The sequence below is a fragment of the Simochromis diagramma genome, unplaced genomic scaffold (assembly GCF_900408965.1).
Source record: "Simochromis diagramma unplaced genomic scaffold, fSimDia1.1 OVJJ01000304.1, whole genome shotgun sequence".
NCBI lineage: Eukaryota > Metazoa > Chordata > Actinopteri > Cichliformes > Cichlidae > Simochromis > Simochromis diagramma.
The window spans coordinates 8,243,463-8,365,358 of NW_024387030.1; the positions used below are offsets into that span (position 1 = coordinate 8,243,463).

A 121,896-nucleotide genomic window follows, 5' to 3' on the forward strand; every position below is an offset into this window, starting at 1 on the left:
TTGCTGCTTTTTATATAATGTTAAATCAAACCCTGGAACTGCTCCCTCTGGAGGATCAACTGTCCAATTTAATTTAGGCTGCTAGAGCGAGTAAATGAAAACGCAAGAGCCATGTCTCTGCACCCTGGGACACTGTCTCCGTACCTTTCATCTTCTTTATCAAGACCACACAACAGGTAGAAAGGCAGTCTGGCACATTTTACCAAATCTGCCCCACAGGGATTGTCTATCCAAAAGATATCACACAAACTCAAGGTAAAGGTTTACAAAATGATCCCAGGTGCTCCTTTCAAAATAAGAGGGTTTTCAGTTTATCTACTTTTTCATTACCACACAACAAATACTTTTAACCAAAGGGACAGGTATGAATGAAGGATTTATTTCCCATGGTTATTACACTGTGCATATAGAATATGTAATTCCAGGAGCTGCATTTCAGAGTAATACCTAGAATCCCAAATACATATAGCTCAACAGCCACTACACACTGAACAATGCTCTCTCTTTTACAGTTCTACAACAGGTGAGTTTTTCAGATTTGGATCAGCACCGGAGACTTGACTTCAGAATATGCATGCTAATCAGTCACAACATTAGGAAGTGAAACATGTTTCTTATCATAGTGAAACGTGTGTAAGGGGTTGGATGTATTGGCACCAATTGAACAATTTTTCCTTGAAGTTGATGGGCAAGTATAGTATCTGAGTGAGATCAGGGTCATGGACTGTAAAGATTGATCCTAATTTGACATAGACAAAGTGCATGGAGAAGGTCATGAGAGAGGTACAACAGTGAGTGTCTATTATGAACATAAAAAAGCATTGTCAGATTTTAATGTACCATGCAATACCATGAGGAGAGCAGCAGGTTGGGAGCAGCTTCATATTTCAACATAGCAATGATCCCAAATACACTGCCAATGTGGTAAAACTATACTTGGATAGAAAACAAACAATGCAACACTGTCAGTCATGGATTGGCCTCCCCAGAGCGTGGGCCTCAATAATATGGAAGCAGTGTGCAATCAACTTGACAGAGAACGGAACAAAAGGCAGCCATCCAATGAAGAGCTTTGAATGCCCTTCAAGAAGCCTGGAGAACTATTCCTGCAGACGACTTAAAGAAATTATTTGAAAGCTGAATAAGACATTTCAGGTCGTGTTGAAGAACAGCGGCAGTAAAGTGAACTGACGAGCCAGGGGGATGCTGGCGGGAGGGGCTCTTGCAAGGCTGAAATGAACTTTTTTGTTTCAAGTAATTAGCATCATAATTAAGCTGCCTGAATAAATAAGTTGGGAGACTGAACCTTGATTTAAAAGGATTGTGTAGGCTTTCTAATGCCCCTTTCACCCTTTACAAAGTACGACAAAATAGTTTAGTCCAGTCCTTTGTATTCCCAGAAAAGCAAAACGTATCAAAAACAAAAGAAAGGGAGGAAAGTAAGCAAACTAAGGGAAGTCAGCTGTGAGCTGAGCACGAGTAACAGGTTAAGTTGGTTGGTTCACCTATCAGCAGCTGGTAAAGAAAGTGAGGCAATGTGGGATGTGACTCTATATCTATCAGAATGACCCAGCACAACTTGAAACTCATGGCCCTTAATTTCAATAACAGACTCCAAATATTCAAGGTGAGACACAAGGTGAGCTCATATAGTGGCAATTGACAGTTTTTCCAAGGAATTATATGTTCTGATAGCAGGTTCAGTTGAAAACTTCGTCATCGTCAGGCAGCATTAAGCTTTATTCTGTGTTAGGCCCACAGTTTTTAATTGGTATGCCATGAGGTAAGCAAGAGATTTTGAGGAAGCCAGTGAATTTCAAGCAGTTGAAAGAGTAGTTTAAAAATACCACAATGACTCTGCTTTTTAATGTAACCTTTTTTTTAAAGTAGGTTGTCAGTTATATGTGGATGAATAGATTTATTTATCTTTTTCTAGTTCTAATAAAACACCATCAGACAGCACACTAACATGTGTACACCCTCGAAAACCATTTAATGTTTTACTTAATCACACAGTATATCCACAAGACTGTTAGAGTGAACACTAACAGAAAATAGCTATTATATATCAAATCATTGCACATATCATAAACCTCATTTAACCTAATGCATTGTAACATAATGCTCTTCTGCCAACTCAGCCAAGGTACTATAATTACACTGATGCAGGTCTATAAACACAAATGGGTTTGGATACTTATTTAAACGGACTATTATCGAGATGATTTCATTATTTACAGTCATTACGATGTCCCTTAGTCTCTGACCTTTGATGTGCCATAGCACCAAAAAGGTTGAAAACAACATCAGGCTGTCTGTGCAGCAGAAGATATAAGTCATAGAAGCTGATGGAAGTGAATATGCAAGAACAATAATGGCCGCCCTGAGGGTGATGGTGAGGATGAGGAGCAGACATAGCGTGTTAGAAACTCAGATTTGACTTTTAAGCTTTGTTTATAAACCATAAGCATCATGAATTCTTATATAAATTAAGAAAATAATACAATCATAAACTTAATACTCGAAGCAAAACTTATTTAACCATACAAACCGTGCATATTTATGAATGTATCAGTGATTTTCTTTTTATGCAATATGGTCTATGAACACAAAATCATAAGATGTGCAAGACACACACGAATCAAGAAAGAAAGGAGGCCCGCAGAGACTGCCTGGAGTTCTGCTCTACAGTCCTGTTGAAGAATAAATATTGTCACACCAAATATTGACTTTCAAGCTTGTTAAAATCTCACAAACTCTGCTTATGCCTGATTTACTGTATTCCTATTTATGTTTCCTCATGTTTCAATAAATATTTATCCAAAATATTAAGAAATTGGGAATAGTTCAAGACCTTTCCGACTGCTCATGCTGACCACTGTCAAAGGCCCATAGTGGACATATGGGTGTCAGAATTCACTCATAGAGCAATGGAAGAAGGTCCTGTTTGGATGGTTTTATGAAGTGCATCTTGTGCATGTGTCAGTTACATCGGTAACAAAAGTCAGAATCTTTATTGTCATTGTGCTTTAAGTAGAACGAAATTGTATGCAAACCCGTTCGGCTCAAGTGAAAAGTGAAAAGAGCGCATTTTTAAAAGAAAAATAAATAAAATATTTATAGTATATACAAGACAAGAGAAACTACTGTATATAAAAAAGAGAATGCACTGTAACAGGAGACAGCAGGGTGCATGATTGGCAGAGGTGGCAAAAGCACAGGCATTCTTCACTTAAAAATGCTTGTGTTAAAAAAATATTCAGATAAAGGTTAAAATACTGATTCAATTTCTTTGCTCAAGTAATAATTAAAAAGTAATGACTCTGAAATGTCCTCAAAGTATAAAAAGTATAAAAGTAAACAGGAGCTCTTTGGAAGACATTTCTACTGGGTATTTTTGTGAAAAGCTATCTGAACCTCATGTCATACTAATATAAAAATACAAGAATTCAAAATGCAAGGAATTACAAACTTACAAAACTACAAAATTTAGCTGGGATAGGCTCCAGCTCTCCCAGGACCCTTATGAGGAGGAGCAGAAGAGAACGGATGGTTCTTCCTCCATCTCTGAGTAAAGTTATCACTCATTCTTTTGTCTTTCTGAGAAACACAGCAGATGCACATTTAACTAGCAGACACACTGCACAGAAAAACTACACAGGGAAATGTTGTAGTTGAAATGATATGCTTTCAAAAGCGACCCCTTTCATTCCTTTTTTGTAGCATAAGCTAGATGCCGTAATACAGCAACCACAACTTCTGTACATCTGCACCAAAAGGATAATAAATAATGCATGAACTATATGCTTTTTTTGGTTCTTTCATCTCATCTCATGTAAATATATTTACCTACAAATACTTAGCATAAACCACTTTTTAAACAAGACAACATTTTACTGTTTTTAAACACATTTTCAACACATAAATACTTCCTTCTAACTGTATGACGTTTTTAATTCTCTTGTAATTTCTTTTTTTTCTTTTTTTTTTATTATTGACATTTTAGAATCACTATACAATACCATCAACTTCAGCTATCTTTCAGTACATTTTTTTTCTTTTTTTCTATATTTAAACAACTAAAATATCCATACAATAAGAATGAAAGAAGAAGAAAAAAAGAAAAAGAAGCAAAACAGGAAACAACAAACAACATAAATAAAAAATACATAAGGAAAAAGAAAAAGGAAAGAAAAATAAATAAATAAATATAGGGAGTGTGTTTTTGTTTCCATTAATATAACTAATATAACTAATATTTCCTCTAGTCTTCTAGTAGTTAACAAAGTCAAAATCTAAAGCAAAAGCAAAAACTGGCCTGCATTTTCTAATGTAGTCCATCCATTTCTTCCATCGTGATACAAACAGGTCCCTCTTGTAGTTCACATCAATTCTCTTGTAATTTCATTCTTACCGTAGACTAGAAATGTCTTGTTATTTCAGCTTGTCTCATTAACAGTTTCAACACTGTTCAGCGAGTAGTTTACAGACATGTCAGCATCTTCCATGCAAACTGCTGAAGACCACAGCAATCACAAGCAGATCGATGCAGCACTGTACGCCTCTTTGCAACCTCCAGTAACCACTTGCCAACTGTTTAAAACTAAGGTCTAAGAACAAAAGAAGAGAGCACAAAAAGCAAAGAAATGACTGAACTGTACAAGTAGAAAAGGCTAAATAACGTTGTCTTTAGCCAATAAGAGCAGTTTATTGTTAACTGTGTTCGAGTTTGCATTACAATTAAAAATTTTAAAAAATATTCTATTGGAGTCTTTCTTCATTTGTGTTAATCCAATTTTTGGAAGTTTTCTCACAGTCCTTTTGAAAGTTCTGATTGATGGTTGATCAGTGTGAAAGAAAGAACTCAAGTTTGACTATCTCCATTAATATAGAGATCAAATGTGCCTATGTCCTGCAGTTTTTGCTGGTGGGTTTATTTTAATTTTTTCTAAGTAGGAAAGGGACAACAGTCTTTAATCACATGTTTTTATGTAATATAGGAGGACAGTTGAATAGTGGAACATCTGTGATGCACAGAAGTATTAGGTAGTATATAGTATAAGTAAGGTTAAGCTACTACATAATACAGTGGCACCCCAAAAAGTACAGTATATTTACACTGTAAGATGTAAAATTAAAAATTAACCATACAAAATGCCTGGAAATTAGGCACTTACTTAAAATGACTTACACTATAATTCTTCTTTCTTGTTAAATCTTGAACTATTACCCCCTTATTGTAGTCTATTTACTACTAAGTATTTGTAGGTAAATATAATTATATTGTAATTCCAAATGATAATACGTGGAAATTCCATTTAATTCTAAGATAATTACACCCTTTGTCAGGCCCGTATTAAAAAGTGTTTGTTACCTGAAGCACTTTGTTACTTCCCACCTCTGACCATTGGGAAACAAGCTAAAAGAGACAATGGTAAGTCCTTGGTTAGTGCTATTGCAAAGAGCTGGCAATACTTGCTTTTTAAATAACATCCAATGAATGTCAGGATCCAAGGTTGGCGAGCACTCTAACAACATTTGTCAGTGGTTTTAATAATACGGATTATTAAATTATGTATTTTCTGCTTCTCACTTCTTACACTTTTAAAAAATAATGTCCTTTCACATAGTTTACTTAAATCAGGAAAATAATTTTAGGCAACAACACTAACAACAACAATAATAATAAATATAAAAAGAAAAAGGATTTTGACAGTCTTTGTTTTTAATTAGTGAATTAATTATCAGTGAAATTTGCAGTTCACCGTCTAAGGCACGTCTTATTAGTTAATCATTTATTGCTGAGAGGTTCAGTAATTTTGAACAGGCAACATTGTGGTTGCCTAATGAGCCTGTCAGGACCCGCCCACTCCACAGCGGATCATGAATTCAGGAAGCTACCAAGCCGGCTTCGGTGAGACTAAATCATTCATTTTCTGTGTTGTGGAGCTTCATACGCTTGTAGCTAAGGCTGTTTATTGTCTTTTCAACAGAATTTGACAATTTGTGCGTGTAAGTAAACAAAAACAGGTGCAATCGGGCAGTTTTGCTTTTGTGCGGGAGGCGTTAGCTAGCATTAATTTCAGGTAGCGCTAGCTCGCCGTGAGTTTTCCGGCTTTGAATGGGCTCTGAAGAGTAAATACAGCAGACATTAGAGCTGGTTAAACCAGTAAAATTTGAACGTGTGAGGTTTTTGTTACAATTAGCAGTTAGCTCGTGATTACAGCTATTATGACAGCTCTGAGGGTTGTCATTGAGACAGCCCGGATGTCCAAACTGTGCACTCATTGGACGGATGAGCCACGCTGAACTCTCCCATTGGATAGAAATGATGGCACGTTTTGTTTACAGCCTCAGCATCCTGCTCTGCTGTAATTAAGCGTAACACTATTAAAGAAATCTGTAACGTTATGATATGGCGATGAAGGGTTCATGCATTTCCTCCTCGTCAGTTTGTCTCTTCTTTTTGTCCTCTCAGACCTTATATCTTAGAGTTATTTAGAGTTTGACTTGCTGGTCACCCAGGTGTCTTTCAATGAAGTGTAGTGTACCCAGCGGATTATACATAACCACTGGTTCACTACCCATTGGTTGTTTTGTGGTAGGGTATTTGAACTCGCCCTTTTGGCCCAGAAAACACACTGGCCCCTTCTACCAGGCAGAGTATCATTATTGACCATAGCAAGATAACTTCCAACTACTGTGATATTGGATTAGTTACAGCAACACCACCAGCCTGAACCACTGACAGGATGCAGAATGGGTCCATTCTTTCACTGTGTACCTTCTGCTGTAGCCAGCCTGCTTTAAAGTTTGATGTTTTGTGCATTCAGGGATGCTCTTCTGCATACATTGGTTACAACCAGTGGTAATTTGTGTCTTATTCCCTTTCTTCCTCATTTCTGCCATCAGAATGGGGAAGAACTTTACATGCCTATATTAATTGAGTTTCTGTCATGTGATTGGCTTATTAGATATTTGTGTTTAAAAGCAGTTGAACAGCTGTAAAGATGAAGTGGCAGGACACATTTACATTTACTGGTGCTGGCTTTTGTCATTATATATTTATAGTCTATTCTTTGGAGATCTCTATCACCAGTTCCTGTAATAATGTCTCTGACTGAAGTAGGCAGCACTCGATTGATCAATTTTGTGTGGAAGAAGAGTGAAATGATACTTGATAGTATCAGGCTATATGTGAACATGCACAGAGCCTGAGGCGAAAGGTCTAGGTTAGTAGACAAAGCTGATAACTGCTGTTTTGATACCTGTTAATTCTGACCAGGTTTTTAGAGTTTATTGAGCCAGGTAACACAAAGAAACAAGGTTACTGGTGCATCCTCTTTAGGCCTTTAAAGGCTCTAAGGCTTTTTTTTAAGCCTTTCTAAATACTGAACTCCTAAAAAAATATTTCTAAAATGCAACAATATGGAAAACCTGGCATCATACCGATGTTTAAATTTGACAGATGATCCTGATACCAGCATTAATTATTTATTTCATTAATTTTTCATTGCTGTTTATTTGTCTTTGTTGAGCTCTGATCCAGGGCAAAAATTGATCAGACACAAAAAAGTAAACCTCAGCCACCACCTTTGGTAAATGTTATTTTGTTTCCACACGGTAATCGGCAAGGTCTGACATTGCTGTGTGGTTAATAGCTGTGCATCCCAAAAGCAAGAAGAAAAATTGTCATATTAACATACGATAAAATATAACTAATATAACTTTTACAATCGTGAATAGGAAGCATTGTGTTATGTTATTTGCAGCTAAACTTGCACAGGTAAATGATTCTGCATAATATGAGGAATAAAATGTTTAAAAATCCAGCTTTGTTTAGATTAATTACAGTTTTTTTTTCCCATGAAGTGATAAATAATGACCAGGTGTTTCTTTTCTTTAATATTTAATTTATGTGTATTCTTGTATAATTGCTAAGTAGTCAAACATGTAGAATCAGTTGCACAGCTTGAGGAGATGATCTGGTACCTTGCTTTAGGTGAACACTTCACAACCGTGTTTGAATTGCTTAGCAAATTAGCAGTATCCTACTGTGCCTGGCAAGCCTTATGTTGTCGGCAGCACTGCTGAAGGCGGTATCACGATGTTAATAAGGAGTCTTAAGGATATTTTCTGACACTACACTTGTTGAAGCAGCGCAATGTGTCCTACTATTAAGATGATTATAAAGTCTAGACCACATAATCATACATATGTGTAAAACAATAATATTAATTTTGTTTATTTTAAATTTAAATGACTACCTTGGAACCATTTATTGTTTGAGCAGACTTTTTATTTAATAACAGGATTTGATCAGATCTCAATATTATTCAGTGGAAAGCTGATAAAAGCCTGTTATGCACACCCTGTGGCACTGAATAATGGATCGTTCAGTGCCGTCAGAAATTAGAGTTCACCCACCATACTGTGGTCTTACAAATACATACAAAGGCAAAAACAACGCTCATTTTGTCCATTAAAATATCAGAATTGTTTTTCCTTGCTAGTGAAACAGTTTTGCGTGTAGGTTAGTTAACAGACTGACATAAAAAGACTGCAAAGGAAGAACTCCTTCCATCTATTTATTTTGTTGTCTGTTTATCGGAGCCGGGTTGCGGGCGCAGCAGCCTGAGCAAAGAAACCCAGACCTCCTCCTATCCAGGCCACCTCCTCCAGCTTATGCGGGAGAACACCGTGGCCTTCCTAGGGCTGCTGAGAGATATAGTTGCTCCAGTGTGTCCCGAGACTACCGCACGGCCTCCTCCTGGTAGGACATACCCACCTCACCCAGGAGGCTTCCTAATCAGATGCCCAACCCATCTCAACTGGCACTTTTCAATGTGGAGGAGCAGTGGCTTTACTCTGAGACCCTCTCAGTTGACTAAAATCTTTACCCTGTCTCTAAGGGCAATCCCAGCCGCCCTTCTGAGGGAGCTCATTTCTCCCGCTTGCATCCACCATCTCATCCTTTTGCTTGTGACCAATAAACGAGTGAGGTGGGGACTTAAATCGACCTTGCTCAGGAAGGCTAACTTTATTTTTGTCATATTGCTGTGCAATATAAATACAATAAAATCAACCAATTATGTTAAAATCAGTGCCCTTACAGTCACTGAATATTTGGTGTTTAATTAAGGTGAAATCCAAATATAAGTTGCTAAAAATAATATCATTTGGAAATGTTGTTTGCAAGAACTCATGAGAGCATAAATGAAATTATATGATAAGCAAAAATGTGTAAAAATGGCAACATGTGTTTTCTATTTAAGCGCTGTTGCTCTTTCTTCAGAGGTCTCTTTGAAACATTTCCTTGTTTCAGGAGCTTTTACTCTGAGTTGAGATGTTGTATCCTACGGAGGGTCTTTTGAAGCAAATTCTAGGTTAAAAAAAAGCACCACGGAACAAAGGTTAGAACTGCACATAGACGGCCTCATTTGATCCCTGTGTTCCCTAAGTCCATATGGCCCCATCCATGAAGAAAACCAAGGTTTAGATATGTTCAATTCAAAGGTCATCTTTAGTATATAAAAGTGTCAGCAAACAGTAGCACCAACGCATTAGGACAGAGTGTAAGCAACTAAATGTTATTAATATACAATTAATAATATATGTTGGTTATACACAGTAGTTGTAGTATGTTATATCTGTATGTTTTTATTTGAGAGATAATTAACTGCATTCTTGGAAATCTGCATAAACAGAGCTGAATTTGTTAAAGGAAATGATTTATTGTTATTAAAGGTTTGACAGTGGCTACATATTGTGTTGTATTTCTTCATCTTTCAATGGCATCTTTGTGGTCACTGAGCTTGTAGTTTGTTAGGATCTGCCTCTGTGTTTTATCTCTGTTGGCAGTGAGATGTTCAGCCAATTCGTACAGAGCCAGATAACATTATAATCTACTTTGGTGGCTGAGTGGGCTCCGTTCTTCACTACCGCATAGCACAATGGGCGGGATGATACTATCATTCACACTGTTTATTTTGAGCTCGACTTTAACAGCAATGTGGAAATCTTTAGCCTCACTTCCCAACTCTTCTGTTCCCTCAGGTGTAGGCTTGAGGATGTGGCTTCTGTGGATCGTGCTGCTCTCGCTGCTCTCTGTAGCATCTGGGGGTGCGGACTCAAAGGCTGTCACAACCACTCTTACAACCAAATGGGCTGATACACCGCTGCTGCTGGAGGCCAGGTATGACACTGCACTGCTCAAAGGGAGCAGCACTTTGGCTGCATTACATATAAATTACATTTCAAAAGGAGATAATAGATAAATCAGTGTTCTGAGGTCATTCCTGTGACTGTCCTCTAAGTGAGTTTAAACTACGCTTCTGTCTCACTGATATGTCCTTGAGGAAGACTGTGAATAATTAAGGGCTTTAGGTGTTGTGCTGTTTGCAGTAGCTGACACTATGCATTTCCAGCTTGTGAGACCGCCACTTTCATATTCTCCTTCCCCAGTGAGTTCATGGCAGAGGAGAGCCAGGAGAAGTTCTGGGACTTTGTAGAGGCCAATCAAAACATAGAAGGAGAGCATGACGGTAAAGTAAAACTTTGGACTCTTTGGACAAGATTTCACTTTTAGTTTCTGCGCTGTGAGCAGCTGAATTTATGATGTGTATGCAGCATCTTGGCAGTAATTGCATTGTCGGTGTTTTAGCCACATACTCGTTGGAGCAATAACACAATAAAAAGTGTATCTCAGTTAGACCAGCACTGCTGTAACACAATTTCAAGGGGACCTATTATGCTTTTCCTTATTCTCTTTATTATATATACTGTACCAGTGGTGGTTACTCATATTAAATTTGGTCAGATTTTCCGATATTGAGGTCAGCGCTTGTGAAAGTAATCCCAGTGAAAACTCAGGCTTCAGATTGCTCTGAACACAGTTTTTTCTCCTTTTTTTTTGATTATGGCACCTTATGTTGTAAGTGAGAACAGATATTCTCTCAGCACAGCAGCCCCGTCCACCTGCTGTTCAGACCTTCCGTTTGTGAGGCCCAGCGAATTAGAAGAAAGTTTTCTTGCAGGGAGCGTGACCCTGAAGCGAGATAAGATGATCTGTGGTTATTGCCTCACAGCCCAGTGTAACATAAAAAAGGATTATTCTAAATTGTGAATTCTGCAAAGCTATTTAATATAGATTACAGTAATTAAATACGAAGGGTAATAGGTCCTCTAGAGAGGGGCGAGACCACACCGAAATCTTACATGTGCACATTTGCTGTCCCCACACAGACACAGATCAGGCCTACTATGATCTGATCATGAAGAGAGCCAGTGCCTTGCTCAGCTCCGTCCAGTTAAACATGCTGAAGTTTGCACTCTCACTGAGAGCTTACTCTGCAACAGTACACTCCTTCCAACAGGTAACAGCAGGGCAATTTAAAGCTGTTTTGAAGGCTTGAGCATACATGTGAGTAGGATGATATTAGTACTGATTATGCTTTTTGGGTGTATATTTTTAGATAGCGTCCACTGAGCCTCCTCCTTCTGGCTGCTCAGCTTTTTTGAGCATCCACGGAGAGAAGACCTGTGATACAGGGAAGTTAGAGGCACTCTTAAAAACTGCACCTCAAAGGTAAAAAAGTCACATACATCTAAAGCAAAAGGATTACGAATTATATTGTTAAGGGCAGCTTTTTTTTTTTCTCTTCCAGGACAAAGCCATATCTTTTTAAAGGTGATCATAAATACCCAGGTTCAAATCCAGATGCTCCTGTTGTGATTCTTTACGCCCAGTTTGGGACGGCAGATTTCCAGAAGCTTCACCAAGTCATTCTATCCAAAGTTAATGAAGGCTCTGTGACCTACGTGCTTCGCCACTACCTGCCTGTAAGAATTGCTTTACTTCTAATATAATTTAAATGAGAAGATCACATTAGATAGTTTGAGCGTATTTAGGTCACTACTTGTATATTACTATGTGAAATTATCAATAAAGAAAATGTTTTCCATGTCAGGAATAGTTTTATAAGTGTAAGTTGGTTTATAGTCATGTGGTGAAATCCCAAAGTTACTTTGGGCTCCCGTGTTTTATCCTCGTCTTACAAAAAAAAATCTGCAGTTTAAGACAGTCCTCATTTACACCTGGGATGAAAAGAGCTTCTCCAGTTCCTCATGCTAGACTGCAAGTTTCTCAAGTTGGATTACTTTCCCCTCACATGCAAATCCATTTGATAGTGTTTTTCTTTTTTTCCTCCCCCTGATTATGCTAAATTATTCTCACCATCTGTCTTTCAGGCAGGAAGTCCTGGGCACTAGAAAGGCTGTAACATTTAACTCTTACTCTGTGCATATAGCTCTGGGGCCAGACCAGGGACAGTTAGTGGCTTAAGTACTTAGCAAGCTGGTTGTCTGCACATGGAAGATAGTCAGCAAGCACATGCATTTATAATGTGAGTGGGATTTATTTTTTTTACAAGTGGGAACACAAGAACGTTCACAGAGCTTTTTACATAAAAAAAAAAAATTGTTTTGTCATCAGGTTAGCATAACTGTGTCTTTTAATCTGTTTGCAAATGCAATTAATTGCAATTACCGGTAAGCGTTTTCTGTGTGTGACACAATTAAAAGCATGTGATGTCCCATCTTTTCTTATTTTTCTTCTTCTTCTGCAGAAGTCAAGAGGAAAGAAGGTGTATCTGTCCGGGTATGGAGTGGAGCTGGCCATCAAAAGCCAGGAGTACAAAGCAAAGGATGACACACAAGTCCAAGGTGTACATACTCACAGGAAGACACACAGTCGATACACACATGCCCACAGTGTTGTAATCCCAGAGGAGTCCTGACTTGGAAAATCGAGTTAATTGATTGTGGTTTCAGGGGCGGAGGTGAATGCTACAATGATCGGAGAGAATGATCCAGTGGATGAGGTTCAGGGATTCCTTTTTGGCAAACTCAAGTGAGTGACTCTGTGTCAGCCTATGATAAAAATTCAAAGCTTGGATTAGGTCCAGGAATTGCACCACACTCTCTCAGCCAAGCCTTTCTTTTTTTTTTCTTTGTTTTTCCTACTGCCTTGAAGCACCGATCTGTGCTCAACTAACCAGAAATAATCAAATCAATCTGCGAATCCAACAACTTTCTCTTAATTAGCACTTAAGTCATTTAACAGATGCATGCATTCTGTCCATCTTTCTCACTAGGACCCTCTACCCGGAGCTCAAGGAACAGCTTAAAGAATTGAGGAAGCATTTAGTTGAAAGCACCAACGAGATGGCACCTCTGAAAGTCTGGCAAATGCAAGGTGGGCCTCTTTCCAAATTTAATTGTCTTATTTCAGACATCAGCAGATTTTTCTGTGTTTGCAGTTTCCTTCTGAGTGATTGGTTTTGACAATATGAACAGGCTCTGTAAGGAAGTATCTGTTTCTGGTATTACACGTGTAAATAAATAATGATACAGCACAATGAAACAAACTTGTCAAAACTGACCGAGTCAGCATCTTGACAGGCTAGCAGAAAATAAACTGTGAGGCCCTCTTAATCTACAGATAACACCTGTGGGCATTGCTCCTGTGACTTAATTTTTCAGAGAATCAATTTTATGATCCTGCAAATATACCTGCAAGACTTGAACTTCGTTCTCTATCTATTACTTCCATAGCTATGGCTGACAAAGACAATTATCCGATGGGAAAAATCCCATGTCCTCATACCCATTAAATTCAAATCAATTGTTAGCTGACCCAGAGCGTCCTCTGACGTTCTTACAATTTCACAGAAATATCTCGTTACACAATCATTTTAAAGATACCCTCCTTACTCCATAAATGGAAAAAAAAGATAATTTCAAGTTTTTTTTCTAGCACAGAATGGGCCTTTGGGGAGTGACTACAGACAGCAGAAAACATAATCGCCGCCTACAGTAAAAGCAGTCAGCCTGTGCTTCCTAGAAGCCCGTGTCTTTTCTGGGATTTCCTAACATGTGTTAAATAGAAAAAATGCCCAATATGCTTAACTATTACCAACTAGTTGGTAGTAGTTTTCATTTTTGGTAGAGGACTGGTTAATGCGAGTCAAACAGGTGGACCAAGAAATGGGTCCACCTCAAAACAGTATTATATGAGAGAAAATAAACTGTATCTGTATTATCACATGCTAGCACCGTACATATACTGTATTTGTTTAAATCATCTGTTAACCATGGGAGTTTCCTGAACTATTAGAAAGTTAAAAACGCTTTCCTATTCTCTGTCTCAACAACCCTTTGATCAGGAATAAATGAAAATAAATTAACATTGGCTTCTCCAGTTGTCTTCTGTTGCTTTAACCATGATGTCATTCCACCTGTGAATCAAACTAGCAGCTGAAAATGTATCTGTATCGATCTCTGATCTACGACTGCGATCGATCACTGTCCTCTTGATGCGTTTGAGCCATAATACCTTGAAGACATGAAAGCTTTGTCTGCAGCAATATAAAAGCATTGATTAAGATGACATCATATATTGATTAACAGTTAAAACTCACTCTCACAGATGCAATCACATATACTTTTTAATTTTGTCATTTTCTTTTTGATGTTATTGAGCAAATAAAAAATTATATTGGCTCCAGCTCATCTGTTATGTTTATGTTTCTTAAAGAAAACGCTTCCATATGTAAAAGGTCAGCCTATCAGTAGGTGTAATCAGGATGTGAGCGTTCGGCTGCTTTTATATTTGGCGAATAAAGGCTCCGAGGAGATGAGGGGGTTGAACTCGGCTGTCAGACTGTCATGTGGGCGTCTGTCTTTATCTCCTAACCCTGTGGGGCTCATTAGCTCAGCCTGTTTACAAAGAGAGGGAGACCTCCAGAGGCTAATAATCACACAGACTACAACACCATTACAGAGATGCTCACTGCATTGAAATAATCCTCACTGCTCTCTTCCCTCCTTGCACACCAAAGCTCCATACACCCCTTTATCTTTTCCACACTTACACATCAAAGAGATGATAAGTATATCTGCGTTTATATCAATTTAAGGTGGCGAACATCATAAACATTATTCCTGCTCAACACGAACATTTCAGCTTCGACACTTTAATGTGAATCGTAATTTGCCCATATGAAATGTCTGTGTTGTACAGAGCTGCAAGCATATAGCCTTAGTCCTTTTAAATAATCAAGAGTAAGTTAACGATCTTTGAAGCAGCCCTTGTCTTTGTTTTATGTCTAAGTGCTCACATGTCTTCTAATTATGATCATTGTTTCTTTTTTCTTCTTTTCCTGTGTTTCCTGTTCTTCTTACTAATTTTTCCACTCATCTCTTTCCCATTCTGACCCTCGTCGCCTGCCTGAACATCCACCCACCTTCTCTTTTACAGATCTGAGTTTCCAGACAGCTGCTCGCATTCTTGCTGCTCCTGCTGTTGATGCCCTCAATGTTATGAAAGACCTCAGTCAGAATTTTCCCACCAAGGCCAGGTAGAGGAGAAACGAAAACACACACACACACACACACACACATGAGCAGTAACTACAATAAGAAGCTTGGTTTGTGTAGATTTTGGATAGTCAGCAGTTTCACAGTTCAGTCTTCCTTTTCTCTCCCAGGTCAATCACTAAAACTGTGGTCAACTCGGAGATCCGTAAAGAGATTGGCGAGAATCAAAAGGTACATGTTTGATCATCTTCTATTTTTTCCCACTTGCCCTTTTGTAACACAATGAAAACATTTCTGCTTTTGGTTAAAGATGAAAATGAACACTTTAGTCTCTTTCACTTTCTTTTAACTTCATGAATGCAGTTAATAGGCCTTCATGTGCTTGTTAGACTAACACTAAATGACTTGATCATTTCAGGTATTTTCAGGTTTAGAAACCACATGTAATTGTTACAACATGAATTAAGCTGACTTAATTTATGCAACATTACCTCCGATCCCAACCTCAACACGATGTGTCAGTGTCTTTAGTCTTTATATTCCCCTCTCTGATGTCATACGTCTTTGCTGTGTGACTTGGGGAAAAAACAATACTGATGTCACATAAAAATCTCATTAGGACACAAGCTTTTCTTGTCTTCTTGCAAAGACCGGATGATGAGGCTGTTACAAGGCTCTTTTTTGTTTTGTTTTGTTTTTTTATTGACTCATCCAATCGAAGGACTGATAGGCTTATGTGATGGCAAAGCATCTATTGTCCATACATATCTCCACAATTCACAAGAATTGGTGCAAGATGAAGGTCATATTCGTTTTCACAAGATCTGCTGCTTCTTTAAAGAATATTAGTGTGATTTTAGTGAAACAAGATTAATTTGTCCCCCTTATGGCTGTTTGTGATCCTCCCTGACTTCTCGGTGGATTTTACCAGTTACAACAAAACCTAGACCTTTCATTAAGAACTTTACATTTTACAATAACCTGTGAATTCTGGTGGATCATAAGCTGCTACATCATTGATATTCTGGTTCCTTCTTTTGTGACTCCAAGACCTTTTCGTTGGCATAAAGTGAGTTCTTTTCATATCCATCAGAAATCTTTTATTCTTTGGGCTTCCCTGGAGTAGCTTTGTATGCTTCACAGTTCAAAATAACCTTTATAAATCTTATAGTGGGCCTTGGTGCAGCTGCTCAGTTCATCCGCTGTCTGAAAGACGTCGCTTTAACTCCTTCCCCTATAGATTTGCTCCCCTTTTAAGCAGTATTTCTTGTGATTGGCTGCCCCTCACAAAGTGAGAGTAAAAAAAACTCTAAAATTGAGTTTTGATCAGCCTGAATCATTAACTTTTAGCTCAGCAGTTCAGTGGCTAAGACTAAATCATCTGCTTTCAAACTGCTCGATTTCATCATCTGTCCTATGTTTGTCTTTCCATTATCGAGGATCCTTATTCTTTTAATCTTGCAGACTGTGTCCTCTAGTGGTTAGGGATAATTTAGCTTTAGCTGTTTATCAATTTAATCCACTAAAGAGGACGAACCGAGACAAACAGCATTATTGCAAACATCCACAATCAAGTAGCTTTTGTCTCTCAAAATGAAACTGCCCCTCCTGGTTTTGTTTTACCTTTTACTTTGTGATCAATTGTAAACATCATCTGATTTGAAAGCATTCAGTTTTTGACAATGTGTGTTTTGCTTCGCCTGTTAGTGGAATAGGCACTCACCCCTTCTTCTTGTCAGTGTTTTCTCTCTCTCCTTTGCTTGGTCTCCTCTCCTGAAGCTGTGCTCACATTATCTTGGTGTGCAGACAGGAGTTCGGGCTGATGGTGGGGCTGAGCAGACAAACGTCCTAATTACTGAATCGGTGATTCATTCAGCAGGCGCGCAGAGTCCTGCAGCGAGAAATGATTATTGATTGAAGTAGTTTGGACACGTGCACTTGCTCGCACACAGACACGTCTTTGTCTTTCTCTCACACACAGGCATGCATCCACACACTCACACAATTTAAGTGGGATGAACAATATTTGTGTTAATCATGTCTTGTTGTAATTGCAATGTCTGGAGTATGATTAATCTGATGTCTTTGTCTTTCTGTAATGAGATTTGACTGCGCCAGAACGACTTTGAGCTTTCCTTTTGCCTGTGCAGACGCACAAACACACATGCGGGTCTCTTCTCATAGACATATTCACACACATTTACACACCCCTTCTTTGATAATTAGATTTGTTTAGTGTGGGGTTTAATTGCTCTAAACAGGCTGATTTTGAACAGAGTTGTCAGTGCTTGTTTAGAGCTGTCAACGTGACTCGTTGTGGCTTTGTGTTGACTGTTGCCTCTAGTTTTACAGTATAATTGACTACATGATGGCTGGTTTTGATGTTGTTTGCCTCACAGCGTGGTGATCTGCTCAGCTGGTGTTGAATGGGGAGCTTGACACAAACAGGATATTTAGTCATATTGACGTTTCTCTTTCCATAGTTTTTCAAAGGAACTCTGGGGTTGCAGCCCGGGGATTCAGCGCTGTTCATCAACGGGCTGCATATAGATTTGGACGCACAGGACATCTTCAGGTACACACAAAAAGCCATATTTTGAGCATCTAATTTGCAGTAATTACAGCACAGAAATGCATCTGTGTTGCTTTAACCTTTTGCAAATGAAAGTATATAATCAGTCAAGACCGTAGCTTGACTGATTATATACTTTAACAATTGTTTAGAACAAAATGTAAAGTAAAATTAAATTAAAGATTTTTGTGTGTGTGCGTGTGTTTGGGCTCTTAAGACCTGGGAATGTTAAGACAACTGGGCCTAAAACGGGGCATGAAAAGATTTGAATGATAGTCACAGAAGCAGCAAATGCTTCCATATGGAAAACTGTACCCAAGTGATATTCTTGGGTTTACTGGAATATTCAAAAATTAGTTCTTGTATTAGGTATTAATAGGTTGTGCTCAACCAATCGATAAAATAAGTTGAGAGTGAGACTGTATAATAACTGAGATTGTTGCTTTTTCTTTGTCATGTTTTTAAAATCTGATTTCACATTCACATCTTACCTGCTGTTTAATGATTTAAATAAGCCAGATCAAAACTGAAAATAATGAGCTCTACTTATACATCTCTTTCAGATAATAAGGCAGTCTAGATGCTACGCTCAAATTCTTGATTACAATACACACACACACACTGCATCACTTAACTCGCCTCTGTCCTTTGCTACCTGCAGTGTGTTTGAAGTGCTGCGCAGCGAGGCCCGGGTGATGGAGGGTCTGCGCTCCCTGCTAATCGAGACACCTTTTATTCACGACATCCTGAAGCTCAATGTCCAGCCCTCCGACTCTGACTACGCCGTCGACATCCGCAGCCCGGCCATCAGTGTAAGAGTGTCCGTGTTCACACACGTCCCTAATAACTAACTGTTGAATGCTGCAGCAAATGAGGGACTTAACCAAAATAAGCTTGGAAAGAAATGTGTTGTGTTTGGAAGATTTTTGTTGCGCAATCAAGTTTCTATTTGAGCAAATTTGGAGGCATTTCAAGCCCTCCAAAATTATCGTCCTGCTTTCCTTCCGCTAGCAATAAAAAGTAATTTCTTGTTGGCTCCTGTCTGCTCATTCTTGTCTTTAAACTTAATTTAAACCATTTCCTCTTCACTGCATTCTCCTTTTTAGTGGATTAACAACTTGGAGACCGACTACAGGTACAGCTCATGGCCCTCCAACGTGCAGGAGCTGCTCAGACCAACTTTCCCTGGAGTCATCAGGCAGATCCGCAAGAACTTTCACAATCTGGTAAGAGCGCAGTTTATTAATCAGACCCCTGTGAATCCAAATAGGTCTGAAACTTTTCTGATGAATGCTAACACGCATCTGTTGCAGGTGATCATTCTGGATCCGACCCAGGAGAACACTGTAGAACTGCTGAGCGTCGCAGAGATGTTTTATGCTAATAATATACCCCTCAGGTTGGTGTTTCTGTCATCAAGATGCATACATTTTTTGGACATTTTCTTGGGAATTAATTATCAGCTTTTATGAATTTGAATACACAACATATCACTTTTTTATTGCTGTACAGTAACCAGAAAACTAAAATAAATAAATAAAATAAGAGGTGCTGCAGAGCATTGGTAGTCAGTAGAAATGTGTAGTTAAAAATCCATTTTTAATTTAGGAGTTTTGTCAGGGATGTTTGGAAGACCTTTGATACCGCGCTGCATGTGGCATCTTGGGATAGTCAGTTTGTTTGAATACTGATGAAGCAGGCAGCACACGCTCTGCATTTTAACTGTTTTTGGAAGCTTACTTGCTCTGTGTTTGTGTTTAGGATCGGGCTGGTGTTTGTGGTGTCGGATGAAGACGACATAGATGGTATGCAAGATGCCGGTGTGGCACTCGTCCGAGCCTACAACTACATCACTGAAGAGGTGGACAGTCAGAATGCATTTGAAGCTGTCATGTCGGTGAGTCCATTGTTCACAGAAACTAGGAAGTGAAAAAGACCTTTGTAAGACTTTATCTAATCTGTGTCTCTGTTACTCTTTGTCTGATCCAAATAGTTAACGCATCCCTCCTATCAGGTGTCTTCCCCAAAAGCCTTAAAAACAGCAGTTATCAAACCCATGTTAAAGAAAAAGAACCTAGACAGCACATTAATGCAAAACTACAGACCAATCTCTAATCTTCCATTTATCGTTAAACAGCTTTCTCACAACGAACAACCGCTTTGATATTTATCAGTCTGGTTTTCGTAGGCACCACAGCACCGAGACAGCCCTTGTCAAAGTGTTTAATGACATCCGTATAAATACTGACCGTGGGAAATCCACAGTATTGGTACTACTGGACCTTAGTGTGGCGTTTGACACCGTTGATCATGATATATTACTGGAACGTCTAGAGAGCTGGGCCGGACTCTCTGGTACAGTACTCGACTAGTTCAAGTCCTACCTTAAGAATAGAAACTTCTATGTGTCAATTAGCCAATTTTCATCACAAAATATAGAAATCACATGCGGGGTCCCCCAGGGTTCCATCCTCGGGCCCCTCTTATTTAGCATTTACATGCTCCCGTTAAGCCAGATTATAACCACCAATAATATTAACTACCACAATTATGCAGACGATACTCAGCTTTATATCTCAATGTCACCAGGTGATGTTGAACCTATCCAAACTCTTAATAAATGCATTGAGCAAATTAACAACTGGATGTCTCATAATTTCCTTCAACTGAACAATAACAAAACTGACTTATCTTTGGACCCAAAAAAGATTGATTAAATATCAGTAACCAGCTCAAACTGGTCCAACTAGAAACTACCGACCAGGCCAGAAATTTAGGTGTAATAATGGACTCAGACCTGAACCTCCAGGGCCACATAAAAGTTATAACAAAGTCAGCCTTCTATCACCTGAGAAGCATTTCTACGAATAAAGGACTGATGACACAAGGAGACCTAGAAAAACTCATCCATGCATTTATCTCTAGCCGCCTTGATTACTGTAACAGTATCTTCACAGGTTTACCCAAAAAATCAATCTGACAACTGCAGCTGATTCAGAACGCTGCTGCTCGTGTTCTCACTAGAACCAAGAAAATAGAGCACATTACTCCAGTTCTGAAGTCATTACACTGGCTCCCTGTAGCTCAGAGAATAGACTTTAAAGTGCTTTTATTAGTTTATAAGTCCTGCTTATGAGTAACTGATCCTATTATGGCTCTCTACTTGTTTGTTTTAATTTTTCATATAAATTATTGTCTTGATTATTGTTTTATTGTAAATGCTTTCTTGTAAATGTTTTCTTGTATTTTACTTTTATAGTGATTTATGCTTTATTTTTTGTTTTATTTTAATCATGTAAAGCACCTTGAATTGCCTTGTGCTGAAAGTGTGCTATACAAATGAAATTGCCTTGCCTTGCCTTTTCCACTTATTCATCCCGTTCTCTTCTCTTCTCCCTCTTATAGATGTTTAACCGTGTGCCAGTTGGTGGTCGGCTGAGTGTTGGGGATGTAGTTAAAGTGCTGGAGAAGAAGTTTCCCTACGTCGAAGTCAGCAGTGTCCTCGGAGCCGACTCCAGCTATGACAGCAACAGGAAGGTGAGTCGAGCAGGATGTTTTTTCTGTTCATATTATTAATCTAAAATTACATTTTTATTAACACAGCAAATCTAAGTGTACAATTACAGTCAAAAGAGCTGTATGTAGCACCAGAATAAAAGGATAACTGAGCAACTCAAGAGTAGTTTGATAATTCATCAGTGGATGAATACTGGTCATTTTATTAGGTACACACATTAAACTGCTCACAAACACAAATATCTGAGCAGACAATCACACGGCACCAACTCAACTGAGCGTCAGAAATGGGAAGAAAGATTATTTTAAGTCACTCTGACTAAGGGATGTTTTTTGGTGGCAGAGGGACTGCTCTGAGTATTTCAGAAACTGCAGATTTATTCCGATTTTCCCCACGCAATCATCTCCGGAGTTTATAGAAAATGGTCTGAAAAAAGAGGAGAGAAAAAAAATCAGTGAGCATCAGGAGAAAAAACCCTTGTTGTAGTCAGAGGAGAATGGCCACACTGCTTCATGCTGATAGGAAGCCAACAGTAATTCAAATAACCACTGGCTGCAACCAAGGTATACAGAAGAGCATTTCTGAATGCACATCATGTTAAACTTTGAAGCAGCAACCACAGAAGACCACACTGCGTCACACTCATGTCAGCTAAGAACAGGAATCTGACGTGGAGTATCTGTCGTCTGATGGCTGCTTCCAGTAGGATAAAATCATCTTAAAGTGGTTTCTTGAACATGAGAATGAGTTCACTGTACTCAGGTGACCTTCAGTCATCAGATCTCAATCCAGTAGAGCACATTTGGGATGTGGTGGAATTGCAGCAACTGTACAATAGTATCATGTATTTAAGAGGTTTTTAGATGCAAGAAAAGAGAAATAGAACAGCCTTTTTAAAGTGGTCACCTAAAACTGACTGCAGAGCCTAATAATTAAGGGTTAACCAGATAACATTTCTTTCTTTCTTCCCTTTCAGGAAGGACGGGCATACTATGAGCAAACAGGAGTAGGCCCGCTGCCTGTGGTCATGTACAACGGGATACCTTACCAGCGTGAACAGCTGGACCCGGATGAACTGGAAACTGTCACCATGCAGAAAATCCTGGAGACCACCTCATTCTACCAAAGGGCCGTCTACCTGGTCAGTTACAATCACATTTACAATAAAAGCTCATTATCTGCCATATCATTATTTTATTAAGGGTTATTCTAAAATACAGGTTTTAGAGCATCAGTCACAGTTTCTAAAAAAAAATCTGTTGCTGGACTTTAATTCAAAACAACCAATAATATATCTCAGTTTCATCTTTTGATATTTTGTATTTGTATTATTTTGAACAATATGCAGAAAACTGCATTTTGCATCTCAGCAAAAATAGTTTGCCTTAATTTCACAAGCAAACTTCAAATCTATTCTAATTTTTATCAATAAAAATGTGTTGTTGTTTTTTTCTCTAAAAAGTACTTCATGAGATATATTTATTTGTCTGTCCTTTTTCTTTTAATTAGGTTTTTCTTTCCTGGACCTGCTACAAAATCTTAGTGTAAAATTAAAGGTATTAAAGGCGGAAGTTAAGCCACCATAAAGTAAACTTGCTAAAGTACACTGTCTGTCTTTGTAGTCATAAAACAAATTCTCTTTTCAGCAGGATCTTTGTGAGCATGCCATCTGTCATTTTTCCTCTTTTAATGTCAGCCCATCACACAGAGGAGCCAAATCTTTGAATTGATTCTTTCAAAGGATTTCTAAGGAATTTAAACACAGCAAGCAGCATTTAATTTGGTGGCTATAGAAGTCTTACTGGTCAGCATAGCATTAGTCATCCTACATACCTTTTCTCTTTTCTTTTTTTTAATGTTTAACTCAAACTTATTCAGAGAAAACTTTCTAAACAAGCACCCGTAACTGCAGTGGAAAGGCCATTAACATTTAAGAAGTGCTTTTTAAACTGTGAGCAGGGAAATCTTGCAGAGAAGGACCTCCTGCATGACTGTCAGCTCTGCAGCTAAAGCGACGACTCTGACTTTTTACTTTAACCTCGCACGTTTCCTCTCATGTCACTCGCAGGGCGAGCTGGCTACAGACCACGATGTCGTCGATTTCATCATGAACCAGCCCAGTGTTGTTCCTCGAATCAACCCCAGAGTGTTGTCCACCAGCAGAACCTACCTGGATCTGTCTGATACCAGTAAGTATGAGGGTTTCTTAAATTTCAAATTTTTTTTAGATCATCCTCAGAAACTAATGTGCTGTCTGTGACATGGATGACCTCAAAGCTTCATGTAGAAGCACAGTTAGTTTTCCAAATATTCTTCAACCATTACTGCTACTATTTATTTCTATTTATTTGATGATGATTATTTTGTTGGTGTTTTTTGCAGTACAGATATGATGTAATCAAAAGTTTGTATATTATAAAAACATTTGCTCCAGAATCGATACTTTACTCCTTTTTTCTCTCTCGTTTTGCAGATAACTATTTCATAGATGACTACGCTCGCTTCTCAACGCTAGACACAGTAGAGAAGAACACAGCTGTGGCCAACAGCATGAACTATATGACAAAGAAAGGTAAGATCACTCTGGCATCTGATCACTGAGTAGAAAAGCATGCCTGTGGATTTTTTTTTATTGTTGTTACTTGTGAAGATAAAAAATTTCAAAGCTAAACTCTCTCCTGGTGTATTCTCCTTCTGTCCCCTCCTCCTCCTCCACTTCCGCCTCTTATTCATGTGTTTTTAAATTCCCTGCATCAGGGATGACCACCACCAACAGGCATGGTAATCACCCTTTTTCTCCACATTATTCCCCCTCCTACTCACTTGCTCTTTTTTTCAGTTTTCTGTTAACGACATTGTTGGCACCGTGTTTGTGAATCCACCACCACTCCTCCATCTGTGTTCAGTTCTCAAAGGACACAAATGACTAATAATTATGCATGTGATAATTGTGCACCAGTCTCCAAGCTTGAGTACTAAAATGTGTTTATGTAACTGCTCACTATAACGTTGTTTGTTCCAGTGGGAGAGCATGATAGTTCACCCAGTATGATTTCAAAGAAACTGCATGAAAAGTTTGAACGGTGTGATAAGGAAGCAAAATTTGGAGCAGAGTGCAGCACTTTAGCACTCAGTGGTCACTTTATTAGGTACAGCGTGATAGTGCTGGTTCCTTCAGAGCTGTCTTAATTGTTTGTACGTGCTGGAAGTGAGTCTCAGAGGTTTTTGGTTCATATCAACACGATGGCATCAAACAGGTGATCTATTGGATTGAGCTCATTTGAGTAGAGCGGTCATGTGATGTTCAAGAAACCAGTTTGAGATGATTTGAGCTGTGCAACATCCTGATTCATTGGGCGTAGCTTCTGTTCTTAGCTGACAGGAGTGGCACTCGGTGTGGTGTTCCACTGCTGTAGCACATATGCTTCAAGGTTCAACATGTTGTGCATTCAGAGAATCTGTTCTGCATAGTGCATACTTGGTTTTTTGAGTTACTGTTACCCTATCTGGCTATTCTCCAACAACGTCTGGCATCAACAAGGCATTTTCACCTAGAAATTTGCAGCTTATTGAGTATTTTCTTTTTCTGACTACATTCTCTAAATCCCAGTAGATCAGCAGATTCTGAAACTCTCATACCAGTATGTCTGACACTACCAACTATCCCATGGCTAAAGTCACTTAAATGACCTTTCTTCTCTATTCCTATGGTCTGTTTGGTAAATGACGCTGTGTGTGTGTGTGTGTGTGTGTGTGTGTGTGTGTGTGTGTGTGTGTGTGTGTGTGTGTGTGTGTGTGTGTGTGTGTGTGTGTGTGTGTGTGTATTTCTGATGAGTTGCTTGCTTGTTTGTTTTTTTTAGATATAAGTGACCTTGATCCTTGATGTTTTTATGTGAAGCTGTTTGAACTTCTATATGTGATATTGGGCTATAAATAAATTTGATCTTAATGAACCGTGAACAGGCGTACCTAACAAAGTGGCCAGTGAGTGTATTATCTTTGTTTGCCAACACCATTAATACCACTGAAGTTGATCTGTAGCACAACTGTGGTTGTTTATTCTTACCTCATGTCTTTCTTCTTCTGTGGTTGTCAGATGATGCCTACATTCGTCCTGTGACTTTCTGGGTAGTGGGAGATTTTGACAAACCCTCAGGACGCCAGCTCCTTTATGACGCCATCAAACACATGGTATGAAATGAGCTGTGTTTAAAATAATTGTTATACAATTTTTGATGTCAAGTAAACTGTATAAAACAAATTCTGATACCTTCCAAAAGTTGCTTTTTCACAAAGGATATGTGACCTAACCACCACATAAAGCTACTACTTGATGTTTTTATTCTGCAGCCTGTGGCTGCTGCAGACTTTTATACACAGCTAGGCTAATGTGCAGCTCGCTATAGCATCGTTGCGTGCAGACACAAGAGTGATGACTTTATTGTTGTAGAACTTGAAGGAGAGAAAAGCAAAAAGGCAGAATGCCAAAAAGTAATTGTGTTCCTTCGCACAAAGACAAACACGGACGCAAAGCAATGAAACGTGGTCTGTGACATTAACCAAATAAATGCACATGCTTGTTAAAAAGAGGTGAACCAGTTTTAAAACTGAGACTGTCCACTCTGTGGATCATAGTTTCCTTTACAGTGATACTCATGTGGAGTTTGGCTTATAGACGGTCAGAACATTAAAGCCTGCAGAAGCTTACCATCTCTCCCCTCTTGTACAACAGAAAACCAGCAACAACGTCCGACTGGGGATGATCAACAACCCGTCAGCTGACGTGTCTGCTGAGACGACCCGCGTCACCAGAGCAATCTGGACCGCCATGCAGACACAAACTGCCAATAATGCCAAGAACTTCATCACAAAGATGGCTAAAGAAGAGACCGCTGCGGCCCTGCAGAAGGGTGTCGACGTCGGCGAGTTCGCTGTCGGGGTGAGAGGGTTACACACAGAATCTAAACAGGATCATGGCTTAGTGCAAAGGCACTAAGCCATCCTAGTTTTTTTACTCCTAATTTGTCCTTTTGTCAGCTGCCTACAAAAATATCTATGTTTTTTTCTTCAGGGTATGGATTTGTCACTGTTTAAAAGTGCGTATGAGGCTCCCAAGTTCAACTTCCTGCTTTCCCACGCTGCTTACTGTCGAGATGTGCTCAAACTGAAGAAAGGACAAAGAGCAGTTATCAGCAACGGAAGAGTGAGTCAGAAATTTTAAACCTGCCCTAGATGTTGTATAGGTTCAAATATAGCTTATATTGATTTCAAAAATGTCCATCTACCCACATTTGCTGTAGTTATTCAGTCAGTATTTTTGTTTTCTTCTTGACAGATCATAGGTCCGCTGGAGGAGGCGGAGGTGTTTAACCAGGACGACTTCCTGCTTTTGGAGAGCATCATCTTAAAGACTTCTGGAGAGCGCATCAAAAGCAAAGTTCAGAATTTTGGAATCGAGGAGGACAGGTATTTTCAGGCTCCTCTAAGAAGAAGTTTACAGATGAACTTTTCTTGTCGCGCTAACACTTCATTTCTCTCAGGGCCAGCGACCTTGTGATGAAGGTGGACGCTTTGCTTTCGTCTCAGCCTAAAGGAGAAGCCCGTGTGGAGTATGGCTTTGCAGATGACCGCTACAGGTACAGCTGTGTATAAATCAGATGAGCAAGATTTCTTTATTGAGTTGAGAGGTTTAAAAAGTGAGTACTTCACAAGGGTGATTTGATGGTTTATTTCAGAAGGGAGACCTTGAAGAGGTCGGTTAAAGTTTTTTTGTTTGCTTTTCTTTCTGGAGAAAGCAGGAGGATCTTAAATATGTTTTGTTTGCTTGATTTTCTCGTTGATTTGCTGTTTGTTGGCAGTGCTGTGAAGATTCGTCCCAAAGAGGGAGATGTATATTTTGATGTTGTTGCCGTGGTAGATCCAGTAACCAGAGAAGCTCAGAAACTTGCTCCTCTTCTTCTGGTAGGTTATCTGTGATAACTCCTTTGAATTTGTGATCCATCATGCTTGCATGTCCAGTTGATTTATTTCCAACGTGGTCTGTTTTTGTTCTGTGTAACACCTTTTCTCTCCGCGCCTCCTGCAGGTTATAAAGCAGCTGGTAAACGTCAACCTGCGTGTCTTCATGAACTGCCAGTCAAAGCTGTCAGAAATGCCCCTGAAGAGGTGAGAAAACAAGCAGTTTCTGTACTCCATGCTGAAATTGTACATCCTGGTAACACCTTGATGGTCTTTCTATTTCCTCTCCCACATCACTTTTCATTTATCCTTTAGTTAAAGTACAGAATCATCAAATATCATATTATTATGCAGGTTTATAATAATATGGACATCTGCTAACAAGTTGTTACCGTTCCTGAATCTTTTGATGTTGCTTCATGTGCATATGGCACTTACTATAAGTCAGGATTGTTCTGTTAAAGCAGGCAGGACGTGGTGTAAAGACTCCTCCACCATATAAAAGTTCACCTGCTTTCTGCTTGTGTGTTTGTCTTCCAGTTTTTATCGTTACGTCCTAGAGCCAGAGGTGGCGTTTCAGGCTGATGGTAGTTTCTCTCCTGGGCCTATAGCAAAGTTCCTGGACATGCCCCAGTCTCCACTCTTCACTCTAAACCTCAACACTCCCGAGAGCTGGATGGTTGAGTCTGTGCACACTCGATATGATCTGGACAACATTTACCTGCAGGAGGTACAGCAGTACATCTGTTTTTAGGCAGGGTCGCTTGTTTGTTTGTTTTTAATTCTTTAATTTTGCTGTTTCAGTAACTCGCCTGGCTGGACAACATATAGATAATATAAGTAGCTTATATATTGAACATTTTGGAGTCCAGTCCTCATGGAGACCTTCAGCTAATTTGGGAACCATTATTAATGTGTGCCTGTGGAGCCCCTGGACGCTGATATCGGGCTGCATGAAGTAAACTTTCCTTGGCTGTGCTTCCGTGTTTGCAGGTGGAGAATATTGTAGCAGCAGAGTATGAGCTGGAGCACCTTTTGTTGGAGGGCCATTGTTTTGACGTCAGTTCGGGTCAGCCTCCACGTGGCCTTCAGTTCACCCTGGGAACAGAGTCTGAGCCCGTCATCGTGGACACTATCGTCATGGCAAACCTGGTAATCGCTTCAAAGCACGACCCTCTCTATAACACAGCTTTGATTTGTTATACTTTAATGCTTTTCTACTTGATAAATAACTTATTTTTTACTTTCCTAGACATTAATATTCTCTCAGCCTGAAATTGTAAATCTCCTTTGTTCTGCTCTGCAGGGTTACTTTCAGCTCAAAGCCAACCCAGGCGCCTGGATCCTGAAGCTAAGGAAAGGGCGCTCTGATGAAATCTACAAGATTTACAGGTAATAATGTGCAGAATTGGCTATATTCTGTCACATAAATGAAATGTCAGCCACTCCTCTTTGCTCCTGGTTTTATAAATTAATCTGAAAATCTCTCTTCTAATGTTTTCATTATCATTTCTTTCTTCTGTTGCAGCCATGACGGCACAGACTCTCCGGCGGACTCGGACGACATTGTAGTCGTGCTGAACAATTTCAAGAGCAGAATCATTAAAGTCAAGGTCGGTTCACTTGCAATGCAGTGTGACGTCTTTCTGGCACAAAAGCACAGAAGCAATGGCAGGAATCTGCCCTTCAGCACTGTTAGCTGGATAAATCCAGGATGGAAAGTTGGTGAGCAGAATATCCAGACTGCTCAATTTCTCAGGTTTCTCATAAATTTTAACGAGAAGCAGAAACTGCAGTCTGAACTGAGCCATTTTGAGCTGAATAAATATGTAATTTGTGCAAAGATGACTAAAGTAAAATCAGACTTTGAAGCGGTATTTGCATATGACAGATGTGCCCACGTGCCAGTGCATTTTTCAACTACAGACAAAAGCACATACACATTAAGCTTCTCTCACCTCTTTGTTTTTCACATTAAAAAGCCCATATTATAAGTTTTGGGCTTTAGTGGGATTTATAGTGTTTTGTTTGTGTTCGTCTTCTCAAAAATTCTGAGAAGTTGCAAAAGTATGCTTTAAAATTGTCTTCCACCATTCATCTACATCACTGTGTAACACATTTCCATAATGCCCACCAAACAGCTTGTTTGGCCCTTCCTCAAAGAAGGAGCAGCTGCCTCACAGTCGACCTTTATTCCCTCACTGTGCTTACTCTAAAGGTTAGCCACAAGCAACGCATGCCAGTTTTTGTAATGTTGGCTGCCAGAGTGAACAATGTCTTCACTCCAGGTCTTGCTTATGCCCCTTGACCCCTGTGTGGTAAATACAGTCTCATCTCCTATGCAAAAATATAGGTAAAATCCAACTATGCTGTCAGCTTTTATTCTCTCAGGTTGTTGACCTGCTGTTGTGTCTATGAGTGGAGGTTTTTGCAGGAGAGAGGTTTTCAACAATAGGTGTGGTTGATGCTTTGTGTAGGTTGAATGCTAATTGGTTGACAAGTGGGCTGGGAGGGGAAGGGAGCGACAGGCACTTCATATTATAATCTAAAGACTCAACAATATTAGACGACTCCCTATGAGCAAGCGCTTGGTGACAGTGGGAATGAAAAAAACCCCTTTAACAGGAAGTAACTTCTGGCAGAAGCAGGCGCTAAACCTGCCGTGACCGAGAGGGAAGATGCAGCATGAAAAGTACAGACAGTGACTATCTTGGAAACTTCATTGTTTATCACTTCAGCTCTTTGTTGTTAGCTCTTCTCTGTGGCTAATTGGTGAACCAACAACAGCACAAACAAGAGACGATACTTGTCTGTTGTCTACTATTCTATTTCCAAAATTTAAGATAAAAAGATGAAAAGCTTTTGTGACTAAACTACTGTGAAAGTCTTTCATAAATATGACATCTGGCCCAGTATCCACCCCATGTCTGTAGCTCTGCTCCCAGAATCTGAGGGTCCTGAGACTCGGTGAATTACTCGTGTTTTTGAAGGCAACATCGCCGCAGCATTAGCTTAGCATTAGCTTTGATAATGTGCCCAAAGAGCAAAGCTGTGTAAGAAAGCAATCACCTGAAGCACTTTGACTTAATATTTAGAGAATTGCACTCTTGAACTCGTGGCAATATGTGAACATGCGCTCTCGTGTGATCTTAAAGCCAATACAAAATTTAAGTCGGAGTAAAAACTCAACCACTAATGTTTTGTGTAAGTTTCAGTCCTGAATCAAAACCACGTCATATGATATTTGATTCATATTTTAAACAGAATAATTGATTTTCTTCTTTTCTCCTCCCACAGTATGTTGTGACTGACTGAGTTATGATTGTGTGTTGATCAGGTTCAAAAGAAGCCAGACAAGTTCAGCGAGGAGCTGCTGAGTGATGGGACGGAGGAGAACGACACTGGTTTCTGGAATTCTCTGACCAGGTGCAGCTCAAAACAGTGATCTCATTTTTAATTTTCAGATGTTCAAAACTGTCAAATAATCACTTTTCATTTTGTCTTTCAGAGGTTTCACGGGTGGAGGCAAGACTGAAGAGCCTAAGCAGGACAAGGAAGATACGATCAACATCTTCTCTGTGGCCTCGGGGCATCTGTACGAGAGGTTCCTCAGGTGGGTGTCAGAGATGTGACCGGGCAAAGAAAGGGGATTGTTGTGTCAGCCAAAAATCCTTGAAAGCGAACATCCCTGCTTCTTCCTTATACTTTTGATTTTAGAGTCTTTTTCTTCCCAGTTCTGTTGCCACCAGTCTTTTTACTTTACTGTCCTCCTTCTCTCTCAGAATCATGATGCTGTCAGTTCTAAAGCACACCAAAACTCCCGTCAAGTTCTGGTTCCTCAAGAACTACTTGTCTCCCACTTTTAAGGTAGGATTTTACTTTATTTTATTTTATTTTTTACTCTGGTGTTACTTTAAAACTCAGCTGGCATCTCGTCACTGATGTGGAAATCTTCTCCAATGGCTGCAGCTTTTTCTCTGTCCAACATCGATGTGAAGCTCAAGCAGAAACGTGCAGCAGGGATCGGATTACTCCCTGATTTTTCTTTTAAATATTCTTTCGTTTTTATGTCTAAAAATAATTTGTGTGGGAGATACTGTTGGCTTCTGAAGGTGCTGCAGTTTAGTGGATAGGATGCTGAATGTATTGCATGTTTTAACACGAGCGTAACAACCTTTGCTTGCAGGAAAACAGAGAAATGTGGGATGTACTTAGTATTTCACTAGAAAACAAGTTATTTGTTTAAAGCACAGTACACCCACGGTACAGTACTCTGACAGAATAGGCCCAAAGGAGCATTTCTCTTATGTTCTCACCATAAAAGCAGACTAAACCTTCCTAACGCTGCCGAGTGCAGCTAGTGTGAAGAAATGTAACAACCACCTCACTGACGCTGTTTTCATACATGACCTCTGGACTATTTCAGGAAAATTGGGTCAGGAAGTTGTCTGAAGTTACTCACATGTGACACACAGCAGTGAACGTTTGAGAAGCACTAACTGGACATTTTTTGTGCCCACAAGGCGTCACACCTGAAACCCATTTGTTAGCGGTGAAACCACCGGAGTGTTATTGAATATCACTCTGAAGCTGACGGCTGATCCCTTGTGGAAGTTCCAGGCTCTGGTTGTCGGGTCATGTGTCAGTCAGCGGTATCCTGCTCTCTCATTGGTTGTTGCTTCAATTGCTCGCCCGGAAGCTTAGAAAAGTTTGTCAGGTCCCGGGCATTGGGCATCGCCAGCGGTTATTTCACCCGTAGACGGTTTAAAATGTGAATTACACTTCTGTGTCCGATCTATCTAATGTGGCTTTGATGTGACTGCACCAAACATTTATACTAGTCTTCAAAGATTTAAGCCCATTCATAAACACTGAATCGAGCAGCTTGTGTTATTTCTGTAGCACGGCACAACAACAGCCTTCTTTCAATAAAAGAACCAAGCAGACGGCTGCAATAGGAAAAGAGATTATTTTTAAGTCAATATTGAGCCAAAAACAGTAACAACAAAGTGTAGAAAACATATTGTCATAATAAATGTGAATTCAACAAAAAGTAATTCAGTGAAAATTAAATACATCACAAATATTAAATTGGTAGATCACTGTTACCATAAATAAGATTTAGTTAAAAATAAACATCAATATATATAAACAATTTAAGAATAATAAAATCTGCTAAAACTGAGTGTAATCATACTTATTTCACTTGAAAATTTCTATGAATGAGTTTCGTTCCTCAGTAGATTACTGCACAATTTTATACAAACATGTGGCATTCACTTTACTTTTGATTTCTGCTGTCCTACAAAATCATCTGTCATGCCACATATTTCACTAATTTCTAGAAATCCTACGTAAACAACACAAAACTCAACATTTAGAGCAACTATTCAACCACAGAATGACTGCGTTTCACTTAGCTTACCACTCTTAGTTTCAATGTTACAGATGTAAGAGTTTTCTGAAGTCCAGAAGAACAGTGAAGTTTGAAATGCTTTAGGCCATTACTGATTGGTCCGTGCAATAATGTCTCTAACCATCACATAGCCTGATCTTTGCCAATTGGCTGGGAGCAGTTTGTGTCCTTCTACGACCTCATAGAGCAGCATAGCAAGGCCAGATTTGCTGTCTGTTGAAGTTACCGTCTTGTTTGTTTTTTTTGGGGGGGGGGGGTTTGGTCTTACATTGTGTTTATTTAATTTTGCATTTTCGATATTTGAGTCCATTTTCATTAAATCTGTCAGGGGTCAGTTGTCGGTCAGCTGTCAGCCTGTTTATGAATTATTTATGGCCCCATATTGTCAAAGGGGAAAATTATGAGGTGGTGCACATGCTGACAGCTCTGTTCCTGTGTGTCACCATCTTTCAGGAGTTTATCCCCCACATGGCGAAGGAATACGGCTTCCAGTACGAGCTGGTCCAGTATAAGTGGCCCCGCTGGTTACACCAGCAGACGGAGAAGCAGAGGATCATCTGGGGCTATAAGATCCTCTTCCTGGACGTGCTGTTCCCTCTGGCCGTCGACAAGATCCTGTTCGTGGATGCTGACCAGGTTTGCTCACATGTAGCTGTGCAAACACAGTCACTCATCCTGCATCTGTCCAAATATTTGTTCTTTTACTATTCAGTAAAGGAGGAAACTGTCAGCTTCAGAGAACCTGTTAAATATAATATTCCTCATGACTGCCATGAAGTACTAAAAGGTTTAGAAGTAGTTTTATAGAAAAGTTTGGAAGTGCACACTCAGTTTTGCTCCACATGAGTTCCTAGACTCCTTTTTTTTATGTGAGATATGTTCTCTACTTTTTATTTTTACTGTTTTGTGCCAGCTAAGCTGTTCACACCTCCTCCTCTGCTTCAGATCGTGCGCACAGACCTGAAGGAGCTGCGTGACTTCGACCTGGAGGGAGCTCCGTACGGATACACTCCATTCTGCGAGAGCCGCAGGGAGATGGACGGATACCGCTTCTGGAAGTCCGGATACTGGGCGAGCCACCTCGCTGGACGCAAATACCACATCAGGTAGACACTGATCGCTCAGCTCCAGTGTCGCAATCAAGTTTCAGCAGCATTTAACATCAACTATCTGCAAACATGCTTTCCTGCAACTTTCATGTGTTACCATCGTTTGCAGCGCGCTGTACGTCGTCGATCTGAAGAAGTTCAGGAAAATAGCTGCAGGAGATCGACTCAGAGGACAGTACCAGGGGCTCAGCCAAGACCCCAACAGCCTTTCCAACCTCGACCAGGTCTGACGCTCTCTTCACTCACTGTCTACATTCGTGTTTTTATGTACACGTGACATCAGAGCCACGTGTTTTATGTAAAACAGCCATATGTTTTTAGATTGATTGAACACTCTTCTCCAGTTTTTCAGTGAAGACTTTAGAGCAGCCTCGCGTTAGCGTGCGTCTGTTCCTTGTCGCCGCTCGTGTTTACTCGTCATGTTCTGCTCTGCTTCTGATTTCACGACAGCGCATCGCTGGTTTTATGATTGCGGCATTGTTCAGCAGCTTTTACATTTCAGGCTCTGATGTCCTTGAGCACAGCGACAGGACAAACTGTAGTCTGTGATTGCAACTTGATTACTACGCAGCTGAAAGAAAACATAAAGACAGCCAACTGTGAAAGTACACAGGGGAAGCAGATGCTGCTTCTAATGCTTGTTTGTACATGATGGTTCAACCTTCCTAACAATAGTTTTCCCTTCTCTGCTTTTAGTTAAGCTCTGCACTTTTTCTCACTAGTTTGTTTGTTTATATGATTTGATTTTTTTCCAGGATCTTCCAAACAACATGATCCACCAGGTGCCCATAAAGTCTCTACCTCAGGAGTGGCTGTGGTGTGAGACCTGGTGTGATGACAGCTCCAAGAAGAGCGCCAAAACAATAGATCTGGTAAAAAATGCTTCTTTTTATTTAACTGTTTTCTGTACAGTTTGTCAGAGTTACAGAGGATTGATGGCAGTTTTCTAAAGATTCACATGTATCCTTACAGCCACTAGAGGGCAGGCAGGCTTAAGAATGAGTTCACATTAAAAATAAGACCACCTTCTTCTTCCACCACAGCAGATCATCTGCTTCCATCTCACCCTGTCCCTAGCATCCTCCTCGGTCACACAAACTCTCTGCCTGTCCTCCTCTACATTCATGAAGCTTTCTCATTTTCCTGCTGCCTGGCAGTTTTATATTTAATATCTTTTGCCCAGAATATTCACTATCCCTCCTCTGCACATGTCCAAACCATCTCAGCCTTGCCATGAAGGTTTTAAATAGTCGTTTTATAGGTGGACATAAATCAGTTTTGATGCTGCATCCTGTTTTTGTACCAAACCACATTATGTGAACTATGATATGAGCTGTTTTGTCTTTTTTCTCATTTTCCCAATATCAGTGCAACAACCCGATGACCAAAGAGCCCAAGCTGCAGGCTGCGGTGAGGATCGTGGCAGAGTGGACCGACTACGACCAGGAGATCAAACGCCTGCAGGCCAGAATCCAAGACAGAGCGAACCACATGGCGAAGCAGCAGGACACAGGTGCGCTTCGCTCGCAGAAACCGATACGCGCAGCTTTCCGCACTAATCACTCAGACTAACGTCTCTCTCCTCTGTCCTCTGCCAGATGCTCACACGGAGCTGTGAGGCGCTCGCTACGATGAGGCGCTGAACTGGACTCTGTTTAAAGAGTCTGCTTCAGAACGACGCTCCTCTCCTGCCTCGGGGACTGCTGACAGACTGACCGACTGGTTGAAACAATGTCCAGTTTTTTGTTCTTTTATAGGTTTCGGTGACTGTGTGGGTGCAAACTGTGAGGATGTGTTTTGTGAAGCGAATCGTGCATTTTTTTTCTCCCTGTAATTGATGTCAGTCTGTTTGCACTGATTGGGATTCTGGTTCTGGCTTTTGTAGAAGCACAAAGGGAGGAGGACTTCAGAGAATGGTATTGCTGGTTCATTTTGGTGTTTATTTGCTGTATGTCAAACATCTGGTGCTGGGAACACTTTGCATTCGCTCATTTGAAGCTTTTTGGTTTTTCTCTGGATTGCATAAAGATACAAGTTCACGTGAAGGCTGTGATTTTAAAGAAAACAAGGAGAAGCACTGTAAACTCTCACCCACAGGTGTTTGACCTGAAAATGAACATCAAAATCAGTAGGATTGTTGTCACTGTGACTCTCAGGTACAGATGTTGCAGCATAAAGTCAGAAGCAGATCAAAGTTATACTCTAAAGGGAAGAGAAGCCTTAAAAATTTGGCTTAAAGCAAAAATGATTTCTGTTCTTTGGTAACATCGATGGATTTGTCATCTTCATCTTGTTTCGGCTGTCAGATATTTTTGTTAAATAAACTCCGATTAATGGGTGGTCCAGTGTATTTTTGTTTACATGTGATTACTTGAACAATATTCTGCTTTAACTATTTACGTCCTAGTGACGTAACCCTGGTGAGAAAGCTAGTTAGCAGCCAGATAAGTACACTGCTGAAAAAGGAAACATTGGATCACATGATAACAGCAAGTTCGTTAAACTTCAGGGATATCATTCTGTCCTGGTAGGAAGCATGAACCACTGTGAGTCCAGATTACCTGCTCTGGTGCAAATCAAAGTGACATCAGAGGCAACAACCAGACTGCCCCCGTAGCCCCCGTGACTGCTTTTTCTCTAGTTTTGGTTTTTGCCTAGTGTCCTTGTCACATCTGGCAGCATGAGGCAGTACCTGCAGCCCATGCTTGCTGTCAAAAGAAGCTTTGCTGTGTCTCCCAGCACAGCCTCAAGAGTGTGGAGGAGCTACAAGGAGGAACAGGAGCACGGCCAGAGCCCTACAACATGACCTCCAGCAAGGTATTCATGTGCAGGCTGTCTGAATCAGAGTCCACGAGGGTGGTGTGAGGACCTGACGTCCCTTTGTGGGACCTTTTCACCCCAGCACTGCGCAGCTTGACAGAACACCAGAACTGGCCGGTCTGCCGCTGGGACTCCGTTCTCCCATGTGGAGAGCAGATTCACTCTGAGCCTGAAAGAGTGTGGAGAAGCTGGGCAAATGTTTCACTGCTTCCAACATCATCCAGCATGACAGGTTTGGCAGTGGGTCAGTGGTGATCTGGGGGATTCATATCCTTCAGTCACACAGACCTCCACAGGCTGTGCTGGCGTTACCAGGATGGCATCATCAGACTGATTATGCAGGCCAATGGCTAGACTGTGTAGGTAGTTCCTGGATGACAAAGTAGTGATGTCACTTCCTTGCACCAATCTGAATCCACATGAGAAACCAGCCTTTCTGAAAAACACCTAGGATTATCAAATTTATCTCTTAGGTGCATTTACTGTGAGACTAAAGTTTCCACTGTGATTATGTCACAGCTAGAAGTGTAATGAAGACAGTATGGATATTAACAGTGTACTTTTTTGCATATAAGACTGGGAAACGACCCCTCACACATGTAGCATGTCGTGATGGTTCTTGTTCTCACATTATGCACAGCTGAGTTTCTTAAAAACAGATCTGATCCTGATGGCAACATCTGGATCTGCCACAATGCCTGTTTAATATTACAGATCTAATTTTTCCAGAGCAGTGATTCATACTGTGATCTCGTTGCACATCACTGCTGGTCTCTTCCTTTCCCCCATTGTTTACTGTCATCTTACCTCTATCAACCATCAGCATCTGCATACTCTCTAAAGTGTAACTCTCTTGGTGCAGGGCGTCCCATTTCTGCCCCCGACACATAAAACCTGTTACTGGAAGGTTTCAGACTTTTATTGTGATCCATTTGAAAAAAGGTTTTACAAAAAGGTAACATTCAATTTTTACACCAATTCTTTAAAAAAAAAAAAAAAAAAAAAAAAAAAATCACTTAAAATAAAGGTTTTGATACAACAAAATTCAGTTAACTAATGGCTTCTATGAACAATGTGAAAATAAGATAATATACATGTAAATGAATGCTACAAAGATGAGGACAAACAAAGGGATTACATCAATTAAAATAAAAAATAAAAACACACAAACAATGGCATTGATTGTTTTGCTTTTTCACTTGAGTGACATCTGGCCAGAATTACCAACAGAGCGGTTATTGCAAAACGAATCCCACAGCGCGTGGCGTGCAACTGGAATGTGATGACACAAAAAGAAGCAGGAAAAAAAAAAAAAAAAGTAGAACCGCCTTTAATGAGGCAGATTTGATGCATCCGTTTTCTTCACATGGCAACACTGGTGTGTGCAGACTCCTCCTGCAGCCAACAAACAATAACCCAGAACGCTTTAAAACCTATGATTCCCATCATCGTGTGGCTTCAACATAGACGACACCCAGACCAGCAAAGAGATGTGGAGAACTGAAACATAATGAGAATTAACCCCCCCCCCCCAAAGGAAAAAAAAAGGATGTGGTGTTTCTTTAAATGTTGACAAGCACAGCGGACGGCGTGCTCATGAAAACTGATGCTGAAAGAAGTTGCTTGCATTTGTTTCCCCCTCCCCTCCCCTCGTCCTTGAGGCAAAAACGCAAACTTCAAACCGGTTAATGGTGGCACTGTCATCTTAACCTGACCAGCCAGCTGCGCCCGTGCTCTGCGTCGAGCAGCGCGCAGCGTGACATCAGCACCGCTGCCCTGACTGGGCTGGAAAATAACCTGATTTGCCGTCTTACTAAAGTCTGTAACGCCAAACGCGAAGCCCCTGTGAGCAGCTGGTTACCTTTAGCACGACGACAGTGAAGGGAAGGGGTGGTACTAGACTGCTGGATTTTTTTCACTCTCAAGAAAAAAGCGAATCAGCACATTTCCAAAAAACATTTAAAAACTACTTTAAAAAAAAACAAAACAAAAAAACAAATCAAGGCAGCGGTGTGGACGCCGCGCCGCTTCAAACAGGGCGCTCAGATTTGTCACGACTCTCCCCGAGAGTTTCCACGGCTTCCTTTTCCCTCGGTCCGATTTCACAAACACATTTACCCCCGTTACAGTTACATCATCTGCAAAGCTTTTTCTTTAAAAACAAACAAAAAAACCAACATGCACCTCCAGCATTTTATACAAGAGTATAATACAAAATAAGGCATTTCATCGTGTTGAGTATTCATGTCGTGTTTTGAGTGTTAATGTGTGTTTTCGTGTGTTTTCGTGTGTGTGTGTGTGTGTGTGTGTGTGCGCGTGTGTACATAGCAAACACATTTTAATGTTATTTCTTTTTGCCCGCCTATAAAAAGACTGCAAAAAACAAACAGAAAGTCAAGATAACTCTTACTTAAAATATATATATTTGTCATATACATTTAGGTATATATTCATATGTAAAAAAACAAAACAAGGAAAAAAAAGAAAGGGGGGGGGAAGAGGGGAAGAGAAAAGCCCAAGAGGTCCCTTTTGATAGGCCAGTTCTCAAAAAGCCACCTCACCACATCAACCCCCACCCACCCCCTCATTCCATGACCTCGCTGGGCGCCACTGTGACCAGCTGCAAGGGGATCTCCTGATTGGCTACAAGGTCGTGAGCGTTGGTGGCCTGGAGGATGAGCGTTGTTCCGTCCGTGTTGATGATGGCGTCGGAGGTGGGCGGAGACGTGGAGGGGGGCACCCCGCCTTTTTTATTCTGGTGAGTCTTTATGTGCTTGGCCAGGTGGTCGCTCCGCATGAACCTCTTGGAGCACTCTGAGCACACAAACTTCTTCTCCCCTGCAGGGTCCAACAAGCACACATCAGTGGCGACGCACATTTTTGTCTGCAACTAACTGAACTGGAGCATGTGGAGACTTTGTCGCTTGTTTCTAGCATCAGATCCTTCACTTAGCAGTGGGGACGGCTCCCTCGAGCCTACTCAGGACCCCATTTTAAGCATTTCCTTTCCAAAACCCTCTTCTTAGTGTAACTGTTAAATAGTTTTCAGCATCACATTAATTTAGAGTCATAACATTTTAGGGCCTTTACCTCACAATATAAAGCATGTTGACATGAATCTTGATTTTGAGCAAATAAAAGAAAGAAAAACATCCCTACAGCATGATGATGACGCTGCACACTGGACAATAGGGATGCCGTTAATGAGTTGCCTTACCTCACTAAGATGCTACGGAGCAACTTTATTGCAACGCGACTTGATTTGCAAGCCCTTGTCGAGGTCATGTGACCTTTCCTCTCTTCCATACATCTTAAAAAATATGTGATGTTGAAACCATAAATCTCTAATCTGATTCTACACTGAACTTCCATCTCCTCAAAGGAAGTGTGGATCTCACTCATCGTGACCACTGGATTCTTGGTGGCCCACGTGAGCAAGAGCCTTCATCACCATCTACTCAGACTCACGACATCACCTGGTTGAGCAGGTGACCATATGACCCAAGACTCAATGCAAAATCTGGGATCAGATCCTAAACTTTGGTTTCCTCCCTCACCGACTTAGAGGGTTTTCAAAATAAAAGCCAAAAAGGAACCCAAAGGCTTTACCAAGATAGCAAGACTGAGCAGCTACACCTCTACATTAATACTGCTGGAAGACTGTTGATGGATCTAATGATTTATTAATGACAGACGGTCACATATTGCATCATTGTGATAGAAATGTGATCGCAGTAATGGGGTCAGATTTCTAAAGAAATCAGAGCCTGACTCTAGTTGTCGTTTAACCCAAAGTATCAATTAAGGACAAGCACACATCACAAGTTTGTCATCACAGCCCCCGTCTACATCTCAGGCTTTATCACAGCAACGGCAGCCTCGTTAAAATGATTTAATAAAAATGCTTCGTGCTGAGTTGATATTATCTGCTACTTAACTGCTCAGATGAACAATGATGTAATTTCAAGTGTTTATTAGCTGATTCAATTCATTTCAACTACAAATAAAATAAAACTGATATCGCTGATGATCTGCTGTGAAGTGTCGGTTTCTCACTTTTTTTTTTTTTCCCCTTCGTGTTTCACACCTCTTTGCTGAACATTGCGTGATCGCAAACCAAAGCTCTGGACAGCAGCAGCAGCAGACATGAAAACATTTTGTAACTGTAACATTGTAACGGCAACGCGATCCCCACATGAGCTCCGACCATAAAACTGTTACTTTGTTGTTATTCTTTCTTCTTTTTTTTTTTCAATTTCAAAACAAAAAGCGTGTCGACGGGTGATCTCACCTGTGTGCGTCCTCCTGTGTCTCTGCAGCTCGTCGCTCCTGGTGAATCTCTTCCCACAGAACATCCAGTTGCAGACGAAGGGTCTCTCGCCGCTGTGCCAGCGCAGGTGAGCTCGGAGGTGGGATGTCTTCCCGTAAACCTTGCCGCAGCCGGCGATGTGGCAGATGTGCTGCTTCTTCTTCCCCATACCTGAACCCCTGTGGAAACGAGGGAGAGTGAAGATAAAAGGGATCAGGGAAGTGAAGTGCTTCCATTTTCCAAACTTTGCATTTACTAGTGTTTCCTTTTTTGTTCTGCTGGTCAAAGGTGAGCTCAGCACCTACACCTCCTGTTATCCATGGCGTGTGTGTGTGTGTGTGTGTGTGTGTGTGTGTGTGTGTGTGTGTGTGTGTGTGTGTGTGTGTGTGTGTTCTCAGAGGCCCACCTTCCTCCAGACTCTTTGCAGTTGGGGCAGGTGCAGGCGACTCTGCGGAGCCTTTTGCCCTCCCCGCTCGGCGTCTCCATGTCCTCGTCTCCCATCTGAACACGCAGGTTGTTCAAGTCGCTGGGGTTCAGCGTGGAATCCCCGCTCAGCTGCCACTCCTCAGAGTCTGGCTCTTCCTTTATCTGGATACCTGAGCAGAGGAAAACAGAATGAAAGAGGGAGATTTAAGAAGCTGTAAGGGATTAACTAAATGAATGAAATGAGGAGTGATATATGCGTGGCTGTACCTGCTGGACTGTTTGCATCCTCTCCCTGTGAGTACTGGACCCCAGTTTGTGTTACAGAGTTAACTGTGACTGTTTGGAGGTTGGGCAGGCTGACCTGGCCTGTCTGGCCCAGGGGAAGGGTCTGGACTGGGGCTAAAGTCAACTGTTGGGCCTGGCCCTGACCCTGGGGCAGCTGAAGTCCTTGGAGTGACTGGACACCCTGAACCTAAGAGAGAAAACTGATGTTTTTGGGAATCTTATGGCAAAGCAAGCTCACCTGAAAGAGCAAAACAGCCCCTTGAACTTACCTGGAAGGTCTGCCACTGGATCTGTCCAGTAGCAGTGACAGTTTGGGCCTGGATGAGAAAGGTCCCAGGGTTGACCAGCTGCACGCTCTGTAGAGTCTGACCTGCTCCTGCAGTCAGGTCCTGACCCTGAGCCACCTGGGCTACCTGGGCCTGACTGTCCCCAGACAGCTGCAAGATGGGCTGTGAGATAGTGGTGGCATTGGAGGATGACACCTGCAGGAATAAATTACACTTTTAAACAAGGGCCAAAAAAGTAGAATTCATATGTTTCCTTTTTTGAATGCAGTACTTTCTGCAGTGGAGAAACTGCACATTACCGCAGTTTCTCCACTGTAAAGGCCCAAATAACACAAGCGCATGAAAAAATTAACCAAACCTATTATCAGCAGTGCACTTTTAGGCCCTTTTGCTTTGTATCATGTGCAGATGCCTTCTTGTCAATCACATCTACTAGAAATTATCCCCCCAAAATTGTAAAAAGACAGATGTGAGATGCACTGCAGCGCTCTGATCTAAAGAAGAACTGATGAAAGTACACAAAGCTACATTTTTATGGCCTGACAAATCAAAGAACTGCATTTTTCGAGTGAAAAGAAAGTGGATATCAGCAACAGACTGAGAGGAACCATCAGCAGGAAGAACAGGAAAAGTGTGATCAGTATGTGTCCATGTGCAGTGATTTAAAAAACAATTTCCAAATATGGGTTGAGGCCACAATATTTTTGTGAATGCATTTGTGTTGCAGTTGGATGTTGATTATTCAGACAGCTGTGAGTAACAGTTTCATAAGTCCTTTAGTTGACTGCTAGCATGACACGCTGTGCTGAAATAATAGAGACATTGTGCAATCAAATGACTTTAGCCAGCTAAATCATTTTTAACATGATTTCAGCCCTCAGTCGAGCCCAGGTTCTTGGTGCGTTTCCATAGGAACCACCAGGTGGTCTTGGCCAAAATATGTTCTGCGATACACATCAGTCACAGTAAAAACTTCAACAAACATAAAGAGGAATTTGTAAACTTTAAATGCACACCTTAAAGCAGTGCCTCACAGACATTATTGGCCTTGGGGTGATTAGAAGAATCTGCTTAACCCCTCATTACTTGGGCTGGGTGGCATTTTTCACATTCTGTTGCCAGTAACGACAAAGTTATTAAATTGTGTTTACTTTACAGGTTATTATTATTACTATTATTATTATAGATTTTCTTTAGTATCTTTTTAATTAACAAATGTTTTCCAAGTGTTGTGGGGTTGTTGTGCAAAACCTTCCCATTAAACTGGCAACAGTATGACTAAAGCTGGGAATCTGTCAACTCTTGCAACAAATAAGTCTTCAAGAATGACGATATTCCAGGGCCTACTTGTCCCCACTTATGGCTTTAGTGCAGACCAAAAACTTTTCCTTTTGAGATTGCTTCATTTTATTAAATTGCTCACTTATAATTTCAATTGTAATCAAATGTCTCCAGAGACCATTGGGCATGACACACATTCACATGACATGCTGCTAAAGCCACACACGCTGACCTGGATTTGCTGCAGGTGGTTATGGGAGTTGTAGTTCTCCGAGGACGACAGATCAGACACGCCTGCGGACACGGCAGTCGCCTGGGTGAGAACTCCTGTGCCGTCGATGGTCTCAGGAAGCTGGGCGGAGTTGGAAGAGGAAGTGGTTGTGGTCGTTGGCACGTAGAGCTCTTGGTTGGCGCTCGGGTCACTCACAGTGACCAGCGACTGTTTGGCTCCGGTGTCCTGGTTCTGGGTGTCGAGAGCCTGGCTGCTCATTATCAACTGGCCTTCAGGTGTGACTCCTGTTGCGATGGGGACCGTCTGAGCTCCGGTCAGCCCCAGCGACTCCAGATCCACACTGTTTATAGGGACGAATGTTATGTTGCCAGGAAGCCCTACAGGCATGGTGCCCGTGTACGCCGAACCTCCAGCTAGCGAAACGCCTTGGATCGACTGAACCTGCCCCGCCTGTGTCAAGAGATCTGTGGTTGCCGTCGTGGCACAGCTGATTCCAATGCTGCCCTGGCTGCCATCTTGGAGTAGCTGAATCTGCCCCGTACCGTCATCCAAACCCTGCGTGGGGAATCCTGCAATTGTCCCATCTGCATTTTGGATTTGAGGGATGACCTGAAAGACAGAGCGGGGGGGAGACAGCTTTGAGCATGCTGATCACCTATGCAGGAGTGCTCTGATCTATATGTTTTTCTTTGTCCATCTTTTTTTTTTTACCTGATACTGAATGCCCGACACTCCATTTGCTGCAGCCTCACTCCCGGTTGCTGTAACATATATGGGCTGGCTGGGAATACTCCCAATAGGAAGCACGTACTGCCCGTTGGACGTGATAATCCCCGAGTTTGGAATGTGAACGACTCCCTGGTCTTCCTTCCCAGCCGATACGGGAGTCAACACCTCCCATCGATCTGAGCCCGTCAGCTGAATGGCTGACATATCTGTCGTCTGGGAGCACAATCAAAAGTCACATTAACAGGGACAGATCACACTTCCAACAGGGAGACAGTGACTCCTCTCAGCTTCAGATTAGATCACAGTCTGGCTATTGTCTACCAATCAGGTTTGGATTCAGAAACTGTGCAGATGCATGAAAGGAACAAGTGGAGCACGGGCAGGAGTAGATCATGCAGCATTTAAAGTCACAAGAAAGATGTGAGCACTACCAGCACACATACACATATACAGAGTGAAGATAGCAGGCTCAGATACAGCCGAGAGCAGGGTGTGGGGGATGGGTGGCCATTACAACACAACTGCAAGCTACTGTTTTGATTATGGACGCTATCCGTGCTACATTATCCCACCCCTGCATCCTTCGAGCCCAAGGTACACCGGCTATCTTCCAGCGAGCCGACCCAAGTGACTGACTTCAGTGTCCTACCCACTATGGGCGGGTTTTACAGGGGTAAAGTGGGTGGCCGTTATTGAGGGGAACACAGGAAGTGTACGGCTTTCTCCCCATGCCATCAAAATGTTAAAACCTGTGAACTTCATGCTCCCAAAACAAAACACAACCGAGAAATCGAAAGCGAGCGAGAAAGACGAGCTAGAAAATGTCGGATACCTGTGTTTCCGCGGCGCCGCCGGGTTGCAGAAACTCGCTTTGACTGCTGTCCACGTCCGCGGACGCCATTTCTCCTTGTTTCAGAGGCTGCTCTGGCGCTAGCAGGGAGAGAGGGGGAAACTCAGCAAAACTCTGTAATCTTCAACTCCTGCCTGCCAGAAAAGCCCGCAAAGCATCCCCACTCTCCGGTCCCAAAAGGAGCCGACTGCGAAATTCTACTTTGCAGCGGAGGTTCTGAAGAAATTTGGGGGGCCGAGCTCGACTGTTTACTTTGTCAACTCCGTGGCTAGCCAGCTAGCTCAGTCAGCTAACCATATCGAGCTCGTTAGCAGCAGAGCTAAAGATAAAAAGACGTAGCTCGCTCGGCTCCAGCTCTCACAAACTCACCGATTAGCTGCACGCTTCGATGTGCTGAACGTTTACGTACCAGTCATAGCGTGAGTGGTAGTAACCCGGGGGATTATCGGATCAACTAAACTCCGAACATGATTATTTTATCAAAGGCGGGCCAGTGTTGATCGGCGAATTCGGGTCGATTTTTTTTCTATTTTGATTGACGGTGCGGGAAACACAAAAAGGTGGGACTAACAAGCTTGACCGTCGAATTTGCATCACATTACAGGACGTTCCGCCCTTCTTCTCTACGTCGATTGGCTGAGCGGAGGTTGTGGTGGAACGTCATTGGTTAAAATCGGGCGCCAGTCATTTTTTTGTAGGACGAGTGTTTCCTGTTTGTTGAAGGAGACAAGAGAAGGAATGCAGTTGTTGAAATTTAAACAGGGCTTAGTTTGAATACGGAGACGCTCCAGTACAAAAAAATAAAGTTATTTATTTATTTTGTATTGCTTTATCTCTTTTGATTTGCTTTCGCTTTAAAGCCGTAGTCGTTTGCGATACGAGGGGATTTTTTAATAAAAAGTTCAAACTACTTATGTTCACTGCAAACGTCATTTAACCTCCATAATTACAACCAGGCAGCTTCACGTGTTATTACAGCTTCACACTGAGAGCTAGCTCGTTGTAATAGTTAATTCCACATCCCAAATGCCACATAATTAAAGAAAGCAGTGCTATCAAACATCGGGAGCTCTTTAATTCACTTAATTCGGGATTAAAACGTCCAAATGTTTCAACCGCTGCAGATCTGTTTGTCTTTTGAGTTTATAAACCCATAAAAAATATGTTAAAATAAACGCTTAAAAATTAAATTCGTTCTATAATAATAATAAATTTTATTTATGAGCGCCTTTCAAGTCACCCAAGGACACTTTACAATAGGATAAAACACTTAGTAAAACAATGGCAGAATAAGAACAATAAAATAAAAGCACAAGATAAAATGAACAAACAGTGGATTCACAGTGAATATGCAGATTTGAACAGATGAGTTTTGAGTTGGGATTTAAACTGGGGGAGAGAACCAATGTTTCTTATTTCTGGGGGCAGAGAGTTCCACAGCCTGGGAGCAGAGCAGCTGAAAGCTCTGCTTCCCATGGTGGTGAGGCGGAAGGAAGGTACAGTAAGCTGGATAGAAGAAGAAGAACGAAGTGAACGGGCAGAACAAGTGGTGGTTAACAGGTCAGAAAGGTAAGAAGGAGCGAGGTTATGAATGGCCTTGAAGGTGAGCAGATTATTTGTTCTGGCTAAATTTCATGTGTGGGTCCACGATGAAAGCTTATCCATATATGAAAATAGGTTAAAAACATTTTTATAACCACAAACTTTGAATTAAGCTGCCACATGACTGTATCACTTAGTGCATGAAGCCCAGTGAAGTAATAAGACCGACCTCCAGAGTGTGTGAAAAGTACAGCAAAGCAGTCTTTTGTGACCGTGTAAAAGTATACAACTGCTCTGGTAGCGTCCTTAGACACTTTGTTACTAGCAGGACAAAAAAAGAAGTGTCAAAGAACAGAGAGATAAGCCACCATTGTTCAATGAAGCTTCATCAGAAATGGTCTCAGTGGAAGGTTGACTATGAAGAAACCACTGTGTGGGAGGAGAAATGGTGAGAAAAGGTTGAGGTATACCAAATTACACAAAGACTGGAAATAAAATCAGTGGCAACAGGCCTTATGGAGCGATGAATTCGTATTTGACATTTTTGGTAATATGTTTTTGTTTTTCAATATGTACAAAGGTAAGGAGAGAGGTACAGCAGTGTCTACAGCCATGTGTAAAACAGATGGAGTCACAGTTTGGATCTCCGTTTCAGCCAATGGTGTTGGAGATCTTGTGAAAATTGCTGGAATTATAAATGCAGAAAATCCCAGGAAGATTTTGATCCTCCATGCAATACCAACTAAAAAGTGCCTGAAGTGCCTTCATTTTTTTAGCATGAGAATAATCCCAAACACACTGCCAATGTAGTAAAAGCAAATCTGGATAGAAAAACACAGTGGAACACCAACAGTCATCGATCGACCTCCTCAAGGCCTGGACCTGATTTTGATCTGGAATGGACCCAAACATCCAAAGAGCTTTTTTTCCTTATATATACTGCATTGCCACAAACAACTACATGTTTCACAAATAATTTCAATAGATGCTGCAACTTTTTCCTATCAAAATATAAAGAGATGAGAGTAGCTTGGGACGACGATCTGTTTTGCCTGGAATGAAAGAAAATAAACATACAAAACCGTAACAGGTTTATCTCCTTTTATTGACACATGCATATTGATGAGGGTGATACTTATTGTACACTGGTTTCCATAGGTCAGAAAGATTTCTATTTTAGTCCACAGTGTGGCAGCATGTTTATGAAAATGAGCATAGTTTGTGGGCAGTGAGAGAGGTGAAACATGATGCGATTTAAAGCTGTACAGTCCAAATGATCCACAATGGTGCATTCTCTCGTTATGCGGGGCGGACTCCTTTACGTCAGGAGTGTAAATCAATAAAAGCAGCTTTCTCTTCAGGAATCTGATGAGGCACTGCCACCGAGGTCCCCGTTCCTCTTTCTAAAATAATATCCCTCATGTTATCAGCACAATACAGTTCAGCCCCACCCTCAATGAAACACCGACCGATGGCTTTCGTTCTCCCAAGAAGAAATGATGATTGATTTTTGGACACAATATATTTTAGCACCTTTTTAATTTAATAGAACTGTGCTGCTCTTTTTAAATTTTAAGGGATGACATCTAAAACTAATTCACCTGCAGCACGTTGTTGCTTTATGCAATTATGAGTATTTTTATGATAGAACAGCCATGCCTGCCCTTACTAATGCACCAAACAACAGGCTCATTAGAATGTGAAAGCTTACAGATTAATCAGCTGTAGCCATGACTGCAATTCATGAAGAGAGAAAAGATGAGCTGCTCGGAGCAATAAAACACTTAAGTCTTAAAAAAAAATCCAAAACAGAAACCTGTCTCAAAAGAAGTCTGAGCTTTTCTTTAAATTAAATTATCAAAAAACAGTCTTTTATGTATTAAAAACACATGAACAACTAAAGCATTGTTACCAAAAACTGATTCGAACAGCTGAAGCCATCAGAATCAAAAAAGAAGTATGAAAACCAGCAGACAGTGTGCTCTGTGGGACTAAACTGTATTCTGAGTTTTGATTCCCCCAACCCAGTGACTCTGTGGTCTTATTTCTTTTTGGGTGCGTTGGGTGTGTTGAATTTGAAAAAGATAATGTCCCCGTCCTCCACAATGTAGTTCCTGCCCTGTTGCCTGTACTTCCCAGCAGCCTGAGAGAGAAAGAAACAAGGGAAAAAAAATTATAGTTGATATATTCTAGAACAATAACAGTTATTGATGGAAATTCAGCACATGCAGCAACTCAGGAATAATTGGGCTGGGGAAAAACAAACAAACAAACAAACAAACAAAAACACCCAAAACAAAACAAAAGCTCACACCTTGGCTGCAGTTTCACTGCCCTCTTCTTTGAAGTCTGTGAACTTCATCACCTCGGCCATGATGAAGCCTTTCTCAAAGTCAGTATGGATCTTTCCAGCAGCCTGAGGAGCTTTTGTACCTTTCTGTGGGACCAAGGCACAACAGGACATGTTATAAATAAAATATGTATTTATTAAATGCATCACATTTAAGAAATTCTGCAAAAGTAACAATCTGTGCTCCTGATGTCATCACAAATTTTGTGATGATAACTGTCAAAAATTTACTTCAGGGCTCTGTTTTGAACAAAGAAACAATAAAATTTCTATCAGTATTCAATTATAGAACTGCTGAAGACACCAAATGGCAAAAGCCAAAGTAATATAATATCACATATATTTAAAAATCTATGTCAGATGTTTCCATCACTCAGTTTTACAAGTCAGATCTTCACTGACTACTTAAATATAATAACGGAAAACAAAAGTGAAGCTGGTTGTCAGAAAAAAAATAACAAAAATGACGCAAAATGTTGGAATTGTAATACAAGCCAAAATTCTAATCACAAATTAGGAAAAAAAAAAAAAAAAAAAACATTGGAAAATTAAGCTTTCCAAAATATTCTTTGAATAAATTATTTTTTTATTTTTTAAACTCAGTGAAGATCTCTAAAATTCAAAACTATCAGAGTGGTTTATCTTCAATCACAAGAGTTGATTATGTATTTTTAAAAAGGTTACACACACACACACACACGTCAAAACACTCACCCTGATGGTCCACGCTCGCACCTCATCTGGTCCTGCTGTGAAGAAGTATTCCAGCTGCAGCGCTGCATAGCCGGTCTTTATTATTTTGGTCAAAACACTAGAAACACACAAACAAAACAAAACAAAAAATGGTTTGCAAATTCAATTTTTGCACAGGGTACGAACGTTTCAAAGCACATTAGTAAATAAGGACCAGTGCAAACTTTAATTAATTACTCAGTACTCAGTATTAAATTGCCTGCAGCCATTTAATATCATTACAGCAGAAAGGTGCAACTACAAAGAGTGATTAAAGGCTTAGTGAGCCATGAACTTAAAATCAAAGTTTTTAGTGTTGTTCAGTTTAAAGTCACCTCAAAGTGCCATGTCTTCCCCAATTATTCCTCTGATTGCAATACAGAGTTTGCCTAAATAAAACCGTTTTATGCATGCAACCTGTTGAGCCGTTCCTTACTACTACCCATGAATAAACCCTGCTGTGAAAGTTACAGCAGCACAAATTGCACCTACAATAACAGAGACTGCTTGCTTCACAGTACACCCATAAAGAAAGTACCCTTCAAGTTTAGCATGATATTAACAACTTAAAGACTAATGAAAAAATACCTCTGTGTCTTCTGTTCCTCGCAGTATTTATTCCTCTCCTCCTCCTCCATGTCCTGCAATTTAAACTCCAAAGCTCCACTTAAAGGAATGACCATAGCGCCAGGATCATGAGCATCTACCCACTCCTTGATTTTTGCCAACCTGATGAACAACAGGCCGCAGGATGAGTTATTTCAAATGGCAAAGAAATGCGATGACGGTAAGATTAATATATGCGACATGTAGACACGCAGGGTGAAAGCAAACATACCACTTGTTCTTTTTCCTGATGTAATCTTTCTCTGAAAGATTAACCAGGTAGATCATGGGCTTGGAAGTCAGAAACAGGTACTTGTTCAGAACTTCAATCTGTGAAGAGTTAGAGATGAAGTTCTTTATGAAAAAGCCGTTTCAAATAGGGTCTAAGGGAGAAAAACTGTTTACACTGGAACACATCAGTACCTCTTTGTCATTCCAGTCATGGTAAAATCTGATGTGCTTCTTCTCTTCTACCACCCAGTTTTTTATTTTCAGCATGATATCCTGAAGCAAAAAGAAGCATGTGAAGCAGCATATACAGACCGATTTAATTCAGAATCAACAAAAGACAAAAAGTAAACACTTCTACAAAAAAAACCTTCACTTACATATTCAGGTTTTAGTTTTTTGTCACTTCCTCTGACAGCAGTCTTCTCCAGTTTGTCGATAATTGGACCGATCATTTCTTCGTCTTTTAGCCGCAACTCCTCGTGGATTATCTCGATGTCCCTCACCGGTTCAACGTTGCCCTCCACGTGGATGATATCCTCATCATCAAACGCACCTTAACACAAACAAGCGTCAGCAGACTGTCGATGCAACGACATAGCTTGAAGAAAAAAATGCAAATACTTTCACTGGAGAAGTACAGCAACAGCAAGACTTAATAAATTGTTAATCAATTTAAAACATATTTTAAATTTTCAATTCTGCTAATTTATTTCTAAGCAAACTGATGTCCCCTTTCACTTTTTTGAAAAGTGAAACTAACAAATAAGCCAAGAGCCAATTATTTCGCCTTTTTATTTAATTTGCCTTCATTATTTATTGACTAATTGGTGAGAGGGAAACAAACAAAATTAATTGTTCTTTAGTCTCTCGAGATCTGCCTAACATTACCTTCAAATGACCACAAATTACATTATACCAATTTATGAAACAGAATCATTGAGATATGGACACAAATGCAAAATCAGACAATGCTGGATAACACCTCTGGTCTTGGATATTAAAAAATAAACAAACGCAAACTGCTCAGATTTAATACACAGATTTCACTTCTAATATATATATTAGTCACCCTGATAAAGATTCCTTCTTCTTTTTTTAATTTTAACTTAAATGTCCCCATCATAACCATTCATCCATCTTTATTCTCAACTGCTTATCCAGTTAAGGGGTCAGAATCAGAACACACCTTTAAACTGTAGATGGAAACAGTTTGGAACTAGGCTTCAATTCCCAGTCCTAGTCAAAGCCAAAAGTACACTGAGAAAAGTTCTTAAGATGGACCTATGGTCCCATAAGACCTTTATTTCCAGCATGCCCTGACACCTGTGCTCTCTCATCTGTTACTACACAGCAGCTGCAGTAGTTTGTGCAGCAACTGTAACTCACGAGTCATATGGAAGATCCCATCACAAGCACTGATGTTAGAGAGGAAGGCGTTTCCGAGTCCCTGTCCAGAATGAGCTCCCTTCACCAGACCAGCAATGTCCACAACATTCAGGAAAGCGGGAACCTTACTGAAGTGACAAGGAAGATCATCAGATGATGCAGATGTCCTTACATCTCCTAACCAGCTGTTGCAATACACACCTGGCAGGTTTGTGGTACTGGCAGAGGAAATCAAATCGCTCATCAGGAACGGGTACCCTGCTCTCATTTGGGTCAATTGTGCAGAAGGGGAAGTTTTCCGCAGCAGCTTGGCTTTTAGTCAGCACATTGAAAAATGTGGATTTCCTGCAACAGCATTAAGAGAGAATGGTGACGCTTAACACTTTTTTTCCCACTCATTCAGCTAGGAAAAAATGCTATAAAATTTACATACCCAACATTAGGTAATCCCACTATTCCTATTTTTAGGGATGTTCCAAATCGTCCAATCAATGGAGGTTGCTTCGGAGCTTCTGTCTTCTTTGGAGGCATCTACGAGATTTAAAACAAGCTGGTCAGATTAAGACACTCGTGTTGGGATACTAAAAAAAAAAGCAGAGTGTTTTTTAACCAACTCCTCGGCTCTGCTGCATGTCAGCTGGCTCCACTAAAAACGTGTAGGGTCATATGCTCATTCAAACACAGCATGCTAACGCTAGCTAGTAGCTAACTGGAACCACTCCTAGCTAGCAGATGGGAAAATTTAAACCAGAATACATAGTCCTGTTTGTACCGTCCGAACTTTACAAAGACACCAACATTTATTTGGCTAAGAAAACGTCTCTTTTGCTACCTTAATGGCTGTTCTCAACCTGCAGGCTACGTGTTGTCCACTCCTGATGCGTGTTCACACCGGCCGCTCTACTGGAAAGACAAGCTGGGGAGCAAAGCGGAAGTGTTTTGACGTAAGGGCTCTCTGATTGGTCGGGCGAAGAGCTGGAAATGCCACGGCATAACTCAACTTGGACATATATTTTTTATTTTGCCCCAAATTATTTAATTTAAATGCACTTTTCTGCCTTTCTTTTGTTATACGATACGTGAGTCGTCTCGTGAGTATTTAAAATTACTCCGCGGTCTGTTTCACCGTGACGTGTGCGTAATGCGTTCAAGAACACGAAGTCAGTATTGTCAGTATGGCCAGAACCCATAAAAAAGACTTTACTTCTGAACTAGCTTCGATAGAACTGGATATCTGAGGTAATTTCTTATTAAAATACGCTGGACAACAACAGAAAGGGGTCTACTTTTTCAAAATACAGTGCCCTCAAATTAAGTGAATGTAGGGAGCAGGTAGAAGAGAAGCCTGGAGAGGTTGAAGTATGCACTGGAGAGAAGAGGAATGAAAGACAGCAGAAGCAAGAAATGCTGGAGAGATGTCTCTCAGATATCCTAAGAATGCTTTGGTGTCCCAGTGGCTGGAGAGAGAGAGGTCTGAGCTTCTCTGCTTAGCCTGTTCCCCACATGGATCAACTATCCATAGCAACAGAAAGTGCACAAGAAGTGAAGAAGAGGGCAGGCAAGGTGGAGTGAAGATGAGCGACAGGGGTGTTTTGTGACAAAAGGACAGCAGAAAGATTTTCATGGACAAGATTATGAGTACATTAGATGAGTAGATCAGGTTGAGTGGATTGTAGAGGAATATAATGGACAAAGGACATGGAGCTGACAGGCAGGAGGAAAACAAAACCATCACAGCGAAGATTCACAAATGTTGTGGAGGATTTACAGTGTTGCTGTAACAAAGATTCTAGAGATAGGATGAGATTGAGGCTGATGATCCACTGTGCTGACCCCTAAAGGGAGCAGCAGTGCTTATGACTGCGTGTAGCTGTTGCTGTAATTTATTAAAATAAAACCCAAACGTTTGTTTTTATATTGTTAGTAGTAAGCAAGCAATAGTTTTCTTACTGGTGGAAGACAGTTTAATCAAATAATGTTCAATAATTAATGCTTTAACCAGTAACTCTGACAATTTTGATAATAACACAATTTAGGTGTGAAAAAAATGGAAGCACATCTTAAATACAAAGAGCACAGCATGGTCAAAGTATTTTTTTTTTTTTAATTTCTTATATACAAACAAAAGTGGACGTTCGATCAAGCAAAAACAAACTGAAAAAGAAACATGGCATTTAAAACTTAATGAGGGGCAAACTAGGCTCACGACAGTTTAACAAATCACCTACCAACAAAGAGCAAAATGAGAAAGTGTAAAACTGGCACAGAAAAATCCAGCTATGATACATAAAAACAAAACAAAAACTACTGAGAACATCCTAGCCTTTTTACAACCACTGACTGTGCTTTCAATTCAATTCATTTGATCACACTGAGTCTTCAAAAGCAAAAAAAACAAAAACAAAAAAAACAAACAAAACAATTTTCATTTTTCAGAAAAAATGAAACAAACAAACCAAAAACTGATTCTTTGCACAGACTTGGTGCAGCATGATTCCCTGATGACTTTTGTGCTCAGGGAGAAATTTAGGGGGTTCTTTTGGATCAATTTTGTTAAACTTTTGATACACAAACAGATGCAGAGTTTTTAAATCACATACATAATATTGTCATATTTAAAACAAAAACAGAAAAAGAAAAAAAAAAACTGTCATCCAAACAGTAACACTTCTGTCGCCTCTTCTCTTGTTGCTCAGTAGTGACCTGTTTAAAAATACATAAAGATTAGAGATTGAGTCAAATTGAAGGTTTTCTAAATAAACTAGTCTAATGGCAGAAACATGGTTTAAACATACGTGGTGAGTAGGATCGTGATCGAGAGCGATATCCTCTACTATAGTAAGGAGATGGAGATCTGCGCCTGTAGGATGAGGGGAGGAAAAAAAATTTAGTTACAGTTACTGACTAATTTGAGTCTTTATCAATCATGCATCATTATCAAATCTTCGTGATCAACACTGGGATACAAACGGTGCTGGAAAAAGCACCAACCTGTATGAACGGTACTCGCGGTCATCGTAACGATCGTAGTCACGATCGTAGCCTCTATCATAGCCTCTGTCGTAGCCCCTGTCGTAGTCCCTTGAGACACGACGTGATGAGCCGCCGCCACCGCCACCACCGCCTCCTCCACCACCACCACCACCACCACTTAAAACAAATGATAGTGTGTCAATTTTGCTCAAGTAACCATATAATATCTCAAGCTCCCCAGTGGACAAGCACTCACTATGTGGGGCGTCCCATGTAGATTCCTGGAGTGGGAGTATGGGCTCGTTTGGTAATAGAGAAATCCACTCGGATCCTGCGTCCATCCAGCTCCATTCCATTAGCTCGCTCCTTGGCCTAAAATAAACACACACGCACAGTCAGAAGCAGACTAACTGAAATTGTTTGCATTGCAAATTGTTTCACTCTTGTGTAGACACTAAACAGCAGACTGGACGGACAAGACGAGCTGCATAATCAAACAAGTTTCACTTTCACATCTGTCTTTTATGCCATTTTACTTACTATTGTTCACCCTGTACAAAACCATGGATGTGCTCTTTGAAGTTTAGTTTGAACTAAAATAGCTTTTTAACAGCAAAGAGGTTAACTATATTAGGACGAATAAGCCAACTATTTTAAGTTTTTAAATACATATCCCCATGTTATTCTACTGACCTCCTTGGAGTCCTCGCAGTTCTCAAAGTAGACAAAGGCAAAGCCTCTGGATCGACGTGACTGCTGGTCATACACAATGTTGACGTCTGCCAACGGGCCATACTTAGAGAAAACCTCCCTTAGGTCCCTCTCAGTGGTATAGAGGCTCAAACCAAACACACCCAGACAGTTGTTGGGGTCTGGGTTGGCCTGTGAGCAGAAACGTTGATGTGTGGGGACAAAAAAAAAAAAAAAAATTTAAAATGAGAAATTCATGATTGTGACATATGTCAACATATCTCACAATGTCACACAAACACACACACCTTAAACTATACATCACACAGTCAACATTAAACTGTTTAATCTAAAAATTGATGACTCGCGTCTCCATAAACACCTTGAGTACAAGTTAACAAAGTAGCACCATACCCTGTTGCCAATGTGTCGGCGTCGATTCGACATGGGGGAGCGGCTGTGGCTCCTGCGCCGGCGGTACTCAGAGCTACGAGATCGGCTCCTGGAGCGGCGCCGGCGGGAACGAGAGCGGGAACGGGAGTGGTGTCTGCGTGAGCTTCGATGGGATCGAGACCTGCAGACAAAAATCACAGGTGAGGAAACCAAAATCTCACACGATTATCTTGTTATGTACCTTAAATCAGAAACCTGACTTACCTGGATTTAGATCTTGACCGAGATCTAGATCGGGACTGAGATTTGGATCTGGAATGATGGGAACCACCTCTGGAGCGTGCTGGTGAGCGGCTAGTGGATTTAGGTGAGCCTCCAGGGGATGGGCTCCGCGAGCCGGCCCGAGAGTCCTGAACAAACCAGACTGCAGATGTCAGAAACACTCTAAAGCCAAATGTACCAAAACAACAACACTACAGGGCCTGGAGGTGACACCGCTCACCACCTTCAATGCCCTTTTCAGAAGAAGTTCACCACATTTTCGCATTTAACAGGTTTGAGACTAAATATTGAGGAATTAGGTGAAATACTAAAGATATTTCAAGCAGATATTAAGAAATGTAGCTTAAATATTGACTGCACAAAAAGTTAATTAAAAATAAAGAATGGAGGAATTGACCAGTGATGTGGCTGATACAGAGAGGGAAAATCATGCATGCTATAGAGAAAAATAATAGGATGAAATAGAGTAATAACATAGCAGGCTGTTAGGAAATTACTCATACCCTGGAAAACTTCTCATCTTAACTTCATAACTTCTTTAACTTCATTACTTCATAACAACCCTTCATTTCTTCTTTCTTCCGTTTGAATATATGACTTCTTTTTTTCCTCCTCTTCCCCCTTTTACCATCTGCCATTACAACACTAGACGCGGGGACAGCTCTTGATCGCTTCTTTTTTCAGCATCTCTCCCATACATTAGCATGCATCAACACCATCAGCTTCAAACAACAATAACTTCACATCTGAAACGTCTTCCGCCTTTTTCTTTCTTCCAACCTCAACCTTAACAAAGAACAAACAAGGGTGATAAGGCATGTTGGTGTCTGTTAAAACCAGAAATTTAAAAAAATGAAAAGAAAAGGGAAAAAAACATCAAGAAAAACCAGGAAACATTATTATTAGGACTGAAAAGGTGCACTTTTTACGTTTAACTGGCCTTCATTGGGACTAAACTACAACTTACAAACAGCTGAACGTTGAGGTAGCTAACTATTAACTATACACATATATTTGCTGCTGGCTAGTTATACTTTCAATAAGCAACGTTAGATAACAAGTAAATGAGAAAGTGAAAGCACCCGCGGCCAGGCGGCGGCCTCCTCTACCGACCGCTGCGCTTAGCAGGCCGCACGCTTTAGCTTAGCAAGCAAGCGCTAGCCCTCTTATTTTCACATAAACGCCCCAATAAACTTTAAGAATCTAAGTCTATAATTCACACAACGTGCTTAATATCCTTGTATAAACTCGACTTTTAATAATTTCGAGGCCTGTTTAAAAAGAAAATATAGCCGTTAAACAGATCTGCAAATGCAGCTAACAGCTTATTTCGTCCTAACGCTGATTGTCATGAATCGTGAACTCACCTGCTCCCTGAACTCTTTCTCGTTGTCGCTCATTATAAAATAACACGTTTAGCAAATGCGTTAAAAGATATTTAACGCTAAAATTGCTCTGAAGACTAATCTTACTGCTGCCTCTACCGAAAACGCGTACTGCTTTGACCTGAACAGAAACGGTCTGCGCCTAAGGAGGACGCTTTCCTCTTCCGGTTTGAGTTTCAAGTTAAAAGCGCATAAGTCAAATATGCATAAATAAAGTTTAAAGAAATCATGTATATTTTGAGCGTATTCTTATAATTTTGATTAGATCCCTGAATCAATGGAATGTAGAACTGTATTTGGAAAAACAACTTCTTACAAAAGGGGGCAATAAAATCTAGCTAAATCTAAAAGAGCTAGCTAAATCTAATCTAAAAGAGGTTCCGATATAACGGAGTGACTATATTATATCCAATATATTTATTGTGTGTGGGAATAGATTTTCTATTTAAATTTGACTTGTGTTTCTAAATTACCCTTTAAACTTTCCAGGTTTAATCCGATGATAAGAACAGTTTCAGTCCTCAGTTATCCTGTTTGTACTAACAGATGTATAAAATCCCTTTATTATTGCAACTTGGTGGAGAGAGGTATTTGGATTCAAAGGGGAATTTTCTTGAATATGATGTGTTTATTGAGAATAATTTTTTGAAATGCAGTAATAAAAATAATTTTCAGTGTGTTTGATGATACCACAGAAGCTGTTGTTTTATATAAATGATATAGATTGTATGGAAATTAGATTTTCCACACATACAAACAAATTGATAAGGGGCACATTTACATCCAAGCTCTCTCCTTCACCATTAAAAACGAAAAATCTCTTTAAAGATCAACCTGAGCTCACTCTACCTATTATCACCTAAAGAGAAAGCACTTCAGTCTTAATAAAATAATAATAACACTTGTTATTAAACTTTAAAACACATGTTTTGGGATTGTAATCAAACTCGGACTTTTTGGTTAACAAATCAAAATTGGTTTCCTGAGAAATAATTTTTAATTATATTAAATTTGGTGTTATAATGATGGAAAGGAAAAGAGAATTATTGTACAGCAGCTTTATTATTATGAACAAACAATTTATCAAACCACTGTTCTTAATATTCATGAATGAGATGATTAATTTTCATAAGACTTTAAAAAAAAATTTAAAAACCTAACATGCCTTGGACATTGCAAAAACACTATTTTGCGATTAGATCTCTGTATTTCTTTTTAATACTAACCTCCATTTTCCAGGCTTATATATTTGCAATACTTTTCCTAATATCCCTCAACACCTTTTCTTGTGGCTGATCCAGTCCACAGACACAGATTATTTGCCTTTATCTCACTTAATCTAATGATAAATCAATCAATACACAATTAAAAAAAAAAAGGAGAAATACTTTATTTTAGCAAAAAACAAAAAAGAAAGAAAAAAGACATGAGCACAAACATGCGTGTACAGTAGTTTGTCTTTTAAATGGAGTATACTATAATTCGAGTCTTTGTAACAGCCCTAAATAGCCTGCTGCAGTATACTTATTGAACAGATTCACAGCTCTAACAGCGCTTTATGGTAAATATGGAGAGACAACTATTAATACTCCAGTCATGAAGAAAAAAAAATTATACACAGACACTCCAAAATACACTCATCCAGTCATAAATAATCGGGAATCATACATCTTGTCATTACGACAAGCACTCAATCATGCACGTTTTGTCAGACAAACGTCTGGAGGAGGTATTTTAATTGCCATTGTCTATATTTTTAGAAAAAGATTAAGTTTCACCCCAGTCATCTGCTGTCCACTCTGATCATAGCTGGGAGGGGTAAACTACACCTAGATTGTTGGGTTGTAAATAACAAAATTTCCCAACTGAAGGGAAAAAAACAAAAACAAAAAAACTATGCCGAGCTCAGTGTGAGAAGACTTAAGGCACTTCAGGCAGCACTTCAAACAATAAGGAAACACAATCAATGACAAGTCATTCAGTCAGTAGTGCCAAAGTTTCTTTAAGACACACACTTGTTACAAATACTGTCTCTAATTACAACTCAGAGAATACAAAATGTTTACATGTCCCTGACACGATAAGCAACAATTAACTCTTAAGACTAGTGTTTGTTACTCCAGATCTGGAGTGCGAGACTGGGTTAGATCTCAGTCGGTAAAGTCCACTTCTTTGGCCCATTTATTCTTCTCTTACTTCACATGTAGTCACTGTACACGAGAGGTTGTTCCCACTGACTCAGTCTCTTCTGGTAGGCCATTAACAATGGATGCGACCCTTCCATTCTATAGCAGCTTCTGATGAAGAATTTCCCAAATCATCAACTTCCTGAAGAGAGGCATGTGGCACTGTAAAGTAAGAAGCAGATGTTATTTGTATATCGTTTGTTATCTGTTCATATGTATATTTAAATTGGACTTTCATACATGGTTTCACACCAATTCACTGATATGCTGCAATGTGCCAAGAAAGGCAGGGATTTCAGAATACACACCTGTTTAAAGGTAAGGGGCTGTCCTCTTGCGATATAGTCAGCGTATTTACAGGCAAAAACACCGCAGTCGCTTCCATTTTTCTGCTGGGGAATCTCCTACATGCATAATACAGAGTCATTAATTTCACTGTGAGGAATAACACATTTGAAGTGTTACTTCATTCATCACAGACTTACACTAGCTTTCAAGCTTCCAACAGTCCATTTGGTGCAGTCGAGCTCTCTACCCTTTTTCGCTTTGTGCTCCTCTTTAAGGTAGAGTCTGAAAAATCAGCACAATTACATCATTTATAATGCTTCAGTAAAAACAAATCTATAGTGAAAACATGTCTAACGTAGCCAGTAAAATGGAGCTTAAGAGAAAATTGACGACTCACAGTAAAAGACTCGAGATGTCATCGTGTCTCCGGCCCATCGAGTCATAAGACTTCACTGTCTTTGACCGAAAATCTATCACCTGCAAAGAAAAAGGTGAGCGATTAAAATGTGCACTTCTGCTTCTCTGGAATAAAACTAGTGCAAACATTTGATTTGTGACAATGACTGGCAAAAATACTGATCACAGTTTAGATGTACAGAGTGAGCCTTTGCAATATTACAGGTATTTTTAGGCAGCGCATGTCAAAAACTGGTAGATCCAAAGTGACTCACAGCCAATGCCCAGTGGACGCCTAGATGCAGAGGGACCAGAATGAGGTCAAACGTGAAGAGGTCGACAGCTTTGGTCCAGCGCTTCACAGCAGCGTGTCCTCCAGCCTGCCCGCCTCCTCCACCCCTTAGCTTTGGGAAGAAGAAGGTGCTGAAAGAGTAGACTTTTAATCGCCCTGCTTCACCAGAGCTTCGCTCCATAATCAGGGAAAGGTAGAAGTTCATCACCTTGGTGGAGAACACAAAAATTGTAATATAAAACATGGCATACATAAACACTCATTAAAGACACACATTGAATAATCTGAGTCTACAGCTTTTTTAACAAAACAACATTTACAACAAAATAACATAAATTAGTATTTATACATGCAATTAATGAATAATATGCATACTGGTTGGTTTAACACTCTTTGGCATTAAGATGATGTTCTTTCTCCTACCCTGTGTACAATTTATTTAAAATATTTAGCTCTTAGAATTAAGGAATCCAATTTATATGGATGATTTCGCCCTGGGCATTTGATTGTATGCAGATGATATTACTCTACTGGTTTAGTCTGAAGATAATTTGTAAGACATTAAATGTATTAAACAGCTAGTGCTATAGATGATGGTCAGCTAGAAACATAATTAAATAAGTAAGAATTTTAATTTTAGGGAAAAAGGCACACTAAGAAGCAAGAAACCTCTGGCCTGTAACACTGGATCAGACACAACAACACAAATATCTTGATGCATTTACGAACTATGAAGCTGCTAGATTTAGCTGACATGTTGGGTTTTTCTTAGGACACAAATGCATGATGCATGTGACAACTCTATATTAAATTATGCTGCAAAAAACAGGGATTTAAAGAATGCTGTGGAGCTCTTTGGTGTTTTTGAGGAAGCTGAACCACTACAGTATCTCTACAATGACATTTTAGTAGCAATGTGAATCAAATTTGAAGAAAGATAAACATATTTAAAAGACAAATACTTAAGATATTTTGTTAATGCCAAAATTGTGAAGATGTATTCAAATTATGCCAAACATCACTGTTGAACTCTAGGATGGCAAGAGGCTATGGGGATTATGAGATGTTGAGAATGAATTACACCTTCTTTTGTACTGCCCCTATGATTAATAAAGAATATCTAGTTAGTCCACTGGCTCAGCTCCTTTGTCACTGGTGCCTTATAAGGCTGCCTGGCCTGGGCGTGATAAATAAAATTATGCGTCACACAATAAAAATCAAGCACTCACATTAACTAACAACAATTATCTAACAATTAATTGAAAATTGAAAACAAGAAAATCAAGGTAAATACAGACATGATTGTTTCCTCCATTGTTTTTGTGCAAAACTTGCTCTTGTCCTGTTTTTGACTTTTTGTGCTGTGTACTTTTTTGTGAAGTTTTCAAGAGCTTTTAGATTAAATAACTGTCTAAAATAACCATGAAATTTATTCTATTTAAAAACCTTTCCAGCATTTCTACTTTCTCACCTCATCGTTGAGCCAGCTGCCTTCTTGTAGTGTAGCCAGGTCTCGCTGTGTGATGCGAAGTTTGAAAGCTGCACTCAGGACACGGTTGGGATCACTTTGAGCCAAAGCTCCACTCACCTCTGCTGCCATTTCCTACACACACACACACACACACACACAGACAATATACACATTAAAAATAAATAAATAAATAATCTCAGCATAAAAAGTCCACATTAAACACAGACTCTTACCTTGGTCAGTCTGGGTATGTCTTCCTCACTGTGCCTTGTATGTGCAGAATGTGTGTCAGGCAGACCGACAGCAGAAACGTCTCTGTCCACGAGGTTGAGGCGAGTAGCTACCTCTGTAGAAAGATCCAAATCTGCTGGATGTTTCTGCTGCAACACAGGTCAAGATTATGGACAGGACAGACTCGTATCCATGCTGTGGCATGTCAGAGAAGAGGAGGAGTGACTACCTTTATATATCCAACAGGCTGTGCGTCCTCAAAGGGTCCACTAATTGGCTTACTAAAGGTGAAACTCCCCCTGCTGAAGACGAGTCGCATAAAAGAAGTTAAAGCAATCATTCCTCGTTATGCATGACGCAGTCGTTTAAATAAAAATAGCACCGCACCAACCTGTCGTTAGCCGCAGATGCATTTCTCCATGTAAATAGACTTGCAGCAGCTGTGAAATAAACCATAAACCATGAACAGAAGAGTCACTGCAACATGTTTACTGATCAATATGCATACATGCATTTAAACCTACTTTGGGTGAAGTGACTGTGTGATATGAAAGGCTTTATTTATTCTAATAAAATGTTACAAATAAACCAGAGATCAAACAGTCATGATTTAATCAACATACCATCCCCCCCAACTAAGTATCTGGACAATTCTTTGATTGTTAAAGTTGTTTTTTCAAGTAAAAGCCACTTAGGTAACCTTACAAAAGAATTATATTCATTAATTGATATTTGATCATGTGTTATTGAAAAAATTATTTATAGATTACAAAAAAAGGGTGAAGTTAAACTAATAACAATCTGCAATTAGTTGTAATCGTCAACAATGAATAAAAACAAATCAGCTTTGTCTGTAATGGATAAGCGAGTGCCCCACCTGTCTGTCCCGTCTTCCTGTGTACTGATTCAAAAGTTTTTACTGAAGCAGCAGTTTTGTGATCAACCTGTGACAACGGATCACTGAGGATAAATACAAAATAAGCCACTTATTAGCTCATGGCCAATGGAAATATTAAAATGAAAAGAAAAAAAACCCACATAAAAATCAAAGCTAATACTAACTCTTGTGGTTTTGATTGGTTAAAAGGTAGTGGCTGGCTTTTGCTGTATTTCTCTGTCACCATCTCCAGCAGCCGCCTGTAGTGCTCCTTATTATTCTGCTTTATGGCCTGAAGACACCAAAAATATCAGAAATGAAAGTGCAGAGGTTCATACTTTTAAAGTTTGATTATTGGCACTGTGAGGTGGGGAAAAGTGGAATTTAAGTATATTTTCATATATACAAATAACTGACTAATTTACCTCTTCCACAGTAAGACTGGGCTTGTAGCAGCGGTTGTGTCCAAAGCCATTGCATGTTGGGTCAGGATTAGCATTTCCCACCCTGAGCACAGGCCTTGAGGACAGCAGCTGGAGGGATCCTCTCCTCTCCCTGTCCTTTGCTCTGTCTGGAAGCCCTACAGGGAGCGTTGTCCCACTGGATTAAAATAAAAAGAGGGAGGTAGATTAGCATGGGACCCGTTTTCAATAGGTGGTAACATAAAAGAATAAGAACAGCCTGAAGACTGCAAGCACAAAGGCTAAAAAAAAGGTACTGGATGACTTGTACTTTACATAAATCTCCAGTACTGAATCACTTGCCTGTATTTCCTCATTAAAGGAGGTAAAGAGCTCTGAAAAGGATTCTTTCCCTGACTCTCATTACCTCCAGCTACTGGTTTATCTTTGAAGAAAGAACATCAAAACAAATGACATTGGGTATAAGGATGAGATCATTCTGCACTGACAAGCTTGGTTGAAACACAGTGACGTGAGTATAATCATGAATTGTGCACTAAAAGGTCCATCTTCGCTTACCCATTCTCCATTCAGTACTGTTCAGCCATGAGGTGTGGAGCTCATCTATGCCCATTAGAGCGACAGGCTGGATCAACAGAGGAAATTCAATGGAATTACAGAGAGTTACACGGATAAATAAAGTTAGCTATGAAACTGTATGTATCCACATGGATAAAGCAGCACATGTAGTATGCATCGCATCTCACAAAGAGACTCCCAAAAGACTTAAACTAAGTGTTGTTTTGCCTAAATTAGCCATAATCGCTCCTCCATAAAGGTCCGAATCACTTGATGAGTTTGTTAACTTGTAGCTTTTCCCTGTGATTTGGTTTGTTTTCACATAGAAAGTCTGAGTGAGCTCCAAGTGAACCAATATGCGTGACTACAAACCATGTGAGAATGTTCTGTCCTATTGGCCAGATGTGTCTGGGGTGGGAGCAACAAAAGTAAATACAGGAAGAAGGGCCTGTGTTCTGGATTATTTGACAACATGGAGACTTGACATTCATTTCACAGCTAGTTGCTAGCCTGTACAGACCCTCTGCACATCTATAGTACCTTGCTGCATCCCAGAATGCAAGGCTTATGGGACATTTTTTTTGTCTGTAAAGGTTCTCAGACATCCAGGTCATCATACTTCAAGGAGCTTGGAAAGAAGAGCCACCTCCATGGGACAAGACTCGGCTGTCTATCTACATCTAAAAGAAAAAGGTCACTCTTTCGAGGATGACAATGTTCACATTTTGGACAGAGAAGACAGATGGTTTGAAAGAGGAGTGAAAGAAGCCATTTACGTCCACTGTGAACGACCACCTTTGAACAGAGGCGGTTGCTTACGGCACCAACTGTCTGCCATCTATAATCCAGTTCTGAGATCCCTTCCCAGACGCCTTAACGCCTACTCACATCCTGGGCCATCTAACCTCAGGAAATCACATGACAGGGTGGGGTTAGGTTTCACAATGACCTCACCCGAAACCTTGGCTGATTGTGACCTACACCCATCTTAACACCTTGAGTCGTCTGACTAGGTAGAGGATCGTTGTCCCTCTTGGGGGACACTCCCACAGGGCTTACATCTGGGACTCTCCACCCTTTGACCCTAGAACTGAAGAAGCTTTTCGGATGAGAGGTGAAACACCTTGAAGCAACTTAAAGAAGTGTAGACGCTGTTCTTTCCAAGCTCCTTAGAGTAGCTGTGAAAACGCCCTAAGAAGTGGTGTGTGTCTACCTATCATTACACCTCAGCTTAGAACTCCCAGTCATTACAGTACTTGTCTATTCGATGAACTCTGATACACTGTAGCAAACAATACCAAATGTATGCGTCTGAAGCACAGACGGGGCACTCACCTGTGTTTCTTCATGAGATCTGGGCTTCTCACACCTCGTCAGTGATTTCCGCAGTCTGAGTAAACCTGCTACCCGAGCCACAGTCTTCTTCATGAAGCTGATGACGACATCTGAAAGACAGGACACCACAAATCACGATCACCGAATTCCACGTCAGGAAGCAAAAAATATTAAGCAGTTTTATTTTCTAACAAACCTCTTTTGCGTCTTTTCACTTCGACTTGCTCACTCTGGCAAACACTCTCTGCAACATGCACGCTGTAATAACAGAAAATGGTTCGAAATGAGTGGTTTTCAAAAATACATAATCTTGCAAAGTAAGAGATTAAAAAAAAAAAAAATCTCACGCTACCAGCTGTGGCAACCTTTTGTGAATAAAAGCGCAGGGGAAATGTAGCTATTAATTATGAGGGGATTTCTTTTTGTGTTCTTCTTGAATTCTAACGAGGGTTTAACATCCATTAACCTGGAGGTAATTTGGCAATAGTTCCAAAGGCCATCGCAGATTCGGACAGCCCAAAATGACGAGTTCAAACATCAATATATTTGCACAAAACTCAAAGATATTCACTTTCTATGAGATAAAGACACAATTTGCATCAACAAATGTTTGAGAAATTGAAACAAGGGTTTTGAATTTATTCATTAGCACTTTTATTTATATACCAGTGACCATACATATTAGCAATGATGCATTCATATAAAATGCAACCAATGCTATGTACACAGGAATTCTAGCTACAGCTAATTTGCAGGCATTGGCCCCAGTTAGGTTTTTAAGCCACAACCTGTCAGTACAATCATTAAAAAAAAACATAATGAAGAAAACAGCAAGAAAAGACCCATTTCTGTGAGACAGACCTTTAACTGTAAAAGAGGACTGTATAAATCTTGTTCTACATACTGGTAGCTTGGAGTGATCACTAACTGCTCCCACTGTGGGAGGTGCTTTGCTGCTAAATTTTAAAATACTTTGACTAAATTACGCATTTACGTCCATTCACAAATTACAAAAATACATTTCAAGAAAAAAAATGTATCAAATTCTCAGAGTTTAACATTTTTTCTACCAACAAAATTTACAATGATGCCACTGTATTTGTTTCTTTTCCAGTCTTTCTAGAGCTTGTTTGTATACTGATAGTATATACAAACTGCTGACTGTGCTGCCTGAACCCAAACAAAACCATGCAGATATCATTGGGCGACCTTTACCAGCAGGCTTACAAAATCAGTTAAAATTTCTCTCAAGTCTGCTGTGCTGTGCTACAGTAGCAAGCTACTGGATTTAAATAGGATTTTAAACAAAAATAAGTTAATATTGGACTGGTCATAATAGTTTGTTTTAGACTACTTCCGTTTTCGCTATGAGTGTACTTGATATTAAATGTGATGTGGGTGTCCACTGACACTGTTATAAACATACTGTCAGCAAACTTCAGTTAAATAGTTTTTTAAAATTCACCTGCTGTGAATAAACAAATTCCATCTAAAGTTAACTCAAAACTTAATGTTAGCTAGCTGGAAGGGTGAATGACTGCCCTCAACAATCCAAACAAATGATTAAATGGCCAACGAAGTGTGAACTATTTAGGACTGAAAAAATATAGACCATTTTCAATCACCGACCTCTGGTAGTTCCGTTTAGCGGGTCTGCAGTGACTCTCCTGCCGCCAAGCTGCTGTTTTTACGCCTGGTCGCGTGGGTACCTCTGCGCTAACGCTACCTTTCCCAGGCCACTCCGTGGGGTTTTGCCCCGTAATGGGCTCAAACAGCGACGAGAATCCGCCAAGTATCCATCCATACATCCCAGACAAATACGAGAAAATTGTAACGAGGTTTTCAATGCGGTCCAGGACTATTTCTCCACAGGCAAGATGTCAAACCGCAATCTACGACACACCGCCCACCATTAGCTTAGCTTAGCATTAGCGTCGCTGTGCTGAAACGCCAACAACGTCCGTCATTCCGTGTTGACGTTCTGCGAAGGGCAAACGTTTTACACACCAAAACAAAACGAGTGGGCGGTGTTCTAAAGTGTAAAGTCTAAAGACGACAGATAAAATACTAAACATAAAGCATCGTGGCGGAGATTAATAAACAAACGAACCCCTGATCACGGAGTGGTATCTTTGGCAGCTTTCTCATTAGCCCCTTCTGACTTGTTCAGGAGAGCAAGTGGGAGAAGTTAGAGCATGGATTTCTTTATATTTATTTAAAGATTGTGGTTTCATTTAAATGAAACCACAATTTCAGCGTTATTTACTTCTTACAAAGCTGATAGCAAACCTCTAGCATAGGTCCATTCTTTGTTACATAATACTAAATCAGCATACGGGAAAAAAAAAAAAAAAAAAAAAAAAAACCCAAATACCTCAGTATTCTAACCTCTCTCAAATGTGGCTGTCATTAATAGTTGATTTAGTGGCTGATGTTTCTGTTACTAATGTAATAATGTGTATTTAAAAATCCCTATTTTTGTAGAAAATTTAAAGAGACCAAAAATAAAACTACCCAATTAGAAGTTCCTTACTGACTGGATTTACCTTTGTACAGCTTTAGTATACCAAAATGCTCACTGCTTTACTCTGTGCACTAAAAACTTCCTGTTTTAAATCAACTCTTTATTAAGCCTAACAGTGGACTACAAACAGAACTAAAACACCCCGCCATTGTTCAATATTTATCAGGATACCTGTGTTTTGAGATTTTGCAAGAAACACTCCATCTGGTTCATAGTCGCACTTTATTTACTTTATGATAAAAACAACATGGACGTGGTTTACATTTTATAATGGTACACAAGTTTTGCAGATCTTAGACTTAGAGTATAAAACTAGTGCATTTAGTAACACGTGCGGAGAACATTAACACCATTTACAGAGCACAAAAAAAAGCAAACAGTGTTTGAGAAACAGTGTATAAAGAGTGACTTTCAAAATATTGGCAGTACACAGGATAGAAAAATTACCCCCCAAAAATAATTAAAAAATAATTTAGTATAAAAGTCAGGAAACTTATAATTTCTATACATTTCTACAAGATGTAAGGCATGAGCAGTTTTGAAACAATATGCAGGCAGATTCAGTCTTTAGATTTCAGGCTACTTTGGATCAGGCAGGAGACCAGATGAACCTACAGAAAGGGGAGAAGAAGAAAAATTAGATGCAGCAACAAAACTGGCACCTTACATAAACAGGAACCAAGCTAAAGTTTAAAATGGTCTTGACTAGAAGTTCCTTTCAGTAAACGTAGTAGTTATTTAGTAGTTTTCCAGTAGTTTTCCCACTAGTTAATAAACAAAATACTTGACTTTTAAAATTATGACAATGTACTGAAAAATAGCACTGACATAATTCTTGTTGTCAGAGAACTGCATCTCTAGCTCTAAGACTAAAAGCAGTAAGGCACAGGAGCATTGATGGCGAAAGTTATGAGATAAGTAGATGAACATGTGCCACTATTCCCTCAAAATTTCAGAGTGCACCTCAAAACAGTTCAACATTTACACAAACAAAGTTAAATAAAACAAGACATAAAAACAAATGTAGCTGAAATGGAATAAACTATTCCACTCAGTGACTTCATGCTCTGCAGGGTTTTGCATCCACGTTATGCATCTACTGCACCAGCTTAACCTCTTTACTGGGTTATACACATACAGAGCCACCTGGGCTTCAGACATTGTACTCGATGTAACCATGTGCCTCCTTTGTTCTACTTTTCCAGATGCATTCGACTCGTTCACCGTGTTGACAGGAAGCTCTGCCATGTGCTCAGCCACGATTTAAATCCTGAATCATCACTTATTATGGCATCATCATGCCTCAGTATCACATTTCTGACAGCTTAGCTTCTCACTGCATTGACAGCCAGATCTCACAGCACACCACATGACATGTCTCTCAAAAATTATTATTTAATACGTTTGAATTAAATTTTATAGAACAACCCTGCAGGACATGTACATTTCCAGACCAAAGTTATCCCCTGTAATAGACTGTGCTCGGTGACTAGTGACAAGTCAGTCCCTGAGCACTGTGCTACTTTGTCCTTCAGTGGAGTGAGTGTGTTACACTCACACTCACCTGGCCCATATAGGTAAAGGGGCGACAAGCAGCTCAGGTACAGCCAAGTCCCGTTCTCTTGCAGCCAGTGCTGCCGATAACCAATCATACCAGGGGAACAGGGTGACTGTAGTTTCCTTTCCTCTTTGGGGGGTGGGGATAAATGAGTCTTGTTTACTAGGTTGGAAGATGATAGAGCACAGGTTTTGTGGGATGTGGAAACAATTTTATTTCATTTTTTTTAAACCAGTATGGTCCCAGGGGGGGGGGAATAAATAAAAAAAAAAAAAAAAAAAAAATTATCTGAATGGTTAACTGACTTGCACCAGACTAATGGCTATAAGAATGCATAGCAAACATCTCCCAGAAACAGGGTGATTTATTTAGGAGACATGCATGAAGCACCAGGATCAGCTCACACAACATTTATCTTTTTAGAGGGTTGCTAAGTCACACAGTCAGATTCACAAATTCTTTCAATGGCAGACAAAGCAGACTAGAATGCTCATGCCTGCAATACATTTTAACAGAATTTTCAGGTACCTGGGAGTTTCTTCAACAGCACAAAGTGCATTTATATATGCAAAAAGCCCAACACTGTCTCCTTTATGTAGGGAACCAGCAAGCTTTTGCTTCCCAGGCAAAAGCTCCCCGGCATAACTCCTTCAGGGTTATGTCGGGGAAGGGCATCTGGCGTAAAACCTTGCCAAATCAAACTTGTGGAGCAACCTGCTGTGGTGACCAGGGAGCAGCTGAAAGTCATTTTAAAGAGCCCGATACAATTTAGTCACTTGTCAGTAAAGCTGTCTCGTGGCTGGTTGGTTAATTTGGTATAGGGCACTTCCAAGAGAGATGATTGTGTGACTCTTTCCTCCCTTTTCCATGTTTACAAGTATTGTCTTGTGTTCTTTAGAGTGTACTGAAAGTACACTTGGGCCATTCCTAGGCTACTATTGTGTAGTCTGATGCTGGTACAAGTGCTATATCCCAGTGCCCTGAAACATCTTCCAGTTTGATATTCAAATAAATTAAGTGTTCAGAACCCCTTAAATTGTGCTCAATAAGGCAAACCCAATGCTGTCAGTGTTGAGCTATTTGAAGACCATCACCACAGTGTTTTCTCTCAAGCCTGTGCACTGCTCAATCTGTCATGGTTTGCTATGGCCAAGCAGACATACAGCAACAGTGTTCCCACCTGTAAACCAGTGAACTTACCATTAGGGATACACCCTGTGTTTGCAGTGAATACCTTATAACCCCCCCCTCTCCCCTTTTTCGTATTCTAAATGCTACTCACCTTGCTTGGCTCCCACCAACCGCTGCTGGACTTTCTCTAGATGACGGATATATTCTGTCAGGGATTGTTCTGGATCCTGAGCTGTTCCACCTGATTGTACAGAGGCCAAAGGGGTACTGGAGTGTGACCTGAAGAGTGTAGAAAGCGTATTTAAGAAGACGAAAAAGAAAAAAAAAAAAACAAAACACAAACCTAAAAACTAATTGAATCATATCAGTTTCTAATAAAATCTGCTAAGCGAGGCCAAACCTGTGGCGCAGCCTGAAGGGCGATTTGCTGGGTGGGACGAGCGCTGACAGAGTGTCTATGTAGATGGCGCTGCTGTCTCGGATCTGCGTCGGGTCAGAATTTGATCTTGGCTGCTGCTGCCTTAAAACTTCAGCTTTAGGCCCTGCCAGGAACGATAAAATTAAATTACCTATGCACTCATACTCACTTGGATAATACATGCAAGTCTAAACTATGTAGACAGAGCTGACCTGGAGCATGCCCATTGACAACCCCAGTTGATAATCTTCGGATTGCTTTCTGCCATTTCCTCGTCAGGAACCTCATTCTGAAAAAGTGCATGGAATTAACTAATAATCTCTGCCTTCTAGGGAATACAACTAATATGTATATGATGATACATTTCTTACCTTGAGACCGCAATTATGACTTGCACTGCAGCCCTAAATCGTCCGAGGGGTCTACGCTTGGAGGAGATTGGGGGTGAGGGTCGAGCTCCCATGTGAGCGATAAGACACAGCGTGGCTTGTTCACACTCCTGGAATCCTCCTATCAGCAGCAGCAAGTAACGCTTCTGGTACACCAGAGCTTTCCTGAAGCTCTCAGCTCGCAGGTAGCGCTCATAGTAACGCTGAAGCTGCAAATCAAGCAAACGCTGTCAACATTTCATCCCTATACAACCAACAGTGTACAGTGAAACCAGAAATGGCAATTGGGTCCTTTGGAGTCAATATCTGTTCTTGAAAAGCTGTTGCAAAAATGGTTATTACACCCCTAATTTATCCTGATGTGCTGCCTACTGACCTTGCTCTGGCTGGATATGTCGTAGACAGGCCTATTTTCGGTTTCCGCGGTGACCTTGGCGAGCTCATTCTCTGTGCGGCGCAGTTGTCGCTCCAGGCAGGTGATTTTGTGCTTGAGAGTGGCCCTCTCCTGGCTCAGTGATGTCACACGCTCTGTCAACTCAGAGTTCTCCTTCAGTAACGTCTCCAACAGGTTGGAAGACGACTTGGACGGCGTCTAAGGTGAGAAAAAATTCATTTAGCAATGATTACATGTGCTAAAATGTAATCCTAATGAAAAACTTTGTCACAATAGTTTGGATTCCTCATAGGGATTAAAGCACTTGAATACCTGCTGGTGCTGCTTTAACACTCCTGCCTGGCCACCATCAGTATGGAGGTTGGTGTGGGGGTGCTGGAGAGGTTCAGCTTCGCGTTGTTGTCCCGCTGTTTGTCCAGACAGGCGCTGAGCAGCCATCTCTCTCTCATCTCTTTCCAGCTCTGCCAGAGTGCGCTGCAGCTCCTGCATACGCTGCTGGTCCTGCTGCCTCAACAACTCCAACTCACACTAAAGTCAGAAATGTTCACAATGATGTGTCTGTATGGATTTGCATAGGCAGTGAGTACACTAGAGAAGATTTGGGCTGATGCATCTTACCAGTTTGCTGTTGATCCTCTCCTGTCGCCTCTCTCTTTCCATCTGCTCTTGCATCTCCTTCCTCTTTTCCCTTTCCCACTGCTCCTCCCTCTCCCTCTCTTTGTCCTTCAGCACTCCGAGTCTCTCCTTCAGCTCTGCGAGTTCCACCCCTTGGCGCCTGGACTGCTCTCGCTCCACCTCTAAAGCCCGGTTTGCTTCCTGTTTCTGCTCCTTCAGAGTCTCAATTGTGATACGATTTCGGGTGGCTGCTTCCTGCTCCTTCTGAAGCTCCTCCCTCCTCGTTCTGTCCTCTTCTTCCCATCGCCTCCTGCTCTGTAGTAACTCTGCCCTCAGTCTGTCCGCCACAGCTGCCAACTCCTCCCCTTGCCTTCGCTCTTGCTCTAGCTGGGAGCGCAAGTCCGAGATGAACTTCCTGTCTCTTGCAGCGTCGGCATCATGTCTACGGCTGAGCTCATCCACCTGCCTGGAGCAGCGGTCTTGCTCTTCATCAAGCTTTCTGTGAGAATCTGCAAGCTTCGAGTGAATTTCAGTCAAGCGAGTTTCTGCTTCAGTCAGCAGGACCTCCTGACGAGTCTTTTCTTGCAAGCTGAGCTCTTGTTGGTGGGAAGAACGTTTGCGTTCATCTTCTAGCTCCTTCTGAGTGTCCTCCAGGCGTTTCTCTAGCAGCAAACAGCGGGACTGTTCAATCTGAAGTTCTTGTCTCAGGTTGCTACAGGCCACCCTTTCCTGCTCCACCTGCCCCTTTAGAGACATGACCTCTGACCTCAGCTTCTCAGAAGACACCTGTACATTCTAGACAGAGTGCATCGCGTAAAGACACAAACATTGGGTAGTGATGTTACAAATGTAGCGAACTGAAGTTTTCTGTACAAATAGAAAATTTTAGTAGTGTCCATTTTTAGTGCTCTCTTACCTCTCTCCTTTCCTCCTCCTCCCTTCCTTTACGCAGACTTAGAGCCCTCTCCTGCTCCAGTTCTTGTTGAAGCTCACACACTCTGGCCTGCTCTCTCCTCAAAGCTTCCTCAGCCTCTTCTATCGTCAGCCTGAAGAAAATTGGTCATTTCCAACTTTACCACAGTTACATTTAGACTAAAACATTTTTAAAAAAAAAAGTTTAGGAAAGGGGCCCTTTAACATGCCTCAACAATGAAGTTGAAACCCATCCGATTTGCAAAATGCTGATTCACAGGGGAGGCCTGTTTAAGTGCCTGTATTCTGAGCAGGTAATACATACCTGAGCGACATCGTTTTGTTCTTCTGCTCTTGCTGAGCGTCATGTGCACATTTGAGTTGTTTCTGGCTCTCCTCCAGCTCTGCCCTCAGTTGGGATTCATCCCGTCGTTCAGTCTGCAATTGATCTCTGTGCCAGTTACTGTCAACTCTGTCATCAGTCTGAGAAAGATGGTGGAAAAAAAAAAAAAAAAAAGATTTATACAGATACAAGGTAAGTTAATGCACCATGTTAAGTTAAACTCATCTTACACCTGAATGAAAAAAATAATACCTTCATGCCAATAACCGATTTAAAACAAATTATCCTTTAAATAGGAGAAATTTTGAACCAGCGCTTGAAACTCACTTGTGAGTGTCTTTGTGCCATTCGACAGAGCAGCTCTCTGAGTGCAATCACAGTCTCCTGCAATGCCCTCTTCTCCTGCTGCCAGCTCATGGGAGGATTAGAGGATTTATCTTGGTGGTGCAGTAGAGCAGAGCCATCTTCAGCATGATGCTGCGACAGACTCAGTGAGCAGGCTTTTAAGTCCAACACATGAGACTGTGCTGATGGATTGACACGACGCTGAGACAAGGTCAGAATTCTGCAGCTTTCTTGATAAACTTTTTTCAACAGTCCCTGCATGAAGAAAGACAAAGTGAAGAAAAATCTGGCTTTTTGTTACTTTAACATGTTTATCAATTGTGTGTGAAGCCTACCTGAAGCTCAGGTGACAACAGATCATCACTGTAGCTCATACTGCCCGCAGCACTGTCCGTGTTAGCGGTGGGGTCAACTCCTCTACAGCGGAGGTACTCAATAAACTGAGCATCCAGTCTCTCAGTCTGCTCCAACTCCAGTCTCAGCCTAGCACCCAGTTCTGAACTCACATCTGAATAAGAGGAGTACAGCGACGTTCAGCTGCCTTTATGCAGAATATCCAGATATGCAAGTGACTCAAAATCCTCACAAGTCACAAGTGTCATGGTGTGGAAATACTCACTGCTGCCATATCCGTCACTGGCCCATTCGGGTGCCGACAAGGAAGAGGTGGAGCCAAGTGGTGAGGAAGGAGTCGTTAGGTCAAGTCCTTCCAATTCACGCACCTGTGAACAAGAAAACATAATAATCTGAGTGGAGAACTGAAACCAAAAGAAATGAACACATGGTTTACATATCTGAGCTCGAACTACATACTTTATCGGCATCCAGTGAATCGAGGATGGAGTAGTTCTCAGACACTGACACAGAGCGTGGCGAGTGGGAACTCTGTGTAGCTGGGTCTGGGGTGATCGTCCTGGAGTGTGAAGGAGGCTCCATTACAACCCTGGGAGAGGGTTTGACCTGGGGGAGGTCCAGGCCTGTGTTATTCAAGCCACTGAGCTCAGAGGTGTGGAAACGTTCAGGGATTCGGTCCTCAGAGCACTCGAGTCTTCTTAAAACCTCCGGAGAGCTCAGAGAGTCTTCGTGGTGAGACACAATGTCCTCGAAAGCTCCGACAGAAATATCTGACAGCGAAAGAAAAAATGATCAGTATGAGAACATGTTTCTGTTAAAATGTTCAGGGGGGCTCTATAAATCATGTTTTAAACAAAGTTTGCATTTCTTATTTTAAAACCCAAATTCCACTGTTCCTTGTAAACATAAAAGGCTAGGTCAAATAGATTTCCATTGTCATTGCTTTTTATAGGCTTGCACATAATCATAAATCAATATTTACCCTCACACAATCAGTGCAAAGACTTATTTAGTGCTCACCCTTATGTGGGTATCCCTGAAGTGTGTCCTGTTGGCTCTGCTGTTGGAGCTGCTGCAGCTCTCTCTGCTGATAGGCCAATTCCTCCTCCTGTGCAGCCAAGTCCTCCTGAACGCTTTGAAGTTCTGCCTTCAGTTGTTGGTTGTCCGCTTCAAGGTCAATGAGAGCACGATCTTTGGTCTGCCAGAAAAATTGTGACATTAAAACGCAGCAGTCAAGCTTCAAGCACTCAGACCACCACATTAAAACCACTATACATCTTATCTGATAATGTGTGGTCCACTCTGATTCCCACCTGAACTTCTTCATGCAGTTTTTCAGCCCTTTTTGTACTGGTACTCAGACCCTGTCTCAGTGCAGTCAGCTCTGTCCTCAGAGCCTGATGTTCTTCCTTGAGCTTGGACAGCTCAACCTCCTTTTGTCTCAAGGCAGTGTCTGCTTTAGCCAAGGTCTCCTCAGCATGGGTCTGAAGTGGAAGAAAGACATCCACAGAAACATTAAGTGTCATATCACACCCCTTTTCCTTTAGCCCCCCCAAAAAAAAGAAAACATACACAAACCTTATATAACCAGATTTAAACACTTTCAAATATAACAGCATTTTACTGAGTATAGTCAGTGTATGCATCTGTTGCATAAGCTGTAATCTTTCACTCGCATTACAAACAACTACATCAATGTAACATGAAGAGAGAAATTTGCCAAAAGCAGCTGTGAACTAGTAAAAAACAAAAACAACAAGCTCCGATAAAATGCAGAGACATGCTACAAACTAACCAGTGCATTAAAGAAGTCATGCTCTCTTTTCTTACCACATCCTGCCAAGTTAGAACAAAACACGAAAAATAAAGTGCAACACAGCTTTAAAAGCCAGTGCTACCAAAGATTTTCTTCCTGCTTCCTCTTTTTAATGTCACTTCCTCTGTGCGGGTCAAGATTTTGCTATCTCTCAGTGCTGCGCCACGTCACAACAGCAACGCCCCTAATTATAACCAGATGTGGTCTTGCGGCACAGCTGTATGCTTCGGAGGGGAAAGAAAAAGAAAAGCAGCAGCAAAATATTTCCTGTTTCGTACTGAGGCTTGTTTAATTTTAAAGAGGTTGCTGGATAACTGACATTTTTGAAAAAGAACTCTTTTGGAGTGACAATAAACAGATTTGTTCAGTGAAACTATTACAATTTTAAACACTGAAGATTAGAGCATGTTTTACTGCTCTGTTTAATGAAATACTCAAACAGTTAACACATTTTAATATTATATGGTTATTACAGATTGAATGATAAATTGAGCGATTCTTGTATAGCATTTTTCTACTCTCCTGCAGCACTCAAAGCGGTTTATACAAATGTGCCTCATTCACCCATTCATACAAGCACTTTTTTCCTATGCTGAAATGCTTTTAATCCAACAGTCACACATGTTCATACTCCAATGAATGTGTCAGACTAGAGCAGCCAGGGATCGAACCACCAACCTTCCAATTAGCACATACACATAAAGACAGTAAAGGTTTATGGGAGACAGAAATATGGCCGACGTATCCGCAAATTAGACCATCACTGATGACAGATAGCTGTGTTCAAAGTGAATGAGCCAATAATAAGGTTTGTTCTTTAAAACTAAACCAACACCTACCAGCACTTCCTTTTGAGCCTTTTCTTGACTGGTTTCGTTTTCGTTTAGCTTAACTGTCAGGTCCTGGATGAGGGCTCTCAGTGAAGTCACTTCCTGTTGTAGCTTTTCAATTTCCTCTTGGAGCTGGCCCTCTCTCCTCCTCAGTGCCTCACGTTCAGCAGAAAGCTCCCCCTTCACAGTCTCCAGGGTTTTAATTCTTGCCCTTTCCTGAGCCACCTGTTCCTCCATATCGACCACCTCTGCTCGTAGCTCCTGGACTTGTCTCTCAAGAGTGAGACTGCTTTCTCTGAGGATGTCCATTTCCATTTCCATCTCCGTCTCCTTTGTTTTTAGAGTTTTGATCTCTCGCACTCTCTCCTCTTCATTAGTCTGGAGTTCCAAAACCTGAGAGCTGAGGCGGGCTTTTTCCTCCTGCAGGGTACCTGCCTCTTCTGCTTGAACTTTCCAGCCGTTCCTCTCCTCCTCTGATAGCTTCCTCTTCTCCCTCTCCTCTTCTAGCTGGGCTGTGACCTTTTCCAACTCAGTTTCCTTCAGGGAGAGGAGACTTTGGATTTCATCTGACTTTTCTCTCTCAGCTTTTAGCCTCTTTCCAAATTCTTCCCCGTGCCCTCTGTACTCTTCCTCCTGGGTGAGCAGTAATCGTTCCAGTCCCTCTTTCTCTGCCACTGCAGTCTCAAGTTGACTCTGAAGGGCCTTGATACGAGAACGAAGAGATCGGGAGGCGGTAGAATGAGTCAGGCTGAGTTCATGCTTTAGGCTGTTCGGCCCCGCTTTCTTCTCTTGTTCTTGGATGGTATCGTTTTGAGGTTCGGGGCTGGGGGCGGGTGAAGGATTGATGCTGTCACCGTCCTGAGAGTCACTGACTTCATGCAGGTTGGGTCCCAGGGTGGCGAGTTCTGCCTGCAGCGTACTGATTACCTCGTGAAGGCGCTCCTCTTCTTCCTGTTTGTCTTGGCGCACTCTTGTGATTTCAGATTTAAGATGTTCCACCTGTGAGCGCAGATCTTCAAGCTCAGCTTCCAGAACCTTTTATCAAAAAACAATCAAAACGATTCCATTAAAAATAAATAAATAAATCATGGCCTCACCAGGTATGTGCACTCATATTTAGTTAGTGTTTACACTAACCTTGTTATTGCTGGTATTCTCAAGTTCCTGTTCCAGTCTTTGGATTTCACTGTTGAGGTGGTCGATCTCGTGGTTTTTCTCCTGAAGAAGTGCTGAAGGGAGCGTCTCTTCATCCATTTCATCCTCTTTGCAAAGTTGCTCCTTTTCCTCCTTAAGTATCGTCAGGGCAGACACATTTTCCTGGAATTGGTGGTGCATTATCAGTTATCCTCAGATTCAACTGTTTTTCAACTAACCATAATGAGTAACTGAGGAAATATTAAAATAAATCTGCTGCAAAACCAGAAAAACTGATATTTAAAAAAATAAAAAAATGTTATCGATGCGTTTTAAACTGTAAAAACCTGTGATTCACGGTACAGGGCTAGCTCAGAGCAGCAGATAAAACAGTCTTCCCATCTCCACTGCTTCACTCAGTCACATTTAAAAAAAAAAAAAAAAAAAGTTCAGTCAGGCTTTGTTTGGGTGTAGCAGTCTGACGTAGCAGGCTTGATAGAAGTTGATGTAGCAACAGAAAAGTAAATGCAACAAGTAATCATCTTACTTTTATCAGCCATGAAGTGTGCAAGTAAGCTAAGGCTACAGTAAAGTAACAGCAGGAAGGGAGGAGACTCACAAAAAAAAAAAGCAAGTCTTCAAAAGCTGAGATGACAATATAATTAAGGCACAAGTATTCTTTGCTGCAGTCATGGTTTTACATAAAAGTACAAAATGTTGGACCAACGCAACTTATTGAATTGTATAGTGTAACATATTTTAGGTCAGTTACATTGTTTAGTCATCTGAGAAACACATCCCACTTCTTACCTTCAGGGCAGTAATTTGCTCTTGGAGCTCATTAACATGTGCTGCATTGGAATTAGTCAGCAGCTCCAGCTGTAGTGTGAGGTGTTTTACTTCAGCTTCCTTTATATTCAAGTCTCTCTGCACGGTCTCCAGCTGGCCAAGCAGAACCTCAACCTAAGAAATGAAACGTAACTATTTAAATCAAAACCAAAATACAATTTTCAAGTTCTGCATTTGCTGATAACTAATCAGACTTATGGCTTTAAAAGATTGACTAAGACATCACAAACATTTTTCCAACCAAAAGGTGGCAGCACAGCAAAACGTGTCAAACAGCCACCACCACACATCAGCTCAAATCTTCTTAGCTACCAAAAACTAGCGTTACATAAAACCTAACAGACCTCCTGCTCTTTGCTCTGTAGACTCTGTTGAGCAGTGTCTAGGGCATCCTTAAGCTCCTGGGTGGGGTCACGCATGTTGTCATGGTAACAGTGTCTCGTCTCATCCAATTTGGACTGCAGGGCTGAGATCTGAAGTCTGCTGGACAGCTGCTGCTGCTCTAGTGCCTGTTTATCCTGACAAAGAGAGCGAGAGCATCAGTTAACTCTTGAGCGAGGATGCACACCAACACTTCACCTGAACTCAAAGTGTGCACTTTGCCCTTACTTGTGTAAGCTCCTGCTCTCTCAGCTTCGCTTTTTGAAGTTCTTGTTCCAGTTGACCGACGCATCTGTTACTCTCTACACTGTTGAGCAGCGCTTGCTCCAACTCTCTGATTCGACCGGCCAGCTTGTCTATCTCCTCATTGCGTTCTGCAAGATCGCACTGGGCTTGCTGACAGGTTCCAAGCAAAGAAGAATAGTCCTCGGTCTTATCTTTGATAACACCTTGCAAGCTCTCAACCTGCAGAGGCAGAAAGATTGATTCAGTTTCAGGGTTTTAAGATTGAAAACTGCAAATTTAAAACAAGCAAAAACAAAAACAAGCAAGCAAAAGAACAAAACGCTACATGATAAGATGCTTTAAAAAAAAAAAAAAAAAAAAAAAAAAAAAAAAAAAACCCAAACACAGCCAATCCAGATCTGCAGCCACTGGTTGGGACACTGAATTTAAGCCATTTCAGAGAGCAGCAACATGAAGATGAAAGACAGATGACGTATGAAAAAGATGCAAATGAATATTAGCAAATGGACTACTGAATACTAATGAATGCAGAACCTATAACCAGTACATAAGCACTACAAAAAAGATGATGCAAACCACACACACACCATGCACGACAGAGAGCTAAGACAAGCATGCTACAGTTAGATTTCATACCTGCAGAACCAAGTCCTCAAACTACAGCAATCCATTCAGCACAGGGATAAACACATGGTAATAGTCAGGCTCATTGGCAAACACCACATTCATCACTTCAACACCAGTAACACTATGTACTCCACAGCTGACTTGCAAACAGTAATCACACCAAACAAACACTACAACTGCAACACACTAGAAACAGAAACATTTTGTTTAACAAATTCTGGTTAAATACATCGTGCTTCAGTATTTATGGGTAGATATAAATCAGAGCATTGAAATACTTTAACCTGTGTTTAAATCACAAAACATTGCATACAAAAAAAAGACGTCTGTTGTTGAAGCCAACAAAGCCATTGATCCAAACACGAGAGTTTTAACAGAGACTATGCCTGTGGTAATGAATTTGAAATTTAGGCTGAATTACAGGATAGCGGTAGATCTGATAAGACGATGTTTGAAGGAAAAAAAAAGAAAAAGAAAAGAAGAACAAAAGCTGCTGTTAAGGTACTTCTGTTTTGAGTTTAAGAAATGCTTTGTGACCAAATCACAGGTTGAGAAAAGCTGTAATATTTACAGACACACACAGTTAAGTGCCTCACCTGGTATCCTTTATTATCCACACTAGGAGTCTGTCTGAGCTGGGCCTCAAGCCTGCGGATCTCCTGCTGGAACTCATCCCGCTCGTGTTCACGTTCCACAGCCTGCTCCTATTATGGAAGGCAACAAATTCGGTGAAAGCCTGTCCGCTGCATTAAGCACCAACTTGGAAAATAGTCTATGACACTTTAATAACCTTGGAAAAACAATCAAGAAAGAATCCATGATATCCAAATGCAAACAAACCCAAAGATTACACACCAGTTTAATTTGTCAAGCCTCACCTCGATAAACTGCCTGTCATGTTTAAGCTGCTTCTCCAGTGCTTGGACATGCTGGTTGAGGTCTTCAGTGTGGGTCTTGTGGTGCAGCTCCGTCTCCAGGCCTCTGGTTTCCTGCTCCTCGAGCTCCCTCTCCAGAGTCCGGAGACGAAGGGACAGAGAGCGGTGGTCCTTCTCTGCCTGCCGCTGCAAGTCCAGCCTATCTTGGGACAAACGATCAGTCTCTGCCAACAAAGCTTGAAAAATAAAAAGAGGAATTAAAGTCAGTAAAATTGTTTTCATTCAGTTAAATTCAGATGAATTAAAAAAAAAAAAAAAAAAAAAGCAGAGGCAGAATATGAGTGAGGTTAAATACTGACAATTCAGCATAATCTGCCTTAAGAAATAGAACAGCAAATGACAGCACTCCAAGATGCTTTGCCACACGCTATTGGTAATTGCAATATTACAAAAAGCAACCTCACAGCACTGCAAATATACTGCATATTCATCCCCACTCCCTTCTCACACACTGATACTCCACTCTGACCCACAAACCTGCGTCAGGATCTAAATTGAGCCAATGGCCTATGGAGAGAAGACACGTCTGAGCACAGACATTATATAAGCGCACAGTCAAACTCACTAAAGAGGTCATGTAGCATTTTATGCAGACAAATGATTTCATGTTTTTGTACTCCCTCCACTAACCTTTCTCTCTCTCCCCAAGTCCAGCAGAAAGATGCTCCTTGTGTCGCAGGAGGATGGCATGCTCCTCAGTCAGCTCATGATGCTTCACTCTGAGAGTGTCCAGCTCTGCGGTAAGGCCCTCCATCTGGTGTAGCTTCACCTTCAGGTCCTCTAGCTCCTCCACAAGCCTCTCCTCTTGAGTCTCCTTCTGCTGTAGCGACTCCTCTAGGGCTGCTTTTTCAGCCATGTAGCCTTCAAGAAGACCTGAAGAAATCATGCAAATGGTACAAGTTTATTTAAAAAGGGAACGACCTCAAACACGACTGAGCGTCACAAACGGCAGAGCTGTTAAACTGTGGTGCAAGTGCTAAATGTGCAGCATAATCAGAAGACAGCAGCAGTATGCCAAACAAAGACATAGTGCTCACCTTCTGCTTTGTGAAGCTCCACCTGGAGCTGACTTTTAAGCTTGGCCTCCTGATCAAGCTGCTCCATTAGACGCTTGTGCTGTTCAAGGAGTTGTGCAGAGTCTTCTCTGCCTTGAGAAAACTTTTCCTCCAGAGAAAGATGAACACTGTGAGTCTGCTCCAGCTGGAGAAATGAGCAGCATAAAATGATCAGACACCTGGCAAGGCTGTAAAACAGGGAAAAAAAACCCCAAAAAAAAACCCCCTTATGTGGACTGAGGAGCATCTCTACTTCCTTTACCTGCGTATTGGCTTGGTTGAGCAGCTCTAGCAGTGTGTCCACTGTATGTCGAAGTCTGCTGCAAGCACTTAGAGCTGCTTCTTCTCCACCAGGACTGATCTCACTATCTGAAACCAGGAGACTCTCACAGAGCAGCTGAGTGAGCTCCAATTCCTCTGAAGACAAGTCTGCAACTGAAATACCTACGAAAGAGTATATTAAGTGTTTTTAACCAATTCTCACATGAATTACACTAAGAGTCATCCTTGGTTCCTTTAGAAATAAAGCAATTTTCAGTTAATCCCCAACAAACAAAAATCCTAGCATTCATTGTAAAATTATAGAATACATCAGTCAAACCTGATTCTTGTGCCTCTTTGTTCACGCTTGAGCTCCTTTGGCGAGTCGCCTGCTCGGACGTTTTGGCTCGGGCACTGATCTTTTGTCCAATCAGTTCTTCTGTTGCCACGATGCCGCGGAGCATCTCGATCAGCACCTGCCTCAGCTTCTCATTTGTACGGTGTAATTTGCATCTGGGTTAACAGGTACACAGAAATGAGAACATTCAGGATTTGAGAAAGCTCAGAGCTGCTGCTTAAGATATGATTATAATAAATATTAACTACACAACTACATGCACACCTTTCCTCTTTAGCCGTCTGTAAGTCATCAGTGAGCATCTTAAGAAGGTTCCCTCCCTCCTGTGTCTCTCGCTCCCTTCGTTGAAGGAGCGTGTCCATGGTCTCCATTTCTGCACGTTTTCCTTCCAGCTCTCCCTGCAGGCACCCGACCTCTGCCCGCAGCTGTTAAAAACAACAAAGATATCTTGTTAATTCTCCTTACACTTGTGACCAACCTTTAGTTTCTCACCTATGCCATGGCTTGTTTAAAACCTGTGTGCAGCTGAATCCCAGAGAGGACAGAAGTAACAGACTGAGAAGAGGAAAAAAAAAAAAAAAAGGGCATGGCAGGACCTCTAAACCCAAAACATAATAAAAAGACTGAAACACTGGTTCTGCACCATCCAAGTCTATCTGATTAAAGCCTCTGGGTCTTAACAAGGGAAATGGGAAAACCACAAAAACATCCAGATCCAAAAGCATAACACAGAAGACATTTACAAGGCTGAGAAGGAAATAAATACCAGCTGTTGATTGTAAATATATTGAATACAGACTTTAAAGAGAAAAACACTCCTCATTTTAAAGTATATAATATCAAAGGTGTCTGATGTTAAGTACCAACCCAGTACGGTGACAAAATCCAACTTCAGGGCGTCAAACACTCAAAAGCTGGAAGAGTTTTCTTGCATATCTGTTGTAAGCGTCCTTACCCTTTCTTCCTCAGCCTCTCTGATCTCTCCCTCAGCTTTCACCATGTTTTCCCTCCCTTTTCCCCTCCGCTCCCTCCCACAACTGCATCTCATGCAGTCACCTGCCTCACCAAAACAATGCTGTAGCCATGACAACAGCCCCCTCCCAACCTCTCTTAAGCGCTCCTTTTTAACCTCGTGGGGGACACAAGTGTGGCCGTCTGTTAGTATCTCACTACAAAGAGTCAAGCTAGACAGGTGCCATGGAAACAAATATATGCAAACACCAATCAGTCATGAGACCGATCAGTTTGTGAAATCCAAGAACGGGACTGCAGGTTTTAGGAAATATTAATGCAGGTAATATTGCAACTGCCTTGTTACAACCCTAGAAGATAACCAAGACCAATCCAAAAAAAAAAAAAGTCAGTGAGGATAAATTATAAATCCCAAATACATAACTGAATACAGTTATGTGCCAGGACATGATTATTATTATTATTATTATTGTAACTGCTTTTTGTAACTGTCCAAATGAAGTTACAAAAATGTGAGAGAGAAAAAAGTCATTTTCTGAAGATCAGGATGAAATCAAATACTTGCTTTACTTCGGGGGAGGGGGGGGGGACCAAAAAAAAAAAGAAACAAAAAAGCCAAAGCAAATACAGTAAAACTGTTTTTCTGTTGATCTACTAACCGATTATTCGACTAATGCTTTTAACCTTAATCTGAAAAACAAACAAAAACAAAAACACCAGATTGGTGATTTTATTCATTAATATGTTCATCTTCCACAGGATACCATCTGATATATGGCGAATAAGGAAACTAACCCACAGATCCACAGTCTGTATAACCATCCCTCACTCTTTGCTTTAGTTTCCAAATCATTGCATCTCCTCAGTCCTCTTGTGGACCTTTTCCAGTCCTTCAGTAAAAATACAACATTTTTTTCTGTCCACTTCGCCCAGTTAGTCTTGCCTTCCCCCCCTTAAGTAAAACAGCCATTGTCAACCTATCCAAGTTAAGACTTCATAGATATATTTATATGCATATATGTATGTATGCATGACTGGTACCTGGGCCACCACAGCATCTAGTTGCTGCAGCTGGGCAGTGAGTTGACTCATTTTCTCTGTGTAGCTCCGCTCTTTTTCCTCTTGTTCAGACGTGAAGCTCCGCCTCAGATTTTCAAGCTCCGCCTCCTTCTGCTCTTCAAATTCCGTCTTCAAAGAAAACAGTGATGTGTATAGATTAATTCAAAAACGCAGAGCAACAGCTGAAGTACACAGTAGGTTCATTCATTCCAGAGATCTTTGGACTGACAGGCTTATAGCTGACAACTGGCTTGCACATTTCAGATGGTAAAATGCTAAAAGTCTGGAGGGGGGAAGGGGGAAAAAAAAAAACAACAACTTCAGCCTTAAAACCTTCTGCATCAGGGGATAAAAAGCTTAGATCCATCCCATTTAGCCACTGTTCAGATGGCAGCAACACGAACACGAACACATGCACGACCCATCAGCACACACATTCAGAGAACAGAGGGACAGACGGACACGAACACTTGTACATATATGATGGAGGGATTATGAGAAAACTGGGTTTGGATGAAGCCTCAGTGGGATAGAGTCCAACAGAGAAAAAAAATATCCCTGGGAATGAACTGGTGCAGCTGAAGCTTAGAGAGGCCAATGGCATCACACACACGCTCCAAATAATCTGGAGCTATTGCATAATAATGTTTGAAACGAGTTAAATAAAGAAACAAATATAGGGAATATCAATGTATTTTCACAGAAACTGCTTATATGGAGAAACATGGCTACCTCAAAGGTGTTCAGCATTAATAAAGATCTTAACTGAAAGGATACTTCTAATCCTAACCGTTTCATCTATCCCAAGGAGTTTTTTTTTTTTCCCTCCTCTTACCTTCAGTTGATTAATCCTGTCCTGCAGCCGCTCTTCTGATTGGACTTTGAGGAGCTCCACCTCTTCTAGGAAGTGCTGTCTTTGCCTTGACGACTCCTCTTCAAGCTCCCTGCGACATGCCTCTAGTTCCCGTGCCGAGACTCCCTTCAGCTCCTACAGCAGACACATGTATTTATTTAATACCGCAGTACTCAGTCAGAAGGTCAAATTTTTAGTGCTTCAGAGAAAGCAAAATCCAAATAAGTACTCTGTGCCTCTAATAGACCATTATGAAGGATCAACAATAATTGAGTGTAGTCCATTCACTAATGGGCTTTTAGAGCCACTGAGACAAGAACCAACAGGTCACCGTTAAAACAACCCGCAATTTAGAGAACGGGATGTTAATTCACGTGGTTTAAAAAAAGGAAGAGGATTTATGACAGACTGTGACGCACACACCTGCAGCTGGACTTGGTGCTGTTTGGTTAGTTGCTCTTTTTCAGCGGTGTAGGTTTGCGAGAGCTCCTGCAGAGCAGTGCTGTGTTGCTGCTCAAGCTCTAAAACCTGCAAAAGAAACAGATGCAAATCAAGTCCGATTTAGAGTCTCCTGGTACTTAATGCACAAGACTAAGTTAATCAGATGAAAACAAATCAAATTTGATTATCCAGCCAAACAAACTTTGCTCCAATGCTTTTATTTTGGATTTTAACAAATCAGTTTCATAAAGTTTTAATGGCTTCAAGCTATGAATAACTGCCAACAATCCCATTATATCATGTTTAAGCAGAGACTATCTGTTTGCCATAGTTACACATCTTTTTCAGAGATATTTGCATTAAAAATGAAAGGAAATCTGCAATTATATACTTATTGTTGTGACATTAAACAAGCCTAATAATGAGATGGTACTCAGCTATTTGGCTTTGAGACAGTGGAAAAACAAACATGATGTAGTTATCATGATGACTGCATGTACCTGGTTCTTGAGTGCTTCCAGGGCTTTGCAGTGTTCAGTATCCAAGGCTTCTTTTTGAGCAGCCAGTTGAGACTGTAAAAATAAAACATGAAGTTATTGTTTTGGTAAAAGAAACTTTTGGTATTTTTATTTGACGGGGGGGAGGGGGCCACGATCCCTACTCTTCATTACTCACTTTGTGAACATGGCTGAGCTCGGCTGCCATGGCTTTAAACTTCTCCATGTGCACATGAGCCAGTTCTTTCCTCAGTTCTTCCCTGATGGACAGCTGCTCTGCAGTATGACGCTCTATTACCTGCTTATGTTCTGAATTCAGGAAAATCAGATCTTCGCGATGTTTCTCCTCAAGCTGAGCCATTTCATCACGTAGTGTCTGCAATTGTAAAGGACAAAGACATTAAAATCCACAAACAAACAGAAACTGTCTGTGGCTTCCATCTCCTTACTTGCACTTCTTTCAGGTAGGTGGCCTCCAACGTATCCATGTTACTCAGCATCCTCTTTTCTAGTTCATCTTTCTCCTCCTGGTGTTTAAGAGTCAATTCAGCTTCCAAAGCCTCTAACTTAGCACGATTAGTCTCTTCAAGACGTTCAAGGTCTTCCTTTAGTTTGGAACTGAGGGATACTTCCAAGGCAACACGCTCTGCATTATGCTTACATTCAAGCTCGGCTGTTTTAGCTGAAAGCTGATCTTTGTGAGAGGCACAGAGTGAATCTAGCTCTGCTTTGTGTTTGGCATTGAGTGCATCCATTTCTTTGGAGTGTCTGTTCAGTAGCGTTGCCCTCTCATGTTCCAGCTCAGCTTCATATTTGTCCTTCAGCTCTGCCACAGACACGTCATATTTCTCGATTAAACGCTGCTCTACCGCTGCCTTTTCCTCTTGGAACCTGAATAAAGACATGAAAAAGTAACCAAGAAGCTAACATGTTTGAAGAGTAACTGAGACATTCCAATACCATGTTTCAGTTTTTGATTTACTACCATGTGGCCTGAGTTTGCAGTGCAGACCCTCACAGCAGTACAGCAAGAGAAATTGTAATGAAATGGACACTCAAAAAAAAAAAAAAAAAATTACAGTTTACCTATACAGCTGCAACATCATTGCTATAGCAACCATATGCATTTGTTCCCTCCTGTATAACCCGAGACAAGCCTGGGCACGTCATGTGTCAGCCTCAGATTCAGTTTAGTATCTAAAAGGGAGTCATTTCAACAACATCCAACAAACAACAAGAAAACCCTTCCTGCTCAAGGTGGAAACAGACTTGTTGCATCACTTGAAGCAGAAACACCCTTGAGTGCAGCAAGGCTAGGAAGGAGGAGATATTAGCAGCTGGTGATGTGTGGCCTGGAGATAAATAAATCAGTCCACCATGCGCCGCTGGAGCACTTGGTTGTACTGTGCAAATGGTCAATTTATATTACTGGTGCGGTTACAAAAAGCAGCGCCTTAGGCAGCTTATTAAAAAGCTACAACCAGGTAAAAAACATTTTTCAGTTTATTACGTGACAATTTTGGGCAGCTCCTGAAGAACCCTAGGTTTATATTTTTCCCTTTATGACCAAAAATACTCAATATAATAAAAAAAGTTTCTTGAAATATAGCTTCAAACCATTGTAAGGGGTATTTCTCACTTATTATAATCATTAATTGAGAAAAAAAAAAAAAAAAAAATCATACACAATCAATATGATTACCTATTTAATACACTCTGGATTATACAACTTTAGCTTCAATCAACACTCTTGAGCTCACCTCTCTCTGGCCTGGCACAGCTGCATCTCAACCTGCTCATGAAGCAGCTCTTTGAATTCTACAGACATGCAGTCTTTGGTCTTTTGCAGCTCTGCGTCATTGGCCTCCACTTTCTGTTTCAACAACAGAACCTGTTGGCCTAGAAGGCAGACATTAAAAACTCATGGAGAACCAAAAGGTAGATTCTGTATACAGTTTTCAAAACATGAGATCTGGCTAGAAGATGCAATTCACCAACATTTTTCTATAAATTAAAATTACACGAGTCCTAGAGATTCTTACTCTCATCATTTTCCAGTGCATCCTGAAGAGACTTCAATTTCTCCTTCTCCTCATGAAGTGCTTTTTCAAGCCGTGCCTGCTCCGTTGCCATCTCATCATGGTGTGACCTCAGGACAGAGATCTCAGATTCATACTTCTCCTGCAGCTCTTCTTTCAGCTTGTTCATATTCTCCTGTGCTTGACTCCTCTCTAGTTCAAGAGCTTCCTCAAGACGGGCAAGCCGCTCAGCAAACTCTTGTTTCATCTGCATTATATTGAAGGAACATTAAATAGCTGTTACTAAACCGAAGCTTGTCACTGTATTATGAAATCAGTATTTTCATGCAACTACACCACCTGCTGCTCAGTTTTCTGTTTTTACTGTGTAGGATAGTTTTGAGTATGAAGGATTACAGAAATACCTTCTGCATGTTCTGGATCTCAGCATCATGCTGCTCGGTGAGAGCAGCCACTCTGTTCTCCAGAGTGTAGATGATGGTCGTTGCTGTTTGCAGCTCCTCAGTGTGAGACCATATCCTGTGTTCCACTTCAGCCTAATTATAACAATAGAGACATTCAGATTTTGGGCCAAACAATGTAATCTCATTAATGTAATCTCTTTGTCTCTTTCTATCTATATTATTAAGCCTTCTTCTCACCTCAACTTGCATTGCTGCCTCCAAATGGACTCTGGTGAGCTCTACAACAAAGATATTTAAGTTCATTCATTTTGCAACACACACAGAAAATAAATGAATAAAAATAAAAGTATGTGAAGGACCTTGCAGATGTCTGTCAGAAAGTTTGGCTCTGAGTTGCTCAAGGTCCAGAGCATGACGAGTTTTCATCTCCTGCAGCTCTTTATAGTAATGATCAGTGAGGTCTGCGCGCACCTGATGTACAAGTTACAACATGCAGCAAGTTAACCAAAAACACTTGGTGACAACAAGCAGTCACATATTACGATGATATCACTTTAATAAAAGGCTGAACATATAAGTTGATGTCTGACCTTCTGCACCTCTTCCTCAAAGCAAAGAGTCAAAGAGGATCGCAGATTAGAAAGGTCCATTGTGTGTTTCGCCTCAAGATGAAGTGTCAAACTGTCAAGCATTTCCTGGATGAGGCACAGGAAACAAAGCAGCCTCTCAATCAATTACACTTAATATGTATCGACTTAAAATGTAACTGACAGCAGCACCCATTAAACATCTGCATCTCTTACCCGCTGTTTCTCCAGCTGAACGGTATCAGACAAAACTTCTTTATCCCCTTGAGCTTGACACTGAGACAGAGCACTGAAGCACAGACCAAAGACTTTAATATTCACAAAAACATTTGTGCAAAACTGCAGAGCATGAATCTTATTTTTATATCCAGATAAAGTGAAATACCCATCATCAGTCATTTTAAGCAGAGAGTCCTCCAAGGCACCTTCTACCAGCTTCAGCTGTAGCAGAGCAATTTCCTCTTTGTGACTCTCCTCTGTTGCATGCAACCGCTTCTCAAAATACCTAAAAGCAGGATGAGGGTAAAACATGATAGAGTAGAGAAATTAAGCTCAATTTAAAGAAACCCATAATTCAGATGTCTGTTTACACTAAATGTTAATATTCAGGAATAAATGCATCAAAAAAAAAAAAAATAAAAAAATAAAAAAAAAAAATTGTGTTTTCAGGTGATTCTATGGTACCTCCTCAGGTTTTCTAGCTCGGCCTCATTTTGCTCTTTAATTTCTCGTTTCTGTTCATTAAACTCCATCTTTAGGCGTTCGATGTCATCAACCCGAGATGAGCGTGCAAGCAGCTGCTCCTTAAGCTCTGTAAAACAACAAACAGACATCTATCATTCAATCACTAAGAACAGGCATTGCTAATAATATATCATGTTTGTTAGAATGTAAAGAAATCCAGTGTATGAAAAAAAGAAAGAAAAAAAAAATCCAAGCTTTAGCCTGGTAGGCTTATTCATACCACCCAGCTCCTGACGACTAGTCCTCATGCTCTCCAGCTGAGTCCACAGCTGACTGATTTCCTGATCAGAGCTCTGTTTGAGCAAGTTCTTCGCCTCCTGTAGCTGTGAAACCTGGGTGGAAAAGTTTGGAAAAATGTTTTTATGAAATAAAATAAATAAATTAAAAAAAAAAAAAAAAAAAAAAAAGACCCAACAGGTTTTTAAGATGTCAATATGTTTCAGGAAGTAATTATTATATTAATAAGTTAGTGTGTAAAAATTCTGGATACTGAGAGAAAAAAAAAGAAAAAAAAGAAAAAAAAGAAAAAAAAAAAAGATTATCCTTTTTACTGTGACTTAAGACTTAGAAAGCTGCAGATAAAATGCACATTTAGGGTTGCAGTAGACCAGTAGTTCAAACTGCAGGGCATGCCCCTTTGGTGCTTGGATACATTTTTACCAGACTGTGTGGAACTGACCTGGGACATGCCATATACTAACCTCTTGTTGCAGTTGCCGCTCTTTCTCCTGTAGGTGGAGGACTTGCTGCTCTTTCTCCTGCAGCAGTGTCTTATTAGAAGAAATCTCCTCCTCCAGGGAACCTTTAACAACAACCAGAACAGAGTCAGCTTCACTCATCATTACTATGCATATATTAATGTAATACACAAATTGAAATCATAGATTTAGAGGACTGTGCAGCCTCTTTATGAAAGTGTATACTGTTGAGGAATATGGGAACTGTGGAAGGACTCACAGACAGCAGCATCTCTCTCAGCCAAGGCTCGTTTCAGCTCCTCTAGTTTCTGAGTCTGTTCTTTACTGGAGGTTTGGAGCTCCTCTATCCTGGCTTGCGTCTCCTGTACCTCTAACTGTTTCTGGGACACAGCTTCCTGTGCTTCAGCGAGGGAGGCCTGGGTGCTGGTGAGTTCAGTCTGGGTGGCACTGAGGCTGTTCTGGATCTCCAAAAGGGACGTTTGAAAGTTTGCCTCCATGGCTTCAGCATCTTTCTCCCACTGTGCTCTTGGATCCTGAAACAAAATAAAACCAAAATGGAGTGAAATAGAATAATACACACAATGACAAGACAGTGCATGTTTTTAAAAGCCACAGCAGTTTTTTGAATTATAAAAAGCAGCTTTTGTATAAAAATATAATGAAATTTCACCTGTATTTCTTTGGCCTGCTTTTCATCCATTGAAGCCCTTTCCTGAGCAACACGAGTCTCCCACTGCTCCTTCATCTCTTCTGAACACACGAGAAACGATTCTTTAGAAACCGGACGACTCAAACAAAGACAGCTAAAGAATGAAGATCATTGAGCAGCTGAGATGATCTTGTGTGTAATCACCCATGTCTTGTTGGTGCAGCTCAAGCAGCCTCTCCTGCTGCTCCTGGTTCTTCCTCTTGATCTGGTCCACCTCTGACTGATGGCGAGCCTGCAGGAGTGCAATTTCTTGGTCAAATTTCTCCTGCATAGAGGCCTGGACCTTGATGAGGGCAGACGTCTGCTCCTGTTCCACGTTTTCTTGAGAGCGCTCAAGATGAGACTTGTGGACTGTGGTCAGGCTCAGACGCAAGGATTCAAGCTCAATGGCCTTTTGAGCCTAGAGGAATAAAAGCATAATGAAATGATGAATCTAAGTCAGTATTTAAGAGGACAATAATAATAAAAAATTTGAAGAGGCTGACTGAATGAATAATGTTTTGGCTTGTGCATCTGCATATAATATACCTGAACCTGCTGCAGTTCAGCCTGGTGAGCAGCCTCCATGCTCTCTCTCAGCTCCAAAGAAACCTCTGTCTTCAGCTGACTGACAACCTCATTGTGTTTGGCACTGAGCTCTGAGATCATCCGCTCGTGCTCACGTTCAGTTACCTGTCACGAAAGAAGAGCCAGAAAAAGCTAAAAATGGCGCTCTTGGTGAATGAGTCCTCACAGCAGTGAAGGAGTGAATTGCTCTGATACCTGTTTGATTAGACTGATCTGTTGTTTCTGTTCTTCCTCCATACTGGCCCGCTGCTTCAGCAGCTCTGTCTCCAGGCGAGTATTCAAGTCAGAAATCTAAAGAGTCATGCAGATTATATTTATTATTGCTTGCTACTAAAATTAACATTTAATCTGACTCTATTACAAATCCTACAGCAATTGATGAATCGCACCTCCTGCTGATGTTTCTCCATCAGATCTTTTATCTCCTGCTGATGAGATGCCTTCAGCTTTTCTGTAGCCTCCTCCACAGCCTGTGCCTGCTTCTCCAGGAGAGCCTTCACCTCGTCTACTTTCTCCTTCATTTGCTCCTCCAACAGATGTCTTACATCAAAAATCTCTTTGTCCTTCTCCATCCTCTCCTCCTCCCATTTTTCCTTCACTTCAGCCAACTGTGAATATAACTTTATAGGTTAAATCACTGCACATTAGCATTTCAAACTGCCTTGCATTTAAAGTATGGCGTTACGTAATCTCTCACCTCGACATCCTTGGCTTTTAGCAGCTTCTCAAACTGTTCGAGTTCCTCCTCTAGCACTTGTTCCATTTTTTTGATCTGTTCATCCATCTCTTCTTCTCTTCTGCTGTGCTCATCCCTCTCCTTCACAGCCTGAGCCCGATCCTCCTCCGAACAAGTCAGTTTCTCTCTCAGACAGGAGATCTGAGACTCTAGCTCATGCTTCTCTTTTACAGCACAGTGCAGACTATCGAGGCTCTGCTGCAGCTCCTTCTCCAGCCTCTCCACCTCCGTTTGGACACTTAAAATCTGCACACGTGTCGTTTCAAGCTCCTTTAAAACTGTATCGAGCTCTGTAGTCCTTTGACTCAACAGCGTCGATGCAGTTTCGTGCTCAGTTTTTGTCTCCTCGAGTTGTGACATGAGATGCTCATAGTTGGCCTTGAGAAAAGGAAGCCAGGGAAACCGTTTTAATTATTTATACAATAATTTTCTTATCAAGTCAAAACCTCCAATTTGATGTCTTAGTACTAATATGACTACTGAATCAGCGCCACCATTCCAACTTTGTTAGAAAAAAAAAAATCTAATTGCTCAGAAACCTATTATCATCATATTTGAATGCATTGTAATTATTGCACATTTGTGGTACTGGCATACCTGTAATGTTTGCAGCTGGTTGTCATCTCTGAATTCTGTGCTCTCCAAATCTGCAGTCTGCTTCATCTCCTGCAGAGATGATACGAGCAGCTCCTGCTGTTTTTGATGAGACTGGAGTGCAGTTTCCTCCTCCTTTAGTTCCCCTACCAGTTTTTCATCCTCATCTGATGGAAAGGTACCAGATATGAGGAGGGAAGTTTCAGCAGAGATTTCAGTTTCCTTTACTGTCAACATTACTACATTCTCCTGCTCTCTTTCTTCTGATAAGGCACAGTGTTTGCTCCTAAGGCTGTCTTGTTCATAGACTTTCAAGTTCAGCTCCTCCTCAAATTGTCTCCTCATTTCCTTTTCGTCTTCGAGCTCCTGGAGAGCTTCCCTAAGCTCTTCTGTGACTTGAGCCCACCTAAAAAGACAGATAATAATAATAATAATAAAAAAATATATAAAATTTATATCAATTTACAGTAAGAAATAAATGTAACCACAGCAAACCAGCTTACATTCAAATGTTTATTGTAAACTAGTGATTTATTTCTTAGAAATGCCTTTTTCCAACGTGGACATTTAACAATATTCACCTTGAGATAAATATTTATTATTAATCAAAATTAATAGAGTTATGCAATTTACTTTAGAAGTAAATATTACTGTATTAACACAATAGCAACATCATTGTTAGGTATAGAGCACAGAGTTGTTTTTAAAAGGACTTTGAATTAGTCATTTGATAAATGGCATGAACTTCATTACCTGCTCCTTGCCTCCTCGAGCTCTTCTGCACTCTTGATTACTTCCTCCTTTAGCACATTTAGATCCCTCTCCTTAAGGGCCAGCTCCTCACGGAGCTCCTCACACTGCTGACTCAGCAGTTCTTTTTCCAAGTTAGTGTCCTCAGACTGCTGCTCGGACACGTTACTCCTTTCCATCCTGCCCGAAGCGAAGTTGTGAAGCCACTGAGGGTTGGACTCATCAGCCAGAGAGTCCTGTGGACTAGAGGTGTTTTGGCGGTCGTCGTGTTCTTCAATCAGACGTTTGGAAATTGATAACAGTTCTTCTCCAAACACATCACTATTTAGCTCAAAACTGAGAAGACACAATTACAAAGAAGATTAATATATATAATATAATATCTACAGCTGATAGATAGTGCAACAATAACAGCTGCTCTCACCTGCGGTCTGCAGATATGTCCAGCTGACTGCACTGGTCAAGGTTCTCAGTTATCGCTGAATACTGCAAGTGTGCAAGCGGAGCTGAAGACAAGTAGCGCTCCATCAGAAGATTTCCAGACATTGATTCATTCATACTGCCCTGGTCAGCTCCACTTTCCAGATTAGCCTCGTCGATACTGACAGTCTCATCAGAGCTAACGCCAGCTTTTACCTGGTTCTGCCAATTCTTAGACGCTTTGAAACCCACCACCTCCTCCTCTTTGATTTTTAATTCTTTCTCCCTCTCTTCCAAAAGCTGCCTGACTTGCTCGACCTCCACTGTGTGCTCCTCTTTGAGCCTTTTCATCTCCTCCTCAAGACTCTGAAAACAAAGGGCAGAGCTAGCAAGCTTCTCACTATAACTCTTCCCTGCATCTTCCTCCTCCTGAAGCCTTCTCCTGAGCTCTTGCAGTTCTATGTTGAGGACCTCTTTCTCCTCTCTGTATTGTTGCATCTCAAGGCACTGACTTTGAAGTTGGCTTAACTGGAAATGAAGGTTTTGCAATTCTGCTTCCCTTTCTTTTCGCTCTTCTTCTCTTTCTTGCTTCTCATTCTCCAGCAAAGAAAGCACGTGCTTGTTTTTCTCCATCTCCTCTGCTAGTTCGCTACATATTCGCTGGCTGTTTCTTCTTTCTTCCTCCAGCTCGGCTCTCAGCTTGCACAGAACAGTTTCTACATCAGTTTCGCCTTCAGCATCAGACTGCGAGCCAGAACTTCCTGAGCCCTCTGATGGCGCTTCCTTATGACTGATGTTTGGCTCTTGGGAGGACGGTTCATGGTAAGGCTGCTGAATATTAAGGGCTTCAGTTCCTGACAGATTTTTGATACGTAGAAACTCCACACTGGTCTGTGTGACAGACGAGAAGACATTCAAGCAGCAGTTGTTGTGCATGAGCAACGAAGCACAAATAACAACCACAGCCACATTCGGTTTGATTGGCACTTACCTGCTGGAGCTGCCTCTGCAGTGCCTGAAGCTGTCCAGCAAGAGACTGTGCCTCCACCTGTACCTGGTCTCTGCTGGCCAGTGCCTCCTGCAGGTTGGAGCTCAGTTTGGCAATTATTTCATTACGCTTCTCCACAGCCTGCTGTAGCAGCTGCAAGCAGGACAAAAGTATGTATCAGTTTTACGAGCAAACAAACACTCATAACTTCACACACTTCCATTAGCTTTTGCAGAACATATTATCAAATGTCCAGCATGCATTCCTACTTCCAAATTAATTTTCTATTTTTCCCTCTGTGGCTGGCCAGAAAACAGACTAAATACTTCAAAACAAACAATTTATATGCAAATTACAACAACAAATGAAGCCCACAATCTGGTTGGAAGAATCAAACCATTAACTTACAACACCTTATATACAGAGAAAACACCCCTAATTTGAGATTTAAATACACAGTGAACACGTGAAACACTACGTGCCAAAGACACTAACCAGATTCCTCTGCATACAAAGCTTCACATTAGACCAACTGTGCTGCTTTTTCAGTCCAGAGCACCAAGCAACCATGCAGAAGAGGAGACTTGGTACAATCCCCCATGGGAGGTGATGACACAGAAATCCAAACAAACAGTCCTCCTCACACGCATAGCAATACCATAACAAGACTTTCATTGTCTTAGTGAGCAAACAAAGCATCAGGACAAATTAAACACATCCAATTACAAAGTACACAATGGAACGGATTTAGATAACTGCTCAGTTCTGAGGTTACTGTGTGTCAATACAGAACTTAAAAATGTGAGCCCAAGTAGATTACAGTATTCATGACAAACCCCCATCTTGTTTCTCCATTTCCAGTTATGCTTCAGCCAGCTGAGTTTAACATGATGATGAACTCCAATCAAACGGCTTACTTACGGATTACTGAATTATGCCATACAAGACAAAGACATGCAAATATCCTGACATGCTCCTTGGAACTGCACTAATAGATGCAAACCAGCCAACTTGGAAACTGCTTCAAGAAGTTAACTTGCGCCAAATATGGAGACAAAGCCCTTTATGTAATTAATCCAATCAGCACCAGGACATAGGGGAAAAAAAAAATGTTTGCAGAAGTACGGGTCAATTCTGATAAACCTAAATCACTCACGTTTTTATAAAGCCATTCACACCACTTGTTCAACTTCTACAGCTCAATCCAGGGTACAGATTTGGTCAACGTCTCTGACTCATCTCATGAGAACAAATTTAAATCCCTCTGTCCTCTTTAACAATAATGACCTACGCCCCTTGATTTTATTCTTCTAAACAAAACCAGTTCCACGAGAGAACCCATCTATGGTATTCTTGAGTTTTCCCCCAGACACACTTTAAAAGTTTGACATCCTACAGCAGTGTCCAGATACTGGCTTTGTATACCTTGAGCTGCTCTTTGCCAGTAAGTGCAGCCAACTCCTCTTCTCTCAAGTCATCCACAGGGGACGGGCTATGCTTGGGGGTGAGCGGCTGATCCTTCGCTTCGTTTTGCCGAACCTCTGGTTTCCCTGACATTTGAGGCTCCTAAAGGATTAAAAAGTATTAGAATTAAAGTCTAATCTTACCAGAGTCCACAAAAGAAATGTCAGGAAAAAACGCATGTGCTGCAAATTTGCACATTTAATGTCATTAGTGAACTCTGCCTTAGTAGAAAAAAAAAGAAAAAAAAAAAAAGGCAGTTAATCCTGGCCAGGTTGTCATGACAACATGGCCTACAGGCAATGTGATGGTTAGTGACCCATTTCTGTAATGTATGTTTACAGACAGGGGGCATAGACCACTTGTTGAAGCATACAGTGAATAAACAAAATTAGACAAACAGGGTGGGGGACTGTGAGTATGAATGGAAACATGACCGTCATGAAAATAACCAACAGTTTTAATTAAAACTAATAATCTTATGCTCCCTACATATCAAAATTGCTTCAGTGTTTGTAACTCTATTATTGATGAGCTCTCTTGGCAATTGGCGGCATACCTCATGGTTGGTGCTGTTGTTATGCTCTGTAGCACTGGCTGATGGAAGAGCTGGTTCTACGTGGTGATCTTCCGTCGAGCGGTCATTCTGCGAGTCAACCTGGCCCTTCCTCTTCTGCGTCTTTTTCGCCGCCCCCGCCCCGTCGCTTTTCGCCCGCTTCTGTCTGAAACTAGCAAGCTGCGCAAGAAGGACAGCGAGAGGTAGATGGACACGTACGTCAGCACCAAAGAGCACCACCACACTATCAGCATGGTGAACCTCAGGGGTTGAAGGAGAAATGAGGTCAGAGTCCAGATTTATCTCCTCAAGGTAGGGAAATGTATACAAAATGAATCAAAACCAGACAAAAGTCATCATGTGAAGTGTTAGTGATAGTCCACAGTGTAGAAAGGAAAACCCCTCGTCTTGATGAGTCAGTTGTGCAGCAAAAAAAGCCCAAAAGTAATCCCAAAACTCAAATCCAAAATAGACTACACCATAGCCTGACAAGGTATCCAAGTTCAAAATGAAGTGAGGCAGCTAAATATTCTCAAATCTCCAGAGAACAGGCTGATGAGAAGTGCAGATTTTACATTGACACACAGTGGACAACCTCTCAGCAGAACAGAAACAGAGCAAGGTTTAAAAAAGGACACGCAACTGTCACTTTGTATTTCTCAGCTTATCAAAACCTCAAAAAATAAATAAATAAAATCACAGATGCAGCTTTTTTTTTCCCCTATTTTTTTTGGAAGGGTCTCTTAAAGTCCTCTCTGTAGCTATAAAAGGAAAAGTATATCGAGACTAAACCTGACAAGAAAAAAAAATGCATAATTACATTAAAGCTACAATATTCATCTTAAATTCCAGAGGGAACAATTTGATAGAAATTCACCTCGGTCGGTTTGACTGCAACACACCCTCTCCTCTGTTCACTGCCTCTCTCATGCCCCGTCTCTCTTCCTAAGCAGCTTAAATCAGATCACCGCAGTTCACGTTGTGACAGAGACCCTCATAGAGCTTTCCATCAACATCTGACAGCAATTATTGACTTCCTTTCTTGCTGCCTGTCAGACCTATCCATTCTTCCTCATCGGACAAGTTGCTCTACTATCCAGATATAGATCTTGCAGTCTGCAGGCAACAGCGCAGTCAGCCCAACCTTTCATCCAAAAACTCACTGTCAACAGCCAACATCCGAAGCAGAGGGATCCACAAACTCTGGGTAGAGGATGGCATGTGTCTAGGCTAAAGAAAGAAGGTGGAGACTGGGACATGCATTCACATAGAGAGGAGGAGACAGAACTCTATGTGTGGCAAGCAGCACTGGAGTGTGCATGCTCAATTCAATTTGAGATTACATGGCCCTGGGAGACCTACTTGTTGCTTTATGTGATGACTCACAAGCGTGATCCATAACAACATCGTGTGTGCATGTGCATAAAACCTTGTTCTGATCACATGTTCCTTGACTACACTGCCACATTGTAGGTTCTGCTTTATAAGCAGCTTGAAATGCATCCATCACTGTACAACCTCAGTGTCCCACTCCTGAAAGCAGCCTTTTATCAAGTTAAGCACCCTTAAATGTTTTCCTACCTTAAATTGTCAGCCTTCTTTCCTTACTTGCTTAAAACCGCACCCAGTCTCCATCCATCACCCTATTCACTACCTCCGCTTACCACAAAAAGCCCTCAAAGACAACAGGATGAGCTGTGTTTAGCCCAAGGCCACTTCCGCCCTACTGAGACTGACTAACAAGCTGGCTAAAGCTCACTCTAGTCAAATTAGATGTAATTTGACTGCTGAAAGCTGCTACGGTGTTCTCAACAATGTCATCATTGGTCAGGGGGGGGACTGCTGTCTCCAACAAGGGGTTAATTTGCTGTCCACATTGGTGATTGTGTCAAATTTGTGCCACGCTTTTAATGCCAGAGAGAAATCAGAGCTTACCGATGCCACAAACATAGTAAAGGAAAAAGACAGCACTGCATTACCATAGCAACACCATTCATGTGAGACACACGCGTAACATCCTCCACCTCACCCAATCTCATGGGTGCACTGCACCACCTGATGGCCTGTAACTAACATGACAGCATACGCAAGGTGCATGACTATTTTAGGCATTCAGATCATGACTGCAGGCAGATTCCCTGTCAGATGCTGTATTGTTTGAAGAGCAATATACATTAAAAGATGACAGCGATTACCCCACGGCGCAGAAAAATAAGAAAGTTGTGATTGATCACTCAACAGAAACAAAACAAAAAGAAAAATCAAAGAAGAAACAGCCACAAGCCCACAAGTCATTGATTTGCTCCTTCATCCACCACTTTCTATACTTACATTCTGACTCCGAGGCATGGTGGAAGATTTCTATAAGGAATATAAATGTTGTAGTTGAGTTATTTTTTGTTATTATTATTATTTTTTCCCCCAAAAACGAGTTCCATTACAAATTATAGATGGATTATATCATATGACACATGCAGTGTAAATGGCTTTCCTAAAAAGGTGACTTAGTTTTATACATTGTTTCTAGACTACATGGCTTGTTGTCAATGTGGGACAAGCCATTTTTGACTACTAGGCCATTAATAATATGGCTTCCCATTAAGGTGAAATCAGCTGCTTGCCATTTCTACTTGTAAACACCAGAGGAGCCAATTTCAAAACTCATGAGGGCTGAAATTTTATTTATTTTTTTTGCTACTTTGGGGCTTGCTAGAACTAAATGAAGCATGCATACTGCTCTCTCAGAAAATCCTGGAGAAGAATGTCAGACCATCAGTTTGTGGTCTGAAGGTCTGACTCACTAGTTCTCACCAGCACAATGACCTGAAACACACCAGCAAGTTCACTTCTGAATGGCTCAAACAAAACAAAATGAAGGTTTTAGAGGGACCTAGTCAAAGTCAGGCTTATATCCCATTAAGATGCTTTGGCATGGGATTAAACGGGCTTTTCATGCTGCAAAACCTCTGAATTCACACAATTCCACAAAGAAAAGTGGCACAATATTTCTCCATAGTGATGTGAAGGCCTCATTCCCAGTTATCGCAGATTGCAGTTCTTTCTGCCAAGCTTGGAGCAACCAGTTAATAAATGAAATCATTTAAAAACATTTTGCATTTACTCGGTGGTGGCGGGGGTCTTTGGCTAACATTAAAATTAGTTTGATCTGACATGTATGACAAGTTTACAAAAGAATGAGAAAAAAAATTCTTCTTCCTGATTTTTGAGCACTGTCACTTAGATACAAGTAAACAGTACTTGTTTAGAGAGCTTAGTGGGGGATAGGCTCACATAAAGTTTTGCCACAATTTTGAAACACAGATGACTGACTTAGTGAATAGTTAACTTTGGAATTGAGGCTCTGTTATAACCACTGCACAAGTACACCCTTTCAGTGAGTAAACATATGATGTTGATCCACGTTGTTTAGAGCTGTAATGGCCTGTGAGTAATGTGCAACCTGCATTCTCAATAGCAAAATAAATCAAGCAAGTGCCACAAATCTCCCACCGAATACATCTTCACTGCACACGAGTTAAAGGCAAACTTAACACATATGTCTAAATAAAAATGAAAGCTATTTGCTATGGTCAATGGAACAATCACATATGCGTTTACTGCTGAACTACCAAGTAACTTATATGAAAACTGCCTTCATTTACCAGCTGATTAACCTGCTTCATAAATGATGTTACTCTTCGCTTCTCATATTCTACGCCCAACCGCGGGAAATACATGGCGAGAGCCTGCAATTTAACATTCAAAGGTAATTCAAGCGACAATAAATGTGCAGTCATTTTGGTGGTGAGTGTAGTTAGCAATGGATAAACGCAGGGCTATGACAAAAGAGTTTGCTAAGTGCTAGCATTCAATATTAGCATGCGTTACATGTTAGCAACAAACCTTAGCTCTCCCAGCTTCTACCTTCCTCCGACGTTCATCTTCATCCATGACTCGATCGAAATAAACGCGTTAACGGTTTAGGACATACGTCCTGATTTCACTGAAAATAATGCTAAACCTTCCTTCAAAGAATAAGTTAACCCTTGAACAAATCTTTACATGCAACTGTCAACAGACAACATTGAGTATGGCCGCCAAGTCAACGTAGCTCCGCCCTTATCGAGTTTCCCTTGCCTAACTGCCCAATCAATTAGTTACTTTCCTCACCTTCAGCCAATTAAATTCGTGTTGTTTAAAAATAAGTTAAAAGCACCGCCTACTGTATATAGCAGTCAAAACTAGCACTCAGTTAACCAATCAAAGTGCTGCTTCAAGCCGCCTAGACTGGATTGACGTCTCTTGTAGCCAACCACAGTTAGCTCATACAAATCATACTCCTGTCACAGCTGGATGACGAGTTTCTCATTTAGGGGGCGTTCGCAGTGAAGTACGCAGGTTAAAAACATGAGTACCGTTCACATTATATTTATTAAAAACGCAAAGCAACGATCTACAGTTTATATTAATTAAAGATTGGTGCCTAATGTACTCAAACAGTGCGTTTCCGTTTATTAGGAGTCAATGATTGTGCCACGTTAGAAAGGTTTTGACTATACCCAAATGAGGTGAGCATCAGCAGCAGCCAGCACTTAAGCACTAAATCCATCCAACAAAGCCCAGTAATAATTCAGAACCCAGCTTTAGGCTTTTGTATGTGACAAATCAAAAGAAGAATAGGACACATTTAATGTTTTTATTGTTTGAAGGTTCTCTTCACTGTCCCACCCTTAGTTTTTTTGGCAGCAGAGAAACCAGACCAAGCAGGTAATGCAAGTCATAGTTAAGTCCAGTAGTAATAAACAGGTGTATCCCATGGCAGCTACTCTGTGGCTTTAGTTTGTCTGAAAAAAAAAAGTCTGAGTTACTCCAAATGCCACGACATGAAGTACAGTTTAGCCAAGTCAAGTCAAACTTTATTTCTATAGTACATTCAAAACAACCTCAGCTGTCGAGAGCACTGTACAACTTAAACAAAATAGGCTTAAAATATAAACTCTACATAAAAGTCACAAAATCAAGCTGTAAGTCTGTGTGGTTAGTACTTCATAAAAAAGATATTGGAACAACTTGGATTTGGATTTGGATGGAAGTATTTCTCCATGCATTCTGATGAAAGTAGGACTTGTCTCTTGTATTTCAACCTTTTATTTTTATTTCATATATTAGTCCGACAGAGAACCCATAGCTTTTAATGAAACATGGCACGAGTCGCATTTCATTAGTGGTCCTCACCATCCACCCACAGTACCCACCCATCTCCATCAACCAGCCACTGGTCTGCCCTTCCTGCCCTGATTTAAAATGCTCTGGTAAAATCCCCAAGTAAAGTTATCTTTTCACCTCCCTGCATTATACTATATCCCAAATCCCATATACACCAAAATAAATTGAAAATGTGCAGTTTGATTTAATCTAGTGTTATATAGGTTATTTGAGTTTTAAGACAAGGAAACGGTATATATTTTTTAAATAAATTATTTATCCATGTGCTTCTTGTAGTATTTTTTTTTTTGCGAGATTTGTTAATTTGTAAAATTATTGGTTATATATGAGAAAAAGGACAAACCACACGATACTTTTGACAGGGGTGACGTTTCTTGGCACTGCAACTATCGCAGCACCCCGTGGCAAGGCAACTGCAACTTCCTTGGATTCTTCTCCTTCAGTCCTGCCCTGTAAAACAGTCATCACAAAGGGTGTGTAACAGCACTGCTTATATCATGTATAGCTACAGTATATGTTTGGTACTGTTTGACATAAAAATAAAATAAAATCAAAAAATAAAAAAAATAAAAAAACATGATGTAGCTGATGTTGACACAAAAAGCCCAGATTGATCAGACCATGATGCATGACATCATGCTCCAAGCCATACCTCCCATGTCCGTGGCCGTGTCATCACCTGGTGGGCTCAGTCACTGTGCTTTTCACACTACATTTCTCAAGCATGCAAATAGACACAAACACCTTGACACATAGAGACAAAGTGAAAAAATGGCTACACTGTTTACCAAATTGACATTTTTTCTCTCATTACTTCCAGGCAAGTTACCATGGATATCATGTTTGTAAGACCTGATTTCAAAATAAAGAGTGTGGCTGTGCATCAACATCAGCATCACTGCAGTCTTGCCCCTAGATCACCACAACTGCCTCCAATCAGCAAACCATACATGCTCACCAGCCACCAGGGGTGACGTTTCTCACTGCTCCACATGTAGAGACACTAACCTTCATCTTCCTTTGATAGACCCATGAATCCTCTCGGTGGTCCTCCTCTTTTCTCATCTCAGCCTTGCCTCTCTCTCAAACTTCGTCTTCAAGCCGCTTAACCTGAGCTGTCCCTCTGATATACTCATTTCTGGTCTTGTCCATTGTGGTTACTCCCGCTTAAAATCTTAACATCTTCAACTCTCCCACCAGCTTGTCCTGTCTTTTTGTCAGTGCCACCATCTCCATCACAGCAGGTCCTCAGTTCATGTCCTGCGCCATCTTCACGTACTTCTCTGCCACTCCTGACTTCCTCATGCAGTGCTATAGTTCCTCTCTTGGCACCCCATCGTATCTTGTTTTCTTTAGATCCACAAAGACCTAGTGCAGTCCCTTCTGACCTTCTCTGCACCTTCTCCATCATTACTCTCAAAGTAAACGTCACATCTGCTCTTTCCGAAGCCTGATTGTTGCTTGCCTGAGCGTCATCTCTCTTCTTAACCCAGCTTTAACAACTCATACACTTAAATTTGTGGTAAGGCTCATCAATGAAAAAGTACTTCTTCAAAGTTTTCAACACATTGTCTTCACTCATTCATACCAATTTTGTCTTTATAATTAATCACCCTAACCTGCTGCACATCCCTTCCAGCCAATTAATACAAGTTATTTTCTCCTTTCTCAGTGTCCATGCTCATATAAAACGTCCAACAAGCCTTTTTCCCCTTTGCCACCTCTCTCTTTGTTTTATACATCGCCTCCCAGGACATCTGGCTACTTGGAATGGTGACCATTCCATTTTTTCTTTGTTCTTCCTTTGCATATTTCCTCATTCTACACAGTCTCCTTGTCTTCTTTCATCTGTTCAGCACTGGATCCAAATGACTGATCTTAAGTAGACTTCTTTGAGAGAATAGATTTGCTGCACTTAGGAAAACTATCTTAAACAAAACTAATAAAAGGAGAAAAAACTGAGGCAACTTAGAAAAAACTGCTCAAAGCAGCTTGTAAGAACTATATGACTGAAGGTTTAAAACATACATACAGCTTTAAAATGGGTATGTCTGCTGCAGGGATGAATATCTTTCGTGTGTTCATTTTTGTCGAAGAGCAGAAATTAAACTTTTCGTCATTCTTCGTTCGAAGGGAAAAAAGACTGACGCCCGAACAGGGACTTGAACCCTGGACCCTCAGATTAAAAGTCTGATGCTCTACCGACTGAGCTATCCGGGCTCTGACGACAAGGCGCACAGGACACAATAAGAATTACAACCAGACTGAACGCCGCCAATTTATTTCACCAGTCTCACGAAACTTTTCTTTCAGCTTCCGTGATGTCAAGACGAAACGGCCGTTATGTTAGCAGCGAACTACGCTAGCAAGCTAAACTTAAGCTAGCGCTGCAGACAGCCTTTTGTAACTTCATGTATCCTAGAGCGACGTTAAAATACGAAAGGTTAGTCACCGTCAACCTACTCATCATAACACATTATAAACCGGATCATGTTTGTAGTTTGTTTTTCACTGCACACACAAACTCATTGCATCGTTTTTAATAGACGAATTTTCAGCTGTACAAATTGGTATTTTACAAGATTTATAATATAAACAAACAAAAACGCTAATCGCCTTCAAATTAACATTAATCACTACAGTCTCCATCGACAGTACTTCATCATCACCTTGGCACATCCCTTTGAAAAATAAAAATAATTTAACAATATGTGTACGAAAATATACAGATGCAAAACAATCCAAGTTAAGTGACACTCTGCATTAGCAACTTATTAAAGTGCATCATTCCCAGTGTAAAGACCTGGCTTATTGACATGGGGAACAGAGTGCTTCCATGCTCTGACTGGATATGGTAGAGTTTCTTGCTGTGCCATCAAGTTTGAACTCTCCAGAAGGATGAATATGTGATGTCCATGCACTTTGGGAGATTTTAGTATGGCAGAAGTCAATATTACATGCCTTGACAGCCTTGTTTTCCTACTGAACTATTAGTCTATAAGTCTGTTGACAAATATTTAAATGGGGGGAAAATGGGTGACATCAGATTTTAAAGTGTCTGCAAACACATCAAAATGGATTCAATATTCCCCTGGGCTGCTGTGAAATAACCTGATAACACAGTGCATGTTTGCATGCAGAACTCAAATCAGTACAATTCATTTTTTAAACAAACATCAATTTGTGCAAATGCATCCAGATTCCTGGGCTTTGGGACATTTTTAGAAAAATCTCCTGTAAAGCAATTAATGCAGAAAAGGGTTAAATTAAAAGATGATATGAAAAATATTATGTGAACTTTATAAGAGTTGAGATCTTCATACTTTTTTTCCAAGAGGCAAAATGCAAGCTGAAATGCAGAGTATATGGTATAATCCACACCCTGCTGCTATCAGTACAAGAACAAATATACACAATGAAAGTCTCTGTTTTTAACAGCATCTGTCTAAACACATTTCATTGTTATGGAGACATTCTTCATTTTCTTTATTTCATGTTATCATGTTTGCAAAAGTGGTCGACAGCACAGTCCGGACTGCTGTGGTCTGGTTTGGGCAAACTGTTTACTTTCCAGCAGTGCTTGGTGTTCACAAGCACTGTGTCTCCACAGCATACGCACTTTCATCCCACGTGATGTTAAATATGTGTAGTGTAATCTGATGTGCACAGTGGCTATTAGAAATAACTTGATCCTGAAGGTCCTCTTCTGATAAATATGTTTACTCCAAATGCCTGTTAAATATATCATTGATGTCGCAAAGTCACAAAGTATTCGAATGACCAAAGGCAATAACTATCTAAACCTGTTCAGATGGTTTTACTGCTTTTGCATTATGTCCGATCAGATGTTCAGTCCTGGAAAAGGGTCTGGATGAGGATCAATGTTGTGGGCTCTATAGAAGGACAGATACAGGTATTCACATGGCTTGATTATGTAACCTAAAGTGAGAGAAAGAACAAAATATTCATTTACTTGCAGTGAATACAGACAAATTAACATTCAATAGCACACACAGAAAGAAAGAGCATTCACCTTGTGTATGTGAGGAGGCATTTCATCCTCTAAACTCTCCTCTGGTAGTGGTTCATGGTGTCGTTGCGCTGTTTGACCATCCTCTGCCCATCCCCCCATTGGCACACGTGCTGACCTCACTATCTTTACCCCTGTACCAAACGGGTCTTCAAAACAAACAGACAGGTAGTCAAGATTTAACACACTTCTGTGACTTCTCCACAACTGGCTTCTTTTTTGAGTCGCCTCCTTATGGCCTTTTGAAAGGATGCAGGTTTAAAGCACTTTGCATCAGCTTTCTTTTCAATTCCAGACTCTACATCTATCTTTTTTATACAGTCTATAAGTAGAACTGAAGAATTACAGTATTTCCAGTGCAGGCAAATTTTCACATTAGTCCTGACACAGCTCCCACACCTCTTCCTAAAATGAACACATTTCCTTAAAGTTTATTAATTTATATTTCCATTCATTGTAATAATGCTACTGCAAAAGTAAAGATTTATTATAATAACCTTAAAATTAATAACATTAAAAAGAATACCAAGCAACCAAAAACATAGATACCAGTTGTAGGTCCACTGTGGTGTCTCTGACTGCTGCTCTGTGCTGTTGGCCTCTCCTGGCCCAGAGCGGTGCTGCTGGTGGCTGAAGCTGAAGTGGGAATGGCACTAGGACTGGGAACTGTGGTGGGGAAAGTGTGCGATCGAGGAAAATTTCTTGAATGGGGAATGGGTTCGCTCCTTACTTCATCTGGGATGCTGTCGCTGCTTTCGTCGCTCTCCTGTCTGTGCCAAGTGTGGCGGGACATCTCGCCACGAGACTGCTGTTTATGGAGCTTCGGAATAAAAGCGAGAAAGATGAGGATGGATAAAGATGGATGAGATCTGTGAAATATTCATAATACCTCTGTTATGCACGCACATACCTCATGCATATAAAGTGCATGGATGCTCATCTCAGTGGAGGCATACTCTGATAGGACCAAACTTGTAAGCTGACCTTCCCATGCGCTGCTGCCTGAGCTCACAGTTCGAGCGTCGGTCCTACCGGAGGAGAGAACAAATGTGGAGAAAATTGGACACAAGGAAATGGCAAAGAGAAGGAGAACATGAGTTTAGTATAACTGAAAGAGTATCTTTCCTACCCTGAGCCTGCCATTGTTCTGCTAGTATGGCCAGCAGCCCTGTGAGCTGCACTTAAGCTGCCTCTCAAGTGGAGGCTGCTGCTAATTGGTGAAAGAGAGCGTAAGGCGGACCCCCCATCGTTTATGCCAGCTGCTGCATGATTTGCTAAAGAAATATCCCGGTCAAAATGAACTGAGGCCAGTGTGGAGGGACCTGTCAAGAGGTTTGCAATGAGACTCCGTGGCTAAAAAAGAAAGAAAAGACAACAGAGAAAATCAATTTTTACCAGTGAAAATGTAATTACATTAATTAATCACCACTTTCATACTTGGGTATGCATGGTAGTTGATCAGCCTACCTCAGACTCTGACAGAGACATTGGATGTGTGTCTGAAGGAGCCCCTGTGGCTTCTCTGTGAACTCTTTCTTTCAACTGGCTGATAAAGTGTGTGGTCTCTCGAGGAGGCTGCCATTGGGGGTTAGTGATGGCAAAGTGCATCAGCGATAACTCCGTCTTCCCATCCTCTGCCTGCTGATAGATAGATGCCTCTGTCTTCCCCTCTGACATCCACTACAAAGGGAGGATTAATTATCAATCAATAACACCACATAGTTTATACATAAACACTTTGTGTTTACATCTACATATTTAGTCATAAAATTGGCTGTGTTGTGACAGTCTCTCACCGCAGGGTGTCCATGCTGCCTAATGTCCATCTGAGCAAAGGAGCAGGTGTCTCCCACCCCAACCACCTCCACAGTGAAGTTTCTGAAGAAGTCAATGATCTCCAAAGACTTTCTCCTTAGACAGAAGATGAGGATGATGGGAGTCACCACTGGACTTAACAGCTCCTCTAGAATAAACACCTGGAGGAAAACAAAGCGTAAACTGCACACTGAAAACGAGGAAAGTGTTATGCTAAATTTATTCTTTTTGAACACATTCAAATTTAAACTTCAACGTTGCTTTCAGCACTAAAAATCTTCAAGGGAAGAGTAAATTACTCCTAACAAGCAGTGATAATATGCTCCTCAGCATGGGACTAAAGACCCCCACAGTCAATAGCTAGAATCTGCTAATTTTCCAATCCCTACGAGACATGAATGCAAATGACAGTGATTGTGAAGCTCACTATTAGCGGTGGGTGGTGTGTGTATTCAGGCCATAGTCTCTGGTAATTAACAGCTAAATAGCAGAAAATCTTCAGAAGCCTTTCATGGTAAAAAGAAAGTGCACCTTCTCTCAGTTCTAAGATTTTACATATCAGGAAGTAATAAAAATAATCTGGGCCTCAGCAAGTCTTAAAATGAGGTAACTTTAGATGAGCTACAAAAACACGGGATATTACACCATGTCATTATTTATTTAACATAAACAAAGCTAAAATGCAGGAGGAGTGTATGAATACCCATGTGCTCCCTTATTGCTTCCATATCACTTAAAAGGGTAAGCGGCAGCCAAGTGCTGCTAATCAAATGCACTTGATTGATCATAAGCAAGCGTGAGCGCCTGAATGTTTCTGTATTCCAAAGTATTCTAGCGTCAAATATGAGGTTTCAAGCTAAAGCTCGTCCCTTGTAACAGGCCATAGTTCCCAAACACACCAGCAAATCTACAAAAGAATGGCTGGAAAAAGCATGTGTTAAAAGGCCTTTATCATGGCAGAGGTAAGCAGGAGCAGAACATGTGTACATACCGGTAATTTGTTTTTTTAAAAAACAATGATTGGCTTCCATTAATTGTCCTTCAGTCAGTTTTCAGGTAATGACATGTTCAGTGTATAATTTGAAAAAATAAATGCATTTAGAAAGGTTTATTCATAGTTAAGTTTCTGTACTCACTGCTTTGTACTGGAACAGCTGGGAGAACTGGTCTCGGGTCTCGTATCTGTGTGCATTGCCTTGCCAGTGATCAGGCATGTAGTGGATATGAGCCAGAATGACCCGCAACAGCTGCTCAGGGCAGAACACCATATGTTTATCAGGAATAAATGACCTGTAGAGAAAGAAAGACAAGTGGTGGAGACGGTCTTTTTTCCCCACATTTACTGAGATATGTATGATGACACAAAGCTTTGGAAAACAGATGCATATTAGACAAGAATGAACTGTTTAAGTAAAGTAAAAGTGGATATTTTTAAAAAATTATTAATTTCATTCATAATAAACTACACATATGCATAGTTTTTTTTCAGTGTTTTGGATGGCTGAAAGCGCAAAATAATTAACTGTGTCAAATTAACTTTTGGAATTCAGATGTAAAAGAGCCAGAAGCTGCTTAACGCAAGGAATCCCTCTTCCTTGCATAAGTAGGAAGAAGAACGAGATGCAAAAGAGCATTAAAGGGATTACAACTATGAGTAGCTTTAAAAGGGCAATAAAGAAATGGCTCGGGGTTAATGGTTGATATTCTACATGATGAGATTTGGGTCCTATAGTCTTAGTTTGTAGCAGATGTATGCAATTTAATTTACAATATTGTTAGGTATTTTATATATTTATAAAGTTTCATTTAGTTTTACACAGCTGGACTGATTAGCGGTTTCTTGCTATTCTGCTTTCTACCCTTTATTTTACTTTTCTTCTCCACTGAACACATTTAAATTTAGGTTTTTATCTTATTCAGACTTCCCATTAAATTATTTCACCATCAGTCCTTACCTGCAGATTGTGATACACACTCCAAGGAGTGTGATTGATGAGAGCACATGCTCCACTGCAAGAACGTCCTCATCATAGATGGTCAGGGCGATGAGAACGGCCAAAAGAGACCCGGCGAAAAATGCCACATTTTTGGCAACCACTGTGAGCAGTGGTGAAAGGAAACAGTTCATATACTTGGATGCAGCCTGAATGAAACAGGAACAGAGTACAAAGAAGAGGAAGAAAGGAGGAGGAAATGGGGTTGATTATTAACTCTACAGGCAATGAATGAGAAGCACCAGAAAAATCTTTTTCCTTGCTCTTATCTACAGGAAAAATCCCAATTGGTCTCATATATTTACAGATTTGCCAGATTTACGGATTAGCCTTTATAATCATAGCTTTTACAAAATAAGAAGGTAGGTATGAGCATCAAAGATGTGCAGGAGATGAGTTGGTGCACTGACCTTGTAGCCTTTGCTGAGGCGTGACATGAGCTCGTGGTCCAGCTCATTGAAATGACGCAGATAACATCGACCATACAGAGACCAGCATCTCGCCCCCAGAGAGCCAGGCTCTCGCTTGATCACCTACATACAAACACAGATAAAAAAACAAAACAAAGCACTGTCGTCACTATTAAATGCAAAAGGAAATGGCTTAGTTAATTCATATGTAAACCATTTACCTCAGTATAACTGAAAAAGGCATAAAGGATCTGCCACACAAGAATGACTGGACACAGCAGCAGATTTGCAATGCCGATCCACAGGATACGAGAGGCTAGCCTGTCTGCAAGCTCAAGCCTGTTCCCTCCCCTCTTATACTCCTGTTTCAGACTCCACTCGTTCTCAAACAGGGAGCCTGCAGGAATGAAAACAATCAAAATCAGCAGAGTTTAAATAAAGGTTTCTTCTCATAAACAGATCAATTACTTACACAGGATATAACTCGTATACAAAAGCACACATGCATAACTGATGACAGACCTGGTCCCCAAAAGAAGATGAGCTCAAAGTTGTATTTGAGACCCCGAGTATAAAACACGTACTCCCCAAGTACAGGAAGTCGAAATCGCACAGGAAGGAGTGATTTATTCACCATGGCAACCTAGAGAAGTACAGGAAGAAAGGTTTGGTTTGAGGTTACATCATTTTGTTATGTCTGAAAGGAAGTGTTCATCCACCAAAATCTTTAATAACATTTCACTGCAAATATACAAACCATGTAATTCTTAAAGCGGAGGATGCGGTGGTAAATGTCCAGCTCTGTCAGCTCCTTTTTATGGATGCAGATCTGATGTTCCTTCTGGATCTCAACAATCCTGGCCTGAACCTCCTGCCACGTTGCATAGGGGAGCTCTGACTGAAGCACAAAAGCACTATAAAGCTTAGGAATTGGGCTTTATTCTTGGCAAAAATAACAGACATTGTTAGGGGTTTCTAATGTCAACAGGACAAACTGTCCCACAAAAAACTCACCATGGTCATTTTAAGGGCGTTGATGTAGAAGGATCGGATCTCCCAATAACAGCACACATTGTAGATGAATTTAAAGAGCCGATGTAGCCAAAACACCCCGGAGATTATCAGCACAAAGATCACAAATGCATTGTTTCGGATTCTGTAGACCAAAAGACATGTTATTATTTACCAGTATTGAAGCAGTGCTTCAACAAAATGTCATATTTATCAGAAAAATAAAGAAAACTGGAGGCTTTATTTTACAATATTTTCTGAAGATAATATAGTGAAGATTTAAGGTAGACTTAAAGTGGACCTTTTATGTTTTCCTCATTTTCTGTCTGGATTCTCATATCTAAAATGGTCAAAACATCAGCATGTAAACATAAACCTCAGACTGCTCTAAAAGCTTGATGTCAGATATTCTATTTTAATCTAGTCTCTGTATGACATCATTTAGGGCAGATGTCCTTGACATGGTCATCTCAGCCACACAAAGCCATGGCTGTGAGTATAGATGCCCCACCCACCTGCTGTTAAATCTTCTGTTTGAGGTGTTGCAACCAATCAGAAAAAGTTGTCTCAAAGATAGAGGGACTAAAATGTGTAGTTTAAGGCAGTCAATAAACTAAGGGGCTCCACCAAGCACAGCATACGGTAAATATTATTATTGTTTTGAACTACAGCTGGAGCACTGTCTATGCAAAAAACACCATAAGGACATTTTAACAAATACAGAGTCTTAGACTCACCTTGCACTGCAGACATCCACTGGGAGGAATGCATCTGGCAAGGTGACTTTAGATGAATCGGTGTGATTTACAAACTTGTTGGCAAAGAGGACGTCATAATCCACACAGTTAGCAAGGAATACTGTAAAGCCAACCACAAACAGCAACTGACTGCATAGAGAAAGAAAGCGAGCGGTGCCAGGTAAAGAAGAAAGACAGGAAGAAATAGAAAATATGAAGACAAACATAAGACAAAGTATACTCTACAGATAAAAGTTAATGTTATATTTGCTGAAAAATACAACTTGTGATGAAGAGAATACATACACCAGCTCAAAGATCTCTCCGAGCAGCATACAAGTGAATCCATTCTTTTGATGCAGATTATAGACGTAATAAGTGTTAAGGAATATCCTAAATCCATCTGCGGTAAGAAAGTGCAGCGCAATTCAGAATGTGGTGAGCAAGAAATGTGCCAAAATTATTTCAAAGGATATTCTCTGGAAGAACAGGTCCAGGTTTTCTATGTGGTGCCATTGAGCTGCAAAAGAGTTGTTTCCAGTTAGTGACATTGTTATTCTGAGGCATCACTGTGAATATAAGACAAAAGGGGCATGCGTTTTTGAAAAAGTCTTATATTTGTTTGTGATTTGTGCACATGTATCATACATTTAACTCCTTCAGGCACATGCATCAACAGGTTCTCCTCTCCCGGGGGAGAGTCGCTGTATGATGCCTCCAGGCGCTGGTATTCTGTGTCAAAGTGCGCCATACCGACAGCAGCTTCAGTCTCACCGAGTTGTCAAACTTGCTGCTACAGACTGTAGAAAGGAGGGGAGAGAGTTATGGCTCTAAATTTTAAAGAACGTGACCAGGTTTCACTGCTAAGTTCCATTTTCTGCATAAATATCACTGCATATGTACGACCACACCTCCTATCTTGGTTAAAGATCAACTAAATTTGAGACCCATACATTATAGAAAACACGCTATACAGGTTACAACATCCACAAAGTCCACCAGAATTAACCTCAAGTATAACTCTTTATTGGTTTATTCATTATTGACTGTACAGATAAATGCCATTTTTGCTGACCCTTCGGAAGGAAGGCCAAAGGTCAGGATCACAGACAGAAGATGAATGTAGGTACTTACTCGGGAATTCAAAACTAGGTCTACTGGTCAAAATGCACTCTGTTTACATGATACATGTTGGAAGCAGATAAAATTTGGCCTAAAGTGCATATATAAAATATGTCCATAGAGCAGATAGGGCAATATCTTTATGCATTAGATACCAGCAACAATTTTAGAATGTCTGAATGCGACACAAAGTAATAAATATACCCGAATGACCAAGTAAAACCAAACAAAAGCACAGTCCTCCAAGCTTTGGTCTGACTATTGTGTTACAGCCGTGACACCAACGCCCAAAGCCCCCAGAAAACCCCACAAAAATTACATGAAAAGAAGACCAACACTCCTCATGACGTAAGAAAGACTTATTTTACATGTAAGCTGTTCCTTATCACACGATAAACAACACATTGTGGTGTAATGGCTTTGCTTATAGGTAGCTTATAAGAGGCCCCTAAAAATACACCAAGAAAAAATATAGACATATCTATGACAGGAAATACGAAATATACATACCCCCATTCCAGTACAACACGCCCCGAACTGGTATGGTGTTTGCTGAACATATCCCGCTGTAAAAAAGAAAAAAAAAAAAGGAGGAGCAGTTTTCTGTGAGCCTTTCTCCTGCTTGTCTTATCTAAAACCACAACAAACCGCTTGGACAGAGAATTAAGCAGTATTTCGTCAGAAGGGGTCAACAAACACGTCTGCACATGTTTACACTCGCTTGTAAGTAAACCGTAATTAGCTTGAAGCTAAAATAGGAGAAGCGAATCAGGTGTTGTTGTTGTCGTGGTTTGACAGCAAAGGCCTGACTCCCAAAAAAATGTCCCCCCCCGTCTCTCGCATCATCTTATCCTTACCGTTTGTGTCTTGAGCCTCCGCTGTGTCCGGCCGCAAGAGTGAATCGCCTGAAATTTTTTAAAGAAGCGTTTTATTTTCGTTTTCTCGTCTTTACATATCAAAGTCAGAGGTAAGCCAGTTTCATTTTCGAAACAGCTAGCCGTCTGGAGTCCGTCACCGCGGAGTGAAGGGTATCTTGTCCAATAAGAAACGGAATTCTCTCATGGCATAACGTCAGCCAATCGGATTTCCCTAGAGGCAGGCTCATACTGACACGGCCTATCTAAACGATTCACCATGTAGTCAACGTGCTCTAATTAAATGGCTGATTACTACCACCGTCTGGCCGTTTAAAGTAGAGTCATGCTGTGATATTTTTTTCATTTATTCTTTCAATTGTATATTCTATACAATAAAATTTAATACATAAAAATATACAGTGCCCATATGTATGTGTTTGTGCAGAAAAACAATACACGTACATAAATGAAACCCAATCAATGGTTAACAACTGTATTAGAACAACTGTCATTAAATGTCAATCAAAATTAGTAATAATAAACAAAATCACTACTAGCAGCAGTTCGTTTAAGACAATTCTACCTTTCCTTGAAGTTAACGTTAGCAGGTTGTGGTCAGAGTGTGATTTGATCCTCATAACCTGATAAAGAAATACATAAAGCTGCCCACCTGGTTTTAGCTGCATGCAGTTTTACTAAAGAGAAACGTTTAAGGTATCTTCAAAAATGAAAGCCATAATTCGGGTTTCCGTATGAATTTCCATTTTTAGCAATAATAATATGACTGAGAGCAAATCAGTGCAAGGTTTTCTAACTTTGTTAGTCAAGCAGATTCTGACTCTTATTTTCTTAAATTATTTTTTAGCATTAATTCAGAAGTTATGACATGTTTTGTTAACCATACTAAATTAATAACAGGCTCCTAAAGCTGCTGTTAAAGCTAAATGAGATGAGGTGAAAGAGCTGACTCCACACTGACTTCCACAAAGACCACGCTTTGCAAAGCCAAGCTCACCTTCTGTCGCTCTCGTGGCTGCCATGAATATTCATGCATAATTGTTAAGCCTCTAGAGTGACAGCTGGGCTTTTGTTCAGTGCATGTGTCATTAGTTACACTGTTAACACCAGTGCTTGTGTGCGTGTGTGTTTAACTTAATAATGACAGATTCATTAACCAATGTCCACTCCCTGAATTTGTGAGACAAGGGTCTGTTTAAGTTAGAAAGACCACAAAGAGTTACAATAGAAAGAAATGCTCAAATGCACAAAGTCATCAAAGTCGTCCTATTGCTTTTCAGCCATTTTCAGTCTCGCCAGTTTCACCCAACCCATCTCATCCTATTTTCCCCCCTGATATTTTTAAGAAGAGGAGGGGTGTCTTAAATGAGGGGGAGCCCATGTAATCCAGTTATTATAGCGATCTGGGTAATTTCAAATGCGCTCATTAGGATTAGGCTTCATTTAACTTAATCCAGTAGAAAAAGTCGGTCACAACAAAGCTCAGATGAACTCTAAACATTAACTGAGATACAGATGTAGTATGGACAGTAATTAAAAGCTGCGATAATAATCTTGAGAAAATCTCTACCTACTGAACTCCTTCAATTTCTTTTTATTTATTGGCAGGTGTACAGGAAAAGTTGCCAAAGGCGGGGCTGATGTAGCAAAGAGAAGAAAGTATCTCCCCAGACTCACTTAAAGCATTTGTTTGTGTGGTCACAAGAGACAGATGATAAAATAATTTTTCTCTATTGTATGAATTTGGATGTCTGCATGCGTGCTCTCCTGCAGGCTATAGCCGACTGATTAAATTACCCCCACTGTCTGTTGGGAATTAAGGGGTTGCAATGACAGCTAATTTGGTTCAAAGACGTGCTATCCTACTGCCATGTAATATGAATGGTGCAGGAGTGGGGTGTGGCAGTGGCGGGGTCTGAGTAGGGGGAGGGAGAAAGGAAATCATGATGAAGTCATCCCTCTGAAGCGACTTAATTAGATCGAACCCCTTTCTGTACATGCATGCATGTAAACCCAACACAGCTGGCATAAATCTGCACACATGGGGGTGTTTGCAATTCACACAGGGTGCAACCTTACACTGCAAACATCTCTGCAAAATGTCCAGGAGGCCTAATAGTGCAATGCCTTTTAGGGTTTGTAAAATAATAGATGTACTTACATATTGTTTTAATATAGCTGCGCGTAGCCTAAATATCTACACATAAACTGATGTTGAAACATCTTATATGAAGTCACATATTCAATCACATTAATAAACCTGTCTCCACCCATTTTTATTTCAACAGATGATTTGAAAACTCAAGATCCTAAAACAACATGCACATAAGATCATATTGATATCAATTTCCTGTTCACGTTTTACAAAATTGGAGACATGCTGACAAGCTTAGATTGTTTTATATGCTCGTGTTACATGTGCAACCTGAATAGAAACATTCCTAATCCCTGCCTTTTCTGTTAGTCAGGCCAGATACAATGTAAAAATTAAAATATGTATATCTAAAAATAAATTTATGTATCAATGGAATCACAGCTCATTGGAAGAGACTGCGATCTCTCTATAAGAGCCCACAGCAGCAGGAATCAATGAAATAGTCTGCTGATAGTTTAAACATGTATATTTGTACATTTTACAAGAGGCCAGCCCACCACCCTCAAACCTTAAATGAAATATGAAAACATATTTCTTTCTGGGATTTATGATTTCAGGGCCACAAACATTGTTGCCTGACTCATACAGATCAGGTGACATCACATACATCACTCTGAAAGTGCTCATGAATTCATGATTGCAGCATTCATTCCTCTGTTCACCATCCCCAAGGAGTGAACTCTGACACCAGGATGCACAAATCGTCTCTCAGTAGAACCACAGTGGCTCAGCTTCTTTGTATTTATTATTTCCACTGTACCTTTTCTTTTTCTGATACTACAGGAAAATTGCTTTGTAACTCGTTACTCATTTTTCTGTCTTTGCAGTCTGCACTCTTATCTCTGTTGTCCGTGCATTGTAAATGCTTTAATATTGTGCAGCCAGACATGCAAATGGGCACTAGACAGAAAGCCTTTTACTAAACTAAAAGGTTAATGGTCATCACCAACAGTGCAGCCAATAATCAATACAGATGTGAAGACAAATGGAGGCTGAAAGAAAATGCAAGCAAGAGGCTGTTTTTATAGAGATTTTATAAGACATATACTTTGCAGACTTTCACTTTTGATAAAACTTATAGTTAGGACTGACTCAGGTGCTCCTGAATTGTCTCTAAATTATGCTGCAATATACTTAGGCTACTGGGGGGGCTTCCCAGAATGCACTGAGCATTTCTTCTTCCTTGATCTCTTTTTTCCTTGTGTGTGTTTATGCATTACAACTATATTTAATCATTAGTTATTATGAAACTCTAACTCTCTCTTATAGTTTAGTCATAGCAGATGTTTGCCTCTCCCTTAGCTTCGTCCTTTAGTAGGTTTCTTCCTGTTAAAAGGGAGATTTTCCTTCCTGCTGTTGCCAAGTGCTTGCTCACAGGGGTTTGGGCGATTGTTGGGTTTTCTTTGTCTTTTCTTGTATAAAGCACTTTGAGGTGACTGTTGTTCATATTCTGTTCTCAATCTGAAGTTAAACAATCTGTTGCTAAACAAACCAAAACCTTGTTAGCGCTAACTCAAAGAGGTTTCTGAGTCAAATGAGGCTTTGTATTTCAAGTCTTTGTGTCTGATTTTAACTGGGTTTGTCTTTATGTGTTGGTGAGTATCTCAGTGAGCATTGCTAAAATAAGTATTTGTCCTCTGCTGGCAGAGATTTGGTATTTATGAGTAATTTGAAACAAATCAAATTAGAAAGACTTAATAACTTCAGATTCATTACACCAAGCCTGTGTGTGTATCTCTTATTATTGTAAAAGCATGCAAACCAACATTTAAATGTGAACAAAACTGCTACAGTTGCAGTAATAATACTTTACTGCAACTGCAATAATACTTTTAATAATACTTTGGTGATTTATTGCAAGACAGAGACATGTTTAAATATTTTCATAAAAGAAAAATAGCCAGTGGGCACATTATACGATCTTACAGGGCTCTGGCTAACAACGAGGGCTGCGAGTCTTTTATCCACTTGTTAAATTATTTCTTTAAATATCTACAAGTCAGAGACTGTTTTAATAAAGAGATGAAACCTAATTTGATTAACATATTTGATGACTAAAAGATAAATAAAAGATTGTATATGAAACTCCTAAAAGTTACCCAGCTGCTGATATTTGAGGATGATTGCAGTAATATCTGGAACAAAAAGCCTTCTTCATAATGGGACTGTTGGAGGCAGAGTGGTAAATCAGTCGCAGGCATTTTTCATACATTTTCCTTACTTTACTTTTCCTTTATTTTACCCAAGGGATTGTTAGTGAAGAATATTATGTCTGTGAAATCACTGTCACATCATAAATGGGAAAAATCCAGAATAAACTAAAAAAAACCCCAAAACCTTAGTTTATCCTGGTCACAAGCTTGAATGTTATCATATAGAGGTGGATTCAAAGGATGACCCATCTGCTCCATCAGAGAAAAAATGAATTTTTTCGTAAGAATGCAACCTCATAAATATTTAAAGAAATACAAAACATTGACTAAATACTCCCTGTGATCCCATGTAACCTAAAAACTATTCTGTGATGCATATCTGTCCATGTATCTGACCACACAATGCTTTTTTGTCTTTGTGTGACCATTTATAGAACTTGCTGAGAACTAAATATAGCCCCGAGGCCTTATTTTGGATTGCCCCATTTTACCAGTTAATCACTACAAAGTAAGGTTGATGATCAACTGGGACATTTCACGCTGAGTTTCTCTGGAGCTCTTTCAATCAGCGTGTCCTTTCAGACAACCATAAACACATCCAAAGCCAGAGGGGGAGGTCACAGAAGATCAAAGACTTAAAATGAAAGATGGTAATAAATGTAGAAAGATTTATGGGTGCTCTGCTCATAAAACTGATTGCCTGTATCACCGGGAGTCATGCCTGTTAGCACATGCAACATATGACATGCACACACTCAGTCAACTCAATTGTTAAATTACACAAAAGTCTTGATCCAGTCTTGGAAGGTGGCAAATAGGTGCAGTGGGTGGAAGTACAGTATGTAAGGTAAAAACTGAGTTTTCACAATACAAATGAGCTTGAAAGTCAATATTTGGTATGACCACCTTTAGTATTTAACCAGTTTTCACCCAGAGTACCATCAGACTTATTGATGATCTGTCCACAACACCCACCCACACCCACACAAATATTCAGTTAACAGTAAGAGGAGAAGGAGACATCAAGGGGAAAGAGATGAAGCTGTGGTCAGATGAGTAAGCAGAGTTGCTCCTGACTTGCAGGGAACAAAATCTATCCCACAATTCACTGCTGAGGGTCACTCAGTCCTGGTGTTGTCATGGTAATGAGAATTTAATAGCCCATACTTTCTTGTCTGTGTATTTCAATGCTTGTGTGTGTGTGTGTGTGTGTGTGTTCCTGTACACATGTGAATATTGGATGAGTTAGTCTGCTGGGTCATGAACAGCAACGACTCCTCTGTCTTTCCGCATCAGAGATCTTTCTGGGCAAATTTGTAGCTGTTACTTTTGCTCTATTGACTCCCATGTAAAAATCAAAAATACAGTCAGTGCGTTTGTTTAAAGCACCCTCATGTAGCAGCCAGGAGGGGTTTAGTGCTGACAGATAATCAAAAAGAAGATCAGTGTGTTGTGTAGTTAAAACTTGAACTGGAAACAATAAACAACAGATTTTTTCATCATAGACATTTTTATTTTGCTTAAGAGATCATTTGTGGAAGCCCTTTTGCAACATCTGAGACCTGAGAGTTTCAACTACAGTAAAAAAAAACAGAAGGAAGCAGGAATTTTTTCCCATTTGATGGTCTGGAAGTAGAAAAAATGTTTTAGTAAATTTTAAAGATGATAATTAAAACATTTTCCGGATCAATTTGTGCTGAGCATTTAATCAGTGAATCAATAAATCAACTAATCATTTCCATTTTGCTTAACTTTACCTGAACTGTCTTAGTGTGACAAACCCCAGTCATTAGGTTTAAAATCGATGTTAAAAATCAGGTGAAAGTCCCAGAGTACCAATGTTCCTTTTCCTTCAAAAGTGAGATCAGAGAAATGATCAGTAAGATTGGGTCTCATTTCCTGAGTGTTTGTGTACATGCATGTGTGTATGTGTCTAATCACAAACACAAAACGCGCATGGGGCCCTGCTGGCGGGTCTAGTTTTTGAACTGTTGCTCTGATGAAGATGCAGGGTACAGCTAAA

General features: G+C 40.6%; 7 protein-coding genes and 1 non-coding gene across 19 annotated transcripts; 1 reads left to right on the forward strand and 7 right to left on the reverse strand.

Annotated features, from left to right (window-relative positions):
* Positions 1-5,825: 5,825 nt before the first annotated feature.
* On the forward strand, positions 5,826-36,290 carry uggt1 (UDP-glucose glycoprotein glucosyltransferase 1). Of its 3 annotated transcripts, none has more exons than XM_040042368.1 (41): positions 5,826-5,914; positions 10,057-10,195; positions 10,465-10,544; positions 11,245-11,375; positions 11,475-11,587; positions 11,667-11,841; positions 12,627-12,723; positions 12,832-12,910; positions 13,155-13,255; positions 15,320-15,419; positions 15,549-15,609; positions 17,862-17,953; positions 18,612-18,762; positions 19,057-19,176; positions 19,264-19,349; positions 19,712-19,847; positions 21,356-21,487; positions 22,444-22,608; positions 23,536-23,656; positions 23,941-24,039; positions 24,225-24,248; positions 25,564-25,658; positions 26,200-26,406; positions 26,539-26,670; positions 26,803-26,933; positions 27,008-27,103; positions 27,326-27,428; positions 27,553-27,632; positions 27,966-28,155; positions 28,419-28,577; positions 28,732-28,817; positions 28,954-29,038; positions 30,763-30,851; positions 30,934-31,038; positions 31,208-31,292; positions 33,295-33,477; positions 33,787-33,947; positions 34,060-34,174; positions 34,706-34,822; positions 35,319-35,463; positions 35,549-36,290. In XM_040042368.1, the coding sequence occupies exons 1-41, from the start codon at positions 5,884-5,886 to the stop codon at positions 35,566-35,568; spliced, it is 4,617 nt and encodes a 1,538-aa protein (XP_039898302.1). In that variant the 5' UTR covers positions 5,826-5,883; the 3' UTR covers positions 35,569-36,290. The 3 variants fall into 3 exon arrangements, with proteins under 3 accessions (XP_039898302.1, XP_039898303.1, XP_039898304.1); XM_040042370.1 differs by lacking the exon at positions 5,826-5,914 and adding an exon at positions 5,936-6,012; XM_040042369.1 differs by lacking the exon at positions 24,225-24,248.
* Positions 36,291-37,673: 1,383 nt separating this feature from the next.
* Positions 37,674-45,885, reverse strand: LOC120740198 (transcription factor Sp3-like). 4 transcript variants are annotated; one of them, XM_040042371.1, is made up of 9 exons: positions 45,579-45,884; positions 45,152-45,249; positions 44,302-44,532; positions 43,591-44,199; positions 42,060-42,272; positions 41,773-41,977; positions 41,486-41,675; positions 41,062-41,258; positions 37,674-39,608 (listed from the first exon to the last, which is right to left on the reverse strand). In XM_040042371.1, the coding sequence occupies exons 1-9, from the start codon at positions 45,583-45,585 to the stop codon at positions 39,355-39,357; spliced, it is 2,004 nt and encodes a 667-aa protein (XP_039898305.1). In that variant the 5' UTR covers positions 45,586-45,884; the 3' UTR covers positions 37,674-39,354. The 4 variants fall into 4 exon arrangements, with proteins under 4 accessions (XP_039898305.1, XP_039898306.1, XP_039898308.1 ...); XM_040042372.1 differs by having other exon boundaries at positions 39,355-39,608; positions 45,539-45,884; XM_040042374.1 differs by lacking the exon at positions 45,152-45,249 and having other exon boundaries at positions 39,355-39,608; positions 45,579-45,885.
* Positions 45,886-47,795: 1,910 nt separating this feature from the next.
* On the reverse strand, positions 47,796-52,983 carry LOC120740199 (obg-like ATPase 1). Its single transcript, XM_040042376.1, has 11 exons — positions 52,849-52,983; positions 52,450-52,547; positions 52,218-52,361; positions 52,017-52,144; positions 51,008-51,183; positions 50,823-50,903; positions 50,632-50,729; positions 50,382-50,522; positions 49,776-49,872; positions 49,026-49,148; positions 47,796-48,854 (listed from the first exon to the last, which is right to left on the reverse strand). The coding sequence occupies exons 2-11, from the start codon at positions 52,545-52,547 to the stop codon at positions 48,753-48,755; spliced, it is 1,188 nt and encodes a 395-aa protein (XP_039898310.1). The 5' UTR covers positions 52,849-52,983; the 3' UTR covers positions 47,796-48,752.
* A 1,117-nt stretch (positions 52,984-54,100) lies between these two features.
* LOC120740201 (transformer-2 protein homolog alpha-like) lies at positions 54,101-57,900 on the reverse strand. The gene is made up of 8 exons (XM_040042377.1): positions 57,722-57,900; positions 56,337-56,482; positions 56,094-56,253; positions 55,683-55,871; positions 55,246-55,361; positions 55,008-55,166; positions 54,812-54,876; positions 54,101-54,719 (listed from the first exon to the last, which is right to left on the reverse strand). The coding sequence occupies exons 1-8, from the start codon at positions 57,752-57,754 to the stop codon at positions 54,709-54,711; spliced, it is 879 nt and encodes a 292-aa protein (XP_039898311.1). The 5' UTR covers positions 57,755-57,900; the 3' UTR covers positions 54,101-54,708.
* Positions 57,901-59,104: 1,204 nt separating this feature from the next.
* On the reverse strand, positions 59,105-67,968 carry senp2 (SUMO specific peptidase 2). 2 transcript variants are annotated; one of them, XM_040042385.1, is made up of 17 exons: positions 67,425-67,968; positions 65,992-66,053; positions 65,796-65,905; positions 64,461-64,527; positions 64,245-64,326; positions 63,906-64,080; positions 63,666-63,772; positions 63,481-63,563; positions 62,995-63,043; positions 62,833-62,905; positions 62,606-62,749; positions 62,373-62,504; positions 60,885-61,109; positions 60,611-60,690; positions 60,411-60,495; positions 60,234-60,329; positions 59,105-60,087 (listed from the first exon to the last, which is right to left on the reverse strand). In XM_040042385.1, the coding sequence occupies exons 1-17, from the start codon at positions 67,601-67,603 to the stop codon at positions 60,025-60,027; spliced, it is 1,812 nt and encodes a 603-aa protein (XP_039898319.1). In that variant the 5' UTR covers positions 67,604-67,968; the 3' UTR covers positions 59,105-60,024. The 2 variants fall into 2 exon arrangements, with proteins under 2 accessions (XP_039898319.1, XP_039898318.1); XM_040042384.1 differs by having other exon boundaries at positions 62,606-62,752; positions 67,425-67,967.
* A 554-nt stretch (positions 67,969-68,522) lies between these two features.
* LOC120740202 (pericentrin-like) lies at positions 68,523-102,450 on the reverse strand. Of its 6 annotated transcripts, none has more exons than XM_040042379.1 (62): positions 102,249-102,450; positions 100,677-100,706; positions 98,349-98,525; positions 97,754-97,894; positions 96,332-96,481; positions 95,345-96,231; positions 94,924-95,256; positions 94,174-94,576; positions 93,538-93,954; positions 93,230-93,448; positions 93,036-93,131; positions 92,802-92,945; positions 92,418-92,673; positions 92,235-92,311; positions 91,824-92,097; positions 91,568-91,668; positions 91,087-91,198; positions 90,807-90,933; positions 90,508-90,627; positions 90,339-90,411; positions 90,126-90,230; positions 89,895-90,006; positions 89,773-89,813; positions 89,536-89,667; positions 89,135-89,378; positions 88,853-88,991; positions 87,542-87,983; positions 87,271-87,468; positions 87,096-87,167; positions 86,578-86,682; positions 86,137-86,289; positions 85,284-85,430; positions 83,535-83,695; positions 83,253-83,425; positions 82,914-83,095; positions 82,634-82,796; positions 82,227-82,469; positions 81,540-81,772; positions 81,258-81,365; positions 80,671-80,691; positions 80,017-80,253; positions 79,752-79,925; positions 79,369-79,521; positions 78,562-78,741; positions 77,434-78,459; positions 76,092-76,262; positions 75,799-75,976; positions 75,238-75,548; positions 75,044-75,146; positions 74,760-74,932; positions 74,407-74,679; positions 74,062-74,219; positions 73,741-73,870; positions 72,828-73,619; positions 72,522-72,737; positions 72,192-72,407; positions 71,798-72,024; positions 71,639-71,715; positions 71,409-71,550; positions 71,160-71,287; positions 69,884-70,039; positions 68,523-68,930 (listed from the first exon to the last, which is right to left on the reverse strand). In XM_040042379.1, the coding sequence occupies exons 1-62, from the start codon at positions 102,294-102,296 to the stop codon at positions 68,899-68,901; spliced, it is 12,612 nt and encodes a 4,203-aa protein (XP_039898313.1). In that variant the 5' UTR covers positions 102,297-102,450; the 3' UTR covers positions 68,523-68,898. The 6 variants fall into 6 exon arrangements, with proteins under 6 accessions (XP_039898313.1, XP_039898312.1, XP_039898315.1 ...); XM_040042378.1 differs by having other exon boundaries at positions 92,235-92,314; XM_040042381.1 differs by lacking the exon at positions 100,677-100,706 and having other exon boundaries at positions 92,235-92,314.
* A 3,268-nt stretch (positions 102,451-105,718) lies between these two features.
* On the reverse strand, positions 105,719-105,791 carry trnak-uuu. Its single transcript has one exon. It is a non-coding gene; the product is annotated as a tRNA-Lys (tRNA).
* A 304-nt stretch (positions 105,792-106,095) lies between these two features.
* Positions 106,096-115,723, reverse strand: atg9a (ATG9 autophagy related 9 homolog A (S. cerevisiae)). Its single transcript, XM_040042398.1, has 20 exons — positions 115,548-115,723; positions 115,201-115,256; positions 114,217-114,368; positions 114,045-114,088; positions 113,875-113,939; positions 113,569-113,718; positions 112,835-112,976; positions 112,578-112,718; positions 112,343-112,463; positions 112,042-112,217; positions 111,821-111,943; positions 111,372-111,559; positions 110,553-110,706; positions 109,398-109,577; positions 109,069-109,281; positions 108,731-108,954; positions 108,512-108,629; positions 108,151-108,421; positions 107,605-107,750; positions 106,096-107,510 (listed from the first exon to the last, which is right to left on the reverse strand). The coding sequence occupies exons 3-20, from the start codon at positions 114,317-114,319 to the stop codon at positions 107,502-107,504; spliced, it is 2,568 nt and encodes an 855-aa protein (XP_039898332.1). The 5' UTR covers positions 114,320-114,368; positions 115,201-115,256; positions 115,548-115,723; the 3' UTR covers positions 106,096-107,501.
* Positions 115,724-121,896: the final 6,173 nt, after the last annotated feature.

Coding starts and splice junctions, on each gene's coding strand:
- uggt1 (XM_040042368.1), top strand. CDS start 5,884: ATGAATTCAGGAAGCTACCAAGCCGGCTTCG. Junction 21,488..22,443: donor GCTATGACAGCAACAGGAAG/GTGAGTCGAGCA, acceptor CTTCCCTTTCAG/GAAGGACGGGCATACTATGA. Junction 28,578..28,731: donor CTATCGTCATGGCAAACCTG/GTAATCGCTTCA, acceptor TCTGCTCTGCAG/GGTTACTTTCAGCTCAAAGC.
- LOC120740198 (XM_040042371.1), bottom strand. Junction 44,200..44,301: donor TGTCGGGCATTCAGTATCAG/GTAAAAAAAAAA, acceptor TCTGTCTTTCAG/GTCATCCCTCAAATCCAAAA. Junction 41,259..41,485: donor TGCAAAGAGTCTGGAGGAAG/GTGGGCCTCTGA, acceptor TCGTTTCCACAG/GGGTTCAGGTATGGGGAAGA.
- LOC120740199 (XM_040042376.1), bottom strand. CDS start 52,547: ATGCCTCCAAAGAAGACAGAAGCTCCGAAGCAACCTCCATTGATTGGA. Junction 51,184..52,016: donor TGGGATCTTCCATATGACTC/GTGAGTTACAGT, acceptor GTTTGTGTTAAG/GTGCGTTTGATGATGAGGAT. Junction 50,904..51,007: donor AAAAACTAAAACCTGAATAT/GTAAGTGAAGGT, acceptor TTTTTGCTTCAG/GATATCATGCTGAAAATAAA.
- LOC120740201 (XM_040042377.1), bottom strand. CDS start 57,754: ATGAGCGACAACGAGAAAGAGTTCAGGGAGCAG. Junction 56,483..57,721: donor AGAAAGAGTTCAGGGAGCAG/GTGAGTTCACGA, acceptor TGGTTTGTTCAG/GACTCTCGGGCCGGCTCGCG. Junction 54,877..55,007: donor CGCGAGTACCGTTCATACAG/GTTGGTGCTTTT, acceptor CTCATCCTACAG/GCGCAGATCTCCATCTCCTT.
- senp2 (XM_040042384.1), bottom strand. CDS start 67,603: ATGTATGGATGGATACTTGGCGGATTCTCGTCGCTGTTTGAGCCCATT. Junction 61,110..62,372: donor GCAGCTGGCTCAACGATGAG/GTGAGAAAGTAG, acceptor TTCTCCACCAAG/GTGATGAACTTCTACCTTTC. Junction 60,691..60,884: donor GCGTCCACTGGGCATTGGCT/GTGAGTCACTTT, acceptor TTTTCTTTGCAG/GTGATAGATTTTCGGTCAAA.
- LOC120740202 (XM_040042378.1), bottom strand. CDS start 102,296: ATGGATGAAGATGAACGTCGGAGGAAGGTAGAAGCTGGGAGAGCTAAG. Junction 92,946..93,035: donor AGATCAGTCTAATCAAACAG/GTATCAGAGCAA, acceptor CTTTCGTGACAG/GTAACTGAACGTGAGCACGA. Junction 92,315..92,417: donor GCTGCACCAACAAGACATGG/GTGATTACACAC, acceptor TCGTGTGTTCAG/AAGAGATGAAGGAGCAGTGG.
- atg9a (XM_040042398.1), bottom strand. CDS start 114,319: ATGGCGCACTTTGACACAGAATACCAGCGCCTGGAGGCATCATACAGC. Junction 111,560..111,820: donor GCCTCAGCAAAGGCTACAAG/GTCAGTGCACCA, acceptor TGTTTCATTCAG/GCTGCATCCAAGTATATGAA. Junction 107,751..108,150: donor CCACAGTGGACCTACAACTG/GTATCTATGTTT, acceptor TTTGTTTTGAAG/ACCCGTTTGGTACAGGGGTA.